We start from the raw sequence: 129,019 nt of genomic DNA on the forward strand, positions 1-129,019 counted from the left end.
AAATAAGAATTCTATAAAGAATAATAATATCTATGAGAGAGTACTGAGAAAAAATATTATAAAAAAAAGCAACAAAATTAATCATATGAATAATGAAGGGCAAAATTGGGAGATAGAAAATAAATTTTAATCTAACGTGAAAATATAAACGCAATAGCTATCATTTTTAACTTTGGCTAAAGCAGAATCACGTTTACATTCAGAAGAAGAAAAAATAGCAAACTAAAAAGTAAAGCCTTCAAGAAAACTAAACGTACGTTTGATGCATCAAACGCTAAACCAAACAAATCCTTAGACTCAAACAAATTTATAGACCGATTTAACTCACTTTCAGGCTTTCAACCCTAAAAGTAGGTTAATATTGAAGTTTTTAATAGCGTAAGGCCAACTGTTACATTTAACAACGTAAGCAAGCACTTTTTTGGCCTTTTCATTTTAGACATGAAAACAAGGCAAAAACATGTGCTAGATCATTTAATTTGAGCTAGTCTATTAATCATCTTAAATAAATATTTAGTTTTGAATTTCACATTATGTATGTAGTCATTTATTAGCCAATAACAAATATTTATTATTTTCTGTCAATACATATGTAAAGACTCGGTAATAAAAGAGGAAAATATATAACGCTCCTCAATTTCTCCTGATAAAGTATATATAAAGTTAGTCTTATAATTTTTTAAGGAAAAGTATATATAAAAAATCAATTTTTAATTAGTTAATATTAACTAATTTTTGTTAAAATTATAAAAATTCTAATTTTTTTAGAGAATTTATAATCTAAATATTATAATTTAGGGTTAAAAATTTATATATAATGTCTAAAATTTAAGATAAACAAAATAATTTAAAAAAAATTAATTGCTAATGTATGTTGGCAAAAAAAAACAATATTTTAAATGAATTGTTTTATAAAAAAATTAAGATTGAAAGACAGAGATTGACAGAGATTAAATTAAGTTTCTGTATTGTGTTTAGTATAAAATTTAAAATAAATATTATTTGGATTACACTACTCAAAATTACTTCTAGATAAAAAAAATTATTAAAATAGACATCGACTTAAATAATTTTACTATATTATTCTATCATTTTAATTTAGATATTTGAATAGATTTTATTAATTAATTATATAATATAATTAATATTTATTTACTAAAATAAAAATAACATATCAAAATTAGTAAAATATATATTTAATTAAAATTAAACAATATAAATTTTAGATATATATATATATATATATATATATATATATTATTTTTCTTAAATTTTAAGTATTAACATCAAAATGTTAATTTAGTATTCTTTTACATCGTACTCTTATTCTAGTACTCTCAATAATCTTATTCTTAATATTATTTTGGAATCCAACGTTTATGATTATATTATTACCTATGATTAATTATTTATTTAATTTGTCTTTTTTAATGAGATCATAATTTATATTATAAAAAAATTACACTACGAAATAGTACACGAGAATTACAGTTATAAAACATAGTACTAAAAATAATAAAAATTAAATATTTATCTTGACAGTGATGGAAATAAATCTAAAAGTTTTTTATGATATTTTTATATAGATATTTTTAGTACTCTTAGTACTCTTTTTTAGTACGCTAAATTTTACTATTATTATTCCATACAAAAAAATAATAAATAAAAAATGTATATAAATAAAAAAATAAGAATTCTATAAAGAATAATAATATCCATGAGAGAGTACTAGAGAAAAAATATTATAAAAAAAGCAACAAAATTAATCATATGAATAATGAAGGGTAAAATTGGGAAATAGAAAATAAATTTCAATCTAACGTGAAAATATAAACGCAAAAGCTATCATTTTTAGCTTTGGCTAAAGCAGAATCACGTTTACATTCAGAAGAATAAAAAATAACAAACTAAAAAGTGAAGCCTTCAAGAAAATTAAATGTACGTTTGATGCATAAAACGCTAAACCAAACAAACCTTTAGACTCAAACAAATTTATAGATCGATTTAACTCACTTTCAGGCTTTCAACCCTAAAAGTAGGTTAATATTGAAGTTTTTAATAGCGTAAGGCCAACTGTTACATTTAACAATGTAAGGAAGCACTTTTTTGGCCTTTTCATTTTAGAAATGAAAACAAGGCAAAACCATGTGCTAGATCATTTAATTTGAGCTAGTCTATTAATCATCTTAAATAAATATTTAGTTTTGAATTTCACATTACATATGTAGTCATTTATTAGCCAATAATAAATATTTATTATTTTCTGTAAATACATATGTAAAGACTCAATAATAAAAGAGGAAAATATATAACGCTCCTCAATTTCTCCTGATAAAGTATATATAAATTAAGTCTTATAATTTTTTAAGGAAAAGTATATATAAAAAATCAATTTTTAATTAGTTAATATTAACTAATTTTTGTTAAAATTATAAAAATTCTAATTTTTTTAGAGAATTTATAATCTAAATATTATAATTTAGGGTTAAAAATTTATATATAATGTCTAAAATTTAAGATAAACAAAATAATTTAAAAAAAAATTAATTGCTAATGTATGTTGGCAAAAAAAACAATATTTTAAATGAATTGTTTTATAAAAAAAATTAAGATTGAAAGACAGAGATTGACATAGATTAAATTAAGTTTCTGTATTGTGTTTAGTATAAAATTTAAAATAAATATTGTTTGGATTACACTACTCAAAATCACTTCTAGATAAAAAAATTATTAAAATAGACATCGACTTAAATAATTTTACTATATTATTCTATCATTTTAATTTAGATATTTGAATAGATTTTATTAATTAATTATATAATAGAATTAATATTTATTTACTAAAATAAAAATAACATATCAAAATTAGTAAAATATATATTTAATTAAAATTAAACAATGTAAATTTTAGATATATATATATTATATTTTTCTTAAATTTTAAGTATTAACATCAAAATGTTAATTTAGTATTCTTTTACATCGTACTCTTATTCTAGTACTCTCAATAATCTTATTCTTAATATTATTTTGGAATCCAACGTTTATGATTATATTATTACCTATGATTAATTATTTATTTAATTTGTCTTTTTTAATGAGATCATAATTTATATTATAAAAAAATTACACTACGATATAGTACACGAGAATTACAGTTATAAAACATAGTACTAAAAATAATAAAAATTAAATATTTATCTTGACAGTGATAAAAATAAATCTAAAAATTTTTTATGATATTTTTATATAGATATTTTTAGTACTCTTAGTACTCTTTTTTAGTACGCTAAATTTTACTATTATTATTCCATACAAAAAAATAATAAATAAAAAATGTATATAAATAAAAAAAAAAGAATTCTATAAAGAATAATAATATCCATGAGAGAGTACTAGAGAAAAAATATTATAAAAAAAACAACAAAATTAATCATATGAATAATGAAGGGCAAAATTGGAAGATAGAAAATAAATTCAATCTAACGTGAAAATATAAACGCAAAAGCTATCATTTTTAGCTTTGGCTAGAGTAGAATCACGTTTACATTTAGAAGAAGAAAAAATAGCAAACTAAAAAGTGAAGCCTTCAAAAAAACTAAACGTACATTTGATGCATCAAACGTTAAACCAAACAAACCCTTAGACTCAAACAAATTTATAGACCGATTTAACTCACTTTCAGGCTTTTAACCCTAAAAGTAGGTTAATATTGAAGTTTTTAATAACGTAAGGCCAACTGTTACATTTAACAACGTAAGTAAGCACTTTTTTGGCCTTTTCATTTTAGACATGAAAACAAGGCAAAACCATGTGCTAGATCATTTAATTTGAGCTAGTCTATTAATCATCTTAAATAAATATTTAATTTTGAATTTCACATTAGGTATGTAGTCATTTATTAGCCAATAACAAATATTTATTATTTTCTGTAAATACATATGTAAAGACTCGGTAATAAAAGAGGAAAATATATAACGCTCCTCAATTTCTCCTGATAAAGTATATATAAAGTTAGTCTTATAATTTTTTAAGGAAAAGTATATATAAAAAATCAATTTTTAATTAGTTAATATTAACTAATTTTTGTTAAAATTATAAAAATTCTAATTTTTTTAGAGAATTTATAATCTAAATATTATAATTTAGGGTTAAAAATTTATATATAATGTCTAAAATTTAAGATAAACAAAATAATTTAAAAAAAATTAATTGCTAATATATGTTGGCAAGAAAAAACAATATTTTAAATGAATTGTTTTATAAAAAAATTAAGATTGAAAGACAGAGATTGACAGAGATTAAATTAAGTTTCTGTATTGTGTTTAGTATAAAATTTAAAATAAATATTGTTTAGATTACACTACTCAAAATTACTTCTAGATAAAAAAATTATTAAAATAGACATCGACTTAAATAATTTTACTATATTATTCTATCATTTTAATTTAGATATTTGAATAGATCTTATTAATTAATTATATAATAGAATTAATATTTATTTACTAAAATAAAAATAACATATCAAAATTAGTAAAATATAGTTTTAATTAAAATTAAACAATATAAATTTTAGATATATATATATATATTATATTTTTCTTAAATTTTAAGTATTAACATCAAAATGTTAATTTAGTGTTCTTTTACATCGTACTCTTATTTTAGTACTTTCAATAATATTATTCTTAATATTATTTTGGAATCTAACGTTTATGATTATATTATTATCTATGATTAATTTTATATTTAATTTGTCTTTTTTTAATGAGATCATAATTTATATTATAAAAAAATTACACTAAGATATAGTACACGAGAATTACAGTTATAAAAGAGAGTACTAAAAATAATAAAAATTAAATATTTATCTTGACAGTGATGAAAATAAATCTAAAAGTTTTTTATGATATTTTTATATAGATATTTTTAGTACTCTTAGTACTCTTTTTTAGTACGCTAAATTTTATTATTATTCTTCCATACAAAAAAAATAATAAGTAAAAAATGTATATAAACAAAAAAAATAAGTATTCTATAAAAAATAATAATATCCATGAAAGAGTACTAGAGAAAAAATATTATAAAAAAAATAACAAAATTAATCATATGAATAATGAAGAACAAAATTGGAATATAGAAAATAAATTTCAATCTAACGTAAAAATATAACCGCAAAAGCTATCATTTTTAGCTTTGGCTAAAGCAGATTGATGCATCAAACGCTAAACCAAACACACCCTTAGACTCAAACAAATTTATAGACCGATTTAACTCACTTTCAGGCTTTCAACCCTAAAAGCAGGTTAATATTGAAGTTTTTAATAGCGTAAGGCCAATTGTTACATTTAACAACGTAAGCAAGCACTTTTTTGGCCTTTTCATTTTAGAGATGAAAACAAGGCTTTTATTCAGAAAAACCATGTGCTAGATCATTTAATTTGAGCTAGTCTATTAATCATCTTAAATAAATATTTTAGTTTTGAATTTCACATTACGTATGTAGTCATTTATTAGCCAATAACAAATATTTATTATTTTCTGTAAATATATATGTAAAGACTCAATAATAAAAGAGGAAAATATATAACGCTCCTCAATTTCTCCTTATAAAGTATATATAAATTTAGTCTTATGATTTTTTAAGGAAAAGTATATATAAAAAATCAATTTTTAATTAGTTAATATTAACTATTTTTTGGTAAAATTATAAAAATTCTAATTTTTTTTAGAGAATTTATAATCTAAAAATTATAATTTAGGGTTAAAAATTTATATATAATGTCTAAAATTTAAGATAAACAAAATAATTAAAAAAAATTAATTGCTAATGTATGTTGGCAAAAACAACAATATTTTAAATGAATTGTTTTATAAAAAAATTAAGATTGAAAGACAGAGATTGACAGAGATTAAATTAAGTCTCTGTATTGTGTTCAGTATAAAATTTAAAATAAATATCGTTTGGATTACACTACTTAAAATTACTTTTAGATAAAAAAATTATTAAAATAGACATAGACTTAAATAATTTTATTATATTATTCTATCATTTTAATTTAGATATTTGAATAGATCTTATTAATTAATTATATAATAGAATTAATATTTATTTACTAAAATAAAAATAACATATCAAAATTAGTAAAATACATTTTTAATTAAAATTAAACAATATAAATTATATATATATATATATATATATATATATTTTATATTTTTCTTAAATTTTAAGTATTAACATCAAAATGTTAATTTAGTATTCTTTTACATCGTACTCTTATTCTAGTACTCTCAATAATCTTATTCTTAATATTATTTTGGAATCCAACGTTTATGATTATATTATTACCTATGATTATTTACCAGATATTATTACCTATGATTAATTTTTTACTTAATTTGTCTTTTTTAATGAGATCATAATTTATATTATAAAAAAATTACACTAAGATATAGTACACGAGAATTACAGTTATAAAAGAGAGTACTAAAAATAATAAAAATTAAACATTTATCTTGACAGTGATGAAAATAAATCTAAAAGTTTTTTATGATATTTTTATATAGATATTTTTAGTACTCTTTTTTAGTACGCTAAATTTTACTATTATTATTCCAAACAAAAAAATAATAGGTAAAAATGTATATAAACAAAAAAAAATAAGAATTTTATAAAGAATAATAATATCTATGAGAGAGCACTGGAGAAAAAATATTATTAAAAAAAGCAACAAAATTAATCATATGAATAATGAAGGACAAAATTGAAAAATAGATAATAAATTTCAATCTAACGTAAAAATATAAACGCAAAAGCTATAATTTTTAGCTTTAGCTAAAGCAGAATCACGTCTACATTCAGAAGAAGAAAAAATAGCTAAACCAAAAAATAAAGCCTTCAAAAAAATTAAACTTACATTTAATGCTTCAAACGCTAAACTAAACACACCTTTAGGTTCAAATAAATTTATAGATCGATTTAACTCACTTTCAGGCTTTCAGTCCTAAAATCAGGTTAATATTAAAGTTTTTAATAGCGTAAGATCAACTGTTATATTTAACAACGTAAGCAAGCACTTTTTTGGCCTTTTCATTTTAGACATGAAGACAAGCCTTTTATTCAACAAAACCATGTACTAGATCATTTAATTTGAGCTAGTCTATTAATCATCTTAAATAAATATTTGGTTTTGAATTTTACATTACGTATGTAGTCATTTATTAGCCAATAACAAATATTTATTATTTTCTATAAATACATATGTAAAGATTCATTAATAAAAGAGAAAAATATATAACTCTCCTCAATTTCTCCTTATAAAGTATATATAAATTTAGTCTTATAATTTTTTTAAGGAAAAGTATATTTAAAAAATTAATTTTTAATTAGTTTATATTAACTATTTTTTGTTGAAATTATAAAAATTCTAATTTTTTTAGAGAATTTATAATCTAAAAATTATAATTTAAGGTTAAAAATTTATATATAATGTCTAAAATTTAAGATAAACAAAATAATTTTTAAAAAAATAATTGCTAATGTATGGTGGCAAAAAAAACAATATTTTAAATGAATTTTTTTATAAAAAAAATTAAGATTGAAAGACAGAGATTGACAAAGATTAAATTAATTCTCTCTATTGTGTTTAGAATAAAATTTAAAATAAATGTTATTTGGATTACACTATTCAAAATCACTTCTAGATAAAAAATTACTAAAATAGACATCGACTTAAATAATTTTGTAATATTATTCTATCATTTTAATTTAGATATTTGAATAGATCTTATTAATTAATTATATAATAGAATTAATATTTATTTATTAAAATAAAAATAACATATCAAAATTAGTAAAATATATTTTTAATTAAAATTAAACAATATAAATTCTATATATATATATATATATATTTTCTTAAATTTTAAGTATTAACATCAAAATGTTAATTTAGTATTCTTTTACATCGTACTCTTATTCTAATACTCTCAATAATCTTATTCTTAATATTATTTTGGAATCCAACGTTTATGATTATATTATTACCTATGATTAATTTTTTATTTAATTTGTCTTTTTTATTGAGATCATAATTTATATTAGAGAAAATTCCACTCCCCTCCTCTACGAGATGCTAAAATGACACTCTCCTCCCCTCTATTTTATAAATGTACATTATTCTCCCTTCTAACTTTTAGAAAACCTCCTCTTTAATCCATTTTAAATTTTTTGTGTTAACTAATGTTAATTTTATCCATTTTTTAAGAAAAATAAATTATTTTTGAAAAAATACCTATTAATAAAAAATTTATTTTTTATCATTAAATTTTACTTACCAAAATACCCTTTAATAAATTATTCTTTTATTGATTAAATTGTATTTTTACCAAAATATTTTAAAAAATTAATAATTAAATTATTTTTTTCTAAGATACCTAGTCTTTAATAATTTTTTAATTATTAAATTGTGATTTTACTAAAATTTTTGTGAATAATTATTTTTATATTTACTATTAATTTTTTGATATCAATATATATTATTTTAACATTAAATAAAAAAATCTTACCACTGTTAATATGTATAACAATTAATATATATTGATATTGAAAAATAATCTTATTAAAATTTTTTATTTAATGTGAAAATAATATATATAGATATCAAAAAATTAATAGTAAAATATAAAAAAATTTTAACAAAAATTTTGGTAAAATTATAATTTAATAATTAAAAATTATTGAAGGGTATTTTAGAAAAAAATAATATAATTATTAATTTTTTTAAAATATAATTTAATTAATAAAAGAATAATTTATTAAAAGATATTTTAGTAAGCAAAATTTAATAATAAAAAATAAAATTTTTGTTAATGAGTATTTTTTTAAAAATATTTTTTTTTCTTTATAAAATGGATAAAGTTAGCATTAGTTAATACAAAAAGTTTTAAATGGATTAAAGAGGAGGTTTTTTAAAAGTTAGAAGGGAGGAGAATGTACATTTATAAAATAGAGGGGAGGAGAGTGTCATTTTAATATCTCGCAGGGGAGGGGAGTGGAATTTTCTCTTTATATTATAAAAAATTACAGTAAAATATAGTACACGACTATGAAGTACGGACACTTCGCTGAGTTGCCCTGTCTGTGTGTCGGACACATTTCGAATACGACACTCACCGACACTCGTTCGACACACCTGTCTGCTGTGTCCAATCGTGTCTTAATAAAAAATAAAAAGTTCTTCGGACACGTCTGGACACACCTAAATACCATCAGGTGTCAGCGTGTCTAGTCTTATTCTTAACATATATTCTTAAAATAAATTGAGATATAGTATATATCATTATTTATTAAAACAAAAATTATTTTAAATACTTGATATAATTAAAATAAGACATTAAAAATAATTAAAATATTTAATTTATATTTTAATATCAATAAAATATCAAAATATAATTACATTAATCTAAAAAATACTTTATATTTTATATATATGTGTGTCCCCGTGTCATATAAGATTTTAAAATTTGTGTGTCGGCGTGTCCCGTGTCGTGTCGTGTCAGGGTCCGTGCATCATAGGTACATAGGGATGGCAACGGGTCCCCATGGGGCGGGGACATGCCCTCCGTCCCCCACCCCCAATATCTGTCCCCGTCCCTGCCCCGTCCCCATGACGGGTAACGAGGACCCCGTATCCGCCGGGGACCTGAATCTCCGCGGATTTTTGTAAAAATTAGTAAAAATTGAGAAAAATAGAAAAAATTAGAGAAAATCAAAGATAATCTTCAATTATCATTACAAACATAATATCCATAGTCTTTAAAGACTTAAATAGCAATAACAACAAACATAAACATCCAAACATATCCATAAACAATCAAATATTACATAAACAACCAACCATATTCATAAACAACAAAATAAAGTTCATGACATCATAAAAACATAATTCCACCATCTCAATCTTCCTTTCATCCCATAATGGTAGTGATGGTAGATTCCGACTTACTTGAATCCTACATTGACAAGAAAATAATTTAAAGTTAAAATCATATAATAACTCAATAAATCAGTAATATAAAAACATAGTGTGTTATATGTAATTTAATAGTTTACTTATGTCAACATCTCCTTCAATGTTATGAATTGTGTAGCACTCAAATCCTATGTTAGTTGTAGTGCCAAGTTCATTCCAAAGCCAATCTTGATTACACATTAGAGCCTCTAATGTGTCCGGACGCAACCTACTACGATGTGGCGTAACAAATCGACCACCCATACTAAATGAAGATTCAGAGGCAACGGTAGAGATAGGAATCGCCAAAAAATCTCTAGCAATAGCTTGCAAAGTAGGAAAATTCGCTCCATTTGACTTCCACCAATTTAAGATATCAAAATCATGTTCAGTTTGTGGTACCGGTCTCTCTTCAAGATAATAATTCAACTCACTCTTTAATTCAATAAATGTGGATTCCTCACTTACATGTGCAGCAAAATCAGCTTGCCAATCCTCATGACTGAACTTCCTCCCCTTTAAACTTGAAGGAATTGATGGTGGTGGCGGCATATCTAATTGAGCAGCTTGGTCTCTCTCTCTTCCTTTTGTTGCATATTCTAAAACTAAATCTTGCACTACCCTTTTCACTTGACCAATTACAACACATGCCTCTGTCTCACCATATATTTTACGAAAAAAGAAATTTAATAAATACATCTTGTACCTAGGATCCAAAAGAGTCCCAATAGCCATAACTGTATTAATCACACCCCAATACTTTTCAAATTTAGTTATCATACTAGTAGCCATCATTTCAATTATCTCATTTCCACAATTTTTCCACTCCATCAAAGCCAACTTAATCACATAAACCTTAGAAAAATAAAGATTTGATGTAGGATAAGTTGTTCCAGAAAATAATTCAGTCACATAAAAAAACACCCTCAATCTTTGAAAAATTTCATCTGCCATATCCCAATCCTTTTCACTAGGCAAAGATTTATATTGACTCTCACGCAATGACAATCTTTCAAATACATCTCTATACATAATTGCAACTTCAAGCATCAAAAATGTTGAATTCCACCTAGTTTTACAATCAAGACAAAGATTTTTTGTGTAGGGTATTTTAAGTTGCACACATGTTTTCTTAAATTTTTCTTCTCTTTTAGGTGTTGCGAGAAGACATATCTTTTTTTTTTTTTTACCAAAGATATGAGACTCGAACCCGCAACCTCTTAATTGAGTATGGGAAGACTATGCCATTTGAGCTATTACTCATTGGCCGAGAAGACATATCTTATATACATTTAATCTATACTTTTAATATTATATATATACATATGAAATAGTAAATATAATTATATATATTAATTATCTTAATTATTTAAAATTTTATATTTTTATATATAATTTGGTAAATGCTATCATACCCTCTCTAAAATAACATGTAAGTTATCATTTCTGATGTGTCACATTTTAATTGGGTGTTTATTTTAACTTGAGTTACCTTCTCTACTCTTTCGTCGTCGTTGCACCTCCCAAGCATCACCGTTTCATTGGTGTTTCGTTTTCTCTTCCCAAATCATTCTTCTAGAAAAGGTACTCTAACTCTCTCTAATTGTGTTTACTCCTCCCTACTCCTTCGTCGTCGTCATTATGCCTCCCAAGCATCACCGTCTCATTGGGGGTCTTATTTTCTCTTCCCAAATCATTCTTCCAGAAAAGGTATCCCAACTCTCTCTAATTGCGTTTACTCCTCCCCATTGTACTTCTTCATCGTCGTCGTTACGCCTCCCAAGCATCACCGTCTCATTGGGTGTCTTGTTTTCTCTTCCGAAATCATTCTTCTAGAAAAGGTACTCCAACTCTCTCTAATTGCGTTTACTCCTTCCCACTCCTTTGTCGTCGTCGTTGTGCCTCCTAAATATCACCGTCTTATACTCTTATTGGGTGTTCCATTTTCTTCTTCAATCAGGCCGTCACCGTCTTCCAAGATATTATTAACTCTCATGAGATTAAAGTAACTCAAGTTAAAATAAACACCCAATTAAAATATGTCACATCAAAGAGGGTAATTTACATGTTATTTTAGAGAGGGTAGGATAGTATTCACCATATAATTTTAATATAGGACATAAATACAAAATTTATAATTTATTAATAGACAAACAATATATAATATTGATTCTTTTAAATATATATGTTATAATTTATTGATATAGAATTATAAATTATGTTCTATTATTTGAGTCAGCTCGTGAATTTTCGGTGGGTCGAACTTGAGATTAAAAAATATGCTCAATTGTTAATGAATCGAATCGTGAGTCAAGCTCAATTTTCTTGAGCCAAACTTAAACTTGGGTTATCTCAACTCACTTCCAACCCACGATTGTTTTAATAGATATAATAAAACTAATTTCTCTAAAAAGAATCAATAATAAATTACATCAAGAATTAGAGTATGTTTAGATTTTGATTTGAATATATTTAATTAAAATAATATTATATGACTAAAAAATTTATAATTTTTAATTAATATTTAGTTAATTTTATATCTTAAATATTAAATTATAAATATTAAATCATAAATTCTAATAATATATAAATAAAGTATTGCCAAAAATATTAACTAATATTAATAAAATACATTGGTCTCTAACTTTTCTCATTTAATTAAATATGAATTCAAATATACAATAAGCTTTAATTTTGTTTATTTTCATTATCCAGCTGGCTATTGGCTAATAATCAAAATCCTTTTTTTATTTAAATTAAAAGATTATCGACTTATCATGGATTGGATTGTAAAAGTTTGGGAAGTATTCCTTAATAAAAACGCTAATTTGAGTCATCTTTAGTTGACTCCTTTAATAATTTTGAGATATATTCTAAATTTCTAATTCTAATGATAGGTAACCATTGTTTATATTTTACTCCTATCCCATCAAAAAAAATATTTTATAACGTAACATAGTTGTGAGAATCAAACCGGTAATCGAACCAGTTAAATTACTAAATTATTAATTTATTGGTTCAATTGGTAGGTTATTAATCAAATCGGTTAATTCGGTATAATTAAATAATTATATAAATTTTAATTTTTTTTTAATTATAAGTACTTTTATTTTATTTTTATATAAATAATTATCATTTTTAAATTTTAATATTTTATTAATTAGTTTATATTTATTGTATTATTATATTATTATAGGTGAAAACTCACATACAGTTGTTTTCATATGAAGTTGATATTTAAGAATAGTTAGGTGATTTGACAAGTTTGATTAAATATCATCTAACGATTTTCAACTATCAACTTCATATAAAGACAACTGCATGTGAGTTTTTACCTATTATTATATACTATAAATATTTACTAAAAAAATAATATTAATAGATATCATATAATTATAAAAAAAAATAAAGTGTGATTAATAAATTTTTTTTGGTTTATTTTTTTAATTTATATATATTTAATAAAATTTATATTTAAATAAAATATAATTAATTTAAAAATACGTGACTTTAAAATTAAAATAAATTGAATATAAATAAAATAAAAAATTGCTATATGTATTATAATTTGTATATATATATATTGATAAGAAGTATTGCCAGCTTGGTGGTAAGATTGTCCTTATTGCAACCTTGGGTTGAAACCCATGTCATGCATTTGAAAAAATTTTTAAAAATAACAAGTCTTGACACTTGGCAGTGCTGGAGCATATCAAACAGTATTAGATCCGATTGAACTATTTTTTGTTTGAACCGATCGATCCGGTCCGATTTTAATAACTATATTTTATAAAGTTAATTAAATTATTATTTGTTAAACAAATTTTATAATAACACAAACGATTGAATTTATGTTTTTTAATGTTTTATAATAAGCTTTATTAGCCTATTATTAGAGTAAAATTTTTCTTAATAATTTTTATAATCATATTTACATATATATCAAAAATCAATTATTATATTAATTATAAACATAAAATATATGTTAAAATACACAATACATATTAAAAATATGTAATATATATGATTTTTTTTTTTAAAGATATGTATTGCATTGCTTTGTAAAAAAAAATTACGTTGTCCATTATAGAGATAAAGACAAAAGAAAAAAGAGATCTCCCACTTTGATAAACACTAAATACTAACAAAAGAAAAACTAACACTAGAGATTGGGGATTCATAAGAAATAATGCTCTATAACTTTAGTCATTTCTTGTTATTTCTATAATTACTGTGCGGCCAGCTTCTCACCTTCAAAGACCTCCAAAATTTTTGCCTTTCACAATGTCCAAAACAAAGATGCAAGGAGGCCCATAGAAGGTTGTCCTCTTCTAATACCTTTACTTGCCATTTGCCACCAGACTACAAACTCTATAAACCCCAAAAAATTAGTCAATAAATTAATTTTTTAATAAAAAAATTAGAAATGTTAATTTTATAGTAAAATAAGATAGAGCTAATTAAAACAAGAATTTTGACACTAATTTCAAAGAATTTAACCCAAAATTGGGCCAAACAGGCCAAACCGATCAAACCGGATCCAAAATGGGCCCAAGGCCCAAACAATTCATAAAAACCAAATGAGCTCAGCTCATTCCTCATTCATCAAGTGCCCCACGCTGAGGAACACAAAGAGAGGTGAGGAAGGGTTTCAAAACCCTTGGATTCAATTCAATCCACCATAACTTTTTGCTCCGAGCTCTGATCGCCGCATCGTTTGCGGTCACGTGACCACCGCGTCGAGCTCTACGATTCCATCAGAATAATTTCATATGTAAGTCACTCTATCACTGTCATCCTTTCCTTTCCCCTTTTTTTCGAAATTATGTAAGTGGTGTTGAATTTTTGTCACTTTGATGTATTAGGATCGAATTGGCTTGAGAAAAATATTCACTCTTGCTTGTATGACGCTTGGATAAGGTGAGGATTCGAGAACCCTAGTTAATTTCTTGAATTTGGCTATTGGGTATTGAATTAGTGTATGGATATGTGAACAATGTGAACTTAGGTGTTTATGCACATATTGGAACTTGATTTTGGACATTTGAGGCTTGGCGGACGATTGGTGTCAATGCTTTGGTAATTTTTGGACTTGTGGAGTTGTGTGATTTTGGTGATTTGCCTTAGATAATACGTGAAAATCGGCCAAGGTATGGTTTAGGTTTCGCCTATTTAATATATAATATTCTGTGAAAACTTAGGCTAGATGACCATAGGTTAGGAATTGAATTGTGTTGTTGTTGAATGGTTATAGTGAATGGTATCAATTATGTTGCTATTGGTTTTGAGGGTGAAATTGATGTCTTCGTTGATGAATTATGAGAGTTGCGTGTGATGATATTGAATTATAATTATTGGTGATTAATGAGATTGAGTTATTTAATTAAGAATTCGTTAGAAGTGGTAGATTGATGAATTGCGGCTTGAATAAGAAAGTTGAGAATACTTGGTATGGAATTGGTAAGTTTTGGATTGAGTATGTATTGATGAGTAATGGTTTGATAACATGAATGTATATGTTTAGGAAGGGTGAATTATGATTTTGTTGATGTATTTAAGAGATTGATGCATGACATTGTTGATTTGAGATATGGTAAGATATGGTGGTTGTTGTGGTGTTGGTTGTATGCCTAAGAATGATAGTATTGAGTTTGTTGTGGTAAAAATGGAGGTTTGAGGTTTTGAATAAGAACTTGATTTTTAAGCGAACTTCGTCGAGCCATAACTCGGCTTTCGGACCCCCAAATGATTTCAAATTTATTTTATATAAAAATTGGGTCCTGTGAAGTTTACGTCGTTCGAAGAACGAAGGAAAAATGATTTAAAATGAAAAAGTTATGTGCGTCGGAAGTTTAGTGTTTAAATTAGCAAATCTGCAGGATTCAGACTTGGTGAAATTTTTTGGAAAAATGTACGCCCATGCGTACGCGTGGCTCAGGCGTACGCGAGAAATGAGACTTTCGCCTATGCATAACCCTCATTCGCGGAAGGTGGCTACTACCTAGCCCTAATGCGTACGCGTAATCAGAGAATGCGTGCACGTCTTGGGCTAAACGCATACCCACGCGTACGCGTGGCCCTGTTTTCTGCAAAAAACTAGATTTTGAATTTTTAAACTGAATTTCAAATTTCTAAACCTCCGTTTTCGTTCTTTTAGCCATAAACTATAATAGTCGGTCTAGTAATGAGCTGAAGCTAGGAAAAGGTGACAACTTGAGAGTGAAGTAATAATCTTAAATGATGAATTAGGTACAAATTGCAATGATATGAGGTGTATGTATGAGATCAGGCTAAACTATGGCTATAAAGAATGAATGTAAGGAAATAATGATGATAAATGATGAGATTTGGGATGACTGTATGTGGCTGGCATGATCGAGATGTGTATGTGGCCGAAATGGTCGAGATGGCAAGGTCTGGGTGTGATCCTGCTTGCGTATTAATTTGAAAATGTGTTCGGATGGCAAGTTGAGGATGGAAGTTCCTTCTCTTGTCGTGATGTAGATGTGGAGAAGGTGGAAAGGCACTCTCCTTCGTATTGTTTCTCCCACATTCTTATCTAGTTGCAAGGTGGAAATGCACACTCCTTCGATGTGGAAAGGCACTCTCCTTCGTGAAACCTCCAGGAGAAGGTGGAAAGGCACTCTCCTTCGTTTATGATCCTCCTGGAGATGCGCAACCTAGAGACCAATGTCTGGGTTAGCTACCAGATGTGTCGGGTTCTGGCAAAGTAACCGACACGTGAGCTCGCGGCCAGTAGGATAGACATTCATCATATGCATTTTGTTTGTTTGTTTGCTATGCCTTATTTGGGATTGTCTAACTAAATATATTATGATAATTGTGATAATTGCTACTTGCACTACTTGTCTCCTACCTGTGCTTACAATTGCCTGTTTGTCTATATTTGTAAACCCACTGGAGATGGAGGAACGGAGGAAAGGTGGTCAGGTTGGGTGTTAAGATAAAGTTTAAGTTGAGTTTAGAATTCCCAAGACACCTACCCCTTTTATGGTTTCTGTTTAGTAATTTTAAGTTTTATAATCTGAGTGTCAGTATTCTAGGATTGCCTCTGGTATTCCGAGGACCTTATATATTATGTACGTGGCACCTTTACCATGCTGAGAACCTCCGGTTCTTACCCCATACTATGTTGTTGTTTTCAGATGCAGGTCGAGAGACTCCCCACTAGGCATTTGGGCTTTTGAAGCGGAGTAGTCCCTGTGTTTTATTTTGATGTATAGTTTTGAATATATATGTACTTAGTTCCTCTCCAAGAAACTTGTTTAGTTTGTCCCTTTTAAAGGTTTGAGGAGAGTTAAGGTTTTATCTCTGTATTTTGGGTATTTTGGGACATGTATATATGTATGTATGTATTCTCTGGCCAGCCTTAGGTCCGCAGGCTGAGCTAGTAGCTTGTTATATCATTCTCTTGACTCTCTATTCCTGTTTCCTATTTAGTTATGCTTTTAAGCTTTAGCTTTCTTCTCACGCAAGTAACCCTTATTTTTTAGTGTTGCGTTTTTAATTTTGCGATTTTGCTTTACCTATTCTTCAAGGCTCCTAGAATACTACATTCTTTCAATTATTAGCGTATTATATTTTATTTTAGAGGTCGTAATACCACACCACCTCTGTTTTACGACTTAAGCATAAATCCCTATGTGGTAGGGTGTTACAAACTCCATGGTTCATTTTGCACTATAGCATTTACAAAAAGAGAGGAATACCAAATCTCAGAGCAGGATCGCATTGCACCAAGGCATGAAGAATTTTTTCGTTGTAATTTTTTCATCTTGGACACATTGCTGAAGTATCTGAGAATCTTTGGTTGATCAAATTGAGTACAGGTAATTTTTCATGGGTTGTTCTTCACGGAAATTTTTTTACTTTGAATGGTAATTTTAATCCCCAAATTGGTTTCTAAAGTGTTGAATTCGTCGTCACCATTGGAAGGTGCTCAACTGGCACATGAAAAAAATCATAAGCCACCCAATACCCCGAGGCCACATCGTAATGCTTCCTCTTGTTCCGGGCCATTCAAGCTTGTCCTCACTACCGTTGTTCAGTGGCAAGGAGAGAATTTGCAAACTGAGCTCAAGAGAAAAAATTGTTTCAACTAGCTCTTTATTTCATCTTCCATCCACTGTAAGTAAATCATGTACTCAATTGATGTCTGTACTGGATTGTTGTTGTTACTGAGTCTAAAAGAGTAAGGTGGAGGTAACCATGGATCCTTCTAGATACAAATATTTGTGTCAGATCCTATACTCCATCTCAAACCCTTTTCAACCACTTTCCTTCCATCTAGTAGACTTTGCCAACCCCAGGAAGGTTGGTTTCCTTTATTTGCCAAAATAGGGTTGGTGTATCTATAGTATTTTTCTTTGAACATATGCACATGTAGCGAATTAGGCATACTAGTAATTCACCAAAATTGTTTACCCAACAAGGCTAGATTCTGGACTCTGAGATCCTTGAATCCCAATCCACCTTTTTTTTTTGGTCTGGTCATACAATCCCAACTAATCCAAGCCATCTTTCTCTCCATTTCTTTTTTACCCCACCAAAACTATCTTAGAATCCTGTGTATTTCTTTCACCAAAAAATCTAAAAACTTGAAACATGAAAGCGTATATATTGGAATAGCTTCTTCGACAACTCTGATTAAAACATGTTTGCCACCTGCTGATAACAGATTCCTCTTCTAAGCCTGAACTCTTTTCTGAACTTTATCCTTTATTGCACTAAATGTAACCCTTTTAGATCTCTGAATAATGGATGAAAGGCCTAGATATTTATCTTGGGCTCCCACATGCTCTATGTTAAGTAACTCTGCTAGCTATTGTCTTCTGACAAGTGGGGTGTTTTGACTGAAAAAAATTGCTGATTTGTGAAGGTTAACTTTCTACCTGCTAAATATCTCAAATTCATTGAGTAGAGATAGGATATTGTTTCATGATTCCTCGTTAGCCTTCCTAAATAAGATAGAGTCATCAGTAAAGAGAAGATGATTGACTGTTGGAGACCTTTTGTGAATCTAAATCCTATGAATAGACCTGTTTTGCTCTGCCTTGTGTAACAGATAAGACAATCCTTTCGCACAGAATAAAAATAGATAAGGTGACAAGGGATCTCCTTGTCGGATATCCCTCGTTGGCTTAAAAAAACCTTAAGGTTGACCTTCCACAAGAATAGAGTAAGAAACAGTAGTGACTAGTTCTCTGATCCAAGAAATCCATTTGGTTCCAAAATCCATTCTCTCCATAATGAACTATAAAAAACTCCACTCAACTCTATCATATGTTTTACTCATATTCAATTTAATAGCCATTTTACATTCCAATCCGCGCATCTTAGTTTTGAAGTAGTGCATACATTCATGAGCTATTAGAATATTGTCAGAAATTAATCTACCATTTTAAAATGCACTATGATTTGGACTTATTAAATTATTCATAAACTCCTGAAGTCTATGTACCAGAATTTTGTAAATTATTTTATAAAAGACTGAGGATAAGCTAATAGGTCTGACCTGTGACATGTCTTTAGCATTCAGAATCTTAGGGATCAAGCAAATCTGTATATGGTTAAACACCTTGAGTATTTTATCTCCACCAAAGAAGCTACGAATCGCCTTAAAAACATCACCACCCACAATGTCTTAATAAAACTAGAAAAATTGTGCTGTGAAGCCATCTTCGTCTGGAGTACTTTGAGGACAAATGATGAAATTGAATTTCCTGATTTTCTCCATAGAAATTGGTCTCATTAGCCTCTGGCTCATGAAAGCTATAACCGGAGGACTAAAATTGTCACCAGGTTCTAATGGGTTAGTGGATAAAAATATTTCCTTAAAATAATTTTTAGCCACCAGAATAATATTATGTGGATCTGTAGCTATCTTACTATTGTTTTGAACTAGTCCCCAAATTTTATTTTTTCGGTTTCTAGTTTAGAACTTTTGATGAAAGAATTGCTATCCTCTTCTTTTCAGCTACTTGCATCTTGATTGTTCCTTCCAAAAACTTTCTTCTTTTGATAGCTTCTCTTCTAATTTTCTCTCTATCTCTAACAGTTCTGGCCCACCAAAATAACCTGTTGTCCTCAACTATTCTAACCTAAGATTTAGTTCTTCAATTACTTTTTAAGAGTTGGATTTGTTATGCTGCTGTCACTATACTAGGCGGTGCCTACAATGTAACACTTGAATTTCTGTGCCAAAACATACATAGGTGAGCCAGTAACATTCATACTCCAAATTTCCGCTATCAATGCCGTTATATCCTCCATCTCACACCACCACTCTTAAAATTTAAATCCTTTTTTGGTAAACCATCTTAGAGGATCCGAATCAAGTAAGAGAGGAGCGTGATCTGAACTATTCTCTGATAATCTTCTTACCACCGTATCTACATAAGTCTCCCTCCAAGCCATTCCAGCCATAAAATGATCAAGTCTCTCCAACCCTTCTATTTGACCATGTGAACCGCTGTCCTATCATCCTAAGATCAACCAATTGATTACCATCAATGAAACCATTGAAATTTTCAATGGAGGCATCAGACTTCATATTTTTTTCCTCTTTTTCTCCATAATTTGTAATTGCATTAAAGTCACCCAAGATGATAAAACCACCTTCAAAGTGCTAAAGTCGAGAAGAGAGTTTTTTGAATTGATTGATTCAAATAAGCTCATTAGTGCTCAAGTAAACTCCAACCAACTCCCAACTCACATTCTTATTCTCATTCTCATCTTTAACTGAAGCAATTATGGAAAAAGAGTTTTGAAACAGAATGTGTACCTCCATATGATCTTTCTATGCTAGAGCCATTCCTCCTGATGTTCCATTCAGGTCCACTAATGTAAAACTTTGATATCCGCATGATCTGACTTTACGTTCTACCATTCGAGATTAGTTTTTAGTTTCACAAAGAAAAATCAACTCAGGAGAGTGGGATTGACACATCTCTTTAAGATTGTGGACTATCAGGGGTCTCTCCAAACCCCAACAGTTCCACATTAGGATTCTCATGGTGCATTGGGTGCCACTGAAAGGCTGACACCCTCCACCATCTCTTGATCCATATCTCCAACAACTCCTCTAGTTAATGACTCTGAAACTATCTCCAGTTCATCTTCCATAATTTTTTTAGTCCCGGACAGCATTTTCATCTCTCCATGGTTTGATCTAGCCATCTATTTTAGCCTTTTATATTTGATGGACTATTCAACAGTAGGAGTACTTGGGATGCGATTTTCAGTTAGGTCTCCTGTGTTAGCATGCTTCATTTGGAAACTACATGTTCCTCCCAACTGAATCTGATTCGAGCTTATAACCATAACATCTTCTATACTCCTATCATTCTCCTTTTCTTCATCACACCTTTTGTTCCTGGCAGGACTCTTGACTCCTTGATCGTACATTTTTTTTGTTTTTGATACCCAAGTTTAAAAATCCATTTACCAGGCAGTTTGGGAGGGGTTTCTTTCTGCGAAGGGGCTGACCCACTTGAAAACTCTTTTCTTCCTTTCTCTTTCATCCTCTTTAGTCTCCACCCTTATACTAATTTGATCAGCTCTGATCCATTTTCCTATCTTATCCTCCCTTAACCTATTTTTCTTTATATCCTCCAAAAACACAACACATGTTTTATGATCATGGCCTATAGTTGCACAGGACCATCAACTTTAAAAGAGTCTTTTACAGCTTGATTTCCATCAATAATCACCTTTGCTTTGATGATATATGTCTCTCTCCTTTTAACATCAAATATTCCCATATCCATTACCTTGCCGAGCCCTTCACCAAATTTTCGAGCAATCTCCAGCGTCTTAAAGGTTTCAGGAACTCCCAAAAGGGTCCATATTGGTATCTCATTAATTAGTTGTTCTCCAATGCACACTCTCTCTTTTCAACATTAGACATGAAGAGTATAGTCCTTGAAAAGATATGGGGAGCTTCTCTCAATTCTCATCATAATATCCCACTCGTTATCGAAAAAGAATTGGAATTGATTGTGATCAATCTCCTTTACTCGAAATTCTATTAGTCTCTCCCAAATTGCTTTAAATGTCCCATCCATGATTCCGGTTGAAAAGGATTTATCAACAAAAAGTCTTTCAACTAGATTATTAATGTAGTTATGAATAGCCCCCTTTATATCCTTCTCTGATAATTATATTACATCATTCTTCTCTTTCATTATTCAAAGAAATAGAGCCAATTAAATTTCTTTCACTTTTTGCCATGATTTAAAGAGGTAATGTCAAGAGAAATGAATAGAAAAAAATCCGCGTTATATGATAATTTTGAATTAAGAATGAAATTGTGGTATATATAGAAAACATTGATCTTAATGGCACAAAAATTCTGTTAAATTAAAAATTTTAACAGCACATATTAACCTTTGACTGTACTTGACCTATATATGATTGATTATGATAATTGATTTTTTGATACGAATAAACATTTTATTACTGAGTAACTATTCAAATCTAAACCTTGATTTTGAGATATTCATGCTGAATTAATTGAACTTCTACTGAAGCCACAAAAATAAAATGAACAAACAACATTATTCTTAGAGATTTTTAAAGAAATATCTAACATATCTTTCTCTTTAATATCGGCATTGATTTCTCCATACTATTAGGCACTAGTCTGAGTCTCCTACTCACTCTCCTTCATCCTTGACCTTAATTGCAACAATGTGCCCCTCTCTCATATGAAAGTCAGAGTAAAAAAGCTGCATCCATTTCCACAAGAAGATACAATCATAACGCAATTTGCAAAAGTGCTCAACTATTTCCGTAACAAGATGCAGGCAGCATTGGCAAAAGAAAGTGTGGTCCCACATTTCTCTTATTTAGAAAAATTAAAACATTGGGTTAAGGTCACCATTTAACCATCATTTAATACTTGACGACTATGTTAATCATATAAGTTGTTTTTTATAAGAGATGAGATGAGACATACAGCTATGAACATTAAATATTTTCCTAAATAAATACGATAGTTACAAAAATGTTTTGATTTTAATTTAGGATTTAACTAACCTAGGTTTAAAGGACATATTTTAAAAATATATATATATATATATATATATATATATATCATAAAAATATATATTTAATTCATAATCTTAAAGTACTAGTAAAATCCTTTAATTTAAGCTGATATCTCAATAACATATATTGTAATTAACTAATTATAAAATAATCTTTTTATAAAATGAAATAAAGATCTCAAAGTGAGAAACAAAACAAGATAAAAATTAATTATTTAGTTAAATTTATTAAATTATTTAACGATTTGTAAATATTAATTTGACATAATTTTTTATATGTGAATTTCCAAAATAATGCTAATTCTTTTCTACTATTAAATCGATTTATATATTTTTTACGACTAATAAAGCGTGGAAATATTTTCTACAAATGCAAGCTTTGCCTTCAAGATTGAGGAAGATTCCAAATACACGCGGACGAGGTATATATTTTGGGATATACTCAAGAACTCCATATCAGTTATAATTATGTTTAAAGTTTAAACACAAATCATAGGTACCGAGAGTACAAATATATTTTTAGGAGAAACCGAGAAAGAGAGCGCTTTTTAATATTGATATTTGACTCATGCTGGTGTATGAGAATGATATGGGGGTGGGAGGTGTCTAACAAAAATGTGGGTTCAGGGTAGTAGGAACTCGGACCCTTCGAGAACAGCAAGCAAAATCCACGGTCCGATTTCTTTGCGTTTGTATCTGTTTGGAGTGGAACTCGGACCCTCCGAGTTGCATGCAAAATTCTTCTTTGTGATATCGTTGGGTCCGATTTCATGCATACGAATTTTTATCTCTCACCCAAACAAATCGGACCCTTCGATTTGTTACTAAAAATTTAAAATTCAAAGAAAACGCAAGGTCTGATTTCCTTCTGCCCACACTGACAAAAAACTTGTTCCACAAATATGTCTGTTTCACCCTTAAACCATATTGGAGCAAAGCACACACATGCCCCCCATTTCCAAAAAATTGAGCCGAAAGAGAGAGGGGGTGATAATTTGGTATATTGCTTGCCGTGTATGATGGTTGAAGCCTTATAACTGTGTGTGACGTTCCATGACATTGACGCAGATACTGTGGTGGTCCCTCCCTGAAGAACAGATTAAAGAGCATTGGATTCGTATATCACCCGCAGCCAATAATAGTTGGACACGTATCACAGGAATAAACCGGGTTTGGAAAAAGATATCACTAAAATATTTGTCACATATACTCGCCTTGTTGTATGTCGGGTTAAGGTGAGATTGGGTCGTACACGACAATGATAGAGATAGTGACACCATTAATTAACTTAAGTTACAACATTAACATCTCCAACTTTTCTTCTCTTCTTAGAGATCTATTACTTTTGGTTTCAACCTTGAACCTTGTGTACACAGGTTATTAGATGTTTCAATAAAAAGCTTACAATAATTATTTACAGATATTAGAGATATAACCATTAATGTTACATTCTCCCATCAGCTTAAATTTTTGGGATGAGTGGTTTCTTAACATGGTATCAGAGTTCTATGTCCGAAAGATTAAGAGTTCGATCCTTGAAGAACCCCAAAAGTAAAAAAAAAAAAAATATTAGAACCTCTTGACCTTTCAAATATTTCATTGGCTCCTTATACTTTTCCTTAAATATATATACATTTAGATTAATTATTTTTTATTTTTCTAATATTATCATTCTAATATTACCATTAGATTAATTATATCTAATAAACGACGCATTTAAAGAGTACTAAAAATAAATTTAAGTCCATAGCATCGTAATGTGAAATGTCCAATTAGCTAGCTTGATCCTGTATCATATACCATTCTAGATAGCTCATCCGAATTAATTCAAGCAGAGTAGACATATATACATGTGTTTTTCAGCCTTATATCTTTAACTAATATGAGCATTTCCAATGTTAATTCTAAATTTATTTTATTTTAAGTTTTATAAAAATGTTTATAAAATTATATGTTATAAATAATAATTTAAAATTAAAAAATAAAATTTATTTTTTTAATATTTAGTATTAATTCTATTAATTTTTTATATTATTTTAAATTATTTCATCAATATAATTATATAAGTAACAAAATTTTATTAATTTTTTATTAAAGTGATATTATATTTTTAAAATGATATCAGTTTTATTTGATAAATCAATTTCAATATATATTTTAATTCTAAATCAATTTATTTCTTAAAAATATCAACAATAATATTCTAAAAATACTCTAAGTAATATTTGGCACCTTTAGACTTAATTTGGTAAAATTTTTTAAAAATGTGTTTGTGCTTTTTAAAAGCTCAAACTCTTTATTTTGTGTTTGGTAAATCAAAAAGACTATGTGTTTGTGTTTGCAGCTTCTAAAAGATCAGGGTATTTTTAAAAGCACTTAAGATAAAGCTTTTTAAAGTTGACTTATACTTTTCAAAATTTAAAAGTCTAATATAACCTCATATATTAACTAATTTTTAAATTTAATACTTGTATTTATGTCTATTATAGTATTTTTAAATTTTAAAAATTATTTTACCAAATGTAATTGATGTTGCCTGTATTTATTAAAAAATATTTTGATTTGATTTACCAAACATAAATACTACAACTTTTAAAAAATTATCTTTAAAAAATTAATTTTTATAAATTATTGTTAAAACTTTACCAAATTAAGTCTTAATCCATTGCCTTGGAAGTAAGGTTAGGTAGTCTAAATAAAGTGTTTTAATTTCTTCTCATTGTGCAAGTCCTAGGTTTATATATATACATCATTTAATTTTTACATAATGTGATATTAAGAATCAAATCTATGTTTTTTTTTTTAAGTTAGAAATGAGATTCGAATTCAAAATTGATATAGTCCATTTATTTTTATTTAAAAATTTTGAGTTTAAATTCCACTTTTAATTAAAAAAAATTAAATCTATGTTTCAAAGCCTTAAATATTCTTAGATGTGTTTTTTTTTAATCCATGAAAGATATAGTAAATCAGAATTCATAGTTATATATAAGTACGTGGTTATTAAATTATATGCTATGTAACACATCAAATTTATTGAACGGTGCCAATTGCCAAATAAATACGAGGGAATTAAAGAAGAAGTGCGTATGATGAGGTTATTACGGAACACGTGTAAGCATGAACGTAATTAAGGGAACTCGTCAACGCAATATATTGAGCTTCCTAAGCTTTTTGATATAAATACATATATTGGCGTGTTCATCTCATGGATCGGAAGTCATGATGCATGTAAGATTTTTGGAATCGAGTATATCAAATAGCGAGCTAGCTGGTAAGGACCGCCACAATGAATTTACTACTAAAAATGATTTTAGATGATGTCCATATCGTTATCAGTATCAATCGCTATAAAGATTACAGATAGATGAAGCACATACATACAAATATACAATGCAAAGCCATTTAATAATGAAAACAAATTAAAGCATGCAGAGAATTATAGATAAATATAGATAGGAGAATAAACAAATAAATAGTAGTAGATTAATTTAAGGGGGATAATGTGGGTCACGTGCCATGCCGCTGCCACCTGTAGTGGGGCGTGCAAGTGCAGCCACGGGAGCTCCACCACCGCTCCACTCTACTTGTCTAATGTCTGACATTATTACAGCGACAAACAGGAACCACACTACCATTAGTTACAACCAAAACCAAGAACGGAATTGAACCCATCCTATGATTTTGATGATTATGCTAATAAATGTTGGTTTATCTATCACGTGCCTTTAGGATATATGTTAAAATTATAAAACAATTTTTTTTTTAAAAAACATAAAAGTTTAAGTTTTTAATATATTTATTTTATATTTATTAAATAAAAATATTTAAAATTTTTTACTAATAATAAATTTATTACATGTCATAAATTCATAAATATTTTAATAATATTTTTTAAAAATATTTATTTTTTTTATTTTTATACATTCAAAGAGTCAAAAAATTTATTTTAATCTTTTTAAGAATTCAAAATTTGTCTTTTTATAAATTAAAAAGTTTTATTAAAAATAAAAAATTTAAATTTTCAATATATTTATTTTATATTTATTAAGAGAAAAATATTAAAATTTTTATTAATAATAATCTTATCATATATTTTTAAAATATATATTAGTTAAATCTTTTTTTAAAATATTATTCTTTAACTAATTTCTTATTTTATTTAAGTGGTTTTTGGACGAGTAGATTACTAAAAAATAATGAAGTTACTAATTTTTTATCGATTAATATTAGTTAATTTTTTAGAATTTATTTTTTAACTTACATTATTGATATTTAAATAAATATTTAAAATTACATATTAAAAGAATATTGTCCAAAATCAGGTTAAAAAGAATATTCGAAAATAAAATAAAATATCCAAACCTAATTATGATCTTCTTAAAAAAACTATGAGAGATGAGAAATATATATTTGTAATTCAAATCATATCTTAATAAATCGTGAGGGAAAAAAAAGTAAAAAAATAATAATATTAAGATAAAAAATGATTAATAATTTAATATTAGTTATAAAAAAAATTGACTCAATGCAATATACTTTCTCGTTTATGTAAAAAACTTGAATAATATGATCTTAAAACTTTGAGGATAGCAAAGATTGTACACACAACTCTAGATTAAAAAAAAAAAAACATATTTATCCACTAAATGGTAGATTGAATTGCAAAAATAAGAGTAATTAGTGGATTGCATAGAGGGCATTAAATAGGAAAGCGTGTTATGGCGCGTGGGGTGGTGATGTTACCATAATTTGATGAAAAAACCCGCCCACAATTCCCCATGAACATGTCCTTTGTATCCTTTTTGCATCATCATCTGTTTCTCAAAGTAGTTAACATTGCCATTAACTTGCCTTTCCAAACCCCAAACACCGCACGCAAAACCACCACCACCTCCTTCCAACCATAACCATTTCTCTTTCTCTTTCTCTTTCTCTTTCTGCAACCAACTTTACCCTTCACTCTCCTCACTTACAGAGAGAGAATGGGAGATCATATGTACAACTATGACAAGAATCTGTCATCGTCCTCTTCTTCACAGGACGAAATCTCTCTTTTCCTGCGTCAGATTCTGCTGCGTTCCTCACAACCTCACCAAGATTCACCACCACCGCCACAACAACAACAACAACTCCCTTCTTCTTCTTCCTCTTCTTGTTTCCCATCAACCTCACAGCTTCAAGATGGGAAGATCTCAGCTCTTGGTTCCACCCGTGCTGGTTTTCTCTCTGCCTCCTCCATGAAGGGGCACGGAGGTAATTCTGCACCAAATGTCTCTTCTTCTTCCGTAGGACTCAGTGCGAACGATACTGATGACTATGATTGCGAAAGTGAGGTATATATAATTATATATCACTCTCTCTCTTTTAGCCTTTCTAATTGTTTCATGTTCTAAAGGTAATGTTGTAAGAGAAAAAGGTAGCTGCCAGATTTTTCATACTATGGTTCTATGCAAAATAAAATAATATATCATGAAACTGACACATTAGGTTTACTCAATGTCTTGGAGTGTAACATACAATCATACATAACATAATAACTTAATGTTATCTAGTTCTCTGGTTCTTAGCTTGTTTATAGTCTGGATCTTTGTGGAACTTTTTGATTTAGGGTTAAATTTCTTGCTAGGATTTGAGGTAAGAAACAGCTGCACCTTTTTCTGTACTTACTTTTGAAACACAATTGGTTGGGAATTTCTAAATGTAGGAGGGTGTTGAGGCCTTGGCAGAAGATGTTCCAGCAAAGCCTGTACCTTCTAGGAGTTCATCAAAGAGGAGCAGAGCAGCAGAAGTTCATAATTTGTCAGAAAAGGTTTTTCTGAATTCCTACCGTGGCTTTCTGTGGTACTTGGTTTTGATTTCATTCAAACTTATGGTAGTTTTCCTTGTTGAGCAGAGAAGGAGGAGTAGGATCAATGAAAAGATGAAGGCCTTGCAAAATCTAATTCCAAATTCTAACAAGGTAACTCTAGAGTTTCTTTCATCCTTTGGTTTTAAATGGTGCACTTCATGATCCTTTCTTCAATTTTGTTTTATGCATGTTGCAGACTGATAAGGCTTCAATGCTGGATGAGGCTATTGAATATCTTAAACAGCTTCAGCTCCAAGTACAGGTCTGTGTCACTTTTACATCTTGCATTATTGTTGTATGTGGCTGGCCGAATTTGCCCCAAGCTGTTGATTCTTGAGTTTGGATATACTAGTCGTTTGTGATAATTGTATGATTTTGTAAACACATTCCCATTGTTTTAAATGGACAGCATTACCTCATTGAAGAGAGAAAACAACAGGAAATTAAGAAATGAATGGTAAGAAGAAAAAAAGCTTAGATATGATAGTAATGATCCAGATAGCGTTATTAAGGAATGCTTATTATTGAATACCTCGTCGTTCAATATTCTAATACAATTTCCATATATTGCTTCCCATCCTTATAGGATAAATTATCACTCTCAAATGACTCACAGCAAAAATCATAATAGTAGTGCCGTTCAAATTGAAATATTACTAAAGAGGTCCTTAGTAGAAATCCTTTCATAACCAATGATAAACAAGTTGTATAATAGGAGAATTAGCAGAATCAAGGATCACGTGTGAAGTTTAATATTTGTCTTCAACCTATTAGGCAACTAGGAGTGCAGTTGCCTATTGCAGAGAATAAGTTTGATCTTATTGTTGACTTAGTATTTACAATTGAGTACAGTAACTATCAATGGGAAGCCTGTAGCTGCTCAGAGAGTCAGAGTAAAAGGAAATATTCAATCAAAATTGTCATAACATTAATTGATAACCTAACCTTCATTAGTTTCATTATGAAAAAGCAGGGTGGTATAGGCAATATATTTTGGCATAATTTTGCTTACAATTAATAACATTATAGCAGAAATTCATGTGGGGCTTCTTGTGATGAAGAACTCAAAGCTTATGCTTACTTAGATTATATATTATATCCAATGGCCATAGAAATGGCTTTCAAGAAAGATTTATTCTAAACTGTAGGGGAAGTTTATGATAATATTTCAGATGCTATCGATGAGAAATGGATTGAGTTTGCACCCTATGAGCTTTCCCGAAGGATTGCAGCCTCTACAGTTCTCAAGAATGAGTATGGAGTTTAGTGAAGAAAACAGGGCCATCCCTGTAAACATGACAGAAAGTCTGCCTCTGCACCAAGGCAACCCCTTGCCCTACGCATCCCTACCTAACAAACCAACCATGCCAAATCAGCCATCAGTGACTTACCCTTCATATCTTAACAACTCAGAAGCGCCTTTTGGGCTGGAACCGCCAATCCTAGCACATATAAAACACCTTCAACCAGGAAGATTTTCTGAGGTAAGCTCAACAATGTGGAATGAATGTCACATCTTGCTAAAACTATAGTTCTAGTCATTGTTACATGTTCTCTTTTGAAATGTAAAAACAGGCGCATAGGGAAGACACACTGCAGCAGCAGCAATCAAATGCAAGCCATTCAGATACCGATCCATTAGGTGGTTCTCAAGGTGTGTGCACTTATGTTTCATCCAATATAATGAAGTTATATATGCAGTTTAACTATTCAATTATGATTTTATAAGAACCTCACGGTCCCTAAACTTTCCACCCCCCTTAAATTCCAGCTGTAAAAGAGTTGGAGACAGGAACCATGCCCACAACATCACTCTCCTTTGACCTGCAAACATGTGAACCTAAGGACAACAACCCTTTGCAAATTTGCATTGCTGGAAGAGATCAATCATCATCAGTGATCATTAGAAATAGTTAACCCACGTTATTCTTGCATCACAAGTAACATAGTTAAGTAGGTAATTAGTACATGATGCCATTAAGAAACTATATTCAATATATATACCTTGATCACCTTCATGCATGGAATGCAGCATGTTCTGAAAAGTTTTCATCAGTGCAGACGGAAATGGTGCTTGAAATGATAACAGGAAGACAAGGGATTTGAAGCTTTTGCAAAGCTTCCTATACTTATTTTTGTATTTTAGTTTCCTCAGGAAATCAGGATCATACCTTGAGTATTCTATGGTGTTATCTACACGCGTCTTTTCCTAATTACATATGAGAGTAGAATATCTCTCCAGTTAAATTATGTATTCATGATGCTAGGAGAGAGAAAATTGCCAATTGTTGTACACTTGCACGTGGTATATTATCTTGTTAATTATATTGTTATATTAATTATGAAATATTCATTATGATGATTTTTTATGCTTAAAGATAATACTAATCACCTGTTTTTTCAACTTCTAAAGTTGGTGTGTCATTCTGAAAATTAGTCTGTTAATTTATAAGAGTCTTTACTTAGGCATTTATTCAAATAAAGATACCAAAAAACACATAACGATATTTTGTTTAGGTGGATACTACAATGAAGATGGCAAAAATATCTTCTCATGAAGATGCTTTGGTTAAAAGTGTGGTTTATTTATTTAGCCACACTTTAAACAAAAACAACACTTTTATAAATATCAAAATCTAACCATACAATCCATCATCCAAAGGTCAAAAAGAAATATACTCATATGAAGACAATTATGCCATCTTCATTGTAGTATCCACCTTTTGTTTAAGGCTGGTTCTACTATGTGGAAAGAATAATGTGGTTCTTTAAGGACCTGGGAGGTTTTATAAAATAAAAAAGTTGTAGGGGTTGATTTATAAATGAAGATAAGTTGAGAAAAATTTGGGTTGCTTAACTCAAAAAAGATGAAAATGAAATTTTGGGTTTTCGAATCGCTAGAACAGTGCCTTCCTGTTTTCCGTTCCTTCTTTTCGCTAGTTCTCCCATACTCTAATATTATGTTCACCTTAACTTGATTTTTTTTAAATAAATAATTTATTTATTTTAATTATCAAAATAAATAATTTGTAGGTATTTATCAATTTAAATAGATGATTTATCTTTTTTATTATTTAAAATAGACTGTTTAACTTTTTTATTATGTAAAATCGTTCATCTTTCCTATTATTTGAAACGTTCTATTTTTAAGAGTTTGGTCCAATTTTAAATTATTTTTATGTCCATTCTAACAGGAGGACACAGAGATACTAACAAGGGACACAATTTATTTTTTATTTTTTCTTTTATTATTCTTGTTAATTTATTATAATTATATTTTTATTATTATTTTTTTAAATTTATTAATTAAAAAATAATAATAATTTTAACTTTTATAAATTGTGCTAGTTTATCACCAAATAAAATATAACAACACTAATTTTGTGTCTTGTTTTCAAAGTCTTATCTTATTCTATTTTCAAAACCAAATACAGCTAAGCCATTAGACCAATTTAATTAAACTTAATTACCAAAATATCTTTACTATATAATATCACGGTTAGATTAATATAATAACGGAAGACAATTGAACTACACATATATTATTCACAATTTAATTTTAGTCATTTTAAAATTAAAAAAAAATATATTAATCTTTTTAAAATTATTTTCAAGAAATTGTTATATGTTTTGGCTGAAATCAATGCTTTGATAAAACAATGTATATAATCAAGGATTATTATTATTATTATTATTATTATTATTATTATTATTATTATTATTATTATTATTATTATTATAGTGGACACTTTTGCTTGTGAGTTTTTTTTTCTTGTTTACAATTTGTTTTATGAGTTTTTTTTCATAAAAGAGTAAGTAGTAAGATACAATTTTTGTTAACTAGTGTCCAATATTAGTTTAAAATATTTGTTCTTTATACACATGTCTGTTAAAAGCTCCAAGTTACAAAAAGTCCATAAACTTAACCCTTTTTTAATTGTATCTAAATAACAATGTTTTCATTAATGATTGAGGCTTCTTTATAATTATTATAAATTTTGGGTAAGAATATAAATACACATACTAACCTGTACGATTGATTAACAACCACACATTTAGAATCAAATTAAAGTATCTTTGAAAGACCACTTGATACTTTCACCACCATAGCCAAAGCCTTTGTTTAAAAGTGTGATGGATACGGAGGATGATCAAGAGACTACGCTTACATTGAAAGAATTAAGGGTAAATTACTGAAATCAACTAAGTGCAGTCTAAAATTATCCAGATCTCTTAAAATTAAATTTTCTTTGTGAATGTCTTTTAAGACACATTTCTATATAAAATAAATTCGATTTACAGAAAATAATACTAAATGGAATAAGTAGATTCGAATTACATGCAACCTGAGAAAGGCTATAAGTCGAAGCAATAAGTTTTGAACTAGAAATGACCATAAATCGAGATAACTGCATTTGATTTTTATTTACATGTAAATCGAACCAATTCAGTTCGAAGCCAATTGTTTCGATTTAATGATTTATGGAAATCGAAACCCATAGATTCGATTTACAAGCAACATCTCCCTCAATAATTTTTAATAAGCATAACTAATAATAATTATATTTAATAAATAATTTTTTAATTTTAAAATTTTATAAAAAATATAAATATATAAAGTTATATTAAATTTTTTAATTTTAATAAAAATAAATTATATATTTATTAATGACTTAGTCACTCAACATACTCTTTTAGTACTCTTTTTAAATACTCTTATTATTATTATTATTATTATTATTATTATTATATGATCAATTTTTTATTTACTTTGTCCAAAAAGGGTCAATAATTCATACATAATAATCTTATTATCGAGAATACTTAAAAAAATACTAAAATATGTTATTTAATATATGTTAATTTTAATTTAATAAATAAATATTAATTTTAAAAAAAATCTTGTAATTAAATATTTTGTTAGCTTATTTTTTAATGCATGAAATAAAATATTTTTTTAATTTTTAAATTATTATTGATTAGAAGAGTATTATATTTGAAATTTGAGTAAATATATTTTTAATAAATTAATTTATATTATACCACAAGAAAATATTTTATTCCATGCAAAACAATTTTAAAAAATGACTTAAAAGATGTTAGTACTATAAAACGCTTAAGTAAATACACTTTTTAGACAAAGTAAATAAAATATTTAATTACAATACTTTTTCAAAATTAATATTTATTTATTAAATTAAAAATAACATATAAAATAACATAATTTAATACTTTTTTTTGTAAGTACTCTCAATAATAAGATTATTATGTATGAATTGTTAATCTTTTTGGACAAAGTAAATAAAAAATTGATCTAATAATAATAATAATAATAATAATAATAATAATAATAATAAGAGTATTCTGAAACAAACACTAAATATATAGAGATTAGTTACGTATAAATCGAATTAAATGGATTCGATTTAATCATGATGGTTAGTTGAACTTGAGAAGGGGGGTTGAATCAAGTTGGCTTAAAACTTAAAGTTTCAAACTCTGTTTAAGCAGTAGCTCGAGTTGCAGGAGATTATTTGAAATTATCTCATACGCAGAACAAGTAGAGAGTAGGGAAGAGAAGATAAAGACCAGCATGTACTGGTTCGGATTCTTTGTGCAATGAATACTACGTCCAGTCTCCACCACAAACCATAGTAAAATTTTCACTAATCATTCACAGATTACATACATCAATACTATTGAAATTCTCTCTAATTCAACTAGTATCTACCCCCTAAGCTTTCATCACCAAAGCTTAGCTTCCCATAGTGCTGTCCCAACTAGGAAGGGGAATCAAACAGATTCAATCTCCTCAAGTGCTAACCCAACTTGGTAAGGGAACTAATCCTAGTTCAAAAACCAAAATTACTTCAGAAATCAGTGGCTCTTTTGCATCACTCTTGCCTTTTCACTCATTGGATTTTCAACCTCACAAGATTAACCTTTTCTCAAAATAGAAAATGATACAAGATAGCCATAACAATAAGACCAGAAATTAAGCTTGAGTAGAAGAAAAAGATTCCAGCTCTGTGTTAGAGATGGTGCTCTGAGTGTGTGCTCTCTTTTTCTTACTTTGAAATGACGAAGTGAGGCTTGTTATATATTTTCATCTTGCCTTCATTTTTGCCTCTTCCATTTCCTTGTACCAGCTGCTCGTTGGAGCTGTCCCTGCTGGCATGCAGTGCTTTCTTCATCCTGCTCCACTACCTCTGCTATCCGAGGAGCTCGACCACTACCTCTGTGGTCCTTGGCTTGGTTTTCTTCCTTGGCATGCACTCCTTTTTCATCATTCTCCATAGCCCCTGCTGCTGCTGCTCTTTGCTCGTTTGTGTTTTGCTCAACCACGATCCAAAATGGTGCTCTGCTGATGTCCTTGGGTTAGTGGGGTGTAGCAGCTGTCCTTCTTTGCTTTTACAGAGCCACACCTATCCTTACTTTTGTCCAGCTGTCCTCATTTGCTTTTAGCAAATACATAACCATTTATTTTGCTGAACGGTGCTATGAGGAGCATTGGCTCTTTTACTTGGCTGAAGTATATGCTAGCCTTGGGCTGTGAAAAATTAATTAATGGGCCTGCCACAATAAAGCACACATTAAACAATATTTGGCTTTCAACCCAATTAAATATTTGTTATCATAAATTAACCCAAAATCAAACTAGACTTAACAATTTCCCCCTTGATGACAAACATGAAAAAATAGGTAAACTAAAGACTAATTTGAAAGAGTTAAGAACACTTCCCTTTGATGACATTTGGATTGTAAGTTGCTCCCCCTCAATGCTAGCATTACTCCCCCTTGATCATGGCTTACACCTTTACCTGGACAAAGCTTAAAAGTAGCCAAGACCAATATTTCCAAGCAATATATCCCAGTAATAATGACACAGAGCAATTAACACTGGGCATGATACGCATTACTGGACAAAATAAGTTAATTATAGCACCACAAAGCATCATTGTTCTTAACTATCACTATTAACCCCTAAGCCAAAGCTAACATTCCCTTTCTTTTCTCTCCCTTTTGTCATCACGGGAGGAAAGAAAAACCTGCACAAAAGTTGTTAGTGGCTGGTGCATATAGTTTAAGTAGCAGAGTAGTTAAGGGCTTTACAGTCATCCAAAAAAATGAAATAATTTCAAAAGTAAACTGAGTCATAATCACAGATGAGATAAAATGAGATAGGCATCAGAGTTGGATTCATCGGAGGTTCCATTGTCCTCCCCCTCATTGTCAGAAGTTGTGAGGCCAACCTCAACATCCTCCACAAAATTTCTCAGAATCCGAATCCTTCCCTTGGTCTTCTTGAGAGCATTTTCCTCCAAAACTTGGTTCCTTTTGCGCTCGGCACCATGAGTGAGAAAAAGGTCTGTCAGATTGATGGACTCTTCAAGCACATTCTTCAGAATGCAGGTCATGACCTTGATCGTAGTGGAGGTGGAAGGAAAAATCAGAGGATCCTCATCAACAGAGGGAACATCAGTGCTGTCATCAGTTCGACGATGTCTGGGAACTATTTTCTTTACTGCACCACCCCCTTTGATATATGAGTTACAATCTTTTGCAATTTCAGCCCTAAAATCAACATTGTAATATTGAAAAAATTTTGTAAGAAGCATGCCATAGGATAAAGCATTTTTGGTACTGACACAAGCATGCATATGTCTCACAAGCAAGTAAGCAAAAGAAATGGGAATTTTTGAAAGAAGTGCATACAAAACCAGTGTGTCACAAAATGAGACACGTTGAAAAGAGCCGCTCTGAGGTAAAATGATGTGATTTACAATCCGATGTAGCTGGGCACGGACTGGAGCAAGAGACTTATGAGTAAGAGTGTTACCTTCAGGGAGAGGGATATTGATGCAGACAATGCTTAGGGCATCAAAGTAAGAGACATCGAGTGTTTCGTCCCACTTACCAGAGGTGTAGACATCAGGTCCTCGGTCCTGGTAATCTAAAGCTTTGCCTAGGTGATATTTGTCAAGAATGATCACTTTGCCTTTAACAAAAGAAGCGATTCTCCCTTCTTTGTAGGACATGTTGCTATAGAACTGTTTTACCAAATCAGGGTAAATTTTTTCTTTGATGGACATGATGGGTGTCCAACCTTGACAGGCAAACAATGGGGGTAAAGTTCAAACATTTCCTACGGAATTTGTCTAGATTGACAAGCTTAGAGGGACAGAGAGTACGCTTGTAAACATCTTTGCAGAAAAATAGATAGTTCATGAGAGATTGAAAGCGGCGACAATCAAACGACTCATCAGGAAAATCAGCATAAAAGGACTTGTAAGCAATAGAATTGGAGAGTCTAGGTTCAGCTATAGGACGAAGATGAAAGTCAATGACTGTACCGCGAGTATGGCGAGTCTGAGTAGGGGGATTCTCTTTGTCTTCGTGAAGAAGCCTCTTGCCTTTGGAGGAACTGGGTTTGGATGAACTAGGCTGAGAGGTATTTGGCGACAGAGGAAGAGAAGGGCGAGGAAAAACGCCAGGGCGGCGAGCAGTGGTCTTAGTGCGGGCCATGTCAGGAGAAGGGTTTGGTGGTGATGGAGGTGAAGAATGAGTGGGTGATTGTGAGGGAGAAGAGTGTGTGTGATCAGAACAGTGGGTGCCACTATGGGAGCCTCTGCGGGCTGCTCTTTTCTTTCGTGCCATATTTATAGAGCACTGGTTTGAAGAAGATGAAGGAATGGAGAGTGTAGTGTGAATGAATGCATGTAATGGGGAGTTAATATAAGCATGGAGGATTGGAAAGGTTGAGTCTTGGAAAGATAAAAATACAAAATTTGAAAAAGCATTGAAAGTTACAGCTGTAACCTTCATACGTTTAAAACAAAAAATAAAAAAAAAATGGATTTGAAAAGAAATTTAAATAAGGCCCAAAAAGAGTATAAAAATTATTTCCAAAAAATGTGAGAAAGCAACAATGAATTAGGCCCAATGGATTTTAGTAAAGAAAGCCCATAAGTCGTGAACTGCTCCAGCACATGAGGTCCATCATTCATTATGGTCAGGTTTGAGTCCAGTAGCTTCATAGTGACTTAATGAAGTTTACTCATCATCAGCCAAAAAAAAATTTCAACGCGATTTATGAGAGAAAACACAAAAAGTCTCAACAACAGAATCATTAATAAAACAAAGATGAAGCAAGAATGCCAGTTCAGTTCGTAACTTGCAGAACCTCTCCTCTATCAATGGTTTGGTGAAAATATCAGCTAGCTGACCTTCAGAGTTAACAAACTGAATATCTAAATTTCCATTTTGCACATGTTTTCTTATTGAATGAAATCAAACTTCAATGTGCTTTGTTCTTGAGTGCAAAACAGGGTTTTTGGAAATATTAATAGCACTCATGTTGTCACAAAATAATGGAATATTAGAGACATTCAGTTTATAGTCAGCTAATTGAGTTTTCAGCCATAATAATTGAGAACAACAAGAGGAGGCTGCAATATACTTAGCTTCGGCTATTGAAAGTGCCACTGTAGCTTACTTCTTGCTTGACAAAACAATGAGTAATTTCCCAAGAAAGTAGCACATGCCATTTGTGCTTCTTCTATCAATTCTATCTCCAGCAAAATCTGCATCACAGAAACCCACTAATTGAAATGAATCAGTCTTAGGAAATCATAAACCATAATCAGTGGTACCAAGCACATATCGGATGATCCTCTTGATAGTAGAGAGATGGGACTCCTTAGGCTTTGATTGAAACCTTGAGCATACTCCAACACTTTGGATGATATCAGGCCTTGAGGAGGTTAGATACATCAAAGATCTAATCATCCCTCTATAGCATGTCTCATCAACATCTCTAGCATGTTCATCCTTATCAAGCTTGATATTAGGATGCATGGGGGTTCCCATTGGCTTGGCACATTCCAGCCCAAACTTCTTGACAAGTTCCTTTGCATATTTTTCTTGATGAATGAATATGCCTTCTGCAGTTTGCTTTATTTGCAAGCCTAGAAAGAAATTGAGCTTCCCATCATGTTCATATCAAATTCATTTGTCATAAGCTTAGCAAAATCTGCACACAAATCCTCATTAGCAGAACCAAAGATAATATCATCAACATAGACTTGCACAAGGATAAAACGTTCATTATAATTCTTAATAAATAAAGTGGTGTCAATGGCTCCTCTTTGAAATTTGTTTTTTAATAAAAATGAGCTAAGCCTCTCATATCAAGCTCTAGGAGCTTGTCTTAAACCATACAAGGCTTTAGCTAGTTTGAAAACATGGTTAGGAAAAGTTTTGTTTTCAAACCCAGGTGATTGAGCCACATAAACCTCTCTATCTATTATGCCATTTAGGAAAGCACACTTTACGTCCATTTGGAATAGCTTGAAGCCACAATGAGCAGCATATGCAAGGAGCAATCTGATGGCTTCCATTCGAGCTACAAGTGCAAAAGATTCATCGAAATCAATCCCTTCCTCTTGATCATAATCTTGAGCAACCAATCGAGCTTTGTTTCGGACTATGGATCCATCTTCACCCAGTTTTTTTCTGAAAATCCATTTAGTGCCAGTGACTTTCTTCCCATTTGGGTGAGGCACTAGTGACCAGACCTGATTTTTCTCAAACTGTTGCAATTCCTCCTCCATAGCTAATACCCAAGATGGATCAGCAAGAGCTTCTTGGATGTTTTGAGGTTCAATCTTTGATAAAAGAGCTAAGTTGTTAGATTCAGCTCTTTTCAAAGATGACCTTGTTGAAATACTTTTGGAGGGATCACCAATTATGAATTTCTCAGGATAATTTTTCAGAAATTTTCATTCCCTGGGCCTTCTGATTTGAGTTGAAGATTCAGGTTCCTCTTGATCAACAATAGTCTCTGCATCAGTGTTTTCAGCTGCGACAGGAGACAATTCCAAATTTTCTCCTGCAGAATTGGAATTTTCGCTGCTAACAGGTGCAACTTCATGAGAACTTGGATTTTGTGGAACTGGTTCAGTGTTCTTTGGTAATTCAGCTTCAAAACCTGGACTATCATCAATTCAAACACTGGGAACATTGTTAGACTCACAGAATGTGACATGCATGGTTTCCTCAACAGTTTTGGAATTCTTGTTATAAACTCTATAGACCTTGCTATTTGTGGAATAACCCAAAAAAATGCCTTCATGTGTTTTAGGATCAAATTTTTCTAAATTTTCTTTGATATTCAGAATGAAACACTTGCAGCCAAACACATGAAAATAACTAAGATTGGGAGGAAGCCCTTTCCAAAGTTCATATGGGGTTTTCTTCAAAAACTTCCTAATGATGGTTCTATTTAAAACATAGCAAGTTGTATTCACAGCTTCAACCCATAAGAACTTGGGGATTTCATATTCACATAACATAGCTCTAGCCATTTCTTGTAAACTTCTATTTCTTCTTTCTACAACACCATTTTGTTGAGGTGTTCTTGGACAAGAGAAGTTATGTGATATGCCTTGTTCATCACAAAAAGATTCAAAGTATTGATTTTTAAATTCTTTACCATGATCACTTCTAATTGAAACAATTTTTGAACATTTTTCATTTTGAATCTTTTTGCTGAATTTCTCAAAAACAGAAAAAGTCTCATGTTTATGAGCAAGAAAGAACACCCAACCAAATCTAGTATAGTCATCCACAATTACCATGCCATAACTCTTTCCTCCAAGACTTTGAGTCCTAGTTGGTCCAAACAGATCAAGATGCAACAACTCCAATGGTTTCTTAGTAGAGACATCTTCCTTGGGTTTGAAAGAGGTTTTTATTTGTTTTCCCATTTGACAAGCATCACAAATGATGTCCTTATCAAATTTTATATTAGGAAGACCTCTAACTAAGCCTCTCTTTATAAGTTTAGAGATTTGGAACATGCTAGCATGTCCTAACCTCTTATGCCACATCCATTTTTCAGATTCCATTGAAGAAAAGCAGGTTACATTTTGAACTTTTAGATCATCTAGAGTGATACCGTAAACATTGTCACTTCTTTTGGCAACAAATAAAACAACCCCTGTTTTCTCATTTATGACTCTACAATCATATTTTCTAAAGGTTACAGCATATCCAAGGTCACACAATTGATTTATGCTCAATAGATTATACTTTAACCCATCAACTAAAAAGACACTATCAATGCAAGTTGAAAAATCTTTGCCAACCTTACCAATAGCAATTATTTTACCTTTACCATTATCTCAAAAACTGACAAATCCTCCATCATACTTGTCGAGTTTAATGAAGAAAGTATCCCTTCCAGTCATATGCCTTGAACATCCACTATTAAGATACCACATGTCCATTTTCTTCTTGGATGTAAGGCAAACCTGCATGTTCTTCAACTAACCTTAGGTATCTAAATCCATTTGGATCATTTGATGTGAAATCTTCTTGGTTGCCCAAGAGCATTAAAATTATGAACAAATTTATATAATTTACTATCATTCCCAAAAGACTTAAGAAAGATGAAACATTGAGGAGGATCATGACCATTTCTATTGCACTTGTAGTAATGATTCTTGCCCACTGATTTCTGAGGTTTGCTGAATCCTTTTGGTTTGAAAAACTTGGAAGAGGAGGATTCAGATTTTTTAAAGTTTGGTTTGAAAACAGATTTATTTTCCTCTTTGAATCCAAGTCCAGATTTTTCAGATCCAAACCTTTGACAAGCAAGCAGTTTGTTCAGATTTTAAGAACCTTGAACAAACTTTGCTAAGTCTTCATTCAAATTTTTTATTTGTTCATTCAGCTTTTTGTTTTCAGAAATCAAATCAGTAGAAGCAGTAACTTCATGCTTGAGTTTGAATTTCTCTAATTCAGCCCGCAAAGCACTATTTTTTTCTTTTAAAAACTTTTCATTACCAGTTTTGTTAGCCTTAACCTTTTTCAAAAGAAGATCGTTTTCTGTCCTCAATGCCTCATTTTCTTTCTTACATTTTGCATACTTATCCAAGAGTTTCTTAGAGTTCACAGAAATGTCTTTGATAATATAGTGCAGTTCATCAATAGATAAGTCAGAGAGATCTACCTCATCTTCATCATTATGATCTGCCATCAGGCATAGTTGAGCTTCTTGATCTGAGCTTTCTGAGCTGGTGTCGTTCTCCAAGTCCTCCCATGTTGCCATAATCACCTTCTTTTTGTCTTTCTTGGATTTCTCGCCTTTCTTAAGTTGAGGCAATCTGACTTGAAGTGACCGGATTCTTTACAGTGATGGCATGTGAACTTGACTTGATCTTTCTTGACGTCTTTGGATGAAGAGCTTCCTTTACCTTTGCTTTTGTATCTCAGTAGTCTTCTCATTTTTCTTGCAAAGAGCACCATTTCTTCATCTGAGAAACTGTCATCAGATTCTTCTCCTTGGGCTGTCATTCTTGATTTTAGTGCTATACTTTTCTTTTTGTCATCTTTGTCTTGAGACATGTGAGTGGTTTCATAAGCCAGCAGCTTGCCTCTTAGCTCATCATAAGTGATTTTGATCAAATCATTCCTTTCGGAGATGGCTGTGCTTTTTACTTCCCATTTCTTAGTAAGACTTCTCAGAATCTTTCTTACTAGAGTTTCTTCAGAGTAGTTCCTTCCCATGGCGTCCATATTATTGATGATTATTGAGAACCTTTCAAATATTTGATCGATGCTCTCATCCTCATTCATACTGAACATTTCATACTCCTTCATCAGCATGTCAATTTTGGTTTTCCTCACTTGCTTAGTGCCTTCATGAGTGAGTCTGAGCTTGTCCCATATATTTTTAGCTGTTTTGCACCTTGACACTTTTCTGAACTCTTCGAAACTGATTCCGCAGTGCATCAGGTTGATTGCCTTGGCATTGAGTTCAACCTTCTTCTTTTCTTCATCTGTCCATTCGCTGTCTTCCTTTGCCACGACTTCTCCATCAGCATTCTGTTTAGTGGGAACGTCTGGTCCATTGAGAATGATCTTCCAGATGTTGTAGTCGATCGACTGCACAAAGTTTCTCATTCTTTCTTTCTAGTAAGAGTAGTTGCTGCCATTGAAGTAGAGAGGTCTATTATTAGACTGCCCTTCAGTGAGAAAGAAAGCCACAATGTTGGGACTCATGTTGTTGGCCATGGATCTTTGCTCCAAGTTGTGAAGCTTGACTCCTTGAGACCTTGCTCTAGATACCAATTGATGGTTCTAGTTGAACTTGAGAAGGGGGGTTGAATCAAGTTGGCTTAAAACTTAAAGTTTCAAACTCTGTTTAAGCAGTAGCTCGAGTTGCAGGAGATTATTTGAAATTATCTCATACGCAGAACAAGTAGAGAGTAGGGAAGAGAAGATAAAGACCAGCATGTATCCTGGTTCGGATTCTTTGTGCAATGAATCCTATGTCCAGTCTTCACCACAAACCATGGTGAAATTTTCACTAATCATTCACAGATTACATACACCAATACTATTTAATTTCTCCCTAATTCAACTAGTATCTACCCCCTAAGCTTTCATCACCAAAGCTTAGCTTCCCATAGTGCTGTCCCAACTAGGAAAGGGAATCAAACATATTCAATCTCCCCAAGTGCTAACCCAACTTGGTAAGGGGAACTAATCCTAGTTCAAAAACCAAAATTACTTCAGAAATCAGTGGCTCTTTTGCATCACTCTTGCCTTTTCACTCATTGGCTTTTCAACCTCACAAGATTAGCCTTTTCTCAAAACAGAAAATGACACAAGATAGCCATAACAATAAGATCAGAAATTAAGCTTGAGTAGAAGAAAAAGATTCCAGCTATGTGTTAGAGATGGTGCTCTGAGTGTGTGCTCTCTTTTTCTTACTTTAAAATGATGGAGTGAGGCTTGTTATATATTTTCTTCTTGCCTTCATTTTTGCCTCTTCCATTTCCTTGTACCAGCTGCTCGTTGGAGCTGTCCCTGCTGGCATGCAGTACTTTCTTCATCCTGCTCCACTACCTCTGCTATCCGAGGAGCTCGACCACTACCTCTGTGGTCCTTGGTTTAGTTTTCTTCCTTGGCATGCACTCCTTTTCATCCTTCTCCATAGCCCCTGCTGCTGCTACTCTTTGCTCGTTTGTGTTTTGCTCAACCATGATCTAAAGTGGTGCTCTGCTGATGTCTTTGGGTTAGTGGGGTGTAGCAGCTGTCCTTCTTTACTTTTACAGAGCCACACCTATCCTTACTTTTGTCCAGCTGTCCTCATTTGCTTTTAGCAAATACATAACCATTTATTTTGCTGAATGGTGCTATGAGGAGCATTGACTCTTTTACTTGGCTGAAGTATATGCTAGCCTTGGGCTGTGAAAAACTAATTAATGGGCCTGCCACAATAAAGCACATAATAAACAATATTTGCCTTTCAACTCAATTAAATATTTGTCATCATAAATTAACCCAAAATCAAACTAGACTTAACAAATCACATATTGAAACAAACACTAAATCGAATCCATTTTATTCGAATCACCTTGTTGTTCTCGAATCCTTGTAAATCGAATGCAGTTATTTCTATTTATGGTCATTTCTAGTTTGAAGTTTATTGTTTCGATTTATGATTTTTGTCAGGTGGCATATAATTCGAATCTACTTGATTTGATTTAGTAATTTTTTTGTAAATCAAATTTATTAATTTCAATTTATATAGAAATATATCTTGGGACATTCACGAAGAAAATTTCGTTTTGAAAAATTTGGATAATTTTGGACTGCACTTGATTTATTTCAATAATTTACCCTAATTAATTAGTATTGCATTGTTTTATCTATCATTTTATTCATATCCAAAAGAATTATTCATATTCATGTGCACAAGAAAAAAAATAAATAAATGCTAACATGAAGCAATATAAATTTAGTTCATGATACAAAAAGTAAAACTAATGGTAATATAGACGGGTAAATTTATATTTGAAATTGCATATGGTATATATCTAGTGTATTTTTCTCTATTTTATTTTGTTTAGTAAATAGATAAAAATATACATGAAAAATTTTAGAATCGATAAATGTAATAAACGAAAAAAAAGAGAAGGAGAGAAGTCCATGGGGGATATGCTCCCACTTAAATCTTGGTTTTCTCCATGTTCTCTCTCGAATCCTCTCTATCTCTCATTTTCCTTTTCCCATTCTTTAAAAAAAAAAAATCCAACCCTTTTCTCCTCTTCATCTCCTCTTTCATTCTATTTTCTTTGTTCTAAAATTTTTAACCAATCACAGTACACAAGATTTTATTTTATTCTTCTATTTTATCTCTATTTTAATACATCACTTATATCTAAAGAAAACTTTATTTTCTCACAATCTCAAATCATGGAGTTTCATTTTAATGAGTGAAAAAAACATTCAATTTTTGAGTTCCGGTTATTATTGAGGTTTCAAGGTGATTCTTTGACTCAATAATTAATTATATCTCCAAAATTTATCATTCCTATACTTGTGGATATACTTAAATCTGAAATTAGAATTATTAAGTTAGAGAATTTAGGACTTTTGTTAATTGAGTAAAATTATGTTAATTGACATTAGTAGCTCACAAATATTATCATTGTTATATTTCTAGAATTGTAGAGTTATTAGACATCATTTGGTAGCTCGTTGGCGCGCTCAGAGTTGCTTTCAATTCTGTGGAACCAAGTTGTGAGTGTATATTATGTCTATAATTATTTTTAAGTGTACTATTATCAATATTTAAATTGAATAATTATTTTTAGCATTTGAAAATATTTTATTGTCGTGATTTTTGAATTATCGGAATAATATCGATTTTTAAAAAATTCATAATTTTATAAAAATACATACAAGACGATATTTATAGAGCATACATATTTTCCTTATTTGACTTTGTTAAACTTTAATTAAATTTTTAGCATACATATACCGTACCAGCACACTAGAGAAAAAGGCTACCTTTAGAGGTGGAGCCGCCCAAATGTGTAACATTTGATTTGATTTGACTTTTAAAATGAGAACTCCCATTTCAGTTCATCCGCTTAACTATTTATCTATTTGTTTGCATAATTAATTAATACGAATTTCTCATCTCTGAAAAAAATATAACTTTCAAGATAAAACTTGCATTGTCTCGTGTGGGTTATAGATATAATGTTTGCTCATTGAGTTGCAAAACTCACCCTACATATTCCCATATTTTTCAGATACAGGTGTCATTCCAATTTCTATTCCACCTGCCTCACAATAGATCTTATTCATTTTGGTGAGTCCTTCTTCTTTCCAAGAGCTATGCGTTTATGTAATGAAACCTTTGTGTAAAAATCTAAATTTTGTCAATGCTCCATATGTCACAGACAGGATTCTCATGTGAGTTATGTTATTTTGAGTCTCAAACTGTTTAGATAGTAATTATGATTTGGTTATGTAAGACTTATAGATTCAATTATATACTTTAGTTATCAACTTAGTATATATAATGCGACTTTGATATGTTTGGTTTGTGAATATATTTGGAATATGTTGTTGTTGTTGTCTTTGGAAATGGATCTTTATTATTGATATAGGAAGATAATATTCATATTGATAAGGTTTTAGAAACAGAGGAGACTTTGTCAGTTTTTTCAAAAATTTGGTCGATTGACTTGCTGAGGGACTTGTTTCTTGAGCACCAATCATGGCTTGATTCAGGTCATGACAAAGTGGTGTTAGAGTTTCAGGTTTTTCTGTGTAATATGTAGCAAGTGTCCTTTAGTAAGATAACAATTATGCAAATAGAAGCTGGCCCATTTTCATAAAGTGTGATGTTACTAGAGGCCTATAGAGAGTTGTCCTCAATTCTTTGTTCTTTTAATTCCTTCTGTCTGTCATGTTGTCTTTTGGACGCTACATTCATATGTCATTTGTGATCCAATCACTTTACTTACTTAATCGGTGGAAGATGCCACCTAAGAAGAAACGTAATGGAGCCGTTCGTGCTCCTGTATTGCTAAATCCAATCGGGCAGTTTTTCTTTCACTTGAAGTGCTTTGACAAAGACCAAGGAGTCAAAGAATTGCTGATAGACACGGTGGAGGAATACCCCGTGAGAGAGTTCAAGAGAACCCCTCAGTAGGAGAGGCTCAAGCGGACTTAGCAGCTGAAATGAGAAGAATGAATTAGACCCTTAATGCGGTATTATAATCCCTAACAAATCAAAATAGGGGCAAAGAAAAACTTCCTAATGTGCCAAATCTTCAACCTCAAAGAGTTCATCAATTGTTTGGGATCAAGAGCCGCCAATTGAGAAGTATTTGAAGTTGAATTCGTCCACTTTCAATGGATATTCCTTGGATGAAGATTCACAATAATATCTACAGGATGCAAAGAAAGCTATTTGGGCTCTCAAGTGCACCAAAGAATGAGCTGTTGTGTTAGTATCCTACTACTTGCGTGGTTCACCAAAATATTGGTATGAATATCTTCTTGAGAGCAAAGAAGCAGTTGGACTTCCTCTTCTTAAATAGAGTTCACCAAGGAGTTTCTTGCTCAATTTTATTCGGCTAACAAGAAAGTGGAGGATGCAATTGCCTTTGAAAGATTAAGGCAAGAGAATATGACAGTGACTGAGTATGCTAAGGAGTTTACTAGACTTTCTAAGAGTGCTCCTTACTTGGTGAATTCAAAAGAGATGAAAGTTCGTCGATTCGTTTGTAGGTTGGTAGAACATATGTTCACTGCTCTTATGCCTGAAGTCGGACGCATGTATTTTAAGAAAATTGTAAACTTTGCTTATGGAATTGAAGTTGGGATAGCAGAAAAAAATGCTTATAAGGATGTTGGTAAGAAGCTCAAGATGAAGGGACAATATTCTGGTAGATCTAGTTCAGGGAGATTTCAGTCTTATCATGGTCACACCAATCAACAAGGTTATTCGGGTTATCAAGCTCGTCCTTAAATATATTTTGGTAGGATTTTTTCTTCTGGATCTACTCCCATGAGTGTTTCGAGTCCAAGACATTTCATTAGGGTACCTCTCAATCTAGTGCACAGGATTCTAATAAGACAACACCAACTCAATTTTACTGCCAGCAGTTTCGGAGTTACCATTTCGGTATATGTTTCAAGGCTACTGGAGCATGTTTTAGTTGTGGCCAACCTAGTCATCTTAAGAGAGATTGTCAAAATCCTAGAGGAGGTTTTGCTCTAGGTATTACACGTCTTACAACACTAGTGTCATCATCTTCAATTATGTCTATTGAAAATTCTTCTGGTCCTAGTGGCAGAGGAGCAGGTGACAAGGAGTCAGACTTATAACAGAAGAGGGAGTCAGAGAGGGAGAGGTCAGACACGTGTGTACGCTTTGACACATCAGGATGCTTAAGCTTTTAATGCAGTGGGGCAGATACTTTACAAATTTGTTCTTTAGATGCTCGAGTATTATTTGATACGGGTTCTCATTATTCATATATATCTCTATACCTGGCATCTCATTTCGATAAATAACTTGAGCTATTATCTCACCCATTTCATGTTGGCACTCCACTTGGAGTCTCTACGGTGGTTTGAGTCATGTTTCGGTCTTATGTTGTTAGAATTAATATGGTTGATAACTTAGCTGACTTAATCCTCTTAGAACTACTGGAAGATATTGATGTCATTTTAGGCATGGATTGGTTAGCAGCTTGTCATGCTAATGTAGGTTGTTACTCCAAAACTGTGAAGTTTGACATTCTGGGTATCTCACCTTTTGTTTTTAAAGGTGACGATTATCCCACTTTAGCTAGCATGATCTCATCTATGAGTGCTACGCAATTGATAGATAACGAGAGCCAAGAATTTCTGATAGTTTTTAGAGATGTTGATGCTAAAGTGCCTAGTCTTAGTCAAGTTCCTATAGTTAGAGAATTTCCTGACGTGTTTCCTGATGAGCTTCCAGGAATGTCACCTGACCGTGAAGTTGAATTTTTCATAGAATTAGCCTTGAGAGTCCAGCCTGTGTCTATTCCTCCCTATCGTATGGCTCCAACTGAGTTTCGAGAAGTAAAGGTTCAATTGGAAGACATACTAGAGAAAGGATTCATTCACCCTAGCACTTCTCCGTGGAGAGCTCCTGTTCTATTCGTAAAGAACAAGGATGGAACGATGCGACTATGTGTGGACTATCGTCAGCTCAATAAGATAATTGTTCGCAACAAATATCCATTATTACCAAGAATTGATGATTTGTTTGATCAACTTCAAGGAGCTACCTGTTTCTCTAAGATTGACCTGCGTTCAAGGTACTATCAATTGAAGATAAAAGAGAAAGACATTCTAAAAACTACCTTTTGTACTCGCTATGGACACTATGAGTTCTTAGTAATGTCATTTGGTTTGACGAATGCGCCAACAATTTTCATGGATTTGATGAACCGAGTCTTCAAACCTTTCTTAGATCGTTTTATTATCGCCTTCATCGATGACATTTTGGTGTATTTAAAAAGTACTATGGAGCATGAGTATCATTTAAGGATTGTGTTGCAAACTTTAAGGGACCACAAGCTCTATGCTAAGTTTTATAAATGTGAGTTTTGACTTGATCAAGTGATATTTCTAGGACATGTCATATCGAAAGACGGAATCATAGTGAATCCAAAAAAAGTTCAAGCCATTTAGAAGTTGCCAAGGCCTACTACAGTGATGGAAATCCGTAGTTTTCTAGGGATGGTCGGCTACTATCGACAATTCATCAAGGACTTCTCAAGAATTTCTGCACCATTAACTAAGTTAACCTAGAAGAATGTAAAGTTCAATGGTCAGAAGTTTGTGAGAAAAGTTTTCAGACGCTTAAGACTTGTCTAGCCTTAGCGCTTGTTCTTGTTTTACCTTCCGGGTCTGGGGGATTCTCAGTCTTTTGTGATGCATCTTAGATAGGACTTAGTTGTGTATTGATGTAACATAGCCAAGTTATTACCTATGCCTCATGACAACTCCAGAAGCATGAGCAAAACTATCCAACTCATGACTTAGAAATGATAGCAGTCATTTTTGCTTTGAAGATTTGAAAGCGCTAACTTTATGGTGAGATCTATGAGATCTATACAGATCACAAGAGTTTGAAGTATATATTCCAACAAAAGAATTTGAATTTGAAACAAAAGATATAGATGGAGTTGCTAAAGGATTATGATTGTACCATTTTGTATCATCCTGGTAAGAGAAATGTTGTAGCGGATGCCCTTAGTAGAAAGTCTATAGGTAGTTGGCCCATATCACTCTCGCAAGGAGACTAATTGTTAAAAAAGTTCACCAATTGAAGGCTGGTGAAATCCAATTTGACCTTAGAAAATCGTCAGGAGTTTTCTTAGTACATGTCCGAGCCCATCCCCCCCCCTGATAGAATAGATTAAAGCTGCACAAAGTGATGACCCAAAGTTAAGGAAGCTTATGGAAGATGTTCGCAATGGAAAGAACTCATACTTTTCTCTTGATCAAGATGTTTTGCGTTGTGGTCATCACTTATGTGTGCCAGATAACCATGACTTGAAGAAAGCTTTTTGGAGGAGGCTCACAATTCTAGGTACACAGTTCATCTAGTCTCCAACAAGATGTATTACAATTTGAAACAATTATTTTAGTGGGAAGGCATGACGAAAAATATAGGAGTTTTTGTTTCTCATTGCTTAACTTGCCAATAGGTTAAAGCTAAACATCAAAGGCCTGTTGGGTTATTACAACAAATTGAGATACTTGATAAACCCCAATTTTAGGGTTTATCTTATGTTGAATTTAGTGGATTTTATCAACTTATCCCACATTTATTCAATGAAATAGCATAGTTTTGTGAATATCTCCTAATTTGTGCTTAAGAGTGAAAACATACTTTTTAGGTCCTTAATTTGCTAAATTTAATTCAATTTGATTCCACCCAATGTCTTGATATGCTTGTTTAGTGATTTCAGGTTTAGGAGGTAAGGATTGGATAAAAAAAGTGAAGAAAAAGCATGCAAGATAGAGAATTCATGAAAAATAAAGATTTGGTGAATTTAAGGCCACTATCTACCTTTGATTGAGTTCTCTTATAATAATAGTTATCAAGCCAGCATTCAAATGACACAATTTGAGGCTCTTTATAGAAGAAGACGTAGCTCACCTATTGGATGGTTTGATGTTGGTAAAGTTAAGTTTTGGGGGCTAAATTTGGTATAAAATGCAGTTGAGAAAGTTCACTTAATAAGAGAAAGTTTAATAATAGCCCAGTGTAGTAGAAGGCATAAGTTAGATTTTTCAGTGGTGATTAGGTATTTCTTAGAGTGTTACCTATGAAAGGAATGATGAGGGTTGAAAAAAGAGGCAAGTTTAGTTCTCGTTATATTGGTCCATTTGAGATATTGGATAGAATAGGTGCATTTTCTTACCACTTGGCGTTGCCATTTGAGTTGTGCATGATCCATCCAGTGTTCCACATGTCAATATTGCGCAAATATCTTCCTAACCTATCTCATGTGCTTGCACCACAAACCATAAATCTAAAGAAAGATTTATCATTTAAAAAGGAACCAGTGGCTATAGTTGATCGCCAAGTAAAGAAACTATGCTCTAAAGAGATAGCCTCTGTAAAAGTTGTTTGAAAAAACCATGCAAAAGAAGAAGTAACTTAGGAAGTTGAGGATGTCATGCGCGACAAGTATCCGTATTCGTTTGAGTTTGAAGGTAATTATCACAACTACCATAGTATATGAATTTAAAATTCGGAGACCGAATTTCTTAAGAGGGAGAGAATGTAATAACCGAAGAGAAAAAAAGGAGAGAGAAGCACGTGGGGGCATATACCCCCCACTTAAATCTTGTTTTTCTCTTCCTGCTTTTCCTCAAACCCTCTCTGTCTCTCATTTTCTTTTTTCCATTTTTTCAAAAAATAAAAAGAACTCAATCCTCTCCTCTAATTCATCTTCTCTTCCATTCTATTTTTCTTATTCCAAAATCTTTACCTAACTACAACACACTAGATTTTATTTTATCCTTTTATTTTATCTACATTTTAATATATCACTTATACCCAAAAAAAATTTTAAATTTCTCACAATCTTAAATCATGGATTTTCATTTTAATGAGTGAAGAAAGCATTCAATTTTTGAGTTTCGGTTATTATTGAGGCTTTAAGGTAATTCTTTGACTCAATAATTAGTTATATCTCCAATTTTCATCATCCTTATACTTAGGGTATACTTAAATTCAAAATTAGGGTTATTAGGTTAGGAAATTTGAGGCTTTTGTCAAATTGAATAAGATTATGTTAATTGACAATATTATTAACTCAGAAATATTATCATTGTCATATTTCTAGAGTTGTAGAGTTTCTGAACATCATTTGGTAATTCGTTGGCACGTTCAAAGTTGCTTCTGGTTATGTGGAACTAAGTTGTGAGTAGATATTATTTCTATAATTGTTTTTAAGTATATTATTATCAATATTTAAATTGAATAATTATTTTTAGCATTTGAAAATATTTGATTGTTGTGATTTTTGAATTATTAGAATGAATATTAAGTTTTAAAAAACTCATAATTTTATAAAAATACACACGAGATGATATTTATATATTTTATAAAGCATACATGTTTTTTTTTATTTGACTTTGTTAAACTTTAATTAAATTATATATATATATTATGAAATTTAGTAATATGTTACAAGCATTCGAGATTTGTTATATGTGATTTGGTTTGGATTGGTTTAAAGACTCTGACTAGAAACCGTAGTTAACAACGGTTATGACGTTAACCTAGATGCATCTGGCTTATACATCAGCTAGCAGAGGTATTGCTAGCCTAACGTGTAGGCCACACGTTGGATCTGTTATACTCTAGGACACACTAGAGGAAAGGGTTACCTTTAGAGGTGGAGCCGCCCAAGTGTGTAACATTCAATTAAATTTGACTTTGACTTCTGGAATGAGAACTCTCATTTCAGTTCATCCGCTTAATTATTTATCTATTTGTTTGCATAATTAATTAATAAGAATTTCTCATCTCTGAAAAGAAATATAACTTTTAAGGTAAAATTTGTATTGTCTCGTGTGGGTTATAGATATAATATTTGCTCACTGAGTTGCAAAATTCACCCTATCATATTCCCATATTTTTCAAATACAGTTATACAAGTGTCATTTCAGGTTCCATTTCACCTGTCCCACAGTAGATCTTATTCATTTCGGTGGGCCCTTCTTCTTTTCAAAGACTTTGTGTTTATGTGATGGAACCTTCGTACAAAAATCTAGATTTTGTCAATGTTCCATATGTCACAGGCAGGATTTTTATTTGGGTTATATTATTTTGAGTCTCGAACTGATTAGATAGTAATTATGATTTGGTTATGCTTACTTATGAATTCAACTATATACTTTAGTTATCAACTTAGTATATATGATGCAACTTTGATATGTTTGGTTTGCGAATATATTTGAAATATATTGTTGTTATTTTTGAAAATGGATGTTTATTATTGATACAGGAAGATAATATTCATATTGGTAAAGTTTTAGAAACAAAGCGACTCTGTCCATTTTTCTGAAAATTTGGTCGATTGGCTTGTTGAAGGACTTGCCCTTTGAGCGCCAGTCATGGCTTGATTCGGGTTATAACAATAAATGTATACCCTAATTAATTGAAATACTTAATGTATCCCTAAACAATTGGTAATGATGGACAAAAGTGACATGCCATTAGTGGGACTCCGTTTTTGTTAAATTTAGTGCCTACGTGGCTATGTAGTATGATAAGGTGAACTCTTTAATGACATTTAGATAGAAATAATCTATTTTTACAAATTAAAAAAGAAAATTAAAAATCCCAAATAAAATTGGATGTTCTAGTTTCTAAAAGAACTCTATCTCTTACCCCAATTGCAGTAGCTTGCAAAATCGAAGAGTGAGAAATGAAGTTCAGTCCAAACTGAGGGTAAATCGAGACAATCATACTAGGAGAACAACTTATAGTGATACCATTGGATCTTCTATTGGAGGTATAATGAAGAGAAACAAGAAAAAAAATATTTTTTCAATAGTAGCAAATATTACCATAGTATGGATATTGTTCTGCTAAAATCACGAACGATGGTGAATCCAAATAGATAGTTCTTATGGTGTTCGCATTATAAGATATGTGTATACTAACTGTTGTGCCTCCACTGTTAATAGAAATTTTGGTTGATGCTGATTCAATCTTTCCTCTTCCAATCTTGTGTGGAGCAGAAATAAGAGATAAGATGTGATTATTTTATTTGACTTGATGAACTTGAAGATGAATGTATAGAAAAGACCATTTTTACGATAGGTTATTACACCAATCACAACCATAAAAAGACAATACAAATATCAGCAAAGAGAAAAACATGGATAACTGTATATAAAAGTGATATTGAAGTTGATTGATAAAGATAAATTCAAAAATTAGTATCCAAAAGACATAGATAAACATGTTTAATATTTTTCTATCGCTAAATTTGATACTAATAGTTAACAGAATGAGTGATGTGGACATTAATAACGTTACTAGTTAAGTTATATCTTCTTTTATGTGTTAGAAAAATATAATCAAAACCTTCTTGTAACACTTCTTCTCCTTAATTTTCTTTTTATATAAAACTTCAAATCCTAACAATCAATCATTAACGCTTCAAAATCAAAGAAAAATTTATATTAGTGATCGTCGGTAAATCAATTTTATTTACATACTGAAATTTAAATGCTATTGACTTTTTAATATGTGAATTGTTTGTATTAAATTTAATGGTAGGATAACATTAAACTCGCTTAAAACTTTTTTAGAATTAAAATACGACATTTAAAAATTTTTGAAATAAAAATAGAACGTTTAAAACATTAAAACTTATATTAAGACTGGACTAAACATTGGAGACCAAATTAATACTTTAACCCTTTGATAAAAGATATGTGGTCTAGGCAGCCTTGACAAAAAAAACGTTCTACTTGCCTCCAAGCCAATAGCTCTGATGATATTAGTCTCTCCTTCTTATCCATAGGTTTTGGATTTGGATCTTTCCAGACAACAAAAAAAAAGTTTTATTTTGACTAAATTAAGTATTTGTCACACATATAAATATATATGAGTAGATGACATTATTTTCATCTTTGAATGATTTTTAATATAAAATTTTGTCACCAAAAAATATAAATGTATTAAGTAGTTTAATATTTTAAAAATAAAAAATATTATATATACATAAAAATTAGCTCATATATATATATATATATATATATATATATATATAATATATATATATATATATAATTTATTTTTAATATATATTTTATATTTTAATATATAAAAAATTTTAAATGTCACATTAAATAGTTGTTACAGAATCTAATGAGATATCAGATAACATTCGGTCTATTTCAATATGTTATTAATAATTTGCGACAAAAATAAAGTCAAAAACCAATTTAAGTTATAAATACTAAATTTAGATATCAAATTAAGTAAATTAAAATTTTAAAAATTAGATTGATGTGCAAATATAATTTTAAAGACTGAGTATTAATCTTCTTTTTAAATACGTAATATGGCAGCATAGTTGTTTGAAGATTATGTATATGTATAATGTCACTTTTGTATTTTAAATATACATATAACATGTCACTATTTAAATTTTTTTTAATAAATTTTTTGAGTTATTTAACAAAAAAATTAAGATTTTATCCCACAAAATAGGATAGAATTAGACAAAGAATCTTTCTGCATCACTCGCCATGAAAGCAAGTTAATTTTCTAACAATATTGCAAATCATATATAGCATAAATATATTGTATTTACAGATTTAAAATTATAGATTTTTTTGTTGTTTATAGTATCTTTTAATTTGACAAGTCAATAATTAATTTATTTATTGCAGATTCTAATTTTATTTAAAAATCTAGTTAATAGATTGTTATATATACAAAATAAATTTAAAATTCTAACATTTATTTAAACAGATAAGTGAATTCATCGTTCAACTAATATAAATCGGTTAAAATTCTAGGTTTAATTCAGACTTATTTGTCTGTCTATATTCAACGTGCGCATGTAAAAAACATGGATAACTGTATATAAAAGTGATATTGAAGTTGATTGATAAAGATAAATTCAAAAATTAGTATCCAAAAGACATAGATAAACATGTTTAATATTTTTCTATCGCTAAATTTGATACTAATAGTTAACAGAATGAGTGATGTGGACATTAATAACGTTACTAGTTAAGTTATATCTTCTTTTATGTGTTAGAAAAATATAATCAAAACCTTCTTGTAACACTTCTTCTCCTTAATTTTCTTTTTATATAAAACTTCAAATCCTAACAATCAATCATTAACGCTTCAAAATCAAAGAAAAATTTATATTAGTGATCGTCGGTAAATCAATTTTATTTACATACTGAAATTTAAATGCTATTGACTTTTTAATATGTGAATTGTTTGTATTAAATTTAATGGTAGGATAACATTAAACTCGCTTAAAACTTTTTTAGAATTAAAATACGACATTTAAAAATTTTTGAAATAAAAATAGAACGTTTAAAACATTAAAACTTATATTAAGACTGGACTAAACATTGGAGACCAAATTAATACTTTAACCCTTTGATAAAAGATATGTGGTCTAGGCAGCCTTGACAAAAAAAACGTTCTACTTGCCTCCAAGCCAATAGCTCTGATGATATTAGTCTCTCCTTCTTATCCATAGGTTTTGGATTTGGATCTTTCCAGACAACAAAAAAAAGTTTTATTTTGACTAAATTAAGTATTTGTCACACATATAAATATATATGAGTAGATGACATTATTTTCATCTTTGAATGATTTTTAATATAAAATTTTGTCACCAAAAAATATAAATGTATTAAGTAGTTTAATATTTTAAAAATAAAAAATATTATATATACATAAAAATTAGCTCATATATATATATATATATATATATATATATATAATATATATATATATATATAATTTATTTTTAATATATATTTTATATTTTAATATATAAAAAATTTTAAATGTCACATTAAATAGTTGTTACAGAATCTAATGAGATATCAGATAACATTCGGTCTATTTCAATATGTTATTAATAATTTGCGACAAAAATAAAGTCAAAAACCAATTTAAGTTATAAATACTAAATTTAGATATCAAATTAAGTAAATTAAAATTTTAAAAATTAGATTGATGTGCAAATATAATTTTAAAGACTGAGTATTAATCTTCTTTTTAAATACGTAATATGGCAGCATAGTTGTTTGAAGATTATGTATATGTATAATGTCACTTTTGTATTTTAAATATACATATAACATGTCACTATTTAAATTTTTTTTAATAAATTTTTTGAGTTATTTAACAAAAAAATTAAGATTTTATCCCACAAAATAGGATAGAATTAGACAAAGAATCTTTCTGCATCACTCGCCATGAAAGCAAGTTAATTTTCTAACAATATTGCAAATCATATATAGCATAAATATATTGTATTTACAGATTTAAAATTATAGATTTTTTTGTTGTTTATAGTATCTTTTAATTTGACAAGTCAATAATTAATTTATTTATTGCAGATTCTAATTTTATTTAAAAATCTAGTTAATAGATTGTTATATATACAAAATAAATTTAAAATTCTAACATTTATTTAAACAGATAAGTGAATTCATCGTTCAACTAATATAAATCGGTTAAAATTCTAGGTTTAATTCAGACTTATTTGTCTGTCTATATTCAACGTGCGCATGTAAAAAACATGTACACTTCAATTTTAATCGATGAAAATGACAAATAAAAAAAAAAAAAGAAAAAAATGGAAGTCAAAATTTGGAGGCTGGATTTGGATATGGTGAATGCACCTGCCAAGGATGGTGAGAAAGTGACACGTGGAGGGAAAGGGGAATCTGCGTGGAAAGGAACAAGTGGCAGGGGGCACTGGCATTGAGGATTGAGGTTCAAATGTTCAATCAATCCACTATCAGCCTCATCACTTCCTTCCTTTTATTATTTAGTTGGTTAGTTAGTTCCAAATTTCTCTGTGGCGCGTGCTGCTTGTTCACTTCTTTCTTCTCTCTTCCTCCTCTAATAATGAATAATATTAATCCATTTCTTTTATTAATTATTATTATTCTTCGATAATATCAGTCCATTACGATTTAGTCTTCAAGCTACCTGGCAAATCGCTGTAATCAAATTTCTTTATTCGTAATCATAGAAATAAAAACAATGAAAATAATGATAACACAAAGAAAGACGAAGAAGTGACGACGATGAAGGAAAATGGATCCGACGAGAACAGTTCGGGTCGGGGCATACCAGGACCCACGAACCCGATGGTGACCCCACTCCTCACCGATCTCTACCAATTCACCATGGCTTACACTTACTGGAAAGCTGGCAAGCATGCAGAACGTGCTGTGTAAGTTTCCGTTCGTGAATCCATTAATTACGATTTATTCTTATTGTAAGATTCGTTGACTGATCAAGTTTTGAATCATCATCGTGTTTGTGATTGTCTTTCAGGTTTGATTTGTATTTCCGGAAGAATCCGTTTGGCGGGGAGTATACTATCTTTGCAGGTTTGGAAGAATGCATAAGGCTCATTTCCAATTACAAGCTATCTGAGGAGGACATTGATTTTATCAGGAGTTGTTTACATGTTCCCTGTGAGGTTAACATTTTTTCTTTTCCCTGTGCCTGCTGGCTATGATATTCTCGGCGTTATAATGTGCTAGTTAGGGTACCCTGATTTGATGAACTCTTGTGAAGAATTGAAGTTCTAACATGAATTCAAGTCTAACAAACTGATTTTTTCCCCATATTTTTGGAAGTCGTGAAGCTATAAGCAAATGGAATTAGGTTGTAACAGTTTGAGTAGGAGATTAAAGAGAGTGGACTAAATCCCCATAGTGGTCCTGAGATTACGACTTTCACTATTTTAGTCCCTCATATTTAAAATTCACTATATTGGTCCCTGAGACTCAATTTTAGGCACCATATTAATCTCTAGACCCTTTCCAATGTTGAGTCAACGGACGAAATACTGAGCTAGCTCTGATTTGCCACGCTAGATATATGGCTAAATAACATCTTTTTGTTTTATCTCTTAAATAAGGCAAAAGAGGTCGTTTTGGAGAACGAATAAAGATATAATGATTTGCACATCATATAAACTCTTCTTCCTCTTCTTGTTTTTGAGTGCCAAAACAAAATGACGCTATTTAGCCATGTGTCCAGCGTGTCAAGTGAGAGCTAATTCAGCACTTAGTTCGCTGATTCAGTACTAGAAAGGGTCCGGGGACCAATATGGTGCCCAAAACTAAATATCGGGACCAGTATAGGTAATTTTAAATTTGAGGGACTAAAATGGTGAAAGCTATGAATCGAGAGACCACTTTGGAGATTTAGTCGCGGGGGGGATGCAACAGATAGATTGTCATTGTTCTGAATTTTTATGTTGGACAAGTTGATTGCATATAGTCATATGTAAGGCTGATGATCTTAGTTACATCAATTTTGTGCAAATTTTGATGCTGGTGGGCGGTGGCACTTTTATACAGATTGTCCCTGCAAAATGGAGTCTGACTCGTAATTTTTTTCATTAAACCATAGGATGGCTTCTTCGAATATCTGAGGGGAATCGACTGCTCTGATGTTGAGGTATATGCTATTCCTGAGGGGTCAGTTGTTTTTCCGAAGGTACCGCTGATGAGAGTTGAAGGTCCTATTGCGGTCAGTAGCCGTTACCATTTGATAATCCCTTTTATTTTATAAAATTTCTAATTTATATTTCTTTACAAGATGATCTATTTTAAGATTTTACTTGATTGATTTTCTGTCAGATTGTTCAATTGCTGGAAACTCCTTTTGTGAATCTGATTAACTATGCATCATTAGTTACTACGAATGCTGCAAGGCATCGTTTTGTAGCTGGAAAATCAAAAACTCTACTTGAGTTTGGGCTGCGAAGGGCTCAGGTTACTAAATGATTAAAATGGAAAATTGGTGCACTGAATTTTGTAGACTTTCCACACTCATCAAAAGAATCTTATTTTAAATGTAGGGGCCTGATGGTGGAATGGGAGCATCAAAATACTGCTATATTGGAGGATTTGATGCAACAAGGTATTATCTATGAAAACAACTTCAATTCCAGTGTGTTTGACCCTTGAATAGGAAGGATCCTTTTAGTGTTATGATACTAGAATCGCATTTACCACATGCCTGATATTTAGTTGGTATTAGTTCTAATTAAATATGACTCGAACCGAACTACTTTATTTCTTTCATAACACAAAATAAACAATTGCTGCTTATCTAAGATGGCAAGTTATGTTGTGTCAGTAAAGCATGTAAATTATGCTTTAATATAACATGTTAACTATCCCTTTCTGAATTTCGTTTTAATTCACTTATTTTCCCCCCTTTTAGCAATGTTGCAGCAGGAAGGTTATTTGGGATTCCCCTTCGCGGCACTCATTCTCATGCCTTTGTTAGCTCATTTATGGTATATAACCATCTTATATGATGCTTATATTTGTCATTTAGTTTGTTGTATATAAACCCTATATAGGCTAAATGGCATAATTTTATTTGATTATTTCCACTAAAAAAAAAGAGATCACATTTGAATGGAAGAAAAAGTTCAGCAACATCTGATAAGGTGTTTAGTGCGAGTATGTCTATAACTGTTAACAAATAGAGATATTGTTTTGATTTGTATGTTAAATTGTCCATATTTTATATCCTAGAGAAACTAAATGCCAGACGTCTTTGGAAACTGTAATGCTAAATTGCCAAGGAGCAGATAATACATAAGAATTAACATCGTGATTCAAAAGTGACAAATTTGGTGGTCTAATTTGAGTAAAAAGTGAGCTTTTATATATGATATCATTAATAGAGTTGTTAGAGAAACTTGAAATTATAAGATAGATCCTCTGACTATATTGATATAGATTCCTTCCAGAGTTTGTTCATATCCTTATGGGTTTTATGTTATCATTATTCTTATGCTTTGTTACGTTTGCTTAGTGCTTTGTTTTTCCTGTGATTTGCAGACCCTTGATGAGATTAAAGACAAATCACTTCGTAAAAAAGTTAGTAAAAGTACATGTAAAGATTTTGTTAGTTTGGTTCAAGCATGGCTAAGCAAACTTCAGGTACCATGCAAGTCTTTGCAAACTTAATTTTTCTATTTTCCGCAATTGTTTTTGCAGCACTCATAAAGCGAGTCATTTAGAGTTACTTGATTAACAAGCCAAGTTGAATATTTTCTAATTGTTGTGTTCTGAGTTATCTTTGCAGACCTGTATCTTTATTTGGTTAAGCATCACCATAACTATTGGTTCTCCCTCTTAAATATCTCTATTTCTTCCCTTCTAAATACTTGTTCGGCTGTTCCAATTTATCAGTATTATAGCATTAATCTATATTCTGAAGTCGTGAGATCAAGAATATTTGTCAGTGTATAATGTGTGTTGTATTCCCACCCTGCAGCGCTCAAAATCATTACGGGGTGTTTTTTCTGAGACCAACCAAAGTGAGCTGTCAGCATTCATATCATATGCATTGGCATTTCCTAATAACTTTCTTGCCCTTGTAGACACTTATGATGTAAGTATTTAATATTTTCTTAGTAAATCTCTATTTCCTGCTAATAGGAAATAGGAATGATAATCTCTCAACATTGCTTTGGCCAGCAATGTTCCATCCTTGTGTGCAAATCTCGCTGTTCTGAATTACTTCTGGTTTAGTATAGCTTAACTGTTTCTCCATATAATCACCTTTGCATTTCTTGGCAGGTCATAAGAAGTGGAATCCCCAACTTCTGTGCAGTTGCATTAGCTCTCAATGAGTTAGGGTATGTCCGAAGTTGATTATTCCTCCCCTTCATTTTTATTGTCAATACTTGGTTAGAAGTTTCATATTGTGGTTTGTTAGTTTTCCCTGTTGATTTTGATTAATCGGGACACACAATTTTGTTATTCGTTTTTCCTTCCATGAATTACTTCCTTCATTATTAGCTAATATGTTCTATTATGCCTTGGTGTTCCTTGTTTCTCGTTTAAGGATTGCAGATTTGTTTTGGCTTTGATTAGTTTCTAAGCATTCCTTGTTTTCACTTTAAGGATTGCAGATTGGTTTTGGCTTTCGAATAGTGTCTAAGCATCCTCAACCCCCTAAAATAAAACATTAGTTGCTTTGTGGTGCAGATACAAAGCAGTTGGCATTAGACTGGACTCTGGTGACCTTGCCTATTTGTCTTGTCAAGCCAGGAAGATCTTTTGCTGCATTGAAAAGGAATTCGCAGTGTCTGGCTTTGGGAAGACTAGTATTACAGCTAGTAATGATCTTAATGAGGAAACTTTAGATGCTTTAAATAAACAGGTAATTCTCACTGCAAACTGGAAATTATATAGATCCAAACAATACTAAGAATTTTAGTTACTAAATGAAAGAAAAATCAAGTATAAAAAGCTACTCAATAAGACTAAGACCAAAGTGGATTCAAGTCAAGATGGATAGTATTGTCATGAAATCTCAATATATATAGTTTATACTAGATACTAGCAGAATACTACAAGCACATTCTGCGAATCAATCATCCATCAGTGAAGTTCCAGTCAATCAACTAGAAGCACAGCAAAGACTTATCTATACGGAGTATATGTGTGAAAGTTTGGCATTATTTCATATTTTGATAAAAATGAAATATTAAAAAAGACATCTAAGAGACTGTGTTTGTCTGGACAGGGTCATGAGGTTGATGCCTATGGAATTGGGACATACCTGGTTACATGTTATGCTCAAGCTGCTCTGGGAATTGTTTTCAAGCTGGTCGAGATAAATAAGCAGCCTCGTATTAAGCTTTCTGAAGATGTATCAAAGGTATCAAGTATCAACACTATAAACAGAAATTTTGGTGGGATCATCTATTTGCATTAACTAATATTCTGTTCCTTTCACTGTTTTAGGTCTCAATTCCATGTAAGAAGAAAATTTATAGATTGTATGGGAAAGAAAGCTATCCCCTTGTAGACATAATGACTGGAGAAGATGAACCCCCGCCAAAGGTATTCTTTTAATCTGTGCTTGACACTATCTTCATCATTTTGTTTTTCTTTCCTTTTGTGATTCTTTCTTTCGTCCCTTCAATGTTTATACTGTCACAGCCATGTACAGGTTTAATAGTATAGACTAGATAAAATTATTGATAGGGACGGGGACAAGATTTTAATCCTTCTCAAGTTTCCATTTCTTGGCTAGCAACTGTTGCATCCATAAAAGAACCAGTTCCATATATTATCCAGACATAGACATAACTATTTTTTGACAATTGTATTTTTTATATATACATATATGATAGGTGGGAGAACGAATCCTGTGCCGCCATCCCTTTGAAGAGTCCAAGAGAGCATACGTGGTGCCACAGCATGTTGAGGAGCTTCTAAGATGTTACAGTGCGGGAACTTCAGGTAAGAGAAGAAGATATAAATAAAGAATAGGTTTGTAAATTGAAGCAACTTCATAATTATTAATGTCGTCCCACCATGTTAATAGTTAACCAGCTCTATTCTATTATAATTTTAAATGCTATGGTTGCTAAAAAATGTAACCTTAATACCTTATAATCTGCTAAAATACCACCTAACCCTCTCATATGTAAATGCTATGATTGCTAAATGTATTACCATTAAAGAAGCTTCTTAGCTTCCATCATCTATTCTGTAAAATCAGCTTAAGGTAACTTTATTATTTTTATTTTATTTTTTAATGTTTACATGAAGGTAAAGAGACAGAACCATTACCTCCTCTAAAGGACATTAGAGAACGATGTATCCAACAACTTGAGAAAATGCGACCTGACCACATGAGGAGGCTGAATCCAACTCCATACAAGGTCTCATAGTTGACCTTGCTTAAAATTGTTTTCAGTAACTTTTGCCTTGAATTATATTAACATTTTTCACTTAAAACTTGGAGCAGGTCAGCGTAAGTGGAAAATTATATGACTTCATCCATTTCCTGTGGCTCAATGAAGCACCTGTTGGGGAGTTGCTATAATCAGGCGAATATAGTGGCAAAGCCTCGTAATGATAACAATAGAAATCCCTCTTATCCAATTAGTATATATAATGGTCTTCAAAACGTTCAGATAATACTGCTCTGTATATTTGTGCTGGAACCATTCTGTTAAGCATTATTAGCAATTAATTATCTTTTGTAATTAAGCAAATTGCATAATCGGAATGTTTGATTATATGAATGATAGGCAACAAAGATCTTTTAGAGACTAATTTTCAGGATGGTATCAACTCAATGTACCATAGGCACACCGACTAATTTTCTGGTTACCATGATTCATTTATAAATCAAGGATGGTATAACTCAATGTACAATAAAGTACTTTTGACTGACATTTACATATGGGTATTCCATTTGCTGGATTCGGAGGTATAAATTAAACAGGAACAACAAAGTCCTGCAAATTCACCCAACCGTAGGCACAACGGTCTCTTAACTTCTGTACCGTGGATGCTGCTAGATCAACCATTGGTCTAATCTTCATCAACTCTTTCTCAATTAGCATCCTAGATTTAGCCTCCATCTGAAACAATACATGATTAATAATTAGGGTTAAAGGCATGGATATGGTGGAATTCTTTAATTCAAAGCCTTTATTGATTTAACTTCAGCTTTCAAAACACTGAAAACAGTATCTATTTACCTTCTCCATACTGCAAAAAGTATTCAACACATGGCAGAAATACGAGAGCTGCTTGTACAAGTCTGCCTCGGTGTACTGAAAGTAACAGAATGTTTACTTGAGAAAACGAAAAAGTTTGAAACTTCATATAAATCAGACACAAAAGGAAAGACACTTTAACATTAGCGTCACAAAGTGAAACCTTTCTGTGGAGACGGCCGTTGCATCGAGGATAATTTGGACAAACAGTTCCTCTCTCAGAATCACCCACCAACTTAAGGTTGATACTGCGTGTCGTATGCTTACACGTTTCATCATCACACTAGAAGTAAAATCAGCAAAGGATGTGATATCTAATTTTTCAAGGCTAATGATATTCATATAAACAAAATTGAGAGAGGTGAGTTACCATCAGTACACCTCTGTAGTACATTAAAACAAACTTCTCTGCTTGCATTTTGACCTGACATTAAAGTATATACTGTCAGCAAATGCTAGGAGCAATATTCTAGGCTAAATCAAATAAACAAACATGTTGATGAATATTACTAAAGATAATCTAGTTTTGAAAGAGATCCATGATCAGAAAACAATGCATGCTGAAATGCAGTTGAACATAACATTGTTTTGAAAAGCCTGGAATTAAACCTGATTGGTTAGCATTGCAGGAGATATTCTTCCAACACCATCTTCCAGGCATTTGGAACAACGCAGTTTATGCCAGAAATTGTAACTGGATTCCTCCGTGCCTGAGCTGGTTATCTTTTCACTTCCCAACAAACAAATTGACTTAAAAACAGGTGGGCAGTCAAAAGAATCAGAGCAGCTGGGGCAACACAATACGAGTGGCTCACATCCCCTGTACCTGCAGTTGATTTAATCACATCCAATCCATTAATTACAAATTTCTTTCAGCAATACTCAAGAATCACAACACGGAACTTCAACAAGAGTCCAACACAGAAAAAGCTCAAATGCAAAACAAAGTTTTTTATATTTACTTGTTCAAACCCCTCCACGGAATTATTAAACTTCTGCATTAAATACATGGTCTGATGCTAATATAACATCTTCAGTATTGTTTCTAGGTTTAATTACCCTATCGGTCCTTATAGTTTAAGCAAATTTTCAACTAGATCTGTATACTTTTTTTCTTTTCAAACGGGTCCCTATACCATATCAAATTTTATAATTAATCTCTACCGCAACAAAAACGTTGGAATTAATGGAATATTCCATTAACAAAACAAATAGGCCTAACACTTGACTGAATATTCCATTTTGTTTAACGGAATATTCTATTAATTCTAACGTTTTTATCATGGTAGGGACTTAATTACAAAATTTGATATAGTATAATGACTCAATTGAAAAGGAAAAAAAAAGTACAGGGACCGAATTAAAAATTCGGTAAAACTATAAGAACCAACGGAGTAATTAAACCTTGTTTCTGTTGTGAAATTGTGGTTCAGTAAACCTAACCCAGTTGTCTCCATTTCCAAACTACCGCTGGTTGCTAATATGCACATTTAATAGAATTATTAAAGAAAAGATGTACCTTTCTTCGTCATCAGAAGCGAATAAAAGTGAGCTTGTAGGATCACTACTTGGAGCTTCACTTGATTTATGTTGAAACTGCAAATCAATGTAGTCTGCCAGTTTAGAACTACTGGATAAATAATAAAAGCAAATCATCTACCAAACAGAGAAGGAAATAAACCTTTGATGAGTCAAGCCCTAAACAGTCAGCCAGTCTTTCTGGGCTTGTGCCCTGGATTGATGCACAAAGACGTGATACCACTGGATGAATCTGAAAGAATACTCAAACCGGCCATTAGGTGGTAATCAGCTAATCATTGTCATTGATAAAGTTAGCTACCAACGCCTCATATACCTGTTGTGACAAATAGTACTCAATGTCAATAAGCCATTTCCCTTGCTCTTGTTTTAGTTCATCGGGATGCCTTGCGCGCTGAGCAATACCTGTTGCACTACCTGAACTACAGCCCTGCTCAAAGTAGAACATAATATAAAAATAAAAATATGAAAAGACAAATCAGAAGACTGTTCATGACCAAAATCAAATACCCGACGTATCCCCAAAGTTACACCAGTGATATATGACAAACCTCTTCATAGCAAATTATGTAAGGGATTGTATCACCAACAGAACAACCAGAGGAGTAACCTTGTTGCTTCATTCTTTGTGCCACCTACATAGTGATCAAGAAAGCTTCCTCAGGATTGATTAGGGGGATAAAAAATAAAGAAAGCATATATCACACCTTTTAAGTAACCATAAAAATGAGAACATTTGGACTCACAAGAACATGTGGCTGGTTTTTGGCATCAGGATAAGCCTCCGGAGGTTTAGTCAATGTTTTATTGATGACATATTTCTCCAATGGTACTTGTCCACTCCTCATTTTTTCTTGCTCCTGTATAAGCAATGTTACTCAATATTTATGATAGAAATAAACCTCAATCACCAACTTTGAAACCTTAGATTCATAGATAAATTGAAATATATTATACTTATGCTATCCACTATATATGTGTGATAAAATTGACTGCCTTATCCAATGATCAATAATTAGACCATTCAGAAAAGGGAAAGGAAAAAGCAACTTCCCTTCATCCATTAATCCATTGAAAATGAGATAAACTAGAGATTCTGAATAATGAGTGAAAAAAAAAGGTAGGCATTCTGAGATTAGACCCGCTTGCAATTATTGCAGTGAGCACAAATCAACGAGATGCACCCTCCATATAAATTCTCCAAGTGCATGGTATGTTATCATAAATAAATTTCTAATCATGAAAGACATCACACATTACCTGCATGAGATAACTGTGAATTGATTCAACAACATCTTCACATGATCTGTAAGCATGAAAGCCACAATATTATTAGCCACTGTATAAATGAAAAAAATTTCATCCAAATAGTCAGACTGGACAAAAATAACAATATTTTTAGAAGCAGACAGAGCATATCATACCCTCCTGACAAAATTTGAGTCAAGCAAAAATCACCCAATTCTTTAGCTAATAAGCTCCAATCCCGGCGGACAATATCAAGACCTTTACGTTCAATAACCTGCAACACAGATTAATCCCACTGGAATGCTCTTCCCAATATGTTTGGTAATTCAAAAGAGTAAGTAGAATATACCTCATATGGAGTATCATCGTTGAACTGCACTTTAACAGCTGCATATTTCTTTTTCTTAAGTAGTAGCATCCTCTTGTACAAACCATCAAGATCAATTTCCAAGCACCTATATTTCTTATTGACCTAATGACAAATCAGATGAAGAATCACATCATAAGAAAATTATTAAAAAAATAGAAAGGAAAACAACCATGTATACGCGCCAAAATTATTCATCTGTGGCAAACAATGCTAACCACATGGTAAGACCTCATAGCAGTACGGTCCAACTTCAGATCCCCCAAGCAAACTCACCACCAACGAGAATCACAAACATTTGAAACTTTAAAATAAAGACTTTTGAGTTGTAGAGGAGAAAAATATTATCATTAGTTTGTTTAAGGACTGAAAGCTGGTTCTAGATCTAGTATAGCATGTTGAACAAGATTAGAGCAGAGGAAAGGTGATGGGAACCTCAATCCCGTAGTTCATTATCTCACAATTAATAGTTAAATCTCACCTCTTGAATAACTTTTGAAGCCATTGCTTTTGCTTTTGCAATATCATCTAGACCACTGTATATCATTATTGAATCAGTATCACCATATATGACCTATAAAGTAGAAAGCAGTACAACAGTCAAGAGCTGATAGATCACCTATAAAGTAAAAACCTAAAGGATGTATGACAGTTAAGATCCAATATTATAATTCATGCAGAAATGAAATCCCTACATTACTTCAAGAATTAATACAGTAGAAATAACCTCTAAGTTCAAGTTATTCTGAACAAGATCAACAGTACTCTGCAGTATCTCCCTTCCCTGCACAATCATTGGACAGTCAAATAAAAATGTATTAGGCTTGACATATATGAGGGGATGGTCACCACCGGTAAAGCTAACATGACATATTTCCTTACTTGTAGGGTTATAAGTTCGGCAATTGGCTTTGCATAAAATCTTGAATTGGAAAATCCTAGGCATCCATACATACTGCAATACACCAACACCATAGAATTTTACATTCCAAAGGATTAGATACCAATGTTGGGCACTCAGGATGAGCATATAGAAACAAACCTGTTTGCAGTAAGCTTCAATGCTTGCTGCTGAATGTCCAGTTGCTGCACTTTAAGACCAGATGCTTTCTTCATCCACTTTTTTACCAATCTCCTCCTTTCAACCAGATTTTTCAACAGCTAGCCCAACAAACAAACAAAATTAATAATGTGCATGTATACATCTAATCAATCCAGAATGTTGGTGGGGGAAAAAAAAGATAAGCATTGTAACAAATGATTCACTTAAAGTAAGTGTTAATGCATTGATAAATTCACATAAAGAGCACACATGCAACTTTGAAAGGTGAATCTTGATTGTCCATTCTTAATCAAAAGTTGGCACAATATATGGTAAGTTTGGCTAGATAAGATTTTTTTCTCTTTTCTTTTTTTTCGTAGTCGGGCTTTCAAATGACTATTTGGATTACTAAAACAAGGATATTTTAAAAGATTAACTTTTGGGTATAGTTTACGCCCAAAAGTGCAGATTTTGTGGAATTTCTAAAAGCCTTGTCTCCCATCTCTCCAATTCCAAACACAACCATAAAAGCTAGATTTGACTTGGAATAATTTTCATTTTTTTTCCAGTCTGTTTAGATGGGATTACTGTTGCTAGTACTTTAAAATGCAAGAACAGATTTTTTAATAGATAAAACTCTGGTGGCATTCTTACCTCCGGCAAGACCCCAGTTTCTAGACTGGATGGTAAACGGGAAAATGATGCACCTTGAGATCTTTCAACAGTGGTAAAGCATATATTATATTCCTGTATTCAATTCAGCTCAGTAGATGACAGGATAGAAGAAGCTATCATAAATTAGAATAAGAGCAAAACTGACAAACAAATAAAATAGAAAATTTTGTTGATAGAATGAAAGTGATGCTAAAACAAAGCATTTTCTGAATAAATTATATATATAAACCTGAATGATAGAAGGATAAAGACTATTGAAGTCCAGAAGTAGTATATATTTGTCATATAGTCCCTTCTTTGGCTCTAATACCAGACCTCCAGCATAAGAAGGAGCCTTTTTGCTTTTCTTATTATCAGTATCGGCAGCATCATTATCATAGTTTGCCTCGTTACCATCTGCTTCTTCTAAGTTGCTATCCTCAACACCATGAGCTACTTTGCGTTTCGTCAATGTTGTTTCTTTTGCATAGTTTGGAATTTTGTCTGGCACCATATATTTCTTTGCATGGAAAGCATGCAACAAAAGAAACTCCACTCTCTGTGCCCGAGCACCCTGAAATAGCAAGCATTAGCTGTATGCCTATGGCTGCTAGATCATGTCCAACATCAAATTAAACAGGGTACCCAAAAAAAGGACAGCTAACCTGAAGAGTTTTCCCCCACAGATTACCACTAATATTAGTCAGCTGGCGGGTGAGAGGAAGAACACTCAAATGAAACATGAGTTCCATGGACAACCATGCATCCGTTTCACTACATTCAATCTGAAGAAATCACATATACCATGAAAACCAGCATAAGCAAATGCACTGTTATCATGTACAATCAATCAAACATCAAAACAGAATGGAAAAAACCAATACTTAAGTATTGCAAGAGAAGTTGAGGAGGTAAATATGCTTAACAACTCAAGATTATAAAATCACCAAATTCTTCACCATTTTAGTCCTTCAATATTCGTAGTAGAGATCAATACCCACCTCTATAACCCTCAGAAGCTTACATAGTTATCCCACTAGCATTATCAAGCTCAAGCAACTGCTAATTAAAAACACACGGTACAGAAAACAAGTACTAACATGAAAAACCATGTCATATTACAACATTGATGCAAGGGTAGCCTGTGACCTGTGTAGTAATTATAAATCAGAATTCAAACACTTTTCCACAACAGTTTAACATTTATCATAAGAAAAGGAGAAAAACACTCCACTCTTTAACTTTCATAATAAGCAATCCAAAGTTCAAATAGTTCTCCACAAGATCAACAAATATGGATTAAACATTGACACCTACAAGCTCAATTAGGGATTCAGCTGATTGGAACTTCTTTGGAACATCATGTGGAGCAACTTCCTTCCTAAACTTCTTCAGCTGCGTTTTTGTGAGTTCAGTTAATGAATAACTGACCTGGAAGAACCAATGTAGGAAAGTGAGTTAGTTAGAAATAAATACAAGATTTCCTGCTTGGCATGATTTCTCCACAATTATTTACCTCTTTGAGCAGATCACGGGAACACAAGAATGTATCACAAAGAAGCCGGCCAGACATACAAGACATGACAGCAGGACGAGCTCCAGAACCAAATGCCTTGCTTCCTCTATCAAGCCTAGGCAATGCAGAACGCTTGAGGCGGCCTAGTTTAGACCACATGTTGCTTGGTACTTTGCAAGCCTACATTTGTTTTTTGGAGAGGTAAAGATATTTAAGGTTCATGGTTCATAAATCATAATGGACTTTTGAGGGTACAAAAATATAAAATAACACGAACTTATAAAAAATGGGTAATTCATGGACAATAGCATCCACTTTGCTGCAGGTGAGATGAAAATAAAATCAGGAAATAGTAATTGGAACTTCAGGATAAAGTTTGAAGGTATTAGAAAGCTAGATTTTATTTAAAAAAATTACAAGTTAAAAGAAAAGGGAGAAGGTATATCGCTTTTCTTAAGGCATAATAAATGGTCAAAAGATTTAACAAACTTTTTCTAGTTTGTGTATATATGAATATGAATTCTAATCCTTCGTCGAATCTTGTTTGAAGCTACATTTTCATCCAGCCATCTTTACAGTTATCCTTCATCAACTCATACCCTTTTGTCATGTAGTTTTGTACAATTTTTCACCTTAATGTTTAAACAGTATCTAAAATCATATTATCTAATTACCTCTTATCCAGTTATCATACATTAAACTAAAAAAAGGACATTAGGAAAGGCTATGAACAGAAGCCCAAAATTAAATTAAAATTACAATTCAAAAAATTGAGAAGCTAAAACTCCTACCTGGGATCTATGGAGGAGTACCTCCAGGTCAAATCCAGATATATTATGCCCAACAAGAACATCGCTATCCAACTTGTGTAATTCTGTCATCAGGCGATTCAGCAAAGCTCTTTCACTGCAAACAAAGATATTATATAGGTCATCCTCTAATAAAGGCAAATACTTTTCAAGATACCTTTCACATTTCCTGGAGAACTGATACAGAAAATCAAAGGATAACACCAGAATCCAGATCATGCATATAAGTAAACATTCAAAGTAACAATCTGTCTTTTAAAGTTTCACCTGCTTTCAACACACAGAACATTTGACCCAGCTTTTGAGTTTCTCTCTGTAACCTCCTTGCTGAACCCCAGTGGAAATATATTCCCATCAATTTTACGAATGACAGTAAAATGGGTAAGCATTCCAGGTCTCTTCCATTCTGAAGCCAACATAGGTGTGTCAATCTAAAAAGCCAAACAGAAGTTATTGCTGATTAATAATTATTTCATCACAGAAAATCAAGCATTGGTGTAGAAAATAGATTTGCATACACCATACACAGATAGATGCACTGTACTTAACTATCAAGACAATGATCCCAAACTAAAGGGAAAAAAGAAAAGAGAAAAAAAAAAAAAAACACACCCACACACTCTCTCTCTCTTTAAAATACCTTAACCATATTGCAGCAGACTATAGATGCAGATACAATCTCATTTACGTTCTGTTTTTCATTTATGGTTGTTTTCAAATTTATTGCTGTGACAACCACAGGAGGAATCTCAAAACTGATTTTTGATGAAGTTGAAACCCTGATGTCTTTAGGGGAGTCAACAATCACTTCAAATTTGCACCAGCTAACCTGCAAGCAGAAGCACGTTTATAAGATTAAAAAAGGTGTCCTATATGAAGATCAAAATACACTACTTGTAGTGGATGCACAACTTACAAATCTTTCCCTCTCAGAAGTTGGGCAGTTTGAAAAGTTCGAAACCTGTAGCCACGAGGGTCCCTTAATCTTTCTTTTAACCAGAAAAAGCTCCAGAGCACTGCACATAAGGAAACAATTACCTTGCTAAAACTAAATAATTGTCCAGTATATGGACATTATTAACATTACACTCCCTCCATCCCACATATATAACCAAAAATTTGTCCATCAATATTTGTCACTTGATTAGATTAAGGATGTTTTATATCCTTTTCCACTTAGACCCCCTATTAGAACACCTAATATGTGTGCTAAGCATTTAACTGAGTTAGGGAAAAGAAAATATTCAAATATTAATTCAGTCTGAGCCATTTTCAAATGTGTTTTAGTCAAAGCTTACTTATATTTACAGATGGAGTAATGATTAAGATATTCTAGGGCCAAAAGAGTATTTAAAACCCTAAGCAGCACACCAGCCCAGTATAAAAGGACTGCTTTTCTCCAGGAACCTAGCCTGTTCAAAGTATAGACTCTAGTCAACAAAGTTCTTGGTTTCTAAAAGTAATGCAGCCAGCTATTGCAACTGCTTTCAGAGATCTGGGAAAGTGTTTGAAATACCTATTGAGAAATGTCAGTTCATCTTCACAAAAAGAAATCTGCAATACTACCAGATTAAGTTCCCAAGTATTTACAGAGGAAAGGTTTTAAGAGCTAGAGTATACTGAACCAAAATGCTTCTACTTAACCACACTGCTGCAATGTTAAAAAGCTTTTAAGTAAACATAATGCTATATCAAAATAGTTACTCCAGAAATTGGTTTGGGCTTTTGCTTTTCAGAAAGAGACTCATTTTCTCACTATATTGAAAACAAAATACATGTAGTCAGTGAACAGAGAGTGAGTGTGTGTTGTGTGTGTGTGTGTGTGTGAGAGAGAGAGAGAGGGAGAGAAAGGGGGAGGAATACCTGTAATGAGTTCCTAAAAGACCAGAGAAACTTTCTCCTTTCAGGTCCGCAGGAAGTACTTGATCCTAGACCAATTTTACAAAAAGAAATAACATAAATCGGTTAAAATAGTATTTAGCTTAACTCACACATAAATAACTAGGCTTTTTGCAAACCAGTGCATTGAACGCCTAAATTCTTCACATCTCTATGACCAATACACTAGTTTGAATCCTTACGGTCTAATATGTACCTTGAATGGATAACTGATTTTAAGCACATAACTTTCACCAGAAGGAATTTCGATCCTTTCAAATGCATACTTCCTCTGCAAATAGGAGCAGGAAATCAGAATAAACCCAACAAAATAATCATTTACAACAAAATGATCACATTGACCAAAAATTTGTTTACATAAGAATGTGTTGATCAGCAAACCTTAACAGGAGCCATACTAAAGCATGAAACATTCAAGTTCAGAAGATGTTTTGCTAACTCGTTCTTTAAACCAGATACTGCATCCTAAAATTTAAAAAAAATAAATAAAAAATGACAAGAATGCATTAGCTCTCTGCTGAAAGAATAAATAAGGATAAAAGTCAATATAAATAAAAATACAAATTTATGCCAAAGATCGATAAAAGATAAACTTACTTGCAGCTTTTTATGGAAATCTGCAGATTTTTTAGCATCTTTCTCAAGTTTCACCATTTCATCAGTAAGATGTATAGGGTGACTTGGAATGGCATAGACACATCTTTGCATGTTCTTCACAACAACACAACAACTCTGATACGAATTCCCGGCTTTAACCTAATTCTCAATAAAAATGCAAACAGTCAATATTATCTTCTCCATTCACCACCACACAGTTAACAGAAATGAAGTCGAATGACCAACAGCTGTGTCTATCTGACTTTTACATACAGCGCAGCTTTCCTTTACTCAAATAAATAAGCAAATAAACACACAAGCTTCACACTGTGACTTAACAGTTAGCGTGTTGAGGCTACCTTGTGACAGAAAAACAATGGTAAATGGAATAATATGCAACTACGTCAATTGCAAACGAAATATTTGAAACTACACATTGGGACAGTTAAGCTGTAAGAATACAGTAAATCAGTAACCTATGTTAGCAATTCAAATAAAAATTACCTTCCCAAATAAATAAAGTGTTCCCCTGTTCGCTCCATTAAACTCCTCATAGGCATCCAGTATGTAGAAAGGTAGCGAACCATCTTCCTCCAGATTGAACTCCGAGTGTTCTTCCTTATGCAAAGCCTCTCTCAATGCTTTCGAATCCCCAACATTTGCATTCGCTGCACCACCATTCCTCACTGCTTGCCAACCCGCAGTAGCACTCAACGCAGGGTCCTCTTTTTCTTCCTTAAGCTTTGCATTCAAAGTAAACAACTCCTTTTTCACAGCAACAGGTTTTTCCTCTGCCTTAGAGTCCTTCACAACTTCCTCCTTACAAACATTAACATTACTCGGAACTTGCTCAATTGATGCATCACCATTCTCAGAACTACAAATTTTCTCATTATCCGAGCATTCAATTGAAAGCTCGTTTTCTTTAACTGCCTCGCATTTCTTCTGCTCTGAACCTAAATCACTGACGTCATTGCTAACAACTCTAACGGACTCAACATCACAATTTACAGCAGTGTCGAGCAACGAAGAACCTCTCATCAAATCAGATGCTCCAACAATTGACGAATTGCTAACGAAATCGCGATTAATCCGCAGAGCATCGTTTGTAGCAGAGGATGAATTTGAATTCGAATTGGGAATGGCTTTCGGATGGATTCTTCTCCGCCGTTCCCTATCGGTCTCGTCGGCTGCAAACTCCGCCAGAACATCGTCAACGATGCTGTCGGGGGCCTTGTCGTCCCTGCTCTTCTTGAACAGCGATGAGGTGAACATCGAGGATAGCCGCTGGGCGCCAACAGCGGCGGCGGAAAGTGCAGCCGATGTGCGTTTCTGGTTGGGATTATGTTCTTTCTTTTCAAGCTTCTTCCGCTTTGGCCTGGCTTCATTTTCGGCGCCATCGGATTCGTCAGAGGAGAGAGAGACGCCTTCCTTAGACCAGTCCTCTTCCTCCCCCTCATCGCCGTAGCCAAGGCCATCGTCGTCAACGATGAAGGCACGGGCCTGCTCGCGGCGCTTGGCGACAAGGGCGTTGTACTCTTCTTCCTCGACAGTATCGTAGATAGGGTTTTCGAGCCTGATCTGGGGCCCGCCGCGGACACGGGCTTTGAGACGCTCTAGGGCCTCGCTGCGGGCGGAGGAAGCGGGACCTCTGGTCCTTCTCCTACCGGCGGCGGTAGTTGCAGCAGCTTCTTCGTCTGACATTGTTTATTCTTTCTCTCTCTCTACTTTTCTGAGACTATGAGAGTGAGAGTGAGAGTGAGAGTGAGCGTGTGAGAGAAATGAGTTAGAAGAGTGCTGAGGTGCGGTTTAGGGATTTTCAAGAAAAATCGCGGGAAACTTTGATGGCTTTGGCGCGCTTACTATGCCACTCAAGGTAATTGTTTCTCTTTTTTGGCTGAGGTTTTTTTGGGCTTAGGAAAAAATAGTTACCCAATTAAAGAAAAGAATGTTAACCCTAATACCCACTTTTGTGGCCCAAGTCCCAACCCTGCAAGGCACTAATCCTTCAGTACTAACATCAACAGAGACCCTTCTCAAAATCCAGCGTCTTTGGGCCTCATTCCTATTTTCTAATGTGTTTTAACTTTAAGAACCAAAAAAAATAATAGGAGCTAAGGCAATGGCTTAGTGGAAGAATTGTTGACTTCCTAGAGAGCTGACAGGGGTTTGAGACCTGGTTAAAATCAGGAAGTGGATAGTGCGTGAGTGTGTGTTGCAGAAAAAAAAAATTAAAAAAGAACCAAAAGAATGAATAAATAAATAATAAACTTCTTTAACTCATTATATGTTTAAAGGTAAAATCAATTATGTTTTGGAGTATATTCAAGCTGGGCAAGAAGTTTAGGGTTAAACCATCCAAATACAACATAAAATCGATGTGGTTAATGTGTCGGTGAGTGTCGAGGGACATGAACACATTTATATATCTTACTAGTAATTAAGATTTTCCCTTCTGTTAAAAGACAAATCACTCTACTTGTATTTTTTTAATATAGAAAAAAACGACAATTCGATTGGGCATTAATTATTGATAATGATTTCAACGCTTTGAAGAAAGCGCATTCCCCTTTCCAAAAAGGAGCATTAGGAAGGGTATATTTAAAAGCCACTAGCCCCATTCCTATAGTCTTTAACCAGAAAAAGAATTCTTGTATGACGATGACTATGGTAAATACAAAAAGCAAAGCTCAAAGGCAAGCAGGTCCCGCCCCACCCATAGAACTAAAATTAATTAACGTTAGTATAGAGTAATAAATCAAGTAGTAGAATTGTAATCTAAAGAAATGGAGCAGGAAGCAATAGTTACCACTTGGAGAAGGTGGGGATGAGACAGGCAGAAACTCAGAATTCATTACATACTCTGTCCCCATCTCTCTCATTGAGGTCCCACCATGCCAGCTGCTCTTACCTCCATCACTCTCTTTCTCTCTTTCTACTACAAACGCCACCCCTCTCCCCTACCTCAGTATCCCATTCTTCTTCTTCTTCTTCTGCAGCAGCAGCATACAACTACAACTTCATGTAGTAACTACCACGTACCAACCACCTACCTTAAACTCTGCAAATAATGCCGGATCATTATTCAAGTGGTGGTGCCACAATGAACGACCAGCTCTCCAACCCAACCTCCATCTTCGGCCTACGCCTCTGGGTTGTTCTTGGCGTCTGCGTTGGCGCCTCCATTGTCCTCCTCTTATTCCTCATCTCCATTTGCCTCGCTTCCAAGCGCTCCAAGAAAACCACCACTATCACCACCACCACCACCACTACCACCACTTCATCTTCAATCCCTGTCCCTGATGTATCCAAGGAGATCCAAGAGATCAGAGTACTTGACCCCAATCCATTACCCGACCCTATTCCCGAACCGGAACCGGACGAAGAGAACCCCTCCGTGGTCTACAACAGAATCCAGTTTGAGATTGGGAAGAACCATAGAATCTCTTACCCTACTGAACAACGACCTTTCCTAAGGTCTTCTTCCCGTGAAGGCAGTGGTGAGGTTCCTACCGTGATCCCTGAGGTTTCTCACTTGGGTTGGGGCCACTGGTACACCCTCAGGGAGCTTGAGGATTCCACCAATGGGTTTGCGCCGGAGAATGTCATTGGCGAAGGTGGCTATGGAATTGTTTACCATGGTGTCTTGAAGGACAACACAAACGTTGCCGTTAAGAATTTGCTCAACAACAGGTAAAGTCAATCAACATCTTTTCCTTCTATTTATTACTCAAATTAATGCTAAAAGTTTAATATAATAGCAGGGGACAAGCAGAGAGAGAGTTTAAGGTTGAAGTGGAAGCTATAGGAAGAGTTCGGCACAAGAATCTAGTGAGGTTGCTCGGTTATTGTGCTGAAGGAGCACACAGGTAATATATAATGAAGGTTCTTTCTTTCTCAGTTTTCGGTGTGTAAAAATATTCATTCATGTTGAAATATACAGAATGCTTGTGTATGAGTACGTTGACAATGGTAACTTGGAGCAGTGGCTGCACGGTGATGTTGGGTCTTGCAGCCCTCTAACTTGGGAAATTCGAATGAACATTATCCTTGGAACTGCAAAAGGGTAATTGAACCAAGAAAATTGACTTTTCACCTCCTCTCTTCTGGATTACTTTCCAATTTTCTTTTCTTTCCATAACTGTTAGTATTTTTTTTTTTTTTGGAATAGATTAACTTATCTTCATGAGGGGCTGGAACCAAAAGTTGTTCACCGTGATATTAAATCAAGCAATATCTTGATCGATAAGCAGTGGAATTCCAAGGTTTCAGATTTTGGCCTTGCCAAGCTCCTTGGCTCTCAGAGCAGCTATGTCACCACCCGTGTCATGGGTACATTTGGGTTTGTGCATTCTACTCTCCCCTGTTTCATTTGGCTCTGTTTGGTAATTGACACATGATAGAAATTCAGATATTTGTTAAAGAGATATAATCTTATTTTGAGAATGAGACAAATACAATAATAGACAACTTGTTCTTTGTCTTCAATGTTTTAGTATTTGTGTATTCTCAGCTCCCTTTTTTGGCAGATATGTAGCTCCTGAATATGCAAGTACTGGCATGTTGAATGAACGAAGCGATGTGTATAGTTTTGGAATTCTTATCATGGAAGTAATCACAGGGAGGAACCCGGTTGATTATAGCCGTCCGCCGGAAGAGGTTTCGATCTGTTTCGCTATTGTGAACATTTCTTTCGGTTATTGCCCTTTACACAAGCAGCTGAAAAGTGTAAACTCTTGATTTTCAGGTGAATTTAGTTGATTGGCTCAAGAAGATGGTTAGTAACAGAAATCCAGAGGGAGTATTGGATCCTAAGCTTCCTGAGAAACCAACATTAAGGGCACTAAAAAGAGTCCTTCTTGTAGCTCTACGCTGCACAGACCCTAATGCACAAAAACGTCCTAAAATGGGGCATGTTATACACATGCTTGAGACTGAAGATTCCCTTAATTACAAAGAGGTAAGAAAATAATCATTCCCTTTACATATTAGTTTCTAGGTGAAAACTCGCTTTCAATTGTTTTCGTGTGAAGTTGATAGTTAAAAATCGTTAAATGATAATTTAGTCAAACATATCAAATCTTTATCAACTTCACATTTACGTGCGAGTGTCCACTAAGTTTTTATTCTCGTAATGCGATTTATGTTATGATAATGTGTAGTAGTATATAGTTGATGTTTGAATCTTTGTTATGAATGTGTATTAAGAACAAGACACCATGGATTAGAATTTAGATATTTCAACAATATTACTTTCTAGTTTCTACTATCTTAACTTCTCTTTCTTGTTGGATCTAGTTTCATAAAGTACTATTCTTCCAACCATGCTTTAATCATGCATGCTAATTAGTAATTACTAAGTGGACCACACCAAACTTTGATAAATAAAAGCCACATTTTTTACTGATTGAACAAGCACCCTCTTGTTCCAGGACCGGAGAGCTAGAAGGGATGCAGATCAGTCACCTAACCATAGAGCAGAGGATGGATTAAAAGTGAATGCAAATGTATCAGATGGTGACTGTAACAATGAAAATGGCACGTGTGGCCATGAGACAACAAAAAGCCACCAACTAGAAGAGCAATAAATTAGGAGAAATGTTTGAGCAACTCATTTTTCTTGTAATCATTATATACTCATATTCCTCATTACAGCAAGATGCAGTTTGGATTTCACCAAAGGTGGAAACTACAATTCATCCTATGCTAATGAACTAACGAGTATTATGTGGTTAGTATAGTACAAAACTCCACAGTGAATATAAGAAAAGTGAGTTACATTTTCACCCCTCATAAATTTGCAGTGCTGTCTCTTTAATGACCAGATAGCCTGTGGTACCCTCATTTAATATACAAGCTGTCAAGGTCTAATGCCAAAGCTATATGTTCCGATGAGGACCTGGCATACCTATATTATACCATGTCATTCATTGTGCTTGATCCTTCTATATACTCACAAAATCCCCAAAAAAAGAGCAATATTTGCCAGCTTTCTCTCTGTCCTGGGTCCTTCTCCTTTTTCCTCTCAGGGATGATTGTGTAGCTTGAGGTTGGTCATGTAAAGATTGGCCATATTGTTCAATTCATCCAATAAAAAGGAATTTTTGCACATTTAAAAGGGAAATATAATTGTGTGTTCTAAACTAATGTTTGTTGCAAAATTATCCTTTTTTATGTAAATCAATTTTAAGTTTTATACGTAATATACCATGTATCCTTTAATTTAATAGCATGATTTGACCATGGATTGCATTTCTAAATCGTTGCACTTTAGTTTACATATATATATATAAAGAGAAGGCAATTAAAAGTTTTTTTTAATTTAAATGCGAAAAAAAATCTCCAAAGAATCTGTGTCTTTCCAGTGGTTTGATCTTCTTCCGCAGTCACTTGGTTGTTAGACACATTTGGTTAAAGGCTCACACTTATGTACTCTCTTTTTTGGACCATTAGCATGCACATCAGTAGTGAGATACAGCACATACACATCAAGTAGGTGGCATGAATTGTTTTTTTGTTTTTCGGCCTTCAGTGTAACGTCGGTGGTGGTCCATTAGACCCTCTCTTCATTGATGGGAAAGCTTTTGTTGACTTAGGTAGACATTGATAATGATAAATGATGAATCGTGAATTCCAATCACCCAGTAAATTTGGTGTTTTGGGAGGAAAAACATAATATCTAGAGAGTCAAAACGCAAATTCAAGTATGTGCATCCATTCCAAACACACAAAGTTAATGGGTGGATCACAACCGACTGAACCGAGACCTAGAATCATATAAAACTCCAAGGCCAGTTGTCTGTAAAGCATCTCATATGTGGCACCTAGAGTTCAGAGGTTTTGTCCTATGCATAATTGGAAGCCCCACATTTGATGCATTTTGGATTTGGCAAAGTTTCATCTAATCTGAACTTCCGTGATCATATAAGGGACATATAAACCTACTTAAAAAATTTAGATAATACAAAGTGGATAAAGTATTTTTTTTTTAAGCCAAAAAAAATTCAAAAAATTTATATATGAATATAGTTTTGGTGTAATGCCCCAAACGAGACTTGTAGTTGTAGGTGAAATGTAAGAAATCTCTTTTTTTTTTTTTTTAGCTTTTTCGCAATCTGAAAAAAAAAAATGACTTTCACTTCAGTCTTGTGAGAAATCTTTTTACTTTTTTATTTTTTGCAGTTTACAAGAAGTATTCTTTATAGATTAAAGTGATGGATTTTATTTTTTGCAACAAGTATAATTACTCGTGCCATGCACGTGATAAGATTGAAATTATAATTTTAAATTATTTTATTAAAATTAATTTAAATTATAATAATTTGATTAAAAAAGGTAACATGTTATGTATTTTTTTTTTAAATTTAGTGTTAATTGGATTAACTCTAAAATAGTTATTAATGGATTTGAATAATCTACTTTTTTCAATAAATCAAACATATATATTGAATGTGATCATAAATAATATAATAATAGTTAAATCCATCAATAAATATATTAGTTATTATCAAACTATAAAACAAATAAACACATATGATCATTTCATTTATTTGACAATATAATTTTGAAGGAGAAAAAACCCTAGCAGAGAAAGAGTACGTACTCCGTACTCAAAGAGAATGAGAGAAGGAGAGAGCGGGAGAGAGCGTTTGAGGGTGAAACACGGTGAAGAAGATGGCCATGCCATCGAAAGAGATAAGGGGGAGAGTATGGGAGGGTTTGCATCAGGTGTGAAGGAGGGATCAAGTAAGGGCGACCTTAGTTCCAGGTGACTTCCAAGATTTCGTTCCGTGACAAGGTTATTGGTTCTACGGTAGCCACAGGGATAAATCGGACTGAAGCTCTAGATGAGGATTCCATGGCAGTGGTCACTGGAAAACAAGGAGATCCTATGCCTCCAAGAATTTGCTTCTCCGAAGAGGCTAGGAACATCCTTTCTGAACCATACAAGGAAGCAATTGTGATCAAGGTTCTTGGAAAAAACCTTAGTTACACGGCCATGTTTCACAAATTGAAAGGGGTATGGAGGATCACCGGTGGATATGAAATCTTGGATGTGGGTTTTGGGTACTTCCTCGTTAAATTTGATCGCATGGACGATCGAGAGAAGGTTTTACTAGGGGGCCATGGATGATCTTCGGTCACTATATTGCGGTCAAGCCATGGACACCGGATTTTAAACCTTGTGAGGACACTTTCGGGGAGACTATGGTTTGGATTCGAATCTCTGGTTTGAGCATATGGTACTATCAGGATAAAGCCATGATGAGAATCGCTTCTGCTGTGGGAAGACCAGTCAAGGTGGATCTGGCTACTAAGTTGGCGGAAAGGAGAAAATTTGCTCGGGCTTGCGTGCAAATTAATCTTGGTTTGCCGGTGGTCCGGAGTGTGATTGTCGATGAGTTTGAATATAAGGTGGAGTATGAATGCTTACACCTTATTTGTGACAAGTGCAATTGTTTCGGGCATCCAGCAACTGACTGCAGAATGACCCCAATAGATTCGGAAAGGGTGGATCGAAAGGAAACATCAGTGACCGAGACGGCAGCCCGGATGGTGCAGCCACAGGAAGCTTCAAAAGAGAAAATTTTTGAATTTGGATGCAATCCCAAAGAGTCAGTGATAGTTGCAGAAATTGGGGAGGAATTAGATGATACGTTGCATGGGAAGGAAGTGGGGTCCCAACATTTGGAAAATGAGGCTGGCTGGACCAAAGTCAGCAGTAAAAGGAGAGGAAAATTGAGTCAATCAAACAAAGCCCAACAAACATCTAAAGATAAAATACCGGTGCGCTCAAATCAGAAATTGGACCAGAACTGTGACTTTGGGCTACGTATGAGATGAGCCGAATCAGGGGTGAAGACTGGGTCGGTTAGCGGATCTAAGGCACGCATGGCATCTTCCAAACAGCAAGGGGTGAAGGGCAAATCTGTCTCCGTTGCGGTGCCGACTTTCACTGCCATTATCAAAAACGGACACAAGAGGTTGCGCCCTTCTTCTTTGCAGAATTCGCCGTCGACTCCAGACTGCCTTGGCGACACCAGCAAGCAGCAAATCGGCAAATTGGAAGGGTCAGTGGAGGGACACAGACAAACCGGGCAACAACTGGACAAGGACAAGCAAGGCTCAGGGGGATATGATGGTGGATCTTCATCATCTCGTTAGGGACTTCAGCTGAGGTTGGTCCTTTTTACAATACAAATTGTTTTATGAATTATTTAGATTTAAGCTTTCTATTTTGGAATATTAGAGGTGCCTCTAATAAATTGGCCCGGGTTCATAGTAAGGAGTTAGCGAATAAATTTCATCCTACTTTTTTCATTCTGTTTGAAACCCATATTGCTTTCGAGAGGATGAAATCTTTTTGGAATAATCTAGGTTACCAGGGTGTTGGTATTGTTGAGGCTAATGGTCATAGTGGAGGTATCTGGGTTCTATGTTCTAATTCAAATATTTCTGTGAGAGTATTGGATGTAGTTGATCAATATATCAGTTTTGAAATCACTATGGGCAATACATCTAGTTACTGTAGTGCGGTGTATGCTAATCCGCATATACATCGGCGTAAAGAACTGTGGGGTGACTTGACAAGGATTGCTAATATGATCTACGGACCTTAGATTGTGTTAGGGGACTTTAATGATGTTTTGTTGCAAAGTGAAGTTAGAGGGGGGCAATTTAGACTTGCCAGAGCAGAACAATTTGCGGAAACATTGGAGGATTGTGGGCTGTTTGATATGGGGGCTATTGGGAGAAGATTCACTTGGTACAGGAAGGTGAAAGGTGGGGTGCAGGTGGCCAAGAAGCTTGATAGAGCAGTCATCAACCAGGACTGGCAACTAATGTTTCCGGAGGCTTATACTGAGGTGCTGGCGCGCCTTCACTCTGATCATTGCCCATTATTCACTAGTGCAAGATGGCAAAGAGGGCTACCAAGGGCCATCGTCCGTTCAGATTCCAGGCTGCGTGGATGACTCATCCTCTTTTTAGGAATGTTGTTGATACAGCTTGGAATAGAGGAGCTCCGGATGTAGTCAAATGTTTGTTGGAGGTTCAAAAAGATGCAACTAACTTCAATAAAAAGGTTTTTGGCAATATTTTTGTTAAGAAAAGGGAGTTGGAGAGGCTTTTGAATGACGTTCAGATTACTCTGGAAAGTCGGGAGGATCAACAGCTTAGGATCAAAGAGCAAGTTTTGCATCAGGAACTGAATGATGTCCTTCTTCAAGAAGAGTTGTTGTGGTATCAAAAATCTAGAGAACAATGGGTGAGATGTGGAGACAGAAATACAAAATTTTTTCATCTACAGACAGTTATCAGGAGAAAGAGGAACAAAATTCATGGGTTATTTTTGGAGGATGGGTCTTGGGCCACGGAGACTACGACTATAGAAATGGCAGCAAATTCTTTCTTTCAAAAGCTCTTTTCTAAAAGGGAGGATATTGACCTGGACGCCATGGGGCCTTTTCCTTGCCCGTCTCTTAGTACTGAGGCTTGTCAAAAGTTAGTGGAACCGGTGACGTCTGAAGAGGTTTAAAGAGCTGTGATGACCATGAGTTCATTTAAAGCCCCAGGGCCAGATGGATTTCAAGCAATTTTCTACAAAGAGTTCTGGGACTCTCTTAGCAACGATGTGTGTAGACTGGTCAAGCGAGCCTTTGAGGGTGAGCCATTGAATGCGGCTATTTTCGATACTCTCATTGTTCTAATTCCTAAAGTGGAAGTTCCCTCTTCCTTACGGGAGTTTCGGCCTATTAGCTTATGTAATGTAATTTATAAAATTGTCACAAAGGTTCTAGTTAACAGGTTCAGACCTTTTCTGTCGGAGATCATTGGTCCTTTGCAAGGAGGGTTCATTCCAGGAAGAGGAACCACAGAGAATATTATCATTGCTCAAGAGATTATGCACTTCATGAGGAACACCAAGTCTCGAAAAGGGACCATGGCATTCAAGATTGATTTGGAAAAAGCTTATGACAGGGTAGACTGGCGTTTTCTGGAAGCTACTTTGGTTCGGTTTGGGTTTCCAAAGGCTACCATTAATCTTATATTGAATTGTGTGACTTCCTCTTCGTTGGCAGTTTTGTGGAATGGGAACAGGCTCCAAAATTTCAATCCGAAGAGAGGGTTGAGGCAAGGAGATCCTATGTCTCCTTATCTATTTGTACTCTGTATGGAAATGCTTGCCTGCTTTATCTCTCATAGAGTTTCCCAAGGTTTGTGGAACCCAGTTGCGGTTTCTAGGAATGGACCACGACTCTCTCATTTGATGTTTGCAGATGATCTTTTGCTTTTCTATAAGGCATCAAAAGCTCAAGTAATAGAGGTCATGCATTGTTTGGACTTGTTTTCTAGAGCGTCAGGTTTAAAGGTAAATCTTCATAAGTCAAAGGCCCAGTGTTCCAAGAGGGTGTCGGAGAGGAGAAAAGAGGTTCTCTCAGGGGTCTCTAACATCCGGTTCAGCAATGATTTGGGTAAATACCTGGGAATTAACATCAGTCATGCCAGAGCTTCCAGGAAGACGGCTTAGGAGATTATTGAAAAAATTTCGAGAAAGCTCTCCAGTTGGAAAGGACGCCTACTGAATAAGGCAGGGAGGCTTTGTCTTGTTAAATCGGTTATGGCCTCTATCCCAGTTTATGAAATGCAAATTTCTCTTTTCCCGAAGTATGCATGTAATAAAATTGATTCCTTGATGAGACAATTCTTATGGAAAGGCCAAGCGACTAGAAAAGGGCTGCCTCTGGTCAAGTGGGAGGTCGCCATAACTCCTAAAAAGGCAGGAGGATTGGGTATTAGGGATACTTCCTGTGCTAACATGGCGCTTCTGGGAAAGTTGGTATGGGATTGTCTAAATAATAGTGTGAAGTTATGGGTGCAGGTTCTGAAGCATAAATATCTCAGGAATCAATCTGGTATGAACGGAAACAGTAGAAATTTTTCATCGGCCACCTGGAAGAACATTGTTAGTGCCTATGAGCATCTCAAGGAAGGGCTTCATTGGAATATTGGAGATGTCCACAAATCAGTTTGGTATGATGAGTGGACTCCTTTTGGTAAGCTTTGCAACCTTGTTCCTTATGTACATATTTCTGAATCAGATTTCATGGTGGCTGACTTGTGGAAAGGGGTGTCTTGGGAGGTTGATAGTCTTACCACGCCTATTCCGCATGAGATTAAGCAGTTTATTTGTGGTCTAAGATATCCTAGTTTGACTGAGTTGGAGCCACAGTGGGAGTGGTGGCCTGCAGCAACAAAAAAGTATAGTGCAAGGGAGGGTTACAGATGGTTATTAAAGAAAACATTAAATTGGAATGCCAACAGTAATTGGAACTGGTTGTGGAACACAAACATTCCAGAGAAGTTCAAATTTACTATGTGGCTTAGCTTACATGATGCTCTACCAACTAAGACCTTTCGATTCAAGCGGCATTTAACTTCTTCAGATATATGTAAGAGATGTAACAAGGCGCAGGAGACTATGGAGCATTGCCTTAGAGACTGTGAACGATCAAAGGCAATCTGATATATGTTGGATCCTAGTATCCTGGACTCGACGGCTGGTAATGCTCTTGAAGAGTGGTTTCGGAAGGCCTTGGCTAACAATGAGGCGTCCTTTGGTGCAGGGCTTTGGTGGGTATGGAGACATAGGTGCAATGACATATTCAACACTGACAACCCTTGGACAGACCATAAGGTTGTTGCCTTGGCCAGAATTACCGCCAAGGACTTACAAGTTTACAGGAATCGAAGCAATGCTTTTAGGTCTCTCCGAAATTGTCTGTGTTGGGAACCACCGGTAGGCAATAGTTTTAAAGTTAATTGTGATGCAAGCTTGTATATGGATTCAAATTTAGCGGGATTTGGGTGTATTATTAGAGATTCTAAGGGAGATTGGATCTCGGGCTGCTCTGGAAGCATTCCCCCTTGGTCTATAATCAGATGTGAATTATTTGCTGCTTGGAGGGGGCTGGTTTTAGCTTGGGATTGCGGTTTGAGGGATATTATATGTGAAACAGATTGCCTTGACATTCTGCCCATCATGCATGAGCTTACAAGTAGGTATCCATCTGAAGTAACAGATTTGGTTCACAAGATTCAGGAGCTTTTATCTCGTCCTTGGCTTGTTCACGTTGAATGGGTGTCCCGAGAAGCAAATAGAGCTGCGGATTGGATGGCTAAATATGGTGCCAAGAGTAACTCTAATCATGTTATTTGGTCTGAGCCTGGTGTTGATCTCCAACGAATCATCCGCTCGGATTTAGAATAGTTTTTGCTTTGTTTCTTTCCTTGTTTAGTCACCAAAAAAACTATAAAACAAATAGTCACCAAAAAAAACTATAAAACAAATTAAATATAAATGCTATTAGCACTTATAAATCTATAAAATCGCACTATTTTTGTTCGTGTGCAAGGGTTTACTTATCAAATAAACTTAAAATATGAACAAAAAATATTTATAAATTGGACCTAGCATCACTTGAAAGAATAATAGAAAATAATCAACTTACCTTATCATCCATGAGAACCATTTCTATGTAAGTCGTCTTATTCTTGTCAAATTTGGATGAGACTTTCCATAACCTTATATATTAATTTTGTTAAATAATTCTATCTATATATATATATATTATGATAGTTTTTCTTAATATATATACGTATACATAATACATAAATAATTCTATACATATACATAAGTAAAAGAATATATGAATTATATTTGATTAAACTCTATATTACCGGTTATTAAAAATATTAAAAAATATGAACAAAAAATATTTATAAAATGGACCTAACATCACTTTCACATGAAAGAATCATGGAAAATAATCAACTTACCTTACTATCCATGAGAACCATTTTTATGTAAGTCGTCTTGTTTTTGTTAAACTTGGATAGAACTTTCCATAACCTTATATATTAATTTTGTTAAATAATTATATATATATATATATTACGGTAATTTTTTTTAATATATATACATATACATAAATAATTCTATACATATACATAAATAAAAAAATATGTGAATTATATTTTGTTAAACTCTATGTTACCGGTTATTAAAAACATCTAAATCACATATATTAATTATTTTTTTGTTATAATTATTTTGTTTTATATATATAATTATTTTTTATTCTACAATCGTGCAATAATTTTTTATTTTTTATATTTATATATATTCTTCAATTCCGACTCCATTCATACGCATATTAATCGTTTTTTTTTCTGATGTTTTAATTTTTCGTTTTCCTTTTTTCACGTATCTTTCTTTTTTTTTTAAATAGTGATGTTTTAATATTTTTTTTAAATACATTTTTCTTAATAATTACATTACTAATCTGAAATATAAAATGAGAAAGAAAATAAACTTAAAAATCAGAAAAAAAAATTTATATTAAAAAATATATAAATAATATATTCAAAAAGAATAGTCGTAATATATAAATTGAGTCAACAATTTAAATTTATCTAAAATTAATTTAATCAAATACCAATATTAGAAATAAATTACTTAAATAATATTTAATCTATTTTAGTCCTTAGACACGTATAGATTAGAGTCATTCTCGTAACGACAACGAACCGAAACAACGTCGTAAGTTCGAACATTTAGAATTCGTGCAAATTCAGACCATTCCTTTGTTCTTTGAAAACCTTCTGTATCCCTGATAGAGTTGAATCGAAATTCCTTTCATGGAAAAAGAGTTACGGAGATGGCTTTGATGTGTTAGAGACCAAAATCCGGAAATCACTATTTATATTTGAGTGTCACACCCATTAAACCCGAAAAGACTAAATAAAATAGTATTTCTGGTTTTATTCTCATTTAATTCTAAATCAAAAGTAATAATGACTTATTTAATTTACCATTTATGATAATAAATGAGATGATCATTATGTAAGTCATTTAATGTAAAATAGCTTAATTTACTATTATAATTAATATATGTATTGCCCATAAATAGATTAGGAAATAATAATTTCGTAACAAAATAATGATTCAATTGGAATTACAATTTATTGATTGATAGAAATTATAATAAATTGTATGATATTTAAAAAATTAACCAAATCAATTAGTTGATATAATTAATTTATTATAATAAAATAAATTTAATGAGTTAAAAGAAATAAATCGAAAAACACCATCAGAAATATGTTACGACAGTTTTATCATTAAGTGTAGAAATTTAATTTTTACATAATAGAATAGATATTACAGATTATTATATTAAACACAAACTAAAAAAATACACTAAATAAAATAAAAGCATCAATGGTAAAATAGTTTGATAAACCCTTTCAGTACCATTATCATATTATTATTATTATTATTATTATTATTATTATTATTATTATTATTATTATCAATATGATTAAAATAATTAAAAATATTTTCGATTGATAATTGATAAGTAGTTTAATAATACATTAAATATTGATTTTATATAGTATAATTATGCATTATTACTTAAATGCTAATTATAGTATAATTATAATAAAGATATTTTATAAAATAAACTTAGAAGAGAAAATAGTGCATATATTTTGGCAGAAAAATAGAGTCATGAGGAATTGACACCTTATTTTTATTAATGGGGAGAAAATCCAATTTTAGTATATTAAGTAGATAAGTAGATTTGATATTTACTCCAATCATATTAAATAATTAATATAATTAATCAAATTAATTAATTGATATAATTAATTATAATTATACAATTCATATAAATTATAATAAATGGTGAGATTTGAATGTCTAATCAAACTAATTAATTGATATAATTAATTAATTATAATTAATTTGTTTTAACGAATTAAATGAAATAAATAAGGAAACACCTCAAGAGCATGCCACATCAATTCTATCATTAAGTGCAAAAATTCGATTTTTATATAATAGAATAAGTAGAATAGATAGATAATAAAGATATTTTCTTAAATTAGTATAATTATGCATTATTCATTAAATATTAATTATAATATAATTATAATAAAGATATTTATCTAAAATAAATTTATTTAGAGAAATATAAATTGGTTATTAACCAGTACTATTATCATATAATTATCATATTATTATTATTATGATTATAATTATCAATATAATTAAAATAATTAAAAATATTTTCGATTGATAATTGATAAGTAGTTTAATAATGCATTAAATATTGATTTTATATAACTATAATAAAGATATTTTTCTAAATTAGTATAATTATGCATTATTACTTAAATGCTAATTATAGTATAATTATAATAAAGATATTTTTATAAAATAAACTTAGAAGAGAAAATAGTGCATTCATTTTGGCAGGAAAATGGAATCATGATATGAGGAATCGACACCTCATTTCTATTAGTTGGGAAAAAACTCAGTTTTAGTATATTAAGAAAGCCGGTAATTTCTGAAAAAAAAATATCACAATATGTTATAAAATTATTCTAATAACGAAAGGCTTAAAATAAGAAAATTTAAATACATTACCAATCGTTGAAATTGCATATCTGAGTTTGTCACGAATTTAGCAAAATTGAACTTAAATTGAGGGAATTCAATCTCATTATGTGCTCCACTTCGAAGATTCTCAGGCAGACGTAAAAAGCATGGAGGGGATGGAACTTGAACTTGCCCCATAAAGTTCCGTGAAAACAATTCCTCAATAAAAAATCGAGCTCCTCCCAAAAAAGCTAACTTTAACCACATTCCATTAGATTGGTCATAATAGGTGAGTAGATCCAACCATCCTTCGGTAAAGTAGAGATTATTGCCCTTTCTTTGAAGACTTACATCCATGTAGTTGGAACCCGAATCAGTGAAGACAACTCGATGAGATATTTCATGGATGTGATGCATTGTAAAGATTGTGGCAACAGACAATCGAACTGAAACATTAGACAATAAGAATAACTTAGAGTAACAATAATTAATAAATTATCAAAAGAATAATATAATAGAATGAGTATATAAAAAACATTATAAAAAATTATAAATTGTACCTTAAAAGGATCAACTTCAATAAAAAATGAAGAATACATTCTTATTCTATGAAGTAGTAAAAAAAATATAAAATTATGAGTTGACTCTCAAATTTAGATTCATGTACCACAGAAAAATACTATATATAGACTTTAGTAAAACAAAAATAAATATGTAAATTATTTATTATTAAGGTAATTTTTTATTATATACAGTAATTTTACATCATATATTAATTTTGTTAAAATTATATAATTTTATCATATCATAATTAGAATCATTATCTTCTATCATAATTAGAGAAATCTCGGACAATAAATAAGAATATTATACCTAATATACACCGATTGAAATAGAAAGGGGATAGAGATATATTATCATGGACGGGTATAATAACTAAAAATATTTGAAATAAATATCATAAGAAGATAGAATTATAACGGGTTAAAGTAATAAAAAAATAACTTGTAGAATTATTATATGCTAATGCAAAAAATAATTTTACGTCTATTATAATTTTTTTGATTACCAGTGATAAATTATTATAATTTTAAGATGTTACTTTACCCATGTGATAATTTTAATTTTATTATTACAATTTATTATTATTATTATTATTATTATTATTGAATAATGAATAAAAATTAAAATTATATCAATATTTTTATAATTAATATAATTAAAATAACCAAAAATATTTAAAATTAATGTTCGTTATTAATATTATAAGATTTGATCATTTTATGATTAGAATCAAATATTCTTATGATGATTACCACGACCGATGCCATTATCATATCATTATCATATATCATCATCATCATTATTATTATTATTATTATTATTATTATTATTAAAATAATTAAAAATATTTTTAATTGATAATTGAAAAGTAGTTTAATAGTGCATTAAATATTGATTTGATATAATAATAATGAAAATATGTTCCTAAATTGGTATAATTATATATTAGTCATTAAATATTAATTATAATATAATTATAATAAAGATATTTTTTATAAAATAATTTAGAATAGATGAAAAATTTCATGCATTTTGGAGGAAAAACGGACTCACGAGAGATCGACACGTCACCTTTATTAGCTGGGGGAAAACCCAATTTTAGTATATTAAGTAGATATGCAAGAAGTATGCTTTTACATTCGGTTCCGTTAGGTAGACAATGAAAAATCTAAATAACGTAAGCAAGGGCTAAAAATTTGGCCTAATAAAATTAAAAAGAAAAAATACTCTACCTAAATTACCCAAATTTAGAATTTGAATCTTAATAAGTGCAATAACCCGTGCCATGCATGTGATAAGATTGAAATTATAATTTTAAATTCTTTTGTTAAGATTAATTTGAATTATAATAATTTGATTAATAAAAATGTAATATATTATATATTGTTTATTTTTTCTTAATCTAGTATTAAATGTATTAACTCTAAAATAGTTATTAATTGGTTTTAGTAATTTACTTTTTTCAATAAATCAAACATATATACTCAATGTGACCATAAATAACCTAATAATACTTAGACCTACCAACAATTTTTTATATGTTGTTTTACTGTCAAGTAAGAACATATCAAAATCAACTCAAAATAAATAATAAATTATTAGAGAATTCTAATGCACAAAATTTTCTAATAAACAATAAATAATTTAAACCCACTAAAAAATAACTCAACACTTTTCTTTGATACCTGCAAAGCATATACCTGAAATAATATTATATCAATGTTAGTATACAGTTTTACAATCATCGACCGTATTTACTATACGTGACTCTTTCTTAAAAGTTATTCTACATACGTGTGCAGTCGAAAGATAAATTACTGGACTTTATTTTATTTTTCTAAATTACTATAATTATGCATTATTCATTAAATGCTACTTGTAATATAATTGTAATATTGTAATATAATTATAATAAAGATATTTTTCTAAAATAAATTTAGAAGAAAGAATAGTGCTTTCATTTTGGAGGAAAAATGAATTCATGAGGAATTGACACTTCACTTTTATTAGTTAATAATGTATTAAATATTGATTTTATATAATTATAATAAAGATATTTTCCTAAATTAGTATAATCATGCATTATTCGTTAAATGTTAATTGTAATATAATTATAATAAAGATATTTTCTAAAATAAATTTAGAAGAGAAAATAGTGATTTCATTTTAGAGGAAAAATGAATTCATGAGAAATTGACACCTCACTTTTATTAGTTGGAGGAAAAATCCAGTTTTAGTATATTTCTCGTTATTATATATTTTTATCTAATCATATATCCATTGTTTTCTTTCCTTCGTTTCAGCATTTTGAATCTGGGTTTAACTTGTCGTAGTTCTCATTTCTCAGTTATTCTATTAGATGTAGTTGATAACTATTGAAATTCTTTGATTAACATAGAAAAAAAAAATATTATTATATGATAGAATTAATATGAGTATATTTTGTTATTAAATACATAAAGTTAATGTAAAATAAAATTACACATAAAAAAATAAAGAAAATAAAATTAAAATAGCAAAAACGATAAAAAGATGATTTTTACAATTTTGTTTTGTCATTTTATGTATAGAAGATTAGAAAATAATAAACTTTTGACTAAATTAATTTTGTATTTGTTGTATTCAAATTAAATAAGTAATAAGTTATATTATTTTAATTTATTCCTTAAATTTATATATCATAAAAATCAAATCAATATACATAATTTTAAGGGTAAAAAATTGAAATAAGCCATGGGGAGACATATATTACATGATTCAGCCAAAAGAAAAATTGATTCACCAATCAACCAATGCACAATTTAATGTAGTTCGAATCAACTCATTTCGAACTCGAATCCTATGTAATTCGAAACATGCAGCTTCGAATTACATGCAAACGTGAAACATACATAATTCGAATTGATGCAATTCGAATTACTATCATATGTGAACTAAGCATAATTCGAATTGATGCAAATCGAATTACTATCACACGTGAATTCAACATAATTTGAATTGAGCTAGTTCGAATTACTCCTAAGTGCCAAGTTCCATGTAATTCGAATGATGTTGATTCGAATTACACATTGTACAATTCGAATTAGGCTAGTTCGAATTAGTGAGGACCAGACCTGTATATATATATATATATATATATATATATATATATATATATATATATATATATATATATATATGGTGTGAACATGAGTTGCTCTCATTAGAGGGTTAAGATGGCTAGTGAGGAGAATTTTGTAGTGTTGGTTCACCACAGAGGATCGATTAAGAGAAAAACTCATTCCGGTGTGAAGTTCACTTATAAGGATCCTCTCTGTATTATCGTGAGGCCTACGATGAGCTATGATGACCTTGTTAGCTCTGTACTGCTGAAACTTGGTCTGGAAGGTGTGAAACGGGTTAAGAAGTTTTTCTATCGCATTCCAATCACGGTGCTCCAAGAGATTGTGAAGTATGATTGTTTCACGATCGGGAGTGATGAGGATTTGCAGGTCGTGTTTCATTGTCACCAGCAGTTTCCCGAAGTGAGGACACTAGAGCTGTTGGCAAAGTTGGTTGATGTGGTATCCAGCTCGGGGATTCGAACCGGAATACCACCACTTTAGCCACGGTAGCTGGTTCCAGCTCCAGACCTGCCGTTTCTTCTTCCTCAGTCCCTGCGTACGAGCCACCCGTCCAGCCTGTCGCCTCCCCTTCGTTCGCTGTTGTTCTCAATGGTAGTGTAGGCGACGAGGTCGAAACATGGGATTTTCTGCCGACCTCTTTACAGTGTGCTGCACCGGCTGGGGTTGGAGATGGATTGTTGGATGATCCAGAGGACGATGATGTCGAGTCGGATATGATTGCTGATGACAGTGGCGATGATATTGGAGCGAGTGAGCCTACAGGGGCGGGAGCAGGTTCTAGCTCTGGCACACAGCAGTACCCTCCACATTTTTCATCTTTGGACTTGGATGCGATGAGGCAGGAGGGGGTTCCTGGGCAGCCTACTGGATTTGGCGCTAGAGATACGGAAGGGTCTGCAGGTCTGACAGAGTTCCAGGTTGGTCAGCAATTTCAGGATAAAGATGAGGCCCTGTTAAGTGTGAAGACTTACAGCATCCACCAAGGGGTACAGTACAAGGTAGTGGAGTCTGACTATCGCCGGTATGTGGGCAAGTGTTCTGAGTTCGGGAATGGGTGCACATGGTTGATTCGGCTGAGTCTCCGACAGCGCAAGGGCATTTGGGAGGTCAAACGGTACAATGGTCCACATACATGTCTCGCGACCTCCATCTCCAACGACCACAGGAGTTTGGATTATCATGTGATATCGGCATTCATTATGCCAATGGTTAGGGCTGATGCATCTGTCAGCATCAAGGTGCTCCTAAGTGCCACGACCGCACACTTTGGGTTTAGGCCGACGTATAGGAGGGTCTGGTTGGCGAAACAGAAGACTGTTGCCCTTATCTATGGTGACTGGAATGAGTCGTACAACGAGCTCCCTAGGTGGGTGTTAGGAGTCCAGTTGACGATGCCTGTTACTGTTGCAATCCTTAGAACGAGCCCTGTTTGAGTTTGTGGACAGCTGGACGAGTCTCAAGCTTATATTCACAGACTGTTCTGGACGTTTCCACCGTGTATCGAGGCATTCCGTCATTGCAAGCCGCTGGTTAGTATTGACAGCACCCATCTGTATGGCAAGTATGGGGGAACGTTGCTTGTCGCCATTGCACAGGACGGGAACTACAACATACTCCCTGTTGCATTCGCACTAGTCGAGGGTGAGAATACTAAGTCCTGGTCCTTCTTTCTCTCCCACCTGCGTCAGCACGTGACACCGCAGCCGGGTCTGCTGGTTATATCGGACAGGCATAATGGCATCAAGGCCGCGCTTGAGGCTCCTGATGGAGGCTGGCTACCTCCATCTGCATACCGGGCATTCTACATTCGACATGTAGCAGCAAATTTCGCCCTAACCTTCAAGGGCAAAGACGCAAGGAGGCTTCTTGTGAACGCGGCGTACGCTAAGGCCGAGGTAGAGTTCGATTACTGGTTTGATATTCTGCGGTCTGAAGACCCGGCGATGTGTGACTGGGCGAACCGAATTGAGTATTCATTGTGGACACAGCAATGTGATAATGGCCGGAGATTCGGGCACATGACGACGAATATATCTGAGTGTGTGAACTCAATCCTCAAGGGTGTCAGAAACCTCCTTGTTTGCTCGCTGGTGAAGGCAACATATGGAAGGTTGGTCGAACTATTTGTCCGCAAGGGGAGAGAGGCAGAGGCCCAGCTGGGTACCGGACAACAATTTAGTCAACACTTGGTGAAGTGTATCGAGGCCAACTTGAAGACAGCCAGGTGCTTCATTGTGACTTTGTACGATAGGGATAACTCGGAGTTCACCGTCGCAGAGACGACTCCGAATGGTTCGTTCTCACTGGGTAGCTACAGGGTCTCACTTGGATCTCAGACATGTGACTGCGGATACTTTCAGGCACTTCATTTCCCGTGTCCGCACGCACTGGCATGCTGTGCCTACTCACGGCTTACTTGGCAGCCTTACGTCCACCAGGTGTATCGTCTTAGTTCGATTTTCAGTGTGTATCAGATGGAATTCACACCTCCCATTTTGGAGGGTTTCTGGCCACTGTATGACGGGCTGACAGTGATAACGGACCCGAACAAGAGGCGTGCGAGGGAGGGTCGTCCCAAGTCCACTCGGATACGGACCAATATGGACGAGGCAGATCCGAACCGGCCAAAGAGATGTGGCCTCTGTTGGCAACCCGGACACACACGTCGGAGTTGTCCACAAGTTGGAGGACCAGAGCATACAGGCATGAGTAGGTGTATTGTTAGCTTTGGTACTTTGTTAATTTCATTTTGCCGTTTAGATTCCACTGTTATAGGTTTCCGTATGTGTACTTGATAAGTGATATAGTTTGTTAAACTAAATGCGATGTACTTTGCATGGGATATTAATTAATGAATATGTTCCGTTTCCGAAGTTTTGTTCGAAATGTCCGTTGAAAACACAATGCAAAAAGTAATTCTACAAATTAAATGAATACATGATGGGGAAAATAACATAGTTACTGGAAGTAACAATGAAGAGCCATTTTCAAAGTACAACATCATCATAAAGCAAGAACGTACTGAAACACAAATAAGCAAACTACGAGTTGGAGGATAAGACTACATCAAAGACAATAATAAAGTTTGCTAAAATACAACAATGAACATGAAAAAAAGCCATACAGTATACATCAATCACCTAAATAGATGCGAACTGGTGAAGCAACGACGGGGTACCCATGTCCTGTGGCCTCTCCGGATAAGCGGCTCCTCGTCCTTGATCTCATCCTCGTCCTCATCCGGGGCAGGCTGTGCATGTGGCCTAGTCTGGACGGGTACCCCAGACGGCCCGGCAACTGAATGTGACGCAGCAGTATAGGCGGAAGGAGGGGTACCACCCAATGCAAAATGGTCAGCAGCAGGCATCGTAGGAGGCTCGTTTAGATCGATAGCTAAAGGTGCGTGTGTGCCGGAGCTCTGACCACACCGACGGGCCGCCTCATCCTCCTGCATGATGGCAGTAATCTCATCTAGAAAGTGTGAACTGCTGAAGTCCGCATCAAGCCCATCACCTACCATAAAGTCTGAAAACATCGTCCGCGGGCTATGTAACACCCTACCATACAGAGTCTTATGCTTAAGTCATAATTCAGAGATGGCAAGGTATTACGACCTCTAAAACAAAAATTTAGTACGTATAGTATTATGAATGATTGATTATAACTAGGAGCCTTTGAAGAAAAAGGGGTAAACAAAAACCGTAACTCGAAAACGCAACACTCCGAATGATAACGTAACGAGCAAAGGATAAGCTAGCGCAAGATCATATATATAAAGAGTGTCAAAAACGGGAATATCAAGACTCAAAACCCGGTTGCGAAGATAACCGGTCCGAGCATAGCAATATATACATATGATAAAATAAGAAAACACCAAAGGAAACTCAAAGGGACACAAATACAGAAAACCTATTCTCCAAAAATCCCCTCTAGAAGGAGTCGTCACAGTTTGTATTATTTAATGGAGATAAAAGTATCTAAACAAGATATATAACCCAAAACAAAGTCCCGAGAACAAAGGATCTTCGCTAATCCAGAAGTCTCCAGCATGCCTCAACGAGAAGCCTCGCGTCCTGCATCTGAAAACCACAAAATCCGCATGGGTGAGAACCAGAGGTCCCCAGCACGGTAACAGCTTCCACATATATAATACATAATAATAGAGGAAAGCCGAAGGCAATCCTAGAACTTCCTCCAGGTAATATCAAAGCTTATAAACAAGCTAAACCGTAAGTGGCAACTGACTAAAGATTCTTCAGTCTAACTAATACTTCCCTTTCCAATTCCTTCAGACCTCCCAACCACCAGCAGGAGTATAATATAGCAAACACAGTTATATCAGACAAGAGATTTACAAATAGGAACAGATAAGGCATTTAGGCAATTAGCAAGTAATATGCAGTCAAATAGGCAATCTCAAACAATTCATGTAGTATGCTTATGATGCATGCCTGTCCCTAGTGGCTGATGATATCATCTGTCGGTTATAGAGCCAACCCGACAAGTCCTGGTCGCTAGCCATTGGACTGTCCCTCTGTCGTGCATCCCCAACTCGAGTTATACTCATCATAAACTTGATCATAATCATGATCCATATCCATCACCCTCACTGGTGAATATTTATCCATCACCATCACTGGTGAATATTTATGGGGGCGAGCTCATCCGGGCCTTTCACAGTGCCCGGCCACACTTACGACATTGGGTTAACAGAGCTTCGAGTCTCAACCTGGAGCACATGGTGGCTAGCCATTGCTACTACCCAGGGAAACCCTCATCTCCAATGGTGGAAGTGACAACATTCACAATTCATTCAACAGCATATATGCATTTATACTTAGCCATAAATATGGCTCCACCGCCACACGGCATAATCCAGCCATCTGGCTTACGGTTAAATCCATAACCAGCCAATTCATTAACAATTACGGCCATTCGGCCCATGGCATAACAAGCACTTCCACCGCCATCCTCCACATCTCACATAATCATCTTTGATCCTCATGGATCATTCATTTTTCCCTTGCTTCACTCGCAAGTTACCACATTCACTAGCCCTTTTCCTCATGCTAGGCATATCATAATGATTTAAGACATAAGTGGTGAGATTGGAGGCTTAGAAGTATGAAGTTTGGCTTTTAAAACTCAAAAATCAACTTTGGGATGAAAACAGGGCCACGCGTACGCGCACTCCACGCGCACGCGTGGATGATGCTTTCTCAAAGAACGGCGCATACGCGCCAAGTGCGCCTACGCGCGAGGGGTCATTCTGCTAAAAATTTTCTAAGTTAGAAGCTGCAGAATTCACAGATTCAACCCCCAATCTTCCGACGGTCATAACTCTCTCATTTTAAATCATTTTTCACCCGTTCTTCGAACGGCATGGACATCCCGGATCCAATTTCATTTCTAAACAGAATTGGCACAAATCAAAGATCCGTAGTCCAAGTTATGTCCCGTCAAAGTATGCCCAAAAACCATATTTTCATTCAAAACCACAAAGTGCCATTTTCAAAACAAGCCACTTTCAACTCTCTTCAAAATCAATTAAAACATGCCAATTTCATCCCTTTTCTTTGAAATCAATCAAAGTGTACCAAATTCAACAAGCCATCCTCAACTCACGCATTGACATTTTACCAAAATTCTCAAAACTACCTCCAACCATTTTAACACTTCTCAATCAAAAGGCCAAAGGATAAACACAATATTATGTCATACATCCTTCTCATCCCAATTTCTAACAATATCAATTTTCAATCAACCATCATTATACATAATCATCATACTCACCAACAATATGGCACCACCCATCAGTTCAACCTCAATCATTCATCAAGCATATATCACAACATGCATTTTCTCACATATCACACAATCAAGGCATCAACATTCATAATCACACATATGATCACATCATATATCTCAACCATTCCACAACATCATCAATTCAATGCCTATCTTAGGGCCTCTAGCCTAAGTATTTCCTACCACATTACATATTAGATACGGGAAACCGAAACCATACCTTAGCCAATTTCCCAAGCTCAACCGGAGCACTTCCAAACCACTTTTCCTCAAGCTCTCAAGGTCTCAACACCTCCAAGAACAGATTTTATCACACAAAACCCTCTTCCAAGCTTTCCAAAATCACCAATCAAGCTCCAATATTCACATATACACAACCTAAGCCACAATCATCATATCCATACACAACATCTCAATGCCCAAACCTCATAGAACAACAAATTACACTAGGGTTGAGAATATTACCACACCCAAGGTCCAAAGAGACAAGATTAACCTTCTCCTTCAAGAGAGTTGGGTCCTATAACATCAAAGAACCCAAAATCTCAACATTTTTACTCATGAAACTCGAAATCAAGGGCTGGAATTTCGAACATTAAAACGTGGCTTACCTCAAGATTAATTGTATGGGTTTTGTAGAGCTCTTCGCAGTGAACGCGTGGCCGCAAACGGAGCGGCAATCGGAGCTCTAGATCAAAAGTTATGGTGGTTTGAAGATCAAGTGAGAGATAGAACTTGAGAGAGTGTTCTTCCCTCCATGGCCTCCATTTCAGCGTGTTTAGTGTCTCAAATGAGGAGAGAGAGTGCTGAAAACTAGGGTTTTGGTTTAGTTTAGTTGGGCCAAGGGCCCACTTTGGGTCCGGTTGGCCCGGTTTGGCCTGTTCGGTCCAATCTTGGTCCGATTTCTATAAAATTGGTACCGAAATTCTCGTCTCAATTTCCTCTATCATATTAAGCCATAAAAATAACATTTTTGGCTTTCTAGAATAAATTCTCACTTATGGGTTAATTAGCCGTTAATTAACCGGATCTTACATTCTACCCACCTAATTGGGAATTTTGCCCACAAAATTCAAATTCAAATTCAATTACCTGAGAATAAGTGCGGATAATCCGTTCGCATCTCCGACTCAAGTTCCCAAGTGTGTTCCTCAACACCGCCTCGACTCCAAGCCACTTTGACTAATGAAACCTCTTTTCCACGCAACCGTTTGATACTAGTATCATCAATTCTGACTGGAGCCACTGGAAGCGTCAAATCTTCTCTTAACTGAACCGATTCGGGTTCTAACACATGGCTAGCATCAGGAGTGTACTTTCGAAGCTGCGACACATGAAATACGTCGTGCAGGTTTGAAAGATGGGGTGGTAGAGCCACCCGATACGCCACCGGCCCAATCCTCTCCAAGATCTGAAATGGACCAATGTATCGAGGATTCAACTTCTTTGCTTTAATCGCTCTACCTACTCCTGTGGTCGGAGTAACTTTCAGGAAAACATGATCTCCTGCCTCAAATTCTAAGGGCTTCCGCCTTTGATCGGCGTAACTCTTTTGACGACTCTGCGCCGTAAGCATCCTATCTCGGATTTTCTTGACTTGTTCAGTGGTCTCAGCTATCATTTCCGGCCCCAACAAGCCTTTCTCTCCAGCTTCATACCAACATAGTGGAGATTGACATTTTCTCCCATACAAAGCCTCATACGGAGCCATTTCGATGCTCGCATGGTAACTATTATTGTATGCAAACTCTACTAACGGCATATACTGATCCCAACTCGCCGGTTGGTCCAAAACACAAGCTCTCAACATATCCTCTAGTGTTTGGATCGTCCTCTCGGATTGACCATCTGTTTGAGGATGGTACGCTATACTCAAGCTTAATCGAGTTCCAAAAGCTTTCTGAAATGCACCCCAGAACCTCGAAGTGAAACGAGGATCTCTATCAGAGATTATAGTAGCAGGTACACCATGGAGTCTCACAATCTCCTTTATGTATAACCGAGCTAGATCCTCAAGGGTGTAAGTCATTCGAATGGGCAAAAAGTGAGCTGACTTTGTCAGTCGGTCCACAATCACCCAGATAGCATCAAAACCAGTCCTAGTCCTTGGCAATCCCGACACAAAGTCCATTGCAATACTTTCCCACTTCCATTGCGGAACCTCTAAGGGTTGCAACATCCCGGAAGGTCTTTGATGTTCAATCTTTACCTTTTGACAAGTTAAGCACTTTGAAACATATTCTGCCACATCATTCTTCATACCCGGCCACCAAAACATCGCCTTTAAATCATGGTACATCTTAGTACTCCCCGGGTGAATGGAGAATCCGCTTTTGTGTGTCTCCTTTAAGATATCTTGCCTCAAAGTGCCAACATCCGGCACAATGATCCTACCCTTGAATCTCCATAACCCATCTTTTTCTTCCGACACTCTCCACTGTTTTCCTTGCTCGATAGCCGGTAACACCTTCCATAACGCTTCATGATTTTCATGAGCCTTTAGGAGTTCGGACTTAAAGTCACTCGAGATTTCTAATCGGCTCAAACACAAGGTTCCAGATACTTCTCGAGCACCAATTTTTAGACTCTCGAATCCCTTGAGCAACTTCTCCTCTTGAAGCATCATCCAAGACGCATATAACGACTTTCGACTTAACGCATCCGCCACTATATTCGCCTTTCCAGGATGGTAATTTAACTCAAAGTCATAGTCTTTCAACAATTCCATCCACCTCCTTTGCCTCATATTAAGCTCTTTCTGATCAAAGAGGTATTTCAAGCTCTTGTGATCGGAGAAGACTTGGAACTTAACCCCATAGAGATAATGCCTCCACACCTTCAAGGCAAACACAACCGCAGCGAGTTCCAAATCGTGCGTAGGATAACTAACTTCGTGAGGTCTCAACTGTCGTGAGGCATACGCCACCACATTATGATGCTGCATCAGCACGCACCCTAGGCCCTTTAACGATGCATCACAGTACACCTCAAAAGGCTCGTTCGGCTCAGGTAACACTAACACAGGTGCAGTGGTCAACTTTTTCTTCAATGTCTGAAAGCTCTCCTCGCACTCAGGAGTCCAAACAAACGGAGTGTCTTTGCGAGTTAACTTTGTCAACGGCAAAGCTAATTGTGAAAAGCCTTTGATGAACCTTCGGTAATAGCCAGCTAAACCCAGAAAACTCCTTATCTCAGTTACTGTGGTTGGTTGCTTCCAATCCATCACAGCTTCTACCTTGGTTGGATCTACGGCTATTCCCTTCTTACTCACCACGTGACCCAAAAACTTCACCTCACTCTTCCAGAACTCACACTTAGACAGTTTCGCATAGAGTTTCTTCTCCTTTAAAATCTGCAACACGGTCCGCAAGTGTTCCGCATGCTCTTCTTCAGTCTTGGAGTAAATTAGTATATCGTCAATGAAGACAACCACGAATTTATCCAGAAACGGACGGAACACTCTATTCATGTAATCCATGAATACTGCAGGAGCGTTCGTCAACCCAAAGGACATTACAGTGTACTCGTAATGACCATAACGAGTCCTGAAAGTGGTCTTAGGGATATCCTCACCCCTCACCCTTATCTGGTGATAACCGGATCGCAAATCGATCTTGGAGAAAACCCCAGCTCCTTGTAACTGATCCATGAGATCATCAATTCTCGGCAATGGGTACTTATTCTTTATGGTGACCTTGTTCAGCTGCCTGTAATCCACACAGAGTCGCATACTTCCATCTTTCTTCTTTACCAGTAACACTGGAGCACCCCACGGGGAAACACTTGGTCGGATAAAGTTCTTACCCAACAATTCCTCTAACTGAGACTTTAGCTCGGCCATCTCTAATGGTGACATTCTATAAGGAGCACTTGAGATTGGTCCCGCCCCAGGCACCAATTCAATAGCAAACTCGACCTCTCGGTTAGGTGGAAATTCCTCAATATCATCGGAAAACACTTCCGGAAAATCACACACTACCGGAATCTGATCCAACTTTTGATCATCACCCGAAACACCAGCGGTTAACAACAGGATACCCTGACATTCGATTCCAGAACAGTTCACCATCATCGAATTCAAGTAATAATTATTCACCACGACCGGTCCTTCTGTATCTTCCGGCATAAAGTACACCGACTTTGTAGAACAATCAAGCAGGACATGATTCTCAGATAACCAGTCCAATCCCAAGATAAGATCAAGACCGATCATCGGTAAGCAGATTAAATTATGGACAAAATCACGCTGCTTGAACCTAAACAAAACTTTCGGGCATCCTAGCCTAGTTACCATGGCTTCATGGGTAGCATTATACACTTTTAAGTCATAACCTAAGGTTACGATCTTCAACCCTAACTCATGGGCTTTCTCAAATGCAATGAATGAATGCGATGCTCCCGAATCAAATAAAGCATTTAAAGTTTGACCAGCCATTTCACAGTTACCTCGAATGAGTGTCTCGGATCCCTCTGCACCCACAGCTGAGGTGGTGAACACCCGACCAGTCTGTTGTGCTTTCCCAGCACCTTGCTTTTGCTTCTCTGGACAACTTGCGGCTTTATGCCCCGCCTTTCCACAATTGTAGCACAAACCCCATCCGACCTTACATGGTACTCCCGGATGGTGACTCCCACACCTAGTACAAGCTTGATCATTCTGAGGTTGCTTCCCAAACCTTTTTTCTTGGGAGTAGTTGTTGTTGGGCCTCCTAAAAGAACCTTCCCTCTTGAAAGACGGACCTCTAGGTGCAAAGCTCTTGCCTCGGTTCTGTGGAAACGATCCTTTGTGACTTCCTTTCTCAGCGGCTGCCCTCTTCACACACTCTTCAGCAACCCTACACTTGTTCACCAACTCGGAGAAAGTTCTAATCTCCATTGGTCCCATTGAACTGAAGATATCACTCCGGAGTCCTCCTTCGTACTTAACACACTTCCATTCCTCATATTCCACCGGAGTCCCTTGACACATATGAGAGAATCTGAACAGCTCCTCAAATTTGTCAGTATACTCAGATACAGACATAGTACCCTGCTTCAGCTGCAACAATTCAAGCTCCTTGGCCTTCCTAGCAGAAGTCGGAAAGTACTTCTTATAGAATTCCTCTTGGAAGATGTCCCAGGTGATATAATCATCACCCTGCTGTAGGAGGCATCGGATTCCTTGCCACCAATGCGATGCTTCGCCAATGAGCAAATAGGTAGCGAACTTCACACGCTGCCCTTCAGGTACCACCTGCGCTTGCAGTGCTCGTTCCATGGCTTGAAACCATGTATCGGCTTCAGTCGGACTAGTGGTTCTCTTGAACTTAGGGGGATTAACCTTCAAAAAGTTTGCCAGTGTCATCAGGCCCTGAACTCTACCTCCGTCATTACCATGGTTGTTCATCTGTTGACCAAGAGCCTCAGCAGTGGCTTGCATAGCAGCAGCCATGTTCTCCAACGCAGTCATAAAGTTCACCGGGTTATTAGGGTTAGTCTCCGGCGCACGAGCATTCGTATGTCCTCTCCCACGGCCTCTACCGCGTCCACGAGGCGCCATCTGGTTCCTATACACACCAAACAATCGATATTAAGTTGATCAGTCTCAATATCGGAAGTTTAGTGCTTCAAAGTCCCAAATGCATGCTCATGAATGTTTATGCCAACTATATCAAGTAGATATACTAACAGCACATAACACACATACAGAGAATGCACAGAAGCATAGTCAGTCCATTCCTCAGGCTCTACAGGAACGAACTGCTCTGATACCATACTGTAACACCCTACCATACAGAGTCTTATGCTTAAGTCATAATTCAGAGATGGCAAGGTATTACGACCTCTAAAACAAAAATTTAGTACGTATAGTATTATGAATGATTGATTATAACTAGGAGCCTTTGAAGAAAAAGGGGTAAACAAAAACCGTAACTCGAAAACGCAACACTTCGAATGATAACGTAACGAGCAAAGGATAAGCTAGCGCAAGATCATATATATAAAGAGTGTCAAAAACGGGAATATCAAGACTCAAAACCCGGTTGCGAAGATAACCGGTCCGAGCATAGCAATATATACATATGATAAAATAAGAAAACCCCAAAGGAAACTCAAAGGGACACAAATACAGAAAACCTATTCTCCAAAAATCCCCTCTAGAAGGAGTCGTCACAGTTTGTATTATTTAATGGAGATAAAAGTATCTAAACAAGATATATAACCCAAAACAAAGTCCCGAGAACAAAGGATCTTCGCTAATCCATAAGTCTCCAGCATGCCTCAACGAGAAGCCGCGCGTCCTGCATCTGAAAACCACAAAATCCGCATGAGTGAGAACCAGAGGTCCCCAGCACGGTAACATCTTCCACATATATAATACATAATAATAGAGGAAAGCCGAAGGCAATCCTAGAACTTCCTCCAGGTAATATCAAAGCTTATAAACAAGCTAAACCGTAAGTGGCAACTGACTAAAGATTCTTCAGTCTAACTAATACTTCCCTTTCCAATTCCTTCAGACCTCCCAACCACCAGCAGGAGTATAATATAGCAAACACAGTTATATCAGACAAGAGATTTACAAATAGGAACAGATAAGGCATTTAGGCAATTAGCAAGTAATATGCAGTCAAATAGGTAATCTCAAACAATTCATGTAGTATGCTTATGATGCATGCCTGTCCCTAGTGGCTGATGATATCATCTGTCGGTTATAGCGCCAACCCGACAAGTCCTGGTAGCTAGCCATTGGACTGTCCCTCTGTCGTGCATCCCCAACTCGAGTTATACTCATCATAAACTTGATCATAATCATGATCCATATCCATCACCCTCACTGGTGAATATTTATCCATCACCATCACTGGTGAATATTTATGGGGGCGAGCTCATCCGGGCCTTTCACAGTGCCCGGCCACACTTACGACATTGGGTTAACAGAGCTTCGAGTCTCAACCTGGAGCACATGGTGGCTAGCCATTGCTACTACCCAGGGAAACCCTCATCTCCAATGGTGGAAGTGCCAACATTCACAATTCATTCAACAGCATATATGCATTTATACTTAGCCATAAACATGGCTCCGCCGCCACACGGCATAATCCAGCCATCCGGCTCACGGTTAAATCCATAACCAGCCAATTCATTAACAATTACGGCCATTCGGCCCATGGCATAACAAGCACTTCCACCGCCATCCTCCACATCTCACATAATCATCTTTGATCCTCATGGATCATTCATTTTTCCCTTGCTTCACTCGCAAGTTACCACATTCACTAGCCCTTTTCCTCATGCTAGGCATATCATAATGATTTAAGACATAAGTGGTGAGATTGGAGGCTTAGAAGTATGAAGTTTGGCTTTTAAAACTCAAAAATCAACTTTGGGATGAAAACAGGGCCACGCGTACGCGCACTCCACGCGCACGCGTGGATGATGCTTTCTCGAAGAACGGCGCATACGCGCCAAGTGCGCCTACACGCGAGGGGTCATTCTGCTAAAAATTTTCTAAGTTAGAAGCTGCAGAATTCACAGATTCAACCCCCAATCTTCCGACGGTCATAACTCTCTCATTTTAAATCATTTTTCACCCGTTCTTCGAACGGCATGGACATCCCGGATCCAATTTCATTTCTAAATAGAATTGGCACAAATCAAAGATCCGTAGTCCAAGTTATGTCCCGTCAAAGTATGCCCAAAAACCATATTTTCATTCAAAACCACAAAGTGCCATTTTCAAAACAAGCCACTTTCAACTCTTTTCAAAATCAATTAAAACATGCCAATTTCATCCCTTTTCTTTGAAATCAATCAAAGTGTACCAAATTCAACAAGCCATCCTCAACTCACGCATTGACATTTTACCAAAATTCTCAAAACTACCTCCAACCATTTTAACACTTCTCAATCAAAAGGCCAAAGGATAAACACAATATTATGTCATACATCCTTCTCATCCCAATTTCTAACAATATCAATTTTCAATCAACCATCATTATACATAATCATCATACTCACCAACAATATGGCACCACCCATCAGTTCAACCTCAATCATTCATCAAGCATATATCACAACATGCATTTTCTCACATATCACACAATCAAGGCATCAATATTCATAATCACACATATGATCACATCATATATCTCAACTATTCCACAACATCATCAATTCAATGCCTATCTTAGGGCCTCTAGCCTAAGTATTTCCTACCACATTACATATTAGATACGGGAAACCGAAACCATACCTTAGCCGATTTCCCAAGCTCAACCGGAGCACTTCCAAACCACTTTTCCTCAAGCTCTCAAGGTCTCAACACCTCCAAGAACAGATTTTATCACACAAAACCCTCTTCCAAGCTTTCCAAAATCACCAATCAAGCTCCAATATTCACATATACACAACCTAAGCCACAATCATCATATCCATACACAACATCTCAATGCCCAAACCTCATAGAACAACAAATTACACTAGGGTTGAGAATATTACCACACCCAAGGTCCAAAGAGACAAGATTAACCTTCTCCTTCAAGAGAGTTGGGTCCTATAACATCAAAGAACCCAAAATCTCAACATTTTTACTCATGAAACTCGAAATCAAGGGCTGGAATTTCGAACATTAAAACGTGGCTTACCTCAAGATTAATTGTATGGGTTTTGTAGAGCTCTCCGCAGTGAACGCGTGGCCGCAAACGGAGCGGCAATCGGAGCTCTAGATCAAAAGTTATGGTGGTTTGAAGATCAAGTGAGAGATAGAACTTGAGAGAGTGTTCTTCCCTCCATGGCCTCCATTTCAGCGTGTTTAGTGTCTCAAATGAGGAGAGAGAGTGCTGAAAACTAGGGTTTTGGTTTAGTTTAGTTGGGCCAAGGGCCCACTTTGGGTCCGGTTGGCCCGGTTTGGCCCGTTCGGTCCAATCTTAGTCCGATTTCTATAAAATTGGTACCGAAATTCTCGTCTCAATTTCCTCTATCATATTAAGCCATAAAAATAACATTTTTGGCTTTCTAGAATAAATTCTCATTTATGGGTTAATTAGCCGTTAATTAACCGGATCTTACAGGCTAACCCATGGCGTACTCTCCTGAAGTGTCTGATCATCGGCGGGGACACCAACAAAGTAATCGCCTAGCAGCCCTGATCCAAGTCCACCATCATCCTGAACTGTCCCGTCACCCATACCGGAGCCGTACCACTCACCTCTATGCCCTTCATGATGGGGACTAACACCCCCAACTGCAGCATGCCCTCCAGTATCCCACCCCCCCCATGGGCCTGTGCTAATCATCGTCGTCATTGTCACCATGATCACCGTGATCGTCGGCCGCAGCACGCCCTCTCCGTCTGCCTCCATGGCCTCGTCGTCTTCCTCCACATCGACCGTCCGCGTCACCCTCATCCATAGCCTGGTCCAGCCACCTCCACTCACGCTAGCTCCGTCGTGTCCCCACACGAGCTCTCCTCTCGACCCGACGCCTATCCGGCACGTCGTCAACACAATCCATGTCAGGAACTCGCCCAGCACCCCTCTGCGACGCCTCCACAGGAATAGGAACGGCTCTCGGATCCCCCAAATACATCTTTGGTGACAAGAACCTCTTTCCAAGCTGACTCCACCACTACAGGAAGTCATGTGAGGGTCCAGGGTCTGCAACAACATCAAACCGAAGAATGTGGTCCGCACGGCTCTCCCAATGAAGATGCCATAACTGAAGAGCCGACGGGAAGCAACGATCACCACCTCTCCCGTCCTTCGACATCAGAAAGTCGATGTTCAGGGCGGGCTACGGACGGGGCTGGACTCTGCCGAACTGCGGTAAAACCCTATCTATCTGATGCCACTCTATCACGGCAAAGTATATCAGTGACGTCACTGACCGCCACATCGCCGTATGCCGAGGCTCCAACACCTCCGGATGCACAACCTGCAGTACCTCGGGGGAGCTATAGGGCATCCAGATAAACTGCAGAAAGATTCAAACATTGTCAGGCCAATTCATGATCCAAAGTCATAAAGTTTAATTAATTAAATAAACATAGCCAGTTAGTATACTCACATCCCTGGCCTGTAACATGTCTATTCTCAGTCTCCACATCTGCACTCTAGATCCCTTCTCGCTACCGGAAGGGTTGTAACCTGACCACCTGCATTTCACATCGGTGTTATAGCTAATTAAAAGTGTGACAGATTTGTATAACATAAGAAGCAAACATAGAATTAACTATTTTAAATTGAAATAGAAAAGTCTGAGTATGGTACCTCGAGGCCAACGGCCAGCTGCACGTATCATACCCAGCAGGCCTAAACTTAGGAAAGCGCCAAAAGATCCAGGACTGAAGTAACTGAAGTGGGCCCGCTAACTTCACCACATGTCTGTTCGCCACTCGGCACATGCACCGGTACAACCATGCTAGTGCTGCAGACCCCCAGCTGTAGGTACCCATCTCTTCAAGCCTAGCTACGTAGGGAAGCCATCTGATGTGAATGCGGTTGCCAGACTTGTCGGCAAACAGCTGAGTACCCAACAACATCATGATATATGCACAAACAAAGCGCCGCACAGTCTCCTCATCAGCTCCCGCGGGGGACTCCCCAAAAGTCTCCTGGAACCAGATGCAGTTTATGGCGAACTTCTGAACTTGGCTCGGAAGAGGAATCACTCCAAGAAACTCCTGGAACCACACCCAAGCAGGACAGCCACCCTAGATGTATATCTAGAAATCTGTAAGGCAACCACTGACATAGTGCCCGTCCACTGGCAATCCCAACTGGTACGCCACGTCCTAAAGTGTGATCGTGCACTCTCCGAACGGCATGTGGAAGGTGTGCGTCTCCAGACGCCACCGCTCGACGAATGCACTGACAAGGGGCTCATCTAATCAGAACCATCTATCGTTCAGCCTCGCAAGATGGTATAATCTGTCCATCTACAAGTACGGAACGTATCTCTCATCGAGTCGTATGCCCTGCTGTCGTCGCATGCTCGAGATGCAACGCTGGGGCTGTCAAAACATGGACCGCATACAAAAGCAATATAATAAACCACATACAAAATCAATATAATAAACTACTACCAAAACCGCATGCAAATCCACTTACATAAACCGCATAGAATACCGCTAACATAAACTGCATACAGAACTACTAAATAAACCACATCCAAGACCACCAACATAAACCGCTAACATAAACCATCAAGAGAACTTGTCTACAAAACCACTAAAATCAACCGCACACAATACCACTAACAAAAACTACTAACACAAATCGCTAACGTAAATCGCTAACATAAACCACATCCAAAGTCACTAACAATCCCACATGCAAAACCACTAAACAAAAACCACTAACAATACCACATGCAAAGCCAGTAACAGACACCGCTAAATTAAACCACCTACCAAACCGCAAACAAAACCACTTCAATAAACCACATGCAATACCACCAACAAAAACCATGTGCAGAACCATAAAAATATAGCACCACGAAAAAAAAACCACTAACCTCGTCGTTGATGACCCCGGCAATATGAGCCACTCCATCCAACCGATATAGTCTACCTGGATCGTCCTCCATCAGCTAAATAGTCTGCTCGAGCCTTTGTCAGAGCGAATCTGGATCGTTTTCTCTGGAATTTGGTGGGGTCTGAGAGTGGAAAAGTGATTCGAATGGGATGGATTCGAACTCCTTTTATAGCAAAATCTAGTGTAATTTGAAACAGGTCAATTCGAATTACTACTAGTGGCGAAACAAGGATAGTTCGAATCAACAAGATTCGAATTATATAGGGTTACCTACTCAAGCTAATTCGAATCAAGTTGTGTCGAATTATCTAGCTCTAATTCGAATTGCATCAATTCGAATTATGTAGATTTCATGTGTGATGGTAATTCGAATTGCATCGATTTGAATTATGCATGTTCCACAGCTACATGTAATTCGAGATTGCTTGATTTGAATTACATAGGATTCGAGTTCGAAATGAGTTGATTCGAACTACATTAAATTTTGCATTGGTTGATTAGTGAATTAATTTTTCTTTTGGCTGAATCGTGTAATATCTATCTTCCCATGGCTTATTTAAGTTTTTTACCCTAATTTTAAATTGTGTGATACTTAAATATCTAATCAAATCAATTAGTTGATATAATTAATGCATCACAATGAATTGTATTTAATGAGTTAAACAAAATAAATTAAGAAACACTCTCACAAACATGCTACGTTGACTCTATCATTAAATGTGAAAAATCGATTTTTATATAATAGAATCGATAATATAATAGACGACGAGAAAGAGAAAGATAAACATTTTAGATCTTAGGTTGTTTCATTTGGATGTTATAATGTGGGTATCACATTATTTTACTTGTTCTACCTTATGGACCTTTTTGCAACTTTATTTCAGTATCAATAGAATTTCACTACCTTTTAGTAATAAATTAAAATCCAAAATAAAATTAAAAAAAAGTAAAGAATATAAAATTATTGATTGAAATTTTATTTTATTTGTTGTTATTATAACAGGTATTTTTATTTAATATACCAACACCGTACAAAATTAATCATAAAAAAAGTATAAAATATAAATAAATATACTAAATTAAGAGATAAAATTATATTTGTTATCTCATTTTTACTTTTAGCAGTACAATAGAATATCATGTACTCAACATAATTTAAGATGCAAATTATAATTAATTATACTTTTTATTTTAAAATATTTAAAATTAATCTTAATATAAATAAAAATAATTTAATATATTAAATAAATTAATAGAATAATATAAGTTAAATATTTTTTTATTAATTTTGTTGTTTTTTTTTACTACCTTTAAAATTACGACTTTTTTATAAAATTTGACATGTGAAATAAAATTAGAGTTGTTGGTCTACACCACTAAAAAAAATAATACTATGCAATTACATTTGTACACATAACATGTTCCTAACTTTTTATATGCTAAACTTAAGATTCTGTATTTTTTTGTTTATGCCATAAATAAGTATTATTTACAATGATTCGTATTGATTTAAAAGTTTAAAAATTTTTGTACATATTAATTTTATATTTAATATTAAAACGTAAAAATTTACTATGTTATTTTACTATTAATGTATGTAGTATTACATTATAAAATATAAAAATTAAAATGATTATTATATAGCACAGATGAATTGAACTAAATATAAAAATATAAAACAAAATTGTATTATTAAATTTTAGTAATTTTAATTAGTTAATAATATAAAATAAGATAGAAGTGACTATTTATAATTGAATAGTTTTGGTTGATTAAACTAAAAAAATCGAAAAACACTCTAAATAAAAAGCAAATTTAACTTTAATATTAAATTCATTAATAGAATTTTAATTTTATATAATAGTTAGATAATAAATTAGTAAAAGCAAATGGAAGGATGACTTTAATTAGTATTTGATAAAATATTCATTTAGAATAATTAAAAAAAAGTAAAAGTATGATATTATTAAAAATAATACATTTTTATTTTTAAAATATATTTAAATAAAATATTTATAAAATATAAAATTTAGAATAACATAACTTCATGAATATTAATCATTAATCAATTATGAACTAACATAAAATTATAATACAATTTATTGACAAAAAATAATCAACAATTAATATTAATAAATATAAAAATCATCCAAACACTTTGATTAAAAATATGAACGGTTAATTATCATTTATTATTAATAATATTTTGTTCATGACTAAAACTAAAAATATAATTATTCAGATTTAGATTTTAGAAGAATAAACGTATAAGTAACAAATAATCTATTTTATCATGCATATTATAAATTAATGAATTAAACTACCTGATATAATAAATTATAATTAATTAATTGGTATAAATTATAATAAATTATATGATATTTAAAAAAAATAAAATGAATAAGAAGAAAATAAAAAAAAATAGAAGAGATAAAAGACTACAATAAAATAAATTAAGTGTGAGAGTTTTATTTTTTTTTACAAATTTTATATCACATCCGTTTCAATAATAATAAATAAAAATACATCAACTTGATATCTAAGAGAAAATGATGAGATAAAATCATAACACAGTTCTAAAACAAAAGCTTAAATTAAACCATAATATCATTGCACAACACAAATTGAAAGTAATTTCACACTATAATATGCCACACAAACAGGTAAATGACTTAAGCTTAATTACGGATTTTTTTTTATTTATGCATACATGATAACACCATGGTCTATAAATGCTTCATGGATAACATATCATATATTGCTCTGAATGATGAGCACGGGAGCTGAAGAGTGTGTGGTGGTTTGTGTCTAGGATAGTTGACTTCTTGCGACACGCCTCATAAAAAGAAAAAGAATTGTTGTAAAAGCTACCTAATAAAAGAGTAATTGGTAAATGAATGATATTTTCTTCTAGCATATATGGTCTTTTATAGTGGTAAAATAAAAATGGAAGGAATAAAATTTTATATTTTTATATTCGAAATAGAATTTGATATTTATCGTAATAAAATTAAATAACTAATAAGTTATAATTCATGTATTTAAATAAATAAAATAAATTAAATAAAAATATTTTTAAGAATTAATTAAATCAGTTAGTTGATACAAATAATTAGTATAATTGATTTTATTTGATTTATTGAATTCAAAAAAATAAATTAGGAAATAATTGATTAAATTAATTAGTTGATATAATTAATTTATTATAATTGATTGGATTTAATAAATTAAAAAAATAAATAGAAAAACATATGAGACAATAATTTTTTTAACTAAATTAATATGTATTTATTGTATTTAATCATTATAAGTAACAAATCATCTATGCTATTATGTACCTTATAAATTAATAAATTAAAATAATTGATATAATAAATTACAATTATTTTATTGATATGAATTATAATAAATCGTGTGATATTTAAATATCTAATCAAATCAATTAGTTGATATAATTAATTTACTGTAATAAATTGTATTCAATGAATTATAAAAAATAAATTAAGAAACACTCTCAAAAGTAGTGACAGATCCAGAAATTTTAAATAGTGGAGGTAAACATATAGCATATAAAAATAATAAAAAATATTTATAAATATATCAAAATATATAAAAAATAAATAATATAAAAATATTAAATATTAAATAATTTTTATTTAATCATTATCAATATTAATATATTGATAAATAATAATATGGTTATTAATTTATTTTTCTATAAATTAAATATAATGATAATAATAATAAATGAAATTAATCAAATATAAATAAATTATCTTCTAACCAATAATAAAAGTGAAATATATTTTTTTATGAATTATATACAATAAATGATATTTTAAATAAATGATACCACAGATAATAATAATAATAATTATTATTATTATTATTATTATTATTATTATTATTATTATTATTATTATTATTATTATTATTAAAATGATTAAAAGTATTTTTAATTGATAATTAATAAGTAGTTAATAATTCATTAAATATTGATTTGATATAATTATAATCAAGATATGTTTCTAAATTAGTATAATTATGTATTATTTATTAAATATTAATTATAATAAAGATATTTTTTATAAAATATTTTAGAATAGAGAATAGGAAAGTTTATTAGAGGGAAAACAGAGTTACGAGAGATCGACACCTCACCTTCATTAGTTGGGGGAAAACCCAGTTTAGTATATTAAGTAGATAAGTAGATTAGGGTGGAGTGTTTTCTTTTTAACCTTATTGGACCAAATTTTCAATCCGTTGTTTACGATTGTCTACCTAGCAAAAATAGAAATGGAAAAGTATAAGTAGACAATGAAAATACTAAATAATGTGAATAATAGATATATCGGATGTTCAATTTACTAAGTGTACAGATGATTATTCTAATATTAAAATTAGGTGGGTAATTTAAAAATGTAATATGTTTTTACTTTATTGGGCCAATTTTAAAGCCCATTGTTCACAAAAATTATTGTTTACCTAGTAAAGTCCGTTGGTGAATTACACCAAATTTAAACTCATTTTAAAATTAGTTTATGAAAGGAAACCCAATTATTTGTTTGCTAAAGAACTGAGAATAGAAACAATGTCAATTATTTTTTTGTATCCCTTGTCATAGAGTACAAATCAGTAGAGAAGGTCACTCACAGGTGACAAGAAATGTCCATGTCAATCATCAAAAAAAAAAAAAAGTCAGAATACAACACTGAATTGCCGTGTGTTAAAAAATGACTCAGATCCACACAACAGATTCGCTGGACAAACTAAACTCAACACGTGTACACATACATAATACATACATACATACATAAATATACATAATTTTCACATTCTAAAAAACTTGAACAATCTCATGGCATTCTAGAACAATGACAAGGAAGTCATGGTAGCCAGAGTTAACACAACCAATTGCATCAGCTTGGTTGTTCTGTTATTACAAGCAACTTTTGAGGCACTATTATCTTGAGGCTGCTGGTTTGAAGTGGATGGTGCTACGGTAGCAGGTGGAGGTGGAGGGATGGGAGGAACATCACATGTGCCAAACTTAGCGTTTGCCTGTAGGTTATTAATACTCAGTTAAACACAAGGTTGAGGTTTATTAACATTAATTAACTAAAAAGAAAGTTAAGGGTTTACTACTTCACATTATATCTATTTTATTCTTCAACAGATTTGTATATCTAGATGTCTTTATTTTTGTCACGAAACTGTTACCAAATAAGGTCTAGAGTGCAGAATTAACTAAGCAAAAGGTTGTAGAAATTAAACCTTGCAGTAAGCAATGTTATCACAGCCGCAAGTAAGATGACCATTTGCTTCATCAACTGCTTCTGGTGCTCCTCCGCCATCACTCCTCTTCAAACATAATTGTTATCATCAATATAAAATTCATGAACCATTTTTTGCTAAGATGAGAGTGATTAACAATTAACAGCCAGCATGACAGGACTAATGAATTGATCAAAATTTGGATAAGTAACTACCATGTAATAGTCAATGGCGATGAAATTCGGCCACCTGTTGCCGGAAGCTGCATAGCAAGTCTTCATCATGCTAACTAATGGAGCTGAATTGTCAGCACATGCGGCAGATCGATTTGGAGTTGAAGGAAAATAGTTCATCAGAACCAGTGACCTAGATTTTGTGTTCATTGCTGGTGATTCTGCTCGGTTTGGACAAGAACCATTTTTCATGCCATCATCTCCATCTGAAATTAACAAACAAACAATCATGATTGGTATGCAGAAACTAGCATTCTAACAAATGAGTGGAAGCAAAGCATGTTTCCCAAGAAAATACTAAGGCCTTCTCAGAGAAGCTACTCACACTGGTTTTCTACCATGTATGTCCACTGGTAAGCAATGCCCTCAGAAGCTTCCTTGTCGCGTTTAGAGGTGAAAACAAGAACGCGCTGATTCTTCTGTACCATGTCATCCACGGTGGGCCAGTCTTGGCCATTCTTTGGCATCCGAGACAACGGGAACATGTAGTTGCTGAGGCCAGAATTTTTAAAGACCTTAGTTAGGCCTTGGGGGGAAGTGACATAGTCTTCAATGATGATTGTGATTATTTCAGATGGATTTGCATCCAGAAATGACTTCATGTCTTTAAGCACATTGATGGCAGGTTGCTGCAGAGATATACACATAAATTTAGTGCATTATCATCGTGATTAGAGCCACATTAAGAGATTTAAGATTTGTCATCAAATTAGTTAAATTAGAAAGTATATAGCCACGCACTTACGAATGCAGTGAAGTTGTAGCATTTGCCTTGAGCAGAGTGGCATAACCAGATGTCGTTCATAAAATCATACATATCCAACATGAATCCTCGAACACCATTCTGTCAATGAATCCAACATAATGAGAAGAATCAAGCTTAAGGGGTCATCCACATCATATAGGATTTTCTATTTCGCATTAGTTATCTATGGAGCCAAAAGTGGGATTCTGAAATTGCTTTCTCCAATCATGAATGTGCTATCCTCCAAATTAAGAGGTGAATAACTATTTAGATAGATCACATATGTTGCAAATGTAGCGAGTTAGTTAGTTCATTCATTCATTGCACTTGTAGCTGAACCTAAAATACAACTGTTTCGTCAAAAAAAAATGGAGGAAAAATGTACACATGACAAAATCAATATGTAGATACCCTGCAATAAATATTCCTTTCCATTCTTTTAGTTTTTAAAAAGAATCCATAGACAACTAAGGCATACATAAATTATCAAATATTAGAACATGATTCCGGCTGAACATGTTTTCATGGTCATTCCATAGTAATCCTTTTTTCTTTCTTTATCCTTAACATTGTTCTATCCAATGTCTAAATTGGACAACTTCATGGCATCGGTACTCCAATCAAGTACCCGACAACTACTGGGGTTTAGATACTCTTCTGTATTTTATTTCAAAGCCAACACATATATATACAACATGCATTCTCTCATATGGACCCCCTTTTAAACTATGTCTATTGTAATTCACATGGGAAATAGATGCAAACAAATATATGCGTGCAAGGCATGGCTATTTGAGTATTTTAAACCAAATCTTAGTTGTCATACCTGATATTCTTAATTCATTATTGGATTAATTTAATAAAAGAATACTAGTGGAGGTCGAATCTATGTCACAATTCTTGGTTTGTTAGCATATGCAGCACATAATTATTCGCTTTCTAATTTTATAATTCCCTTGCTTCAGAGTCTAGTAAACAACTCAGACATAATAAAGATTACATGATTAAGAAATAATTGAAAAAAAAAAGGAAGGAGAATCTTACTTTGAGTTGATCAGCAACCTTGTCATCCTGGTTCATCGGAGCAACGATGAATGATCCGGTGGCCGATCTAGCTCCGGCCAAAGCATAGGAATTATGTGTGGTGAGCCATGAATACCGGTTAAATGGTAGGCCTTTCACCTTGACATTTTAACAAACACAAAACAGAACAAATGAACACAAAATTTGAACACCCCAGAAGAAATTGAATAGCAGAAATCATGAAAAGTGTTTAACTTTGGAGGTGGGGCTTGTAGGTTGTGTCCGACAACATCTGGGTCGGGTGTTCCCATTTGCAGGGCATGTCTGGCAGCTGAGACCAGCGTCACATTTGTCTGAACAAGTTTCTCCGATCTGCTAACTCATAATACCCCAAAAAAGGGAAGGGGAAAAAAACTTGCTATCATTCAAATTTTGAGATTCATATATAAAACAGAAGCAATTATATTTTGAGAAGGGAGAAAAAAAATGACCTTGAGGGCGGAAGAACGTGTAACAAGAAAGCAAATAGCGAATACCAGAAGCTGGATTCTGAAATTACGGATACAAATGCTACTACTTTGTGACCTCTGCAGAGAAAATGGAACATTATAGGGAAAATGGTTAGATATTGAGATGAAAAAATGAAAGAGAAAGGCATGAAGATTTTTAATGCATATATAAATGTAGCTAACAAATAGTAGTAGCACTATTGGCCTTGCCTTCATTTTCAGATTCTGCTTTTGCGGAAAAGAAAGAGAGAGAGTTTTGTGGTTTGTGCAGAGAGAAAAAAGGGTTAGAGAGTGTTGGCACTGAAAGCAAGCAATGAAAGGCCAACGGATTTGGTAAGAGGAAGGGAGGGAAAGTGAGTGACGATTGGATTGGCCAACCATAAACGTTAAATTAACATCACACAACCCCACATTATCATTTACCACCTCCCCCTTTATTTCATCATTATTCTCCTTTGAAACATATATTAACAAGTCTTTTTTTTCCCCCCTAATTTGAGAAATAATGAAAAATAACAGCGAGAATAGTAGTTTCAATTATATTTATTGTTGTTAAGAAAAATTTCGCTAGTATGAGTCACGAATTGAATTATGCAAACTTGTAGATTAATAAGATAAGATATAAGAAGCTTCTCGTTAAAGATACTATGATTGTAGTACAAATAAATAAACTTACCCTAAAGTCAAGGCAACATTTTACTTATGATGTTGCATAATCTGGCTTTAAATTAAAGTCGTCACTTCAATTATTATGTAGCCATAATTTCTTTCAAAAGGAGAAAAAAAAAAATAGAGGGGAGGGAGAGGAAGTTAAGTAATAACTTCATATATAATACGGGAAAGAAGCAAACACATACATCAACAAGAAGTCAATATAATACGAAATGTAGTTGAATAAAATAAAATACATTATATATATTACCGACTGCTAAGGTACTAAGGTGTCTTAAACGAAGTAATAAACTCAAGGAGGCAGCTTTATTATAAACATAAATCTTAAGGAAATTCTGGATTTCTGCCACCTCATCACAAGCTTGATGCAAATATAGAACCTTAGAGTTGTGACTTCAAACTTATCCGTCACTGTCTTTCAATTTCTAAAGTTGTGAATCGGCAAGAAATGTCATCACCCTGATAGGGAATGTCTAGGGGAATATTACTGTTATTTGTCATCACGCTTTATAACTTAGAACCTAGCACTAGTTTAAAAAAATGCGCATTTCGCCTTGCCCTTTCCCCCTAGTAAGAGAATATGATTCAGCTTTTAATATAAAGTTATAAACTCATCAAACTTCGAACTTTGATCCATCAATCTAATCTAATGATGTATAATATTAATGTTTAACATAATTCGTTGTGCTTCATTTGTAAATAGAAACGATATATATAAAAAATATATATATAATTAGTTATATAAAAAATATTATTTATACACTAAAATAAACTATTAAAATTAGTTATTATATTTACATATATATAAAATTTAATTTACTTGTAATATATTTTATATTAATAACTAATTTAACATAGATATATAGCATAATTATTTTTTTAAAGAGACGTGCTATTTGCCTTTTGTTCATAGTAAAAAGGCCCAACCCAAAAGGGTTGACCTCACCTTTCACCAGATCAGCCACTACGAAGTCGGTGTTCGTCACGACTTGCTTTAAGGAAGTCGGGAACGAGGGTTAACTAGCAGATAAGCACTCATTTGAATGAGTAACTGCCCCTAGAATCTCTCTAACCACTTCCACAAGCCATATCTTAACTTTCCTAAAATAAAGGGGCGGTTAACTCCCTAAAAAAGTGGCACTACTCCAACGGTGGTTATTGGCTCACTACTATAAATACCCTGACACCCCTCAGGTATCTCTAAGTCCCAATACTCTCTAGACCTGCTAATACCCTTGCTGACTTAGGCATCGGAGTGTCCTTGCAGGTACCACCCCCCACTCATTCATACTCGCAAGTCGGACGGAGGCCAAGTTAAGAGACCTGAGTTAAGAGACCTGAGTTAAGAGAGAGAGAGGGAAACCAAAGAGACCTGAGTTAAGAGACCTGAGTTAAGAGACCTGAGTTGGCGACCTGGGCACCCTCTCTCAACAAAAGAGAGAGAGAGGGAAACCAAGAAGAAGGAAGAACTCGGTCTCGATAGACCAAGAAAATATCACTCTTATACTCCTCTGAAAGTTTCTATAGTGGATGTATACAGAGAGATTTGTAACACCGAAAGGCTGCCACCCCCCAGACCCATTAAAAATAAAAAAGGGGGGAGCCGCAGCGACTACTGTGAGTACCATAAAATATATGGTCACTCCACAAACGACTGCTACGACCTTAAAAATGTGATAGAAAAGCTGGCTAGGGAAGGTCGGCTTGACAGATATCTCATAGAAAGGTCGGATAGTCATGGGAAGAGAAAGCGAGATGATACGGATAGAAGAGACCCACCACCACAGACCCCGGAGAGACATATCCATATGATCTCAGGAGGGTTCGCGGGAGGGGGACTCACCAAATCCTCTCGCAAAAGGCATCTCAAGAGAGTCTACCAGGTCGGAGGAGAGTCATCCGACCTCCCCACCATTTCATTCACAAAAGAAGATGAGCAAGGAATAATCCCTGGACACGATGATCCAGTGGTAATAACTATGATCCTAGCAAATGCTCATCTCCACAGAACCCTAGTGGACCAAGGAAGCTCAGCGGACATTCTCTTCAAGCCCGCTTTCGACAAACTAGGGTTGGATGAAAAAGAGTTAAGAGCCTACCCCGACACCTTGTACGGATTAGGTGATACGCCCATAAAGCCACTGGGATTTTTGCCCCTCCACACCACTTTTGGAAAAGGGGAAAAATCAAAAACTCTGAGCATAGACTTCATAGTCATCGATGTAGGGTCAGCATACAATACTTTAATTGACAGAGCTACCCTTAATCGACTCGGAGCGGTGGTATCCACTCCTCATCTTTGTATGAAATTTCCGACCTCATCGGGGATAGCAACGGTAAGGGGAGATAAGAAATTGGCAAGGAAATGCTACAATGAAAGCCTAAACCTGAGAGGAAAAGGCAGAGAGGTTCACACAGTAGAGCTCGGAGGCGCAAGGGCTAGAGAGGAGCTGCGTCCACAACCGGGAGGAAAAACCGAGGAGGTACAGGTCGGCGAAGAGGAGGGAAAAAAATACTCACATAGGGGCCAACCTAGGAGAAACCCTAAAACAAGGGTTGACTAAGCTCCTAAGAGATAACTCCGATCTCTTCGCTTGGAAGGCCTCCGACATGCCTGGGATAGACCCCGAGCTCATGTCCCATAAGCTCTCGGTTTACCCGGGGTCCCGACCTGTACAACAAAGAAGACGCTAGCTCGGACCAGAACAAGCCCTAATAGTAGAAGAGCAAGTACAAGCGCTCCTAGAAGCCGGGTTCATCAGAGAAGTCAAATACCCAACATGGCTAGCCAATGTAGTGCTAGTCAAAAAACAAAATGGTAAATGGAGAATGTGTGTCGACTATACCGACTTAAATAAGGCCTGTCCCAAGGACCCTTATCCACTGCCAAGTATTGACACCATGGTAGACTCCAGCTCGGGGTATCAATACTTGTCATTCATGGACGCCTACTCGGGGCATAACCAAATCCTGATGTACGAGCCAGATCAGGAGAAAACATCATTCATCACGTCCAGAGCTAATTTTTGCTACGTGGTCATGCCGTTTGGATTGAAGAATGCAGGGGCCACATACCAGAGGCTGATGAATAAGATGTTTGCCTCTTACCTTGGGAGCCTAATGGAAGTATACGTCGACGACATGCTGATAAAGACCAAGAAAGAAGTCAACCTCCTGGCAGACCTCTCACAAGTCTTCGACACCATAAGGTTACACGGAATGAGACTAAATCCCTCAAAGTGTGCCTTCGCGGTAGAGGCAGGAAAATTCCTAGGGTTTATGCTAACACAAAGAGGGATTGAAGCTAATCCCGACAAGTGTAGAGCTATCCTGGAGATGAAAAGCCCGACTTGTTTAAGAGAGGTCCAGCAGCTGAATGGCCGACTTGCAGCCCTCTCCAGATTCTTGGCAGGATCAGCACTAAAATCCCTTCCACTGTTCTCCTTATTGAGAAAGGGATGTCAATTCGAATGGACTCCGGAATGCGAGGAGGCGTTCCAGGAGTTCAAAATATTCTTGAGCCAACCTCCTATTCTGACCCGACCTACAGCTGGGGAAGACCTTGTCCTATACTTATCTGTAGCAGACAAGGCCGTCTCGTCGGCCCTGATAAGAGAAGACGAGGTCGGACAGCACCCAATATACTTCATCAGCAAAGTTCTACAAGGCCCTGAGCTAAGATACCACAAACTAGAGAAGTTCGCCTACTCCTTAGTGGTAGCCTCACGAAGGCTACGACCTTACTTTCAAGCTCACACGAACCAACCCATGAAGCAAATCCTCCAAAGGACGGATGTTGCAGGGAGAATGGTCCAATGGGCAATAGAGCTCTCCGAGTTCGACTTGAAGTATGAAACTCGGACGGCGATTAAAGCACAGTGCCTCACCGACTTCATTGCAGAATACGCAGGAGACCAAGAGGAAAAACCAACTACATTGGAACTCTATGTAGATGGATCCTCAAACAAAACAGGAAGCGGTGCAGGCATAATATTGGTGGATGAAAGAGGAACCCAGATAAAAGTGTCCCTCAAATTTGAATTCCCAGCTTCAAATAATCAGGCAGAGTATGAAGCCTTGATTGCTGGATTGAAGCTGGCGGAAGAAGTCGGTGCTACAAAAGTGATGATATACAGCGACTCGCAAGTAGTGACTTCCCAGATAAGTGGAGAGTATCAGGCAAAGGACCCAAATATGAAAAGGTACTTGGAAAAAACTCTGGAACACCTTGGGCGCTTTGCAGAAACCGAGGTCAAACACATAACTCGAGATCTAAATAGCAGAGCAGACGCTCTATCCAAGTTGGCAAGTACCAAGCCAGGAGGGAATAACAGAAGCCTGATCCAGGAAACTCTCCAGAAACCCTCCGTAGTAAAAGAAAAAGACAAACAAGAGGTCCTTGAGGTAGTCGGATTAAACCTCGGTTGGATGAACCCCTTGGTCGAATACATGAAATTCGACATCCTCCCCAAGGAGGAGAAAGAGGCTAAGAAAATCCAGAGGGAAGCACAACATTACACTTTGGTGAGAAATATCCTCTACAGAAGGGGGATATCAACACCATTATTAAAATGTGTACCAACCTCAAGGACCACCGAAGTGTTGGAAGAAGTCCACAGTGGGATCTGCGGAAATCATCTCGGAGCAAGGTCACTAGCCAGGAAGGTAATCCGAGCTGGATTCTACTGGCCGACCTTGCAGAAAGATGCCACAGAATTTGTGAAAAAGTGCCAACCATGCCAGATGCATGCAAATTTCCATGTGGCTCCCCCAGAGGAGCTCATCAGTATCACTTCTCCATGGCCTTTTGCAAAGTGGGGAATGGATTTGCTAGGTCCTTTCCCCCAGGCGCCAGGACAAGTCAGGTACCTGATCGTGGGAATAGATTGTTTCACAAAGTGGATAGAAGCAGAACCATTGGCCACCATCACCGCACAAAGAAGTCGGAGGTTCCTCTACAAGAATATCATCACAAGGTATGGGATACCCCATTCCATTACTACGGATAATGGAACCCAATTCACCAACTCTACCTTTAGAAGCCTAGTAGCCAGTATGAAGATCAAACACCAGTTCACCTCGGTGGAACACCCGCAAGCCAATAGGCAAGCCGAGGCAGCCAACAAAGTCATACTGGCAGGGCTGAAGAAAAGATTACAAGATGCAAAAGGAGCCTGGGCCGAAGAGCTCCCACAAGTGCTATGGGCTTACAGGACAACCCCCCAATCCGCCACTGGAGAAACACCCTTCCGACTAGTTTATGGCGTAGAAGCCATGATCCCAATAGAAGTCAATGAACAAAGCCCAAGAATAATTCTCCACGACGAGATCGGAAATATACAGGGGCACAAAGAAGAGCTCGACTTGCTCCTTGAAGTCCGAGAAGAAGCCCAAATAAGAGAAGCAGCGTTGAAGCAAAGGATGGCCACAAGATACAACAAAAAAGTCATTCGAAGGGCATTCACTCTAAGTGACTTGGTCTTGATCAGAAACGACATTGGAGTCAACAAATCAGGGGAAGGAAAACTCGCTGCAAATTGGAAGGGACCATACAAAATCAATGAGGTCTTAGGAAAAGGCTATTATAAAGTGACCGACCTGGACGACACCGAGTTACCAAGGTCGTGGCATGCTTGTAATATGAAAAGGTACTATATCTAAAAGCGAACTCTACTCCCTGATGTACTCTTTTCCCAACTTCATGATTTTTTTCCAAAACCAAAGGGTTTTTTCTGGAGAAGGGTTTTTAACGAGGCATCATAGTAGAGGCTAAGGGAAATAGGCTGTCAAAAACCCTTAGTAGTAATAAAGTACCTCCCCAATTAATAAAGATCTTTTTATCTTACAAATGTCTCTTAAATTCCTTTGTTGTTTTCTCTTTCTACGGAACGCGCCGACTTAAGCTCGACAAAGCGTAAAAATCCCATGAACCGACCTAGATGGTCGTCAAGATAAAACGACGAGGTACAAATCGGTGTAAAGAGGTTATAAAAGGCGATCGTAAGAAACTCGAAAACGTTCCGACTCACAAGTCGAAATGAAAATACAGAGTAGAAACAGAAAACGAATCGCAAAAATAACCTAAGTCATAAACACTCAATAAAACAAAATTGAGTACTAGGAATAACGAAAGAGATAGAAAAAAACCCAAGAAAAATTAAAAGGCTGTTCTGAAGATCCCTGAAACTAAAAGGTTCAAAAAAACAGACAAGCCAAAGAAAATGTTTTTCAGAAAAGGTCAAGAGGAATTCGAAAAAATCGCAAATCAGAAAAGCATGCACGCATAAGGTAACTTAAACCCTTATCCAAAAAAAGGGGTACTTATTTTTTAACTTAAACCTCTATTGAAAAAGGGTATTATAAAGTGTTTTGTTTACGGCCTTAAAAGGCCAAAAAATTGTTCAAATACTACCAAAAATAAATAAAGAGTTTAAAAAAGAGGGGACCCACAGGCCGGGCCCCAAATAGCCAACAAATTACTTTTTTGCAAGAGAAGTCGACAGATCACCACCACCAGAGGCAAGAGAAGCGCCGCCAGGACCAGGAAGAGAGGCATCCATAGGAGAGGAAGTCGGAGGAACAGTAGAAGAGCTTGGAGCGTCCTTAGGACGAAGAGGGGACTCTATAATTCTCTGCCCCCGAGTCTTCAATTATGACTCAGAAATAATCTCGGGAACAGGGGGGATCCACAATGGCACCATTAATGACGACTTTGTCGGGATCTAAAGGAGAAAGGTCCAAGTCGGGAGCAATAACTCCGACCTGTTCCTTAAAAACCCTCCAAGCCTCCTCGGCGCCATCAGCAATAGAGTCCTCCAACTCGGTATAGGCCCTCTGAGAATTCAGCAGCTCATTCTTCACAGACACAAGATCGTTAAATAAACTTTGGTAGCTGTCTTGTGCTGTCTTCCTCAAGCCCACCTCCATGTTGCATTGGGCTTGCAATTTCCTCTCCTTCTCCCGGAGGCTATCCCTCTCCTCCTTCAGCTTGGCGACTTCTTTCTTCAACTCCCTCTCCTGCTCTTGATATAAAAGAAGTCTTCCTTCCATCTCCTCGACCCGCGAGGTCATCCCTAAAGAGCTGAGAGGAGCCTTCTCAAAAATATCTAAGAGTTTGCCACAAACCCCTGCCGCCTTGAGGCTCTCCTCAACCAGAATGGTAAGGTGGCGCCGAACAGAAACATCATCCATGCTTATACGAGCATGGGGATAGACGTTCTTTCGGACGAATGCAAGAGCATCCGCCTTAACCTCACCAGAAGAGCCAGACTCTAAAGCCTTGCGCTTCTTCTTCTCTGGCTCAGGAGAAGATCGGGCGGAGGGGGGCGGCTGAGAGAAAGCTGAAGAAGAAATCACAATGGGCTGAGAGGGAGTCCCAACGTTCCGAGGAGGAGGAGGAGGAGGGATAACCGCCCTGGCGCCACCAGTCCTGGCGCGAGACCTCGCTTTAGCCTCCTGAACTCTCTGGTAAGACTCCTGAGCGTTTGTCTTCGCCATCTCTGAAAAGACAATAACCAATAGATTAGACAAGTCGGAAAGGTCAGTCAGACAAGTTGGAAATCTAACAAACAAATAAAAGCTACCTAGCTGTGCCTGGACAAAGGTCGGAGACCCCTGGAGAAACTTTTTTGTGTCCAAGTATGGGGCCCTCCCCCACATTTCTCGGAGGAACCCCACAATGGCTGCTTCCACCTCATCCAGGTCGTCCAGACCATATTTCTCACAGGGGAGGCCTCCAACCAGTATAAAAGAAATCGGGGAGAAGAATTATCATCCAGAAAAAAGGGGTGGTGACCCTCTACAGCTTGAACTTTGAAAAAATAATTTTTAAAGTCATGAAAGGATTCGTCAAAAAGGGTAAAAACTCTCCGACCCTATATGGCTCGGAAAGATACCCACTGTTGCTTATTGTTCAACCCACTGAAGGGTTTGGTCATGTGAAAGAGATAGAAAAAAATATTCAAAGAGGTCGGGAACTCCAAAGCTTGGCTAATAAATTGATAAATTTTCAAAAACCCCAAGAGTTGGGGTGAAGCTGGGTAGGGGCAACTCGACAGTGATGCAGAACAGACATCTCAAAGTTCGAAAAAGGAAGAAAAACACCCAAACGGGTGATCATACATTCATACATAAAGAAAAAATGAGGGGCCGCCTCATCGGCCCTCCCGAAGCAGACCCGGTCTTCTGGACCCGGGACTACCAATTCATACTTCGGCTCATCTTCCTCAGTAGTACAAATTCTGTGATGAGTGCGAAGATGGGTAATAAACTCAGTATCGACCGAGGGTTCCTCCCCTAGGACCGTAACATCAACCCACTGAGAAAGAACGTCTACGGAAGCCATTTCTTTTTCCTAAAAAGATGACAAAAACCTACAAGGAAAAAAGAAAAGGAAAATCAAAAACACGGTCTCTAAAGGGAGGGAACACGGAACCAAAGTCTACAAACCAACCTATCTACGAAATAAAGACATGTAAATAGAAAGGCATGATACAGAAAGAACTAACCTTTATCTGAAAATGGGGGTTGGAGGAAGCAAAAGCCTTCGAAAACACGAGGGTGCAGCACGAACAAATAAGGAAGAAGTTTAAAAATCGCAAAAACGAAACAACGAAAGAGATGGAAAGCATTTATAAGCATGCTAGGAGCACTATGGTAAAAACGGGGCAGTCATTAATGAAAATGCACCGTTACCAAAACCATCAATCCCTACGCACATCCCTAACGGACACGACGCTTGATTAGACGTAACTGTCAGAACCAAAAGGTCACGAAAAGTCACGTCGATTTCAGAACATCACGTCGGTCCTCCAACAAACCGGTTACAAC

The 129,019-nt window shown here is 34.2% G+C and overlaps 8 protein-coding genes across 15 annotated transcripts; 4 read left to right on the plus strand and 4 right to left on the minus strand.

Annotated features, from left to right (window-relative positions):
- Positions 1-10,006: 10,006 nt before the first annotated feature.
- LOC140179083 (zinc finger BED domain-containing protein RICESLEEPER 2-like) lies at positions 10,007-10,751 on the minus strand. Its single transcript, XM_072217690.1, has 2 exons — positions 10,118-10,751; positions 10,007-10,017 (listed from the first exon to the last, which is right to left on the minus strand). Exons 1-2 carry the CDS (start codon positions 10,749-10,751, stop codon positions 10,007-10,009), a joined length of 645 nt encoding a protein of 214 aa, XP_072073791.1.
- A 17,064-nt stretch (positions 10,752-27,815) lies between these two features.
- Positions 27,816-31,299, plus strand: LOC112748627 (uncharacterized). Of its 3 annotated transcripts, none has more exons than XM_025796855.3 (8): positions 27,816-28,422; positions 28,794-28,898; positions 28,983-29,048; positions 29,134-29,199; positions 30,086-30,421; positions 30,513-30,591; positions 30,709-30,894; positions 30,999-31,299. In XM_025796855.3, the coding sequence occupies exons 1-7, from the start codon at positions 28,072-28,074 to the stop codon at positions 30,852-30,854; spliced, it is 1,149 nt and encodes a 382-aa protein (XP_025652640.1). In that variant the 5' UTR covers positions 27,816-28,071; the 3' UTR covers positions 30,855-30,894; positions 30,999-31,299. The 3 variants fall into 3 exon arrangements, with proteins under 3 accessions (XP_025652640.1, XP_072074646.1, XP_025652639.1); XM_072218545.1 differs by having other exon boundaries at positions 30,110-30,421; XM_025796854.3 differs by having other exon boundaries at positions 30,709-31,299.
- Positions 31,300-42,053: 10,754 nt separating this feature from the next.
- LOC140179084 (uncharacterized) lies at positions 42,054-42,905 on the minus strand. The gene has a single exon (XM_072217691.1). It carries the CDS (start codon positions 42,903-42,905, stop codon positions 42,054-42,056), a length of 852 nt encoding a protein of 283 aa, XP_072073792.1.
- Positions 42,906-57,570: 14,665 nt separating this feature from the next.
- LOC112748624 (nicotinate phosphoribosyltransferase 1) lies at positions 57,571-64,154 on the plus strand. Of its 5 annotated transcripts, XM_025796851.3 has the most exons (15): positions 57,617-58,273; positions 58,378-58,525; positions 59,467-59,586; positions 59,697-59,831; positions 59,918-59,979; positions 60,286-60,361; positions 60,915-61,016; positions 61,354-61,470; positions 61,659-61,717; positions 62,070-62,244; positions 62,611-62,745; positions 62,832-62,930; positions 63,224-63,332; positions 63,645-63,757; positions 63,844-64,154. In XM_025796851.3, exons 1-15 carry the CDS (start codon positions 58,125-58,127, stop codon positions 63,919-63,921), a joined length of 1,677 nt encoding a protein of 558 aa, XP_025652636.1. In that variant the 5' UTR covers positions 57,617-58,124; the 3' UTR covers positions 63,922-64,154. The 5 variants fall into 5 exon arrangements, with proteins under 5 accessions (XP_025652637.1, XP_025652636.1, XP_072074649.1 ...); XM_025796852.3 differs by lacking the exon at positions 61,354-61,470 and having other exon boundaries at positions 57,571-58,273; XM_072218548.1 differs by lacking the exon at positions 59,918-59,979 and having other exon boundaries at positions 57,656-58,273; positions 59,697-59,747; positions 60,284-60,361.
- LOC112748623 (DNA polymerase alpha catalytic subunit) lies at positions 64,094-77,194 on the minus strand. 2 transcript variants are annotated; one of them, XM_072218546.1, is made up of 32 exons: positions 77,084-77,194; positions 74,779-76,012; positions 74,275-74,433; positions 74,059-74,142; positions 73,874-73,948; positions 73,642-73,706; positions 72,695-72,794; positions 72,419-72,607; positions 72,046-72,209; positions 71,761-71,875; positions 70,970-71,149; positions 70,771-70,884; positions 70,119-70,238; positions 69,704-70,027; positions 69,454-69,546; positions 68,800-68,918; positions 68,640-68,712; positions 68,485-68,541; positions 68,239-68,331; positions 67,740-67,862; positions 67,567-67,664; positions 67,403-67,448; positions 66,889-67,002; positions 66,694-66,777; positions 66,459-66,572; positions 66,285-66,374; positions 66,123-66,199; positions 65,213-65,429; positions 64,974-65,027; positions 64,767-64,886; positions 64,586-64,660; positions 64,094-64,465 (listed from the first exon to the last, which is right to left on the minus strand). In XM_072218546.1, exons 2-32 carry the CDS (start codon positions 75,976-75,978, stop codon positions 64,319-64,321), a joined length of 4,683 nt encoding a protein of 1,560 aa, XP_072074647.1. In that variant the 5' UTR covers positions 75,979-76,012; positions 77,084-77,194; the 3' UTR covers positions 64,094-64,318. The 2 variants fall into 2 exon arrangements, with proteins under 2 accessions (XP_072074647.1, XP_025652635.1); XM_025796850.3 differs by lacking the exon at positions 77,084-77,194 and having other exon boundaries at positions 74,779-76,450.
- LOC112748625 (probable serine/threonine-protein kinase At1g01540) lies at positions 76,909-80,398 on the plus strand. Its single transcript, XM_025796853.3, has 7 exons — positions 76,909-77,967; positions 78,039-78,143; positions 78,218-78,340; positions 78,446-78,616; positions 78,804-78,933; positions 79,022-79,234; positions 79,707-80,398. The coding sequence occupies exons 1-7, from the start codon at positions 77,345-77,347 to the stop codon at positions 79,860-79,862; spliced, it is 1,521 nt and encodes a 506-aa protein (XP_025652638.1). The 5' UTR covers positions 76,909-77,344; the 3' UTR covers positions 79,863-80,398.
- Positions 80,399-84,244: 3,846 nt separating this feature from the next.
- On the plus strand, positions 84,245-84,811 carry LOC140179085 (uncharacterized). Its single transcript, XM_072217692.1, has one exon. It carries the CDS (start codon positions 84,245-84,247, stop codon positions 84,809-84,811), a length of 567 nt encoding a protein of 188 aa, XP_072073793.1.
- Positions 84,812-116,311: 31,500 nt separating this feature from the next.
- Positions 116,312-119,954, minus strand: LOC112748631 (PI-PLC X domain-containing protein At5g67130). Its single transcript, XM_025796861.2, has 9 exons — positions 119,729-119,954; positions 119,501-119,596; positions 119,265-119,381; positions 119,031-119,168; positions 117,987-118,085; positions 117,567-117,870; positions 117,224-117,447; positions 117,009-117,095; positions 116,312-116,795 (listed from the first exon to the last, which is right to left on the minus strand). Exons 1-9 carry the CDS (start codon positions 119,897-119,899, stop codon positions 116,601-116,603), a joined length of 1,431 nt encoding a protein of 476 aa, XP_025652646.1. The 5' UTR covers positions 119,900-119,954; the 3' UTR covers positions 116,312-116,600.
- Positions 119,955-129,019: the final 9,065 nt, after the last annotated feature.

The sequence above is a fragment of the Arachis hypogaea genome, chromosome 15 (genome assembly GCF_003086295.3).
Source record: "Arachis hypogaea cultivar Tifrunner chromosome 15, arahy.Tifrunner.gnm2.J5K5, whole genome shotgun sequence".
Taxonomy (NCBI): Eukaryota; Viridiplantae; Streptophyta; class Magnoliopsida; order Fabales; family Fabaceae; genus Arachis; species Arachis hypogaea.

Coding starts and splice junctions, on each gene's coding strand:
- LOC140179083 (XM_072217690.1), bottom strand. CDS start 10,751: ATGGCTATTGGGACTCTTTTGGATCCTAGGTACAAGATGTATTTATTA.
- LOC112748627 (XM_025796854.3), top strand. CDS start 28,072: ATGGGAGATCATATGTACAACTATGACAAGAATCTGTCATCGTCCTCT. Junction 28,899..28,982: donor TTCATAATTTGTCAGAAAAG/GTTTTTCTGAAT, acceptor CTTGTTGAGCAG/AGAAGGAGGAGTAGGATCAA. Junction 29,049..29,133: donor TAATTCCAAATTCTAACAAG/GTAACTCTAGAG, acceptor TGCATGTTGCAG/ACTGATAAGGCTTCAATGCT.
- LOC140179084 (XM_072217691.1), bottom strand. CDS start 42,905: ATGAGAAACTTTGTGCAGTCGATCGACTACAACATCTGGAAGATCATT.
- LOC112748624 (XM_025796851.3), top strand. CDS start 58,125: ATGAAGGAAAATGGATCCGACGAGAACAGTTCGGGTCGGGGCATACCA. Junction 62,245..62,610: donor TAGATGCTTTAAATAAACAG/GTAATTCTCACT, acceptor TTGTCTGGACAG/GGTCATGAGGTTGATGCCTA. Junction 63,758..63,843: donor TGAATCCAACTCCATACAAG/GTCTCATAGTTG, acceptor AACTTGGAGCAG/GTCAGCGTAAGTGGAAAATT.
- LOC112748623 (XM_072218546.1), bottom strand. CDS start 75,978: ATGTCAGACGAAGAAGCTGCTGCAACTACCGCCGCCGGTAGGAGAAGG. Junction 67,449..67,566: donor ACTCAAATTTTGTCAGGAGG/GTATGATATGCT, acceptor TCATGCTTACAG/ATCATGTGAAGATGTTGTTG. Junction 64,887..64,973: donor ACTACAGAGGTGTACTGATG/GTAACTCACCTC, acceptor TTTTACTTCTAG/TGTGATGATGAAACGTGTAA.
- LOC112748625 (XM_025796853.3), top strand. CDS start 77,345: ATGCCGGATCATTATTCAAGTGGTGGTGCCACAATGAACGACCAGCTC. Junction 78,341..78,445: donor ATCCTTGGAACTGCAAAAGG/GTAATTGAACCA, acceptor TTTTTGGAATAG/ATTAACTTATCTTCATGAGG. Junction 79,235..79,706: donor ATTCCCTTAATTACAAAGAG/GTAAGAAAATAA, acceptor CTCTTGTTCCAG/GACCGGAGAGCTAGAAGGGA.
- LOC140179085 (XM_072217692.1), top strand. CDS start 84,245: ATGACTCATCCTCTTTTTAGGAATGTTGTTGATACAGCTTGGAATAGA.
- LOC112748631 (XM_025796861.2), bottom strand. CDS start 119,899: ATGGTTGGCCAATCCAATCGTCACTCACTTTCCCTCCCTTCCTCTTAC. Junction 119,169..119,264: donor CTACAAGCCCCACCTCCAAA/GTTAAACACTTT, acceptor TAAAATGTCAAG/GTGAAAGGCCTACCATTTAA. Junction 118,086..119,030: donor AGGTTGCTGATCAACTCAAA/GTAAGATTCTCC, acceptor ATTCATTGACAG/AATGGTGTTCGAGGATTCAT.